Source organism: Neoarius graeffei, chromosome 20 (assembly GCF_027579695.1).
Source record: "Neoarius graeffei isolate fNeoGra1 chromosome 20, fNeoGra1.pri, whole genome shotgun sequence".
In the NCBI taxonomy this organism is placed as follows: Eukaryota; Metazoa; Chordata; class Actinopteri; order Siluriformes; family Ariidae; genus Neoarius; species Neoarius graeffei.
In genome coordinates this window covers 41,368,046-41,512,224 of record NC_083588.1, presented here as the reverse complement: position 1 = coordinate 41,512,224, position 144,179 = coordinate 41,368,046, and the positions used below count along the sequence as shown (strand labels likewise).

Below are 144,179 nucleotides of genomic sequence, written 5' to 3'. Positions count from 1 at the left end.
ATTTTAAATTTCATGACAACAACACATCTCAAAAAAGTTGGGACAAGGCCATGTTTGCCACTGTGAGACATCCCCTTTTCTCTTTACAACAGTCTGTAAACGTCTGGGGACTGAGGAGACAAGTTGCTCAAGTTTAGGGATAGGAATGTTAACCCATTCTTGTCTAATGTAGGATTCTAGTTGCTCAACTGTCTTAGGTCTTTTTTGTCATATCTTCCATTTTATGATGCGCCAAATGTTTTCTATGGGTGAAAGATCTGGACTGCAGGCTGGCCAGTTCAGTACCCGGACCCTTCTTCTACGCAGCCATGATGCTGTAATTGATGCAGTATGTGGTTTGGCATTGTCATGTTGGAAAATGCAAGGTCTTCCCTGAAAGAGACGTCGTCTGGATGGGAGCACATGTTGCTCTAGAACCTGGATATACCTTTCAGCATTGATGGTGTCTTTCCAGATGTGTAAGCTGCCCATGCCACACGCACTAATGCAACCCCATACCATCAGAGATGCAGGCTTCTGAACTGAGCGCTGATAACAACTCGGATCATCCTCCTCTTTAGTCCGAATGACACGGCATCCCTGATTTCCATAAAGAACTTCAAATTTTGATTCATCTGACCACAGAACAGTTTTCCACTTTGCCACAGTCCATTTTAAATGAGCCTTGGCCCAGAGAAGACGTCTGCGCTTCTGGATCATGTTTAGATACGGCTTCTTCTTTGAACTATAGAGTTTTAGCTGGCAACGGCAGATGGCACGGTGAATTGTGTTCACAGATAATGTTCTCTGGAAATATTCCTGAGCCCATTTTGTGATTTCCAATACAGAAGCATGCCTGTATGTGACGCAGTGTCGTCTAAGGGCCCGAAGATCACGGGCACCCAGTATGGTTTTCCGGCTTTGACCCTTACGCACAGAGATTCTTCCAGATTCTCTGAATCTTTTGATGGTATTATGCACTGTAGATGATGATATGTTCAAATTCTTTGCAATTTTACACTGTCGAACTCCTTTCTGATATTGCTCCACTATTTGTCGGCGCAGAATTAGGGGGATTGGTGATCCTCTTCCCATCTTTACTTCTGAGAGCCGCTGCCACTCCAAGATGCTCTTTTTATACCCAGTCATGTTAATGACCTATTGCCAATTGACCTAATGAGTTACAATTTGCTCCTCCAGCTGTTCCTTTTTTGTACTTTTAACTTTTCCAGCCTCTTATTGCCCCTGTCCCAACTTTTTTGAGATGTGTTGCTGTCATGAAATTTCAAATGAGCCAATATTTGGCATGAAATTTCAAGATGTCTCACTTTCGACATTTGATATGTTGTCCATGTTCTATTGCGAATACAATATCAGTTTTTGAAATTTGTAAATTATTGCTTTCCGTTTTTATTTACAATTTGTACTTTGTCCCAACTTTTTTGGAATCGGGGTTGTAAATGTTACAGAAAAAATGATTGTATCTGAGCAGCATATTACATAAGAGGGTACTTTTCAGATTAAAAAAAGAAAACATAATAAAGGCTACTGGGTTTTGCTGCAAAATTAAGAAGCAAGTGTGACAGTCAAAGTGTCCAGAAGAACTGTGGCTGGTTCTGTAAGATGCTCAGTAAAACCTACAGCTCATTTCCTTATAAAACTGCACTCATTGTACCTGAGACTATTTTTTTTAAAGCAAAGGTTTGTCTCACACCAAATATTGACTTTGTTTCATTTATTATGGCTTACTGCTGTTAATAGTATTTTTTTTTATGTTGAAACTTTTCATTTCATTATTTTTAAGCCATTTTTGGCCTACAGCATTTCTTTCTATGTGCCTATACCGGACAATGTGCAATATAAAGTGCAATATTTCTCCTGCTGCCCCCCCTTTCCTTTTTTCCCCTCCTCTCTTCCCCATATCTTATTCTTTTTATATTTGTATATGTAAATACTTAATTTATTTTAATTTGTCTAGAAGTTTTTCTCTATTTCTTTTCTCTGTTTATCTGTAATGATGCTGCTGGAATCTTAATTTCCCTGAGGGAACCCTCCCAAAGGGATCAATAAAGTTTTATCTAATCTAATCTAATCTAATCTAATCTAATCTAATCTAAGACTTTTGCACAGTACTGTATGTAAGTACCTATCTGTGGAGTTAGGCAAGAGACAGTGATTATCTATAATATTAAAATGAAGGAGGAAGAAGCCAATAATGAAAAAGTGTCAAAGAAGAGCATCGAGCTAGTTTGGTTTGAACTAGCCAGCTAATATATGGGTCTGTCTCAGAAACTGGGTACTGTGGGGGTACCCCACTAAATATACTCACAGTCAATAAACTATATGGTTTTGAATGGTGATGTTGGTTTTAATTTGAAATAAAATGATGAAAGAAATAATACAGATAAAATAGAGCTGTGCAATATATCGTATTTTTATCACGATATCGATATTGGTGTCAAACGATATCAAAATTCATAATATCGATATGAAACGATTTTTTGTCATTTGTCGAAAGGGACGTGCACAATATTTCTACAATGGCAATAAAACAACAATAACATTGACGTGACAGTAAGGTAAAACGAACCCTTCTGTCCCCTAAGGCACACCGTAGCCTTGCATACGTCATCCATTCTACTCCCGCGATATCTCCGCAACAGTAAAAAATCAGTTCTTCTGTTTTCATACGTGTCGGGTGATTTGATATATTGATTTCTTAATATGTTGTTTGATTTGCTTGCTAATAGTTATAATAATACAATTAACATATATTTACGTCATATTTTTGGATGTGGGACTGGGTAATGTAAAAATGGCATCTACGGAAGAAAACAAGCACAACAATATTAGCACATATCCAGCTTGCTAGCTGTGTTAGATGTGTTAAACCGTGTGGATTTAAGTGGAATAATTGCGAGTCGTCCTGTGGTCAAGGCAGCGTTTTAAGGTAAGGCAATTTGGTTATTAATGTTGCCCGCCGCGGCATGTTTACTTGGGTTCATTTGATTTTGACTTGTGCATCTGCAGCTAGCATCATGCTTTGAAGTAGGTTCTGCTAAGGACGGGTTTATTGCGCGATGTAGACGGACTCAGATGTAATTACATTGTTTTTAAAATTCCGTGCGCTTAAAACGGTGTCCCCCTGCTAATCATGTAGCCCTAATCATGTGTTGCTTTTACTTTTCTTAATGGCGAGTGAAATATCTCTGCAAATGGTATTTCAATGCTGACATGCCAAAAAGATAGCGGAGTCCACATTTGGAAGATGAAGGAAGAGAAGCCTGATGCTTGAAAATAGATCGCTTAATCCACAACGCATATCTGTATTTGAGACATAACCTGCAACTAGTGGGGATGTTTTGGAATGACTGTGCATAGGGTGTTTTTGGCCACAGAACACTAACCCACAGTAGTAGGAGTACTACTGGGTTCGTGGATTTTGTCTGTTGACTGAGCGAAGCATGGTGTTTGCCTTGTGCCATTTCACGTAGCATCTAGCCGCAGTGCCACCTACACTTTCAGGGAATGTTTACATGCCGCTGAGCTATTTTCATGTATGTTAATTCTTAAGGACTTGTCTCTATATTGTGCGTGTTCACACACGGACTGGCCATCGGGAGTAGCGGGAGTTTTCCCGGTGGTTCAGCGTGGGCCGGCGGAGAAAAAAACAAAACAGTTGCGCGCTGGCCTTTAATATGATAAGCAATGTTAACAGTTTCTTTAAGAAACTGTTAACATTGTTTATTACAGTTGCGCGCTGGCCTTTAATATGATAAGCAATGTTAACAGTTTCTTAAAGAAACTGTTAACATTGCTTATCATATTAAAGGCCAGCGCGCAACTTTTTTTTTCTCCGCCGGCCCACAAACTCCCGCTACTCCCAATGGCCAGTCCATGTGTGTGCGTGTTTTAATGTTGGTGTCTTAACAACACACAAGCTTACGTTGTAGTGTGTGTGTGTGTGAGAGAGAGATTTTATCCTTGGCTGGCTACGAGCCAGTGTGGACGTTACGCAGTAATCACTGGTAATACCAGTGCTTGCTCCATCCTCTGTGATCGGAAATGTTGAGTGAGGAGAACGTGAGCCTTGTGCAGGCGATAGGACCTATGCAAAGTACGCGCTTGCACAGTAAATAGTTTAAGTAAAAGGCGTTTCAGGGTACAACGGGAAGGGTTGACAGGTAGCCTATGAGGCCTGTACTATAAAAATGTGGCCCGGTGCCTCAGGTGTTGATGATCAGGGCTTTAAAAAAAGGTGTATAAATATCGTGTTAAAAATCGCGATATCGATATTTACTGAAAAAATCGTGATATTGATTTTTTCCAATATCGAGCAGCCCTAAGATAAAACTAAATCTTTGATGTGAATATTCAGAATTTGGCAAAAATTCTGCAAATTTGTGGAAAAATGGCGGCTTGATCTGGGACATGATAAATGGTTGACTACATCGCATTCCCTTAAAAAGATTGTAGTCCACCGAAAAATCTACAGTTATCACTAATTGTATTTTAAGTTGTAACTTTATACACCTAAGGATTGGTGCGCTCACAGAATAATCATAACCGTCATAAAACATCATGCAAAATATTTGATCACCGTTGTAACTGCATTTTCCGCATACCCAAGCCCAATACAATCGTGTGTTTTGATCTAAACGGAAAGCCTCAGGGTCAAGGTCACTACCTCACCAAAAGTAGCAACTTAAAATCACTACGCCATATAAAACTTTAGTTATAAATCTGTGATTTTGTTTTTTAAAACGAAAGCTGAAAGTTAGGTATAGAATATGTTTCTTACAGAATATGTTACGATGGTAGCTGGTCTTGTATGAATTTCTGAGCTATAAAATGAGTTGTGGTATATTTTTTATCATAGCGTGTTATTTGTGTGCGGGGAAGGACACACATTAACAATTTGCATGTGTGGAATGGAATTTTCCACTCCAACAGTTAGAAGTTGATCGTGCTTCCATTTGCGGGCTTTCTGTTACGCGGGTGATCTGTTCGGACGTTTTCACTGAAAAGGTGAGTTTTGACAGTTTTATTTTGTTTTAGTCTTGCAGTATAAGGCAATAGAATGTTTCTTTTTCATCTTACTTTCATATTTCATAGTGTTTGTATATTTTTGGCTAATATTTTGCAACCATGGTCAATTTAGATCAGACTTTTAATAGAATCTACGGCAGTCATTTTGCCCCGCCTCGCGCTCCGTCCGGTGTGGTAGTGATGTCCCGTTGCTCGCGCGCCACAGCAGAGACCCGCGCGACCTTCAGCCGGTACAGTCGCTGTTCTTTTACCACCACCGTTATTCTCATCTTTCCTGTGTGTTCTTGATTTTTCCATTGTGTCCTATTTCGCCATATCAAATACCCAAAATGTATCATATTATTCATATTTAAGTGAATAATCAATTCAGTCATCAAAACTTGCCATTTTTAACCCAAGCAATCAAAAAGAGGAAATTTATTCAATATTTTCACTCATCTGTGAAGGAGGGGCTTTAGTTCTTCATGATGGAGTTATTTTATATGTAAATCAATTTTACAAAAGCATTTGAATTGTAATAAAAAAATTTTCCACAGTGGAGGCCAGATAAAGCAAGACGCTATCTTTATTCTTATTAAACATGACAAAAGAAACATTGAGTGTTAAGTAAATGCAAAAAAAAGTAAAATTTGAAAAATTATTTTTTGACCATAATGTCCCAAATGAGAGACCATTTTCTGAGACAGACCCATTACCTAGCTAGCTAAAACAACTTCATCACTGAGTAACAAATTAAACAAGAGCTAAGTTGGCTGACCAAATCACTAAATGCTGGCTCAGCCTTGAATTATTTTCATTTCTGAGCTGTTACTATCTCTTCTTTCTTTGTCCATCCTTCTTGGTTTCCCTTTTCACTTACTGGATCTCTACAGTTTTAGTTCAGTATATCTGAAATGCCATACTCAGGTTTGTGTCTGGTGAAATAGGATAACAAGGTTGATATTTGAGGCCATCCTCTTTACTCTAATAATGTCTGTGGTTCAACTCTGGCGCCTCTACTAAAAGTCAGATCATCTTTCGTGATTAAGGTTTTGGTGTAATAATGTGTAACATGTTTATGATTAGCTCAGGGTATAAGTCTTAAAACCTTTTATTCAAATTTTAATACTTTCGATATTTTGGATTGTCAAGGGTGCTTCAGAAGAGCACAAGACACCATTGAAGCATAATAATTAAATTCAAACTTTGTATTTTAAGCTATACCTATCTTTCTGCAGTTATATGCAATAGCTGTAGAATCTCTGCAAGCCATTCATATCTCTGCATCCCACTTGTCCTTCAACTGCTATCTCAGGCTTATATTATCCACTGACATATGTCAAGGAGAATGATATAATCTGCCCTGACTCCTCCTTTTCTAATTCTCCTTCCATCCACCTCATCTCTGTAGCCCCTGATCTTTACACACTTATCTCATGCATCACTTTATAATGGAAAAGAACAAATTGTCCCCTGTAAGAAGGTCCTTGTTTAACATCCTGACAAGATCTGCTTGATCTGTCTGGATTTTGGTCTGATGTTGGCACATTCATAATACTGTGTTAATAGTTCAGGAGGGCTTGGGGGTAATACAAAAGGGAAATCTCACAGGACAGATGTGTTTTCTTTGTAATCACACAGGATGCCAACATGCCAAGAAAGTGGCAGATAATACAAAGTGCCTTTGATTACACTATACATTTTCAGTTTGTCATTCAAAAGACTCCTCTGGTGCAGAGGAGTAACGCAATGCCAACAGCTCTATCTGAATTAACCTAAAGTGGCCCCTTTTTTTTAATGAACCATACTGCCATGACATCACTTGAGTTCCTCTACTGGCAGGGTGTTGTTTTTGTTTGTACCTGCCAGCTGTGTTTTCTGATAAATTCAGTTTGTTCTATCTCCCAAAATGCAAACAAACTTGTAGCCTAATAACCATAACATAACCCTGACCAGGCAGTTACTAAGTATTATATTACATTACATGGCATTTAACAGACACTTTTATCCAGAGTGACATACAACAAGTGCAAAAATCAGGTACACGAAGTGCTGAACTTCTAGACAAGAAAGTTCTAGTGCCAACTGAACAAGTGACAGCAATACCTAGTGTAATATGTTGTTGAAATACCAGTGCTCAAACAGCCAAGGAAACAAACCAACCATATAAAGTATAAAGAGAACTAGAAACAGCTAACCCCAGGCTAGACCATACACAGCCTGGGTTGGTCAAGAGCGAAATGCAGTTACACAGTGGGCAGGGAAGAGGGGGAGAGGTACAGCCTGAAGAGGTGAGTCTTCAGTCTGTGTTTGAAGGTGGTCAGGGAGTCGGCAGTTCTGACCTCAATGGGAAGGTCATTCTGAGAACCAGGACAGACAGTAGTCTTGAGCGGGCTGGGCAGGAGCAGAGAGGAGGAGCGGCCAGGCGACCAGTAATAGCAGAGCATAGGGATCTGGTTGGTGTGTAGGGTTGGAACAGACTCTGGAGGTATGCTGGCCCTAACCCCTTGAGAACCTGGTGGCACCAATGTCTTAAATTTGATGCAAGCTGCAATAGGTAGCCAGTGCAAGGTCAGCAAGAAGAGGGGTGACATGGGAAAAATAAGGGCGGTTGTAGACCAGGTGAGCTGCAGCGTTCTGGATGAGCTGCAGGGGTCTGATGGCAGAAGCTGGAAGGCCAGCAACAACAGAGTTGCAATAGTCCAAGCGGGAGAGGATCAGTGCTTGGGCCAGGAGCTGAGTAGAGTAGGTGGCAAGAAAAGGGCAGATCCTACAGATGTTGTAGAGGAATGAATGCAGGAATGATGCAAATGCATTGTGCAGCACCAAATGTTCTTGGGTTTTCTTTGTCCTGCAAGTTTCATATCTGTGAGTTTCAACTAGATGCCATGTGAACCTTTCTGGGAAAATATGAATAATGTCTACATGATTGGAACACAGAGAGTAGTAGGTATCTGGTAATATGCCATGTTGATGGTGCATCACTACTGTATGACAACTAGCCTCCATTATTAAAATTAATGGAGAAGAGAAGAATTGCAGTTGATGACAGAAGACACTGAATGTGATGGACAAGCAAGTGAAATTATGTTATAGCAAAAACCTTGATTCATACATATTCTATACTTTTCTTCTTCTTCTTCTTCTTGCGCCTTTGTGACTAAGTGCCACATAGCGCCTTTACAAGCCTTGACCATTCTTTTCTGTCATTGGCAATCATTACCGCTTCTTCAAATGTGATAGAATGTCCTTCTAGGTCTCTGATAACAATGTCTTTCCATCTCATTCTTTGTTGACCAGGCTGTGTTCCTTATGGGTTCCAAAAGAGGAGTTTATGAGTAATTTGGGAAGGTGCCATCCTTACTACATGGACAAACCACGTTAGTCGTTTCTTTCATAGTATGTTTATCACTGGAGCTTGGTTAATGCATTGGAATAATTCCTTATTTGAGATGTGGTCCATCCAACTGATATTCTATAAATGGAAAATTAAACCTTGTGCCTGCCGCCTGGGCGAAGACATATATGTTATGAATACAAGTTTAAAGCATGTATGTGCACAAGGTCGTTGGATGCTATTCTTACCTGTTTGTCCTATGTGTACTTTTAGGGTTTGTCCTTGAACTCTAATAGTCCAACTGCTGCAATATCTGAACATACATTGGAAAACATGTCACTGATACACCCCTGATTGAAAAACTCAAATGGCATTTTGTGTATATGAGAGACAATTTTGCAAGAATAGCCAAAATGATTGCAGGACCTCTCACAATTCCAGATAGTGCAGACTGCATTTGGACTGATATTAATAATTAAAGCTCAGTGGATGGTGTCTATAAGCATGTAAAAGGTCAGACACTGCTCTGGCATCAATAATGAAACAAACTCCTCTGCCTGAGGCAGAAATGTGAGTTCAGTTTGTCGTTTACAGAGAGAAAAATAAATTCCAACTGAGATGGTTTTTTTTGTTAGGCCAAAATGAAGGAGAGACTCTTGAAATTATGAGGCTTTTTTTCCATGCCAAGCAAATGGAAACACTATCAAATTCTGACATTCATCTGAGGGTAACTCAGCTTTACAGGAATTTTTTTAGCATGACAAAAGTGAGATTTTTTGGTTTGTTTGTTTGTTTGTTTTGTGTTGTGTTGCTGTGTTTCGTTTGGCTGAGGCACTAAACGCAGATTTGTGTCTTTGTTCTGTCTGCAACTACATTACTCACTGCCATGCCACTGACTCCTCCCTGTCTATTTCTGTCTCACATCAGGTCGAGCGGTCACTGCCTCAGAGCTGCAGCTCATAGGGAACCAATTTTAATGTCTGTTTTTTCTTCCACAGCTACACCACTAAATCAAGCACTCATTAATTGTCAGCAATAAATGTAACAATGACAGGCCTTTCTTAATGTCCAAAATTAGCCACAATTTGTGCCACTGACTCATTCAACTTGTCAAGCTGCTCATGTAACTGCTTTGAAATACCTCTGGTTTGGCCCTGTGCCTCAAAACTCTGAGAGGGTAAAATCTTCTGCTTTGGGTGACAGAAGGCATATGCAGCAAAACGAGCAAATTCAATTACGATTGCACAAACCTTGTTTTTACAATTGCACAATATGGACATATATTTCGCTTATACTGCTGCATATTGGGATTGTATTGCTTTGCAAATGGCAAGCTGACAACATGCATCAATGAACACTTGGTTTGACACAGCTACATGATTTTGACGAAGTTTACCCATTTTTCAAGCAGCATGAATGCCTGTGATTCATCAGCACACTAACAGAACTCTCACCAGGAACATCAGGGGTTGGTCAGTATGCTCATTCTGTACACGATATTTCAGATGATTTGTTAGAGCTTTCCTTTCTTTTCAGAGTAAATCTGTTTTAAAGAAGAATACCTGATGGACTCTGAACTTGAACTAAACCTTTTTGTTATACATAAATTAATGAGGATCCATCCATCCATCATCTGTAGCTGCTTATCCTGTTCTACAGGGTCACAGGCAAGCTGGCACCTATCCCAGCTGACTATGGGCAAGAGGCAGGGTACACCCAGGACAAGTTGCCAGGTTATCACAGGGCTGACACATAGAGACAAACAACCATTCACACTCATGGTCAATTTAGAGCCACCAATTAACCTAACCTGCATGTCTTTGGACTGTGAGGGAAACCAGAGCAAACCCACACAGACACAGGGAGAACATGCAAACTCCACACAGAAAGGCCCTCGCCAGCCATTGGGCTCGAACCCAGGACCTTCTTGCTGTAAGGTGACTGTGCTAACCACTACACCACCGTGCCACCTTAATGGGGATCCATGTTTATTTATTATTAGATTTATTTTATTCCAAACTTTATAATACTGCAAATGGTTAATTTATGGGAAGGTTATTTCCCATACTGATTGTGTTGCCATACGAAAGCTACAGTCCTGTAGTCTTTTTCTGGAATATGCATAGACTTTTCTGACAAAGCTCAAGCCTCCTTAGAGTTATATTTAACTGAAAGAAACATTTCATGAAATACCTCCCTGGTTTTGATCTGGTATGTGGGTCCAGTGGTGTAGATCAATGCCAATTATAATGCAACTCACTTCTGGGCTTTGGACAAAGGCTAAAGGTCATAAACCATCAACGAGAGCCACTAAGTATGATCCAGATGTATTAGCAGAAGGAAAAGGGTTGGTTAAATAAAGAAAGAAAGAAAGTTGAATTTCATAGGAATGGTGTTTACTAAACATGTTATAACAAGCCACTTCTGATTCATAAAGCTTGTACCCACATGACCACATAATTGTACTTTGCAAGCACTAGTTCATACAAACACATAGCCATTTTTGCCCTTATAAGGAGTAAGTATCACATAACATCATTATCTTCAGCCTCTTCAACTCTCTTCTTGCTGGTAGTGATGAGTCATACCAGAGATGGCTTGAGTACAGATAGCCTGCTGCTTAAAATATGAAAGCGGTAGCATGTAAAATTCAACAAGGTGGCTATATTACTTAAAGCATATATGCAGAACAATGGCCTCACTTTTTGTTTATAAATGCCTTGAGACCTCAAGAATGGCACAGGAATAGTTTTAAGCATTAACAATGAATCTAATATAGTAATTTTTACAATTAAAGTGATTCATATAGGTAGCGGTCTGAGTGAATGACCTTGACATCTGTGACGTCACAGTAGGAAGTCTATCGGTTTCATCGCCATTTCCATTATACTAAAACACAGAGCTAACTGCAACTCCGATCATCCATTTTGAGCTAATTTATCGCCATACCATGTAGATGTGTAGCAACATGACAGAAGGTGGATTTACATTGCATTCATGGCCCTGTTAGGACTAGGACTGTTTTGGCCTCTAGAGGCCGCTGTTATTTCCTTTTGGTGTCATGTTTATTTTGGCCTCTAGAGGCCGCCACTGTTCCTGTGTTTTGTGTTTGTGTTAATTGCCTGTTTAGTCCTGATTATCTTCACCTGTGTTCAATTTAGTTTGTGTATTTATACCCCCTGAGTTCAGTCCTCTTGTCACGGAGTCTTTGTGCTGTTATGTTTATCTCCAGTTTCCTCTGTACCGTGTTCTTTATTTTGCATTTTGCTTTTCTTTTGGACCTAGTAGTTACTATGTTTTTTGGATCTTCTGAGCTTTGGTATTTTTGCCTTTTCTTTTCTGTTTTTTGGCTTTTGTTTTGTACTTTTGGATTTTTTATTTTTTCCCTTATATCTTCTGAGCGTTTTTTGTTTTTTTACTTTTTGGATATTTTTTGTACATATTGTAAATAAACCTTTTTGATACTTTTTCTGCTCACGCCTCTGCATTTGAATCATCCCCCTGGTGGTCTAGTGGGGGTTTGCTGGATTATCACACCAACGAACCAGGTTCGAATCCCAGCTAAACCCTAACAGGCCCAAGAATGTTCAAACTGCAAAGATTTGGACACATTTTGCGAGAAGGTCACGGGCACATTGGGAACGTACGAAGTGGTTTCTCCTCTGCTCTGCACATTTTACTGAAGACTCATATGAGACCTCTGATCTGTTGAGGACCATTGGCTACAGTGGTGCTTGAAAGTTTGTGAACCCTTTAGAATTGTCTATATTTCTGCATAAATATGACCAAAAACATCATCAGATTTTCACACAAGTCCTAAAAGTAGATAAAGAGAACCCAGTTAAACAAATGAGACAAAAATATTATACTTGGTCATTTATTTATTGAGGAAAATGATCCAATATTACATATCTGTGAGTGGCAAAAGTAGGTGAACCTTTGCTTTCAGTATCTGGTGTGACCCCCTTGTGCAGCAATAACTGCAACTAAACGTTTCCGGTAACTGTTGACCAGTCCTGCACACTGGCTTGGAGGAATTTTAGCCCATTCCACTGTACAGAACAACTTCAACTCTGGGATATTGGTGGGTTTCCTCACATGAACTGCTCGCTTTGGGACCTTCCACAACTTTTCGATTGAATTAAGTTCAGGACTTTGATTTGGCCATTCCAAAACATTAACTTTATTCTTCTTTAACCATTCTTTGGTAGAACGATTTGTGTGCTTAGGGTCGTTGTCTTGCTGCATGACCCACCTTCTCTTGAGATTCAGTTCATGGACAGATGTCCTGACATTTTCCTTTAGAATTCGCTGGTATAATTCAGAATTCATTGTTCCATCAATGATGGCAAGCTGTCCTGGCTCAGATGCAGCAAAACAGGCCCAAACCATGATACTACCACCACCATGTTTCACAGATGGAATAAGGTTCTTATGCTGGAATGCAGTGTTTTCCTTTCTCCAAACATAACACTTCTTATTTAAACCAAAAAGTTATCCAGAAAACATTTTTCCAATAGCCTTCTGGATTGTCCAAGTGATCTTTAGCAAACTGCAGACGAGCAGCAATGTTCTTTTTGGAGAGCAGTGGCTTTCTCCTTGCAACCCTGCCATGCACACCATTTGTTGTTCAGTGTTCTCCTGATGGTGGACTCATGAACATTAACATTAGCCAATGTGAGAGAGGCCTTCAGTTGCTTAGAAGTTACCCTGGTGTCCTTTGTGACCTTGCCGACTATTACACACTTTGCTCTTGGAAAGATCTTTGTTGGTCCACCACTCCTGGGGAGGGTAATGGTCTTGAATTTACTCCATTTGTACACAGTCTGTCTGACTGTGGATTGGTGGAGTCCAAACTTTTTAGAGATGGTTTTGTAAACTTTTCCAGCCTGATGAGCATCAACAATGCTTTTTCTGAGGTCCTCAGAAATCTCCTTTGTTCATGCCATGATGCACTTCCACAAACATGTGTTGTGAAGATCAGACTTTGATAGAGCCCTGTTCTTTAAATAAAACAGGGTGCCCACTCACACCTGATTGTCATCCCATTGATTGAAAACACTTGACTCTAATTTCACCTTCAAATTAACTGCTAATTCTAAAGGTTCACATACTTTTGCCACTCACAGATATGTAATATTGGATTATTTTCCTCAATAAATAAATGACCAAGTATAATATTTTTGTCTCATTTGTTTAACTGGGTTCTCTTTATCTACTTTTAGGACTTGTATGAAAATCTGATGAAGTGTTAGGTCATATTTATTCAGAAATATAGACAATTTTAAAGGGTTCACAAACTTTCAAGCACCACTGTATAAGCCCATATTGAAAGAGGGTGCAGTACCAACAATTAAATAAAACTACAAGAAAAGGAAAGTAAGTTCAGTTGTACCAGTTCTCCCCGAGTGTGAGCCGAAGGTTGTTGCTAAAACCCGGGTCGGAACGAGACGTGACATATTATCGCTCTGGCAGTGACCTCCCCGTGGTTGTTGCTAAAACTGGTGATGTCCCGTCCCGGGTTTTAGTAATTGCCTTAGCCGAGCAGTAATGGCGGAGTACTCAGTATGGAGAAAATGGAGAATGAGTGGACCAGCCATCTGATTTCTCCACTGGATATGTTTGCCTCAGCAGCAATATCTCACTCTTACGTGGAAGAAGCGAATGAATGGAGAGCTGAACGAACAACTGAAAGTCAGATTGTTTCAAAACAATCGGCCACAAGACTGGCCTTCAAGAAGCGAAAACACAGATGGGTAAGCTCCGACTCTCATTTGGATACGAAACAACAAAAGCAACAACACTCGTTGTTTACCTGCATTTAGATTAATACAGTACATGTAACTTGTATTGCGGTATGGTGGTGTAGTGGTTAGCACTGTCGCCTCACAGCAAGAAGGTTCTGGGTTTGAGCCCAGCAGCCGACGGGGGCCTTTCTCTGTGGAGTTTGCATGTTCTGCGTGGGTTTCCTCCGGGTGCTCCGGTTTCCCCCACAGTTCAAAGACATGCAGTTAAGTTAACATAGGATGGCCTTGGGCTGAAGTGCCCAAGAGTGGCGGTGCGTACGTATGCAGCGGCTTTGCTCTCCTGTGATGAACTAAATTTGTGCAGTGACAATAAAGGCATTCTATTCTATTGTGTGTTTAAGTTACTGGTATGAGATCATTTAATTTGCTTCAGAATGTGATTGTCTCAGTTCATCTGATTATTTAATTAGCCTTTTATGTTTTATCAGTGAAAATGTATGCATGTACATGTATGTTGCAGAAGTTATGACACCTATCCTGTTTTAATGAGAGTCAACTCACAGTCAATGAAGTCAAATCAGTCTTAGTTGAGCAAGTCGGTAACAGTATTTCTTACTTTCACCATAAATTTTTATTCATATGACTTTGGTCTATAGCTGTCAAAGGCCTCGGCCTTAATATGCATATCCTGGACCAAATTCATTTTTTTTTTATATGAAAGAATGTCCCTTTACACACTCATCCAGAAGGGTAATTTTGCACAAGGCCATCTGTCTACAGCAGAAAAAAATAAAATAACAAAACGCGTCTGGAAAAATCCCAAGGGAGTCTGGAGCCAGATTCGTGATGTCACCTGCGGAAGCGCCAGCAGGCTGCGAGAGCTTGCATGGTTTCAGTGCACAGCCTGTGTAGACCAAGTTTAGCAGCTAGTGATTTTGCATTGAAATACGGTATGGCATTGTCACCTGAGCGCAATGTTACTTCACCTTTGGGTGAAGAATGTAATATTGCTACACCCTCCTACGATACATCTGTTAACCATTTTAATAATTACGTGATAACGTTGAAGAAATTTGCAGAAAAACACCAGGTCGTTTTCTCATAAACAAACCAATGCTGATGTAGGATTCAAAGGGAGGCGTCCTGCACGTGATGTCACGAAAATCAATGTTTGCTGGGAAATCCAAATACCAAGTTTTTTCAGAGGCAGACCAATTCGCCTCAAATGGCTTGATTTCAACTGAATTTTTCCGGTATTGCGCAAGGTAAAAAAATTGCACAAAATGCAAAATGTGACAGATATTTGACCAAAGTTTAATATAAAATAGGAGAATTACATTGATCTTGCTCCTGAATTTACCCGGGTTTATGCACTTTAAAACCGGTTACTGCTGTGATGTCACACACTCAGGGCTGGCTGGCTCAGTGGGGCAGCTCGAATGGCAACTTTGCGGTCGATTTTAACTCTCAAAAATATATATATTTTTTATTCCCATTTATGCAGCATACGAGAGTCAAGGATGGCGATACTATCAACTCAGAAATGTATTTAAAAATAAAGGTTCTGCATATCTCCTTTAAGTATGAAGCTTTGCTCCACTATGAATTTAACTGTACATGCCATACAAGGTGTCCAAACTTTTAAATGTATTTTTCAGAATCAAAAGTTTGTCCTTAAAAAAAGTTTCTATGTAAACATCTGACTAGGTCTATTAATATTCCTCAGAGCGTTGTGTGTAAAATAGATTGGGACTTGTAGACAACAAGATTAATGTAATGTGTGAAAATCTGTGGCCCAATATAAGAGATGGTCCAAATTCAGAGGCTGTCATATGGGTAGATCGTCTTTACTTCTTGTTTTGAGTTATATTTGACACACACAAAAATAGTTTTTATTGATGCAATTGATTTATAACATTTTGGGAAAATCGTGTCATGGATATACCATATTTTGGGGGGGGAAAGCAGTTTTTTAAATAAAATTTTAAAAATCAATAGCTAGATTTGCATTTTTAATGTTATTACAACCTCATAGTGTTATATTAAAGTTTCAAACAGAAAATTGTGGTTTTCATGCTAACAATTTTTTGGTAAAGAAAATAAAATTTTTCTCAAGTTTATTACAGTGGATTTATAGCATTTTAACGCAACTCTTCATATGGAATTATGTGGTAAACAAAAAAGTGTTAAAAATATGTTTCATATTTTAGATTCTTCAGAGTAGCCAGCGTTTACCTTGATGATGCTTTGCACACTATTGGCATTATCTTAACCAGCTTCATGAGGGAGTCACCTGGAATGCTTTTCAATTAACAGATGCCTCGTCAAAAGTTAATTAGTGTAATTTCTTGTCTTCTTAATGTATTTAAGATCAAACAGTAAAGAGTAAATAATAATAATACAGTAAATAGCCCTATTCCACAACTGTAGTAATCCATATTATGTCAAGAAATACTCAACTAAGTAAAGAGAAACAACAGTCATTAAGACATGAAGTGTCTTATAATTAATAAAAATTAAGAAAAATAATTTAATTGGAAAGTGTGTCCAAACTTTTGACTGGTACTGTATGTCCAAGCTGACGGCACAAAGTTATCAGAACTGGTTATGGAAATCAGTATCTACTAAAAAGCAAAAAAATTCAGTCAGAATGACATAGTATACAACATCTTCCAACAAGCCAAGACAATTCATGCCATATTTCTTTAACAAGGCAACTTTGATGAAGTGGTTCTCAAAGAACCAGGGTTTCATAATACATAGTCATGAGGTTCATGAATATTTATGTTGTATTATTGTTATTATTGTTATTACTGGAAATAATTACTGGAAATCACAATCCACCAATTTTAGTTCTTATCATAATTAAACTTTTTAACGAGATACTTGAATTGAATAGGTTTAATCCAAATTGCAATAACAAAAAGAAAAGTTGGCCTATAAATAATGTCAAATTGGACTAAATGTATTCTGTCTGTGGAAAGTTCATAAATAAAGAGCTCTAGGGTGTCAATAAATAACCAGACTATTATTGTACACATGTACATAATGAGCCTAATATTTGAATTCTTGAATTGTGGATTGTGTTCATTTACAAATCTAATTACTTTAATAGGTAACTCAATGCATCAGCAGTCAAGCCTCATAATTTAACAATTTCTACAGAAAGCAAACACACTACATCTGTGGCTTTGTGTTTTACTGCTAGGTGCTTTGTGCCTGCATGTTTCAAAGCTGTATGTACACATGCATTCAATTTGATCCCAAATGGTTATACATGCATTATGTACAGATTCATGCATGTGTACCGTGACAAATGAGGGCTCTGTTTTATATATATTACACACACACACACACACACACACACACACACACACACATTCAGTGTTGTAAATAGAGAAACAGTTCTGTCCAAATATAACACTTCCAGCAAACATTAATGTCCACATGACAGATCAAGCAAAAGTTCTCGTTTTAGGTGCAATTTAGCTTAATCCACCTACTGGCATGTTTTTGTGAGGAAACGCAAGTGGGCATGGGGAGAACATGCACAGAAACTAAACATGGTCAGTAACCTGAGCTCAGGATCGAACTGTAGACCTTGAAGTTTTGAGGTTACCCTCTCCGTCACTGTGCCACCCTTGCATTAAAAAAAAAACATGCAGAACAAATATAGAGATGTGAAAGAAACAACAGCTGGTGTTATAACAACCAAAGATTTCTTGAGGGCACAACACAACAGGCTTAATATTGATTAAGATCAATATATATTAATGCATGTATAACCATTTGGGATCAAATTGTATGGCACAAGAGCTCAGGCGATATCTAGTTTAACTTTCAGTTTATTATGCACTCATTCATCTTAAAGTGTATTATTCAGGAACTACTATGAATTTTTTTAGTAAAAGTAAAAAGATATGTACAGTAGTTAGAGTAATGAGAAGGATAAGTCTGGACTCCCTTAATAGGTCCTGGGAGTTTAAAAGGCTAAATTATGCCTTGTCGTTTCCCAGTACTCTGATGAAAAATGAATATGACATAAATGTTCACATCTATTCAGAAATTAATATGAAATTGGCCTTTATTTTACCATTAAATCTAGTTCACCATTAATATGTATGCTGAGAATATTTAATGCTCAGAGGAATATTTTAATTTTTAGTGTATAGTCAATATCAGGAGAGAAGAAATAGACAAATGTCACTCTTTAATGTAATAGTACTTTTTTTCTCTAAAACGTATGCGGCTAAACTTATTCCTCGAGGATAAAAATGTTTCCAACTCTTCTATTGCCTTTTACCATATCTTTTTTCCCCAAAGTGTTTTCAACAGAAAAGAGACTGATGGATGTTGATCTATCAGGTCATCGATATATATATATATATATATATATATATATATATATATATAGATAGATAGATAGATAGATAGATAGATAGATAGATAGATGACCTGATAGATCAGGTCTTTTTTCCTGTTATACTCTAATGTTCAAACACCATCTGTTTCACCAGCCATTGGTTGACCTGATGTAATCACTGGTGAGGGGGCAATCATCAACAAAAAGATGCTCTATATTAATCATTTGATGGTATAATAGACATAGCTATGTAGAACTGTGGAGCTATATTTAGCTTACACTTAACAGACAAAATTAGTTAGTCTGTTAATTCTCAAGTGCTGATCATGACTTTAATGCCTGTTGTGTTGTGCCCTCAAGAAATCTTTGGTTGTTATAACACCAGCTATGTTCTTGTTCTGCATGTTTTGTTTTTGTTTTTTTTAACGCAAGGGTGGCACAGTGACGGAGAGGGTAACCTCAAAACTCCAAGGTCTACAGTTCGATCCTGAGCTGAGGTTACTGACCATGTTTAGTTTCTGTGCATGTTCTCCCCATGCCCACTTGCATTTCCTCTGGGTTCTCTGGTTTCCTCACAAAAACATGTCAGTAGGTGGATTAGGCTAAATTGCACCTTGATATGAATGGGTTTATGAATATGTGTATGCATGATCAAGTCAAGTCAAGTTTATTTGTATAGCGCTTTTAACAATAAACATTGTTACAAATCAGCTTTACAGAATTTTAATGACTTTAAACATGAGCTAATTTTATCCCTAATCTATCCCCAATGAGCAAGCCTGTGGCGACGGTGGCAAGGAAAAACTCCCTCAGACGACATGAGGAAGAAACCTCGAGAGGAACCAGATTCAAAAGGGAACCCATCCTCATTTGGGCAACAACAGACAACATGACTATAACATTAACAGTTTTAACATGAAATCAGTTTCGTTGATGTTATAAACTCTTCATTGATGGAAACTTGAGTGCAAAGCTGTTCATGACAACTGCAGTCCTAAAGTTAGCAAGTCAACTGTAGTCCTCAGCCATAAAAGCATGACTGTAAGTGTCCAGAGCGTCTTCCAAGTATGACTTTCAACTGTCCACATGGGGCCGTCCTCCACAGGAGTGATGCGATGAGACTCCAACCAGACACAGGGCACCAGGATGGATCAAGCAGGTCCAAGGAGCAGAAGAGGTCAGCATCTCGATCCCAGGACAGACATGTAACTCAGAGGGACAGATGGGGGGGAGAGAAAAAAAACCCCACAGGTTGTTAGGTATGGCCAATGTCACCTGAATAAGTAGGAATAGTATACATATTGCACTGAGTACAAGCAGGGACTCTGGCAAAACTAACTATGACAGCATAACTAAAAGGGGAGAGCCAGAGGGTAACACAGGCATAATGGAGCCCCGGGACATAAAGCAGCAGCCACTACACCATCAATAAACTCGAGTGAGCAAGCGAGTGGGGGACTGACAGCATCCATACATGCCAGTTTACCAAAACACTCTATCTGAGGACCCTCCAGATCTACTCCTTTACCTCATAAACACCATTAACAAAAGGCTTGACTAAACAGATATGTTTTCAGCCTAGACTTAAATGCTGAGACTGTGTCTGATTCCCGAACATTACTTGGAAGGATGTTCCATAACCGTGGGGCTTTGTAAGAAAAGGCTCTGCCCCCTGATGTAGCCTTCACTATACAAGGTACCAGCAGATAGCCTGCACCTTTTGATCTAAGTAGGCAGGGCGGGTCATAGAGGAGCAGAAGTTCACTCAGGTACTGTGGAGTGAGACCATTCAGTGCTTTAAAGGTCAATAGTAGTATTTTATAATCAATATGAAATTTGATTGGGAGCCAATGCAGTGTGGATATGACAGGGGTGATGTGATCATATTTTCTAGTTCTAGTAAGGACTCTTGCTGCTGTATTTTGAACTAACTGGAGCTTGTTTATGCACTTATTGTAACATCCAGACAGTAAGGCATTACAATAATCCAACCTGGAGGTAACAAAAGCATGAACTAGTTTTTCCACATCATGTAGTGACATTAAATTTCTTATCTTAGCAGTATTTCTGAGATGAAAGAAAGCTATCCGGGTAATGTTATCAATGTGAGTTTTGAATGAAAGACTGGGGTCAATAATCACGCCGAGGTCTTTTACTGCTGCACGTGAAGAAACAGAAAGGCCATCCAGAGTTGCTGTGTAATCAGAAAACTTACTTCTAGCTGCATGTGGTCCTAGTATAAGTACTTCAGTCTTGTCAGAGTTAAGCAGAAGGAAGTTAATAAGCATCCAGTGTCTAATGTCCTTCACACACTCTTCAATTCTATTAAGCTGGTGTCTCTCATCAGGTTTTGCAGAAATATACAACTGTGTGTCATCAGCATAACAGTGGAAACTAATACAATGTTTATGAATAATAAAGAAAAGAAGCAGTGGACCCAAGACAGAACCTTGTGGAACACCATACTTTACCTCAGCATGTCTAGAAAAATCACCATTTACATCAACATACTGATAGTGATCAGCTAAATAAGACCTGAGCCAGGAGAAGGCCAGTCCCTTTACTCCTATGACATTTTCTAGTCTATCCAGAAGAATGGAATGATCAATGGTATCAAATACTGCACTAAGGTCAAGCAACACAAGCAGCGAGACACAGCCCTGATCAGACACCAACAGTAAGTCGTTTACTACTTTAACCAAAGCTGTCTCTGTGCTATATTGAAGTCTAAATCCTGACTGATACATTTCATGGATGTCATTCCTATGTAAATCTGAGCATAACTGCTGTGCCGCAGCTTTTTCTAGGATCTTGGAGATAAAGGGAAGGTTTGATATTGGCCGATAATTGGACAGCTGACAGGGATCAAGGTCAGGTTTTTTTTAATCAGGGGTTTGATAACTGCTAGTTTAAATGATTTGAGCACATAGCCAATCCTAAGAGAAGAATTTATTATTTTTAGAAGCGGTTCAATTACTTCAGGTATTATCTGTTTGAATAGATGTGTAGGTAAGGGATCTAGTACACAAGTTGAGGCTTTTGATGTGGAGATTAATGAAAGTAATTCAATATCTCTAAGGGGAGTAAAACATTCTAATTGATGATCTGATACAGTTATATGGTTAACTACAAGGTCACTTACATTGTCTGACCTTAAATTAGTAGTTTGAATTTTTTTGTCGGATATTCTCAATTTTGTCATTAAAAAAATTCATGAAATCGTTGCTATTACATACTGCAGGTGTGCATGCATCTATAGTGGACTTATTCCTGGTTAATTTTGCTACAGTATTAAATAGGAATCTAGGATTATTTTTGTTATCTTCTATTAGGGAGGAGAGATATGTCGATCTCGCAGCACTAAGAGCTTCAGGAAGCTCTTCTTCCAAGCTAATTTGAATGCTACCAATTTTGTTTGATGCCATTTACGTTCCAATTTTTGAGTGGTCTGTTTGAAAGTGTGAGTGTCCTCATTATACCAGGGTGCTAAGTTTTTGTCTCTGACTATTTTCCTTTTAAGAGGAGCTACATTATCTAAAGTATGGCGGAACGTTGACTCTAAGCATTCAGTTGCCTGATCAAATTCTGCAGGGGCTGACAGTGACCCAATCAAAGTTGATAACTCTGGGAGATCATTTATAATGCTCTGTGCAGTAGTTGACATGAATGTACATTTAATACATTAGCGTGGTGAGGTGCATATATTGTTACTCAGACATATTTTGAATGAGATGAGTTAATGATCTGAGATAACTTCAGACTGTGGAAGTATGACTATATTGTCTACGTTTAATCTGAATGTTAGTATTAGATCAAGGGTCTGACCACCATTATGGGTCAGTCCTATGACATTCTGATTAATCCCTACTGAATCTAAAATGGACACAAATGCTATTTTCAAAGGGTCTTCTGGGTTATCGAAGTGAATATTAAAATCTCCGACAACTAAAGCTTTGTCTAAGGAAATAACCAGATCTGAGATAAAATCTGCAAATTCAGAAAGAAACTCAGAATATGGCCCCGGGGGCCTGTAAATAATAAGTAACGGAATTAACTAGGTAGACCTATTTTTTGAGGCTACATACATTATATGAGTATGAAGAACTTCAAATGTATTCAATTTATAATCAGGTTTTTGTGTTACACCTAGATAATTATTATAAATAACTGCGACACCTCCTCCTCTGCCAGTTAGACGAGGCTGGTGTATATAACTGTATCCAGGAGGACTAGCTTCATTTAATGCTATATATTCATTTGGCTTAATCCATGTTTCAGTTAAACAAAGTACATTAAACTCCTGATCAGTAATGAGTTCATTAACCATTAGCACTTTAGATGTAAGAGATCTAATATTTAATAGCCCCACCTTCAGATCAAAGGTGCTGGGAGCAGCTATACAGTCAGTATGATCTAGTTTTATACTGATTAGGTTACTGGAACAAACTCTCTGAGTATTTCTACTTTTTTGTTGAGCTCAGGGAGCAGACACAGTCTCGATGTAGTGGACCCTGAGTGATGACTCTGTGCAGCTAGCAGACAGTCGGTTTAGCCTGTTCATCTGCTCCCTGGCCTTGGCTCTGGATTGTCAGAAATTAACTAGGCCTGTTCTGAGACTATGACCTATGCTGCAGGAAATGAGAGCAGCACCTTCCCGAGTGGGATGGATACCGTCCCGCCCTAACAGGTGGGGCATGATGCCCTGTGTCCCATCCAGTGTGTATTCCAGTGTTCCTAGGATAGGATCTGAATGCAACATGACCCTGAAGAGGATAAAGTATTTACTTAAGGTTAATGACTGACTGACTGACTGACTGACTGACTGACTGACTGACTGACTGACTGGCTGACTGACTGAATGAATGAATGAATGAATGAATGAATGACATCTATAATTCTGAAACCAAATACTGATCTACTGTACATTACTGTGCAAAAGTCTGAGGCACCCTATTTTTTAAGTACAAGTTTTGTTATGGATGTTTATGTTATGACTTCTGCATTATTGAGTCAATATATCCATCCATTATCCATAACCGCTTATCCTGTCCAGGGTCACGGGCAAGCTGGAGCCTATCCCAGCTGACTATGGGCGAGAGGCGGGGTACACCCTGGACAAGTTGCCAGGTCATCACAGGGCTGACACACAGAGACAAACAACCATTCACACTCACATTCACACCTACGGTCAATTTAGAGCCACCAATTAGCCTAACCTGCATGTTTTTGGACTGTGGGGGAAACCGGAGCACCCGAAAGAAACCCACGCAGATACGGGGAGAACATGCAAACTCCACACAGAAAGGCCCTTGTTGGCTGCTGGGCTCAAACCCAGGACCTTCTTGCTGTGAGGCGACAGTGCTAACCACTACACCACTGTGCCGCCCTGAGTCAATACAAAAACATTTAATATTTCTGGAACACTCTTGAGGCTCATAGGAATTGAGGAACTAGGAGACAGGCTTGCAACAACACAAGGTGCATTTATTCATGGTTTACTTTCACTTTTTCAGTGACTTTAATTCAGCAGCCACAGGCATGCACGCACACACACACACACACACACACACACACACACACAGAGAGCACTGGGTTGCTCATCTCTCTCTCTCTCTCTCTCTCTGGTTACTGGCTTCTTTCTGCAAGAACACAAAAGACACCTTTAAATAAAATGCCAGTAATCAGACACAGGTTCACTCATCACGTTACCTGCTGGTTCCACCTGACTCCATTTGATGGTCAGACACTTCTTACTTTCACCGTAAATTTTTATTTATATGACTTTGGTCTATAGCTGTCAAAGGCCTCGGCCTTAAAACCGGTTCCTGCTGTGACGTCACGCACTCAGGGCTGGCTGGCTCAGTGGGGCAGCTCCAATGCCAACTTTGCGGTCGATTTTAACTCTCAAAAATATATATTTTTTTATTCCCATTTATGCAGCATACAAGAGTCAAGGATGGAGATACTATCCACTCAGAAATGTCTTTTAAAATAAAGGCTCTGCGTATCTCCTTTAACTGTGCTGTACTTTGTCTTACACACTGAGAGCTTGCGGCTGATGTACAGCACTGGGCGCTCCTTCCCCTCCACCACCTGGGACAAAATGGCCCCAGCCCTCTGTCTGATGCATCATGATGCATCAGTCTGCAAGACAAAAGGGAGAGCAAAGTCAGGTGAATGCAACAGCAAGCCCTCACACAAAGTGGTTTTTACCTGGGTGAAAGCCCGTTCACACGGCTCCGTCCACTGGACTGGATTTCATGCCCCGTTTTTAATGAGGTAAGGCAGTGGGTTAGGGTACTTCCACCCTCCCAACTGCACACTTCCTTGGGTTTGTTGTGAGCCCCGCATGCCTCAACGATCTCAGAATGGCCCTTAGACGTTGTAAATGCTGCTGCCAATCATTACTGTAAAAAATGATGTCATCCAAATAGGGAGCAGCACATACTATGCACTGTGTGGACAGAGGATTCTGTCCATGAGTTGTTGAAACATCACTGGGGCTCCAAACAAACTAAAATGGAAGCATGACAAACTGATGTAACCCAAACGGAGTGGAAAGGCCATTTTGTTCCTCAGGATATTGGCGTCAAGGGTATCTGCCAGTATCCCTTAGTCAAATCCAATGTTGAGTAAAAGCGAGCCATGCCTAACCAGTTGAGCAGTTCATCAATGCAAGGCATCAGATACGTGTCAAATTTAGACACTGTGTTGACTTTTATAAAGTATAAACAGAACCGGACTGGCCTGTAGGTTTGGGGGACCAAAACCACCGGTCTGCTCTGATCGCTGTCTGACTGTTCAATCACCCCCACATTGAGCATAACCTTGAATTCACCCTAAACCACTTGTGTGTGTGTGTGTGTGTGTGTGTGTGTGTGTGTGTGTGTGTGTGTGTGTGTGTGTGTTCGGGGAGACAATACAGGTGGGAGTCTCAATGTGGTGCTCTATCAGGTTAGTGTGACCAGGCAGAGGTGAAAACACATCAGAGAATTCCTCCTGCAACCTGGCAACCTGTTCTCTCTGGAACGGCAGGAGGTGGTCTCCAGTGGGGACTGGGGTGAATTGGGTTGCCCTTTTTAGACTTACCTCTGATTCCAGCTCCCCCCTCTCGGGAACAACCATCGCCAGAGCCAAAGGAACTGCCTCTCTTCATGGTTTCAGGGGACTGAGTATACCTATCTGTTCACCTGATTTCATTGTTGACTTCTTCAACTCGCCGTCTGACTTCAAATGGTCCTTGCCACTTTGTGAGTAATTTAGATCTCAACATGGGTAGTAAGTTGAGCACTTTATCTTCTGGTGCAAATTCCAGTTGCTGAGCCTCCTTATTATACAGTCGGGATTGTCGTTCTTGCGCTTGGCGCAAATTCTCCTGGGTTTCGGCACCAGAGTAACACTTTTGAGGCTTGTGGAAAATACAACAACACAAGGTGTATTTATTCACTGTTCACTTTCGCTTTTTCAGTGACTTTAACTTGGCACCCACACGCGCGCACATAGTACAGCACTGGGTTGCTCAGCTCTCTCCCTCTCGCTCTCTGGTTACTAGCTTCTTTCTGCCAGAACACAAGAGACACACCTAAACAAAATGCCAGTAATCAGACACAGGTGAAACTCATAACATGTTACGTGCAGGTTCTACCTGACTCCTCGCCACCCACAGCCAGCACTCAACCACACCACACTACCACCATTTCTAAACATTATTTTTCCAACAATAAATAAATAAATAAATAAATGTATGTTCTAGAGAACTTCTGGGTGGCACGGTGGTGTAGTGGTTAGCACTGTTGCTTCACAGCAAGAAGGTCCTGGGTTCGAGCTCAGTGGCTCATGGGGCCTTTCTGTGTGGAGTTTGCATGTTCTCCCCACTTTTCAGACAAAAAAAAAAAGAGTGCTCTGAGAGCACAATATCCCCTGCTGGCAACTATATCTATGCTATAAGTGCTTAATACACCCTCATGAAATTGTCAAAGTACAAGTTTGGTAATCAAGGGCCACAACGCTGGTAAAATGTGACTGAATTGAACGAAATTGCAATATGTGTATTACCGACACATAACAAAAAATCCTGTCAAGTTTTGTGACATTCCTCCAAAAATTGTGAGAGAAGTTGATTTCAGGAGGTGAGTACCCTTCCCCGGATGGACGGACAGAAGGATGGACATCGCCACGACATAATCTCATTTGGGGCCTTTTGGCCAGCGGCGGATATAAAAGCAATGAAGGCTGTTGGGTTTTGGATGCGAAAAAGAAGCAAGTGTGACAGTCAAAGTCTACAGAAGATCTGTGGCAGATTCTCCAAGATGCTGAGTAAAGCAAACCAGCTAATTTCCTTATAAAAGTGCACAGTGTACCTGAGACTATTTTTAAGCAAAAGGTTGTCACCCCGGTATTGACTTTGGCCCAATCCCAATTCTAATTTCTACCCCTACCCCTCCCCCTTCCCCTTGGCCCTTCCCCTTGAAACTGAGCTACAAGGGATAGGGCTTGAAATTCAACCCTTACGTATTGGGATAGCCCTTCAACGATCGCATACGTCATCGCGTACCTCCGTCAGCGTTTACGTTAGCAAAACGCGACCAAATGCGTCATTGGCTGCGACCAGCCGCTACAGTCAGAGCCAGAGGCAGAACCAGAAATCTCTGGTGGCAGGGTGTGATTTGTTAACTAACACCACTGAATGGGATATCTTTGGCGCTTCGTGCACCACATCCGACAGAATGAGGTGTCAGAACACTCATGTAAACAATAAAAGCGAGAATAACAGAACAAAACGTACGCAGTCAAGCAACCGAAAACAATACTCACTCCCAAAGCTTTTTAGCAGCAGCTTGGATTTCAGAAATCGCTGCTCATTCTCAGCTCGAAAGCGAATCAAGCGGCGTGTTTCCTCTGGATAACAACTTAAAACACGTAAATAATGGAGAAAATACATTTATGACAATCTTTCGCCGCGGGAACCGCCATCTTTCTGAAATCCGCATGAAATCTCGCTGAAATCCGCATGGCATTGTGGGAAATCACTCAAACCCCTTCGTTCGGAGTCAGCTCCAGGAAAATCTCCGTTTGGAGGGGTACAGAAGCCCTACCCCTTCCCCTACCCCTCCGCGTTAACTGGGATTGGGATACCCCTACCCCTTCACGTGAACGCGCAAAATGGAGGGGAAGGGCCAAGGGGTTGGTCCAAGGGGTGAAATGGGATTCGGCCTTAGTCTACTTTACTGCTGTGGACTGCGATAGTGAGGTGAGAAAGAGAGTGCAGGCAGGGTGGAGCAGTTGGAGAAGGATTTCGGGAGTCATTTGTGATAGGAAAGTCCCAGCAAAAGTGAAAGGTAGAATGTATAAGACAGTAGTGAGACCAGCTGTGATGTATGGATTGGAGACAGTACCCTTAATGAAGAGACAGGAGGCAAAGTTGGAGGTGGCGGAGTTGAGGATGTTAAGGTTTGTGATAGGAGTGACAAGGTTGGACAGGATAAGGAATGAGCACATTAGAGGGACAGCACATGTAGAGAGCTTGGGAATTAAGCTAAGAGAGATAAGACTGAGATGGTATGGGCACATCCTGAGAAGAGATGCAGAGCATGTTGGAAGGAGAATGTTGAGGATGGAGCTGCCAGGCACATGAAAACGAGGAAGGCCAAAGAGGAGATACATGGATGTGGTGAGAGAGGATATGAAAGTGGCAGGTGTGGTAGAGAAGGATGAGGAAGACAGGGAGCAATGGAGATGAAAGAACCTCTGTGGGAACCCCAAATCGGGAGCAGCCAAAAGAAGAAGATACTTTACTGCTGTTCACTACTCTTTATAGTGTCTTATAGTGCCATATTTTTGAAGGCATCTTTGAGAGATCATTGTTGACTTCAGGAAAAAAACAACCCAGCCATGCTCCACTTCTCATTGACAACATGGCTGTGGAGGTGGTCAGTATCACCAACCGCATGACTGGTCAAGAAGGCACAGCAGCGTCTGCACTTCCTGCGTAGGATGATGAGAGCCCACCTGCCCCCGCCCAACCTCACTATATTCTACAGAAGCACCAGCTGCATCTCTATATGGTGTGGCGGCTGCAGTGCCTCTGACTGGAAGTCTGTGAGGAGAGTGGTGAGGACAGCAAAGAAAATCATTGGGACTTCTCTTCCCTCCATTCAGGACATTGCACCAAACATGTCTCGAGCCAGAAACATCATCAGTGACCCCTCACACCCTCGTTATGGACTGTTCTCCCCTCTGGCCTCTGCAAAGAGGTTCTACAGCATTAGGTGCAGGACCATCAGCATTTTCCCCCAGGTCACCAGACTGCTGAACTCCAAATCCAAACTCTAAACTTCTATTTATAACTTGAACATTTCCTAATTACACAGGTCACTTTATACTATACAGTTTTTTTCCCCCAGGTCACCAGACTGCTGAACTCCAAATCCAAACTTCTATTTATAATGTGAACATTTCCTAATTCCACAGGTCACTTTATACGATACAGCTTTTTCCCCAGGTCACCAGACTGCTGAATTCCAAATCCAAACTTCTATTTATAACCTGAACATTTCCAAATTCCACAGGTCACTTTATACGATACAGCTTTTCTCCCAGGTCACCAGACTGCTGAATTCCAAATCCAAACTTCTATTTATAATGTGAACATTTCCTAATTCCACAGGTCACTTTATACGATACAGCTTTTTCCCCAAGTCACCAGACTGCTGAACTCCAAATCCAACCTTCTATTTATAATGTGAACATTTCCTAATTCCACAGGTCACTTTATACGATACAGCTTTTCCCCCAGGTCACCAGACTGCTGAACTCCAAATCCAAACTTCTATTTATAATGTGAACATTTCCTAATTCCACAGGTCACTTTATATGATACAGCTTTTCTCCCAGGTCACCAGACTGCTGAACTCCAAATCCAAACTTCTATTTAAACTTGAACATTTCCTAATTCCACAGGTCACTTTATACGATACAGCTTTTTCCCCCAGGTCACCAGACTGATGAACTCCAAATCCAAACTTCTATTTATAATGTGAACATTTCCTAATTCCACAAGTCACTTTACATGATACAGCTTTTCTCCCAGGTCACCAGACTGCTGAACTCCAAATCCAACCTTCTATTTATAATGTGAACATTTCCTAATTCCACAGGTCACTTTGTATGATACAGCTTTTCTCCCAGGTCACCAGACTGCTGAATTCCAAATCCAAACTTCTATTTAAACTTGAACATTTCCTAATTCCACAAGTCACTTTATACGATACAGCTTTTTCCCCCAGGTCACCAGACTGCTGAACTCCAAATCCAAACTTCTATTTATAATGTGAACATTTCCTAATTCCACAGGTCACTTTGTACGATACAGCTTTTCTCCCAGGTCACCAGACTGCTGAACTCCAAATCTCATCTCATCTCATTATCTCTAGCCGCTTTATCCTGTTCTATAGGGTCGCAGGCAAGCTGGAGCCTATCCCAGCTGACTACGGGCGAAAGGCAGGGTACACCCTGGACAAGTCGCCAGGTCATCACAGGACTGACACATAGACACAGACAACCATTCACACTCACATTCACACCTACAGTCAATTTAGAGTCACCAGTTAACCTAACCTGCATGTCTTTGGACTGTGGGGGAAACCGGAGCGCCCGGAGGAAACCCACGCGGACATGGGGAGAACATGCAAACTCCACACAGAAAGGCCCTCGCCGGCCACGGGGCTCGAACCCAGACCTTCTTGCTGTGAGGCGACAGCACTAACCACTACACCACCGTGCCGCCCAACTCCAAATCCAAACTTCTATTTATAACTTGAACATTTCCTAATTCCACAGGTCACTTTATACGATACAGCTTTTCTCCCAGGTCACCAGACTGCTGAATTCCAAATCCAAACTTCTATTTAAACTTGAACATTTCCTAATTCCACAGGTCACTTTATACGATACAGCTTTTTCCCCCAGGTCACCAGACTGCTGAACTCCAAATCCAACCTTCTATTTATAATGTGAACATTTCCTAATTCTACAGGTCACTTTATACGATACAGCTTTTTCCCCAGGTCACCAGACTGCTGAATTCCAAATCCAAACTTCTGTTTAAACTTGAACATTTCCTAATTCCACAGGTCACTTTATACAATACACTCTAAAAAATAATGGGGCCAGTACCGGTTCTTCAGGGTGATGCCATAGAAGAACCTTTTTCAGGGCTTCAAAGAACCGTTCATGCAACAGTTCTTTAAAGAACCATTTAAACCATTTGTTTGAGCAGTGAAGACAGATTTGTGTAAACATAGCCTATGTGCATTGACCAGCAAATGGTAAGAGAATGCCAGGCTCTGAAGAACCATTTCCAATGTGAAGAACCTTTCGCATAATGTAATGGTTCATCACAGAGTTTTGACTCTCCATGGAACCATCCAGAGATTTGAAGAACCACTGAAGCACCTTTATTTTTTAGAGTGTACAGCTTTTCTCCCAGGTCACCAGACTGCTGAATTCCAAATCCAAACTTCTATTTAAACTTGAACATTTCCTAATTCCACAGGTCACTTTATACGATACAGCTTTTTCCCCCAGGTCACCAGACTGCTGAACTCCAAATCCAAACTTCTATTTATAATGTGAACATTTCCTAATTCCACAGGTCACTTTATACGATACAGCTTTTCTCCCAGGTCACCAGACTGCTGAACTCCAAATCCAAACTTCTATTTATAATGTGAACATTTCCTAATTCTACAGGTCACTTTATACTATACAGCTTTTTCCCCAGGTCACCAGACTGCTGAACTCCAAATCCAAACTTCTATTTAAACTTGAACATTTCCTAATTCCACAGGTCACTTTATACGATACAGCTTTTCTCCCAGGTCACCAGACTGCTGAACTCCAAATCCAAACTTCTATTTATAATGTGAACATTTCCTAATTCTACAGGTCACTTTATACTATACAGCTTTTTCCCCAGGTCACCAGACTGCTGAACTCCAAATCCAAACTTCTATTTAAACTTGAACATTTCCTAATTCTACAGGTCACTTTATACTATACAGCTTTTTCCCCAGGTCACCAGACTGCTGAATTCCAAATCCAAACTTCTATTTAAACTTGAGCATTTCCTAATTTTGCTGCTGCATAATTTAATTTAATTTAATTTAATTCATATTTAATTCTGTGCTGAGCCAAATTGCAACGAAATTGTTGCATACTGTATGATCATAAAGGTTGTCGGAGTTAAATTTCTTTTGCTTGCCTTTAATACTTCTGCAGTAGAGCTCAGGTGTCAGGTATAAGCGAACTACACCTTATTCATCCGGCCCAATTAACGCTGTTTGCAACTTGCCTACTGTGCTGACATGAAGTAAACGAGCCCATTATTTCTGGAATAATACGGAGTGCGTTAGGAGTCGTGTGCACAGAGGTGCGCATCACAGCCTTCCTCTCTGTGCACTAGCGCCCTCTTGTTGCCCGCGTGTGAAGTGTCTGTGGGTCTTTCAGAACAGCGTTTAAAGGTTTTCCTCCAGGATCGGCGGCGGCTCGCGCGTAGTCTTGGCAGCCAATCTGGGCCCTGTGACGCGCGCGCGAGGCAGCCCGGCTGCGTGCTCATATTTAACACAGTAGTGCGCGAGAACAAGCGACTTCACTTCACCCGGGACACGCGCGCGCGGACACACCAGACACCTGCTACAGCACAGCAGACACCCGGCTGGCGTTCCATTCATTTTCCCACCCGATCCGCGCTTCTTATACCACTTTTTTTTTTTGCACTGCATGCATTTGCATATTAGTGCAATCTATTGGTGATAAAAGGATGCTTTGACGTTCAGCACTGTTTTTGCGCTTTGTTGGTCTTCTTCTTCTTCAGTGGGATGGAGGACAGCTCCGGATTTATAGCTCGCCACGTTTGAAAACATTTTTGATTGTAGGTGCGCAGCTGTATACCTAGGCTACTGATAGAAAATCATTTCATGCATATGGACGCAAAAGAAGAATCATATAGCTAAATAATAAAACATAAACACACACACACACACACACACACACAAGGCGGATTACACTTGGAAATGAAAGCAGATGCATATTCAAGAAGCACCGTGCGGTGTGTTTTTGTTACAGCATCCTTAATAAAACACCAATAATGTGGCAGTCGGATTGATCAAACGAGCCGCTGTTTGTACCGATCAAAATGATCCTTTTCCGCAAATTCCGCGTGTTGCTTCTCATGGTCTTTCTCGTAGCGTGCACCATGCACATCATGATAGACTTGCTGCCCAGACTGGAGAAGAGAGCAGCTGGAGCGGACTCCGCAAACTCGGGCTGCTCCTGCGCGCACGAGCCGAGCGAGGCGCCTCGCGGCCGCAGTAAACAGCAGCAGCAGCAGCGCGTGAGGTCCGGAGCAGCTCCGGCGGAAGCCAGCTGGCCCAACAAGCACACACTGAGAATCCTGCAAGATTTCAGCCAAGAGCCCAGCTCGAACCTCAGCTCACAGTCTCTAGAGAAGGCGGCGGCTACCGGAGAAAAGACCCATCCGCCCCGAGGAGTGAAGCAGCGCGCGGCGGACTCCGGGAGCCCGAGGAGTCTGATGAAGGAGGCGGTGAACAGAAGCAGGCAGGCTAACAGAGGCGCCTCCAGACTCGCAACTCTCTACCAGCACCCGCTGTATCAAAGCGAGCTGCCGCCGCTCACCGACGACGACACGCTGTTCAACGTCAATACCGACATCCGATTTTATTCCAAAGCCACCGGAAACCAAGAATGGTAACGTAAACACGCTCGCGACTTGTTATTTTGTCCGGTCATGTAGCTCAGGAGCGGTTGTTAAGTTTTGAAGGTCGTTAACGACACCTGAGAAACCTGCCCTGCTAAACACCTAATACAGGAATCCTATAGAAAACCTCATGGAAATCCTGTAGAACTTTAGTGCCCAAGTTCTATAAGAAAAAGTTCCGTAGGCCAGTTCTATTAAAGAAATTCCTAGAGAGCAGATCCTTTAGGCTAGTTCTATAGGCACATTCTATTAAAAAATTCCTTTTGAGCAGATCCTTTAGACCAGTTCTATAGGTTAATTCTATGGGCTAATTCCATAGGCTAGTTCTATAGGCACATTCTATTAAAAAATCCTTTTGAGCAGATCCTTTAGACTAGTTCTATAGGCCAGTTCTATAGGCACATTCTAAAAAATTCCTTTTGAGCAGATCCTTTCGACCAGTTCTATAGGCTAGTTCTATAGGCACATTCTAAAAAATTCCTTTTGAGCAGATCCTTTAGACCAGTTCTATAGGCCAGTTCTATAGGCACATTCTATTAAAAAATCCTTTAGACCAGTTCTATAGGCCAGTTCTATAGGCACATTCTATTAAAAAATCCTTCAGACCAGTTCTATAGGCCAGTTCTATTTAAAAAAGAAATCCTATAGAGCAGATCCTTTAAACCAGTTCTATAGGCCAGTTCTATAGGCTAGTTCTATAGACCAGTTCTATAGGCTAGTTCTATAGGCACATTCTATTTAAAAAATCCTTTTGAGCAGATCCTTTAGACCAGTTCTATAGGCTAGTTCTATAGGCACATTCTATTAAAAATTCCTTTTGAGCAGATCCTTTAGACCAGTTCTATAGGCTAGTTCTATAGGCACATTCTAAAAAATTCCTTTTGAGCAGATCCTTTAGACCAGTTCTATAGGCCAGTTCTATAGGCACATTCTATTAAAAAATCCTTTAGACCAGTTCTATAGGCCAGTTCTATAGGCTAGTTCTATAAGCTAGTTCTATAGGCCAGTTCTATAGACCAGTTCTATAGGCTAGTTCTATTAAAAAATTTCTATAGAGCAGATCCTTTAGGCCAGTTCTAGAGACCAGTTCTATAGGATAGTTCTATAAGTCAGTTCTATAGGCTAGTTCTATAGGCACATTCTAAAAAAATCCTTTTGAGCAGATCCTTTAGACCAGTTCTATAGGCCAGTTCTATAGGCACATTCTATTAAAAAATCCTTTAGACCAGTTCTATAGGCCAGTTCTATAGGCACATTCTATTAAAAAATCCTTCAGACCAGTTCTATAGGCCAGTTCTATTTAAAAAAAATCCTATAGAGCAGATCCTTTAAACCAGTTCTATAGGCCAGTTCTATAGGCTAGTTCTATAGACCAGTTCTATAGGCTAGTTCTATAGGCACATTCTATTTAAAAAATCCTTTTGAGCAGATCCTTTAGACCAGTTCTATAGGCTAGTTCTATAGGCACATTCTATTAAAAATTCCTTTTGAGCAGATCCTTTAGACCAGTTCTATAGGCTAGTTCTATAGGCACATTCTAAAAAATTCCTTTTGAGCAGATCCTTTAGACCAGTTCTATAGGCCACTTCTATAGGCACATTCTATTAAAAAATCCTTTAGACCAGTTCTATAGGCCAGTTCTATAGGCACATTCTATTAAAAAATCCTTTAGACCAGTTCTATAGGCCAGTTCTATAGGCACATTCTATTAAAAAATCCTTTAGACCAGTTCTATAGGCCAATTCTATTAAAAAATTTTTTCCTATAGAGCAGATCCTTTAAACCAGTTGTATAGGCCAGTTCTATAGGCTAGTTCTATAGACCAGTTCTATAAGCTAGTTCTATAGGCCAGTTCTATAGACCAGTTCTATAGGCTAGTTCTATTAAAAAAATTTCTATAGAGCAGATCCTTTAGACCAGTTCTATAGGCCAGTTCTAGAGACCAGTTCTATAGGATAGTTCTATAAGTCAGTTCTATAGGATAGTTCTATAGACCAGTTCCATAGACCCAGCAATTCCGCAGCTACTATTGCTTCAGGTTCTTTTGGCATTCTTCCATGCAAGCTGCACTGTTGATCAGTCCCTAAAATTTGTCACCTCAGTATACACATACTAGTAAATACTTGCAGTGTATATATATCATTAGGCAGTAATGCATATATCACACAATTACAGGGAATTATGTGGTTATGATCACTCGAGCTTCATATTCAAAGAGTCTTTCAATCCCATTTTGGTTAGTCATTTTTGTACATAATTGAATGACAATTTTCTAGAGCTAAAATCAGTTCTGTGCAGAAAACTTAAAGAGGGTAGCTTATTCCAAAATATGAAGCCTTAGTAAAGTAGGCGTCATCCTGAGGTGACAGTTGTGGAAGGAAAACATTTGAATTCCTGGCTTTCTCATTCAATAAACTTTACTTTCTATTTCTAAATTATTATTATTATTATTATTATTATTATTATAAGAGCCCAAAGCCTACATCCCCACCCCCCCAAAAAAAAGGTAGTAAACTGTATTATTTCATGTCACTGGTGGAGTATCAAGCTTAGGCTTCACCTTTTTGTAGCCTTATGTATCCTTTACCTCAAACTGTGTATATACTAGCTATTAAACAAATTGTGGACAGTAACGAAGTAGATTTACTTGAATACTGTACTTAAGTACACTTTTTGAGTATCTGTACTTTACTTGAGTTTTTTTTTAACTTATGACTTTACCTTCACTACATTTGAAAGACAAATATTATACTTTTCACTCCACTACATTTCTATCAAAGTCCTCGTTACTCATTACTATGAAGTGGCTTTGAAAGTGGATGTTTTTTATTTTATTTTCTAAAAGGTGATTGTTTTTTTCCCAGGTGACACTGAGACAGCTGATCAGTAATCACTAGGGTCACGTCATGTCCATAGACTGGATAAAATCAAGATCAATGATTTCTCAGCAGCTTTATTTAACACGATCAGTTGATGACAGAATGGAAGGAGGCGGTTCTTCTGGAGAATGCACACACCCAGGGCTCATGAACCCATGTTTCAGTTTTCTGAAAGGATAAAAAATTAGTTTTGTTTTAAATGTTTGCTTGGTTTGCCGAAAACGAACCACATCACATCCTACAAAACCTCGCTGTCCAACAAGCCGAAGCATATTGAGGTATATAAACATTTTATTCCAAGAGAGAGCTTGCAACGAAGTTGTCTGTGCTTTTAGAGCTAGCGATAATGTTGCAATAGCTATGCAGTCTGGTTAGTTAAATGACTTTCTATGGATTTGCCCACCAAGGGTGGCATGGTGGTGTAGTGGTTAGCACGGTCGCCTCACAGCAAGAAGGTTCTGGGTTCGAACCCAGTGGCCGGCGAGGGCCTTTCTGTGGGGAGTTTGCATGTTCTCCCCGTGTCTGCATGGATTTCCTCCAGGTGCTCCAGTTTCCCCCACAATCCAAAGACATGCTGTTAGGTTGACATGGGGCGGCCTTGGGCTGAGGTGCCCTTGAGCAAGGTACCGAACCCCTGACTGCTCCTTGGGCACTGTGGTGTGGCTGCCCGCTGCTCTGAGTGTGTGTGCACGTGTCTTCACTGCTTCAGATGGGTTAAGTGCAGAGGATGAATTTCACTGTGCTTGAAGTGTGCATGTGACAAATAAAGGTTTCTTCTTCTTCAAGTTGCCACAGCCTTGTCCACGGCTAACATTTACACATAGCTAGTTAACTTGGACACTGTTAGCTAGCATGTAAAAACAGAGTTACGCTAACATGAATAACGTTAACTTATCTGAAGTCCTTTCAGAAATATGTTTTAGCATAATCTTGCCAATTAAACAGAATGTATAAATCTTTCTTTTCTAGTAGCATTAGCTACCCAATATGATTTCGAGATTGAAAAGTTTGCTAGCATGTCAGGTGGAGCTTCACTGACGAGCTAGCTTAACGTTAAACCACCATGATGCACAGCATGTGTTCACATTGTGAATTCACATTTCTGTCTTTGGTAACGGCGTTGGGTTTTGTAAGCATTGTGGCAATAATACAATGATGCATTGACAGAAAATGTACTTTTAATACTTAAGCATTTTTAAAAGCAAGTACTTCAGTATTTTAACTTAAGTAAAAATTTGACTGGACAACTGTCACTTGTATCAGAGTAACATTTTACCAGTGGGATTTGTACTTTGACTTAAGTAATGAAGTTGGGTACTTTGTCCGCCTCTGATTACACCCAATTGCCTTAAATCATTTCAAAACAAGGTACACTATAAGCACATTTCCAGGTTAAAAAAAGGTACACTTGTTTTTGTTTGTTTGTTTGTTTGTTTGTTTGTTTGTTTGTTTTGCCTTTTCTAAGAATGTAGACATGTTATAGGTTAGACTCTTAGAAAAACAGATAGACTATTAAACTTGGATTTTATAGGACAAACACTTCTCACTGGGATGATGGACAGTAGTTGTAGATTAACATCATTAAGCTATATCATAGATCCACCAGACCTTAAGGATCACTCTTGCAAATGGTAATGCTGTATATATTAATACTGTACTGTGCACTCTCAGGAGGAAAAAGAAGTACTGACTTGTACCTTTGTTTGTTTTACGCCATTAATATGTACCTTTTCCCTTTTATGAATACCGAGTAACTTTAAAATGATATAATGTTCATAGATGGACTGTAATTATTTTAGAGTAAAGCTTTAAAAAGTACACCAGATGCAGATGGTACAATTTAGTACCCTTTTTCCACAGAATGTGCATGTTAAATATATTTCGGTAGTATCTTGTTTTCCCGATATCATTTGTTTGTATATGTTATATATAGTACATAGTTAAAATATCTTTAATTGTAGTTGTATGTGGAGATCATAAGATATTTAAGGCAAAACTTGATCATGTGACACCATTCATTATGTGCTCATGTTCAGTTAGTCCACCCATTCTTCTGTATTTCACCTGCCATGGTTTTGTGCTCAAATTTGGTTTTGGCAGTTATTCAAAATAGTTATTTGACATAAGTGAGTTAATAACTGGATACTACTGTATGCTTGGCTGCTGAGAGGTTTTGTTATTTGGCATTTTGAAACAGAACCATTGTACACCATTTGACCATCATATCTATCCATCCATCCATTATCTGTAGCCACTTATCCTGTTCTACAGGGTCTCAGGCAAGCTGGAGCATATATATATATATATATATATATATATATATATATATATATATATATATATATATATATATATATATATATGTGTGTGTGTGTGTGTGTGTACAGTACCAGTCAAAAGTTTGGAAACACCTTCAAATTCGATGTTTTTTCTTTATTTTAATTAACTAAAAGACACTTCGTGTCTTAAAGTAATGACTGACTGTATATATATATATATATATATATATATATGACTATGGGCGAGAGGCGGGGTATACTCTGGACAAGTCGCCAGGTTATCGCAGGGCTGACACAGAGACAAACAACCATTCACACTTACGGTCAATTTAGAACCACCAATTAACCTAACCTGCATGTCTTTGGACTGTGGGGGAAACTAGAGCATCTAGAGGAAACCCACGCAGAGAACATGCAAACTCAACACATAAAGGCCCTCACCGGCCGTTGGGCTCGAACCCAGGATCTTCTTGCTGAGGCGACAGGGCTAACCACTACACCACCATGCCACCCCCATCATACCTAATAATACAGATAGATAGATAGATAGATAGATAGATAGATAGATAGATAGATAGATAGATTGCCTCACAGCAAGAAGGTCCTGGGTTCGAGCCCAGCTGCCGACAGGGCCCTTTCTGTATGAAGTTTACATGTTCTCTGTGTGTCTGCGTGGGTTTCCTCCAGGTGCTCCGAAAACAGTCCAAAGGCATGCAGGTTAGGTTAATTTGTGGCTCTAAATTGACCGTAGGTGTGAATGTGAATGATTGTTTGTCTCTATGTGTCAGCCTTGTGATGACCTGACGACTTGTCCAGGGTGTACCTCGCCTCTCACCCATAGTCAGCTGGGATAGGCTCCAGCTTGCTCGCGATCCTGCACAGGATAAGCAGCTACAGATAATGGATGGATGGATGGATGGATATATCCACCCTCAGAATGTTTCCCTCTGAACCCTAAAGTCTCTAGCAGTCAGTGTCATTGCCTGTTATAGCAAGGACAAAATGATAAATACAGAACACAGTCACCTGAAGCAACATGATCTACCTAGTCACTGCTTTACTGATCAAATTACCTACTTTCATTATGATGGCATAAAGATGAGGCTGCAGCTCCAAAAACTGTATAATTTTCCAAGCAGTTTTAGCATTCAGAACCTCAGGTGCTAGGTATTACATGCATGGATCAGTAATTATTCCAATATTTTCTCTGTCAACAGATTTGACCTTCCACAATTTGCCATCTGAGAAAGCATGACATTATGGCCAGCTCATTACATGCAGTTGTGACTGTGATATCATGCATCTCTCTACCATATCTGCTGAACTCTCACATGGGATATAGGGGGTTTGGGGTTTTTTGTTTTTTTTCACATGGTTCTTTACTATGAAAAGGGCCTAGCTATGAGAACAGAATGAAACTGAACAACATGATCAGATAAGAAGATGGAAGAAACAAGACTGCCTGCTATCAAGTCTAACTATGGTGAAACAAAATTCCTGTTTGAAACTCCAATTTTGTATGCTGTTAACTTCTTAGTTGTATCATCCTCATTAATCTACAGAGGGAGGAAACCATCAGAGATCATTGTGGTGATGTATTGCAGTGGGAGGCTGAAATATAGAAATTGAAGCTAATTATTACAAGATGGTGACACAGCAGATGGACCATTAAATTGCTGAAAAACTGGAGTTGGCATTAGAATGACATATATCACCCCGCAATAAAAAAGTTTAATGAAGTTTTTAAGAGTTGAACCAGAATGTTGTGTTCTAGGCAGTGATGTAGTGCTTTAGTCTGATTTAACACTTACGACTTGAGCTTATAAGACTTGGTCTTAGCTTTAGACCTATTTAATGAACTTATTTATTTACTCGTGTTCTGTCTCTCATAAATAATCAATACAAAGTTTAAAGAAGTGTTGAAGAGTAACATACACCTTGACGTTGCGTTTTGGCCAGTGCTTTATTTCAAGACAAGCTTTCAAGCAATTTACCTTGAGAATCAACTTGGACTTGAGCTTATGAGACTTAAATGTAGAGTTAGACTTTATTTCTTTCGTATATTTTTCATGCTCTGGCTTTCATAATTGAACTACGTTTTTTAAATGAATAACATTACTCACGGTACACTTATACGTCCTAGTGCAGTTCATTAAAGTAGCTAAAGTTTGTCACACTTGGCTCACAATCAGGAGTTGACTTTGATTTCAAGAGCATTTTTAGAGTCTTTGGATGTGGAGATATCAGGGTTGTAATGGTTAGTAATGGTAAGAATTAAATGTTTGAGAATAGGCTTGAATTTGAGTGTAAGTCATGAGACTACAACAGTGTCTGGTGCTCATATGTTTTACTTCCCTATTGTTGCTCATTGCTTATATTTTGAAGATGCAGATTTTACTGTTTGTGTATTGGTCAGTTATGGTATAAAAATATTTATGGCATTTTTGTATGGCGTCTGATGCCCTGCACTGTCCTTTGTTCCTAGGCACCATGAGGGAAATGAGGAAGAGGAGTACAACCCGACCGGAGAGGCCACTGCTGAGTCATATCCCAACTGGCTTCGCTTCCACATTGGGATTAACCGCTATGAGCTCTACTCCAGACACAACCCTGTAGTGGAGGCTCTGCTCAAAGACCTGCAAGCCCAGAAGATCACAAGCGTAGGTGAGCTCAGATCAAGTGGGTCACTTATATATATAGTCGAAGATGAGTTCAATATTATGTTAGCTGAATGGAATACAGTGGGGCAAAAAAGTATTTAGGCAGTCACCAATTGTGCAAGTTCTCCCACTTAAAAAGATGAGAGGCCTGTAATTTTCATCATAGGTATACCTCAACTATGAGAGACAAAATGAGAAAAAAAAATCCAGAAAATCACATTGTCTGATTTTTAAAGAATTTATTTGCAAATTATGGTGGAAAATAAGTATTTGGTCAATGACAAAAGTTCATCTTAATACTTTGTTATATACCCTTTGTTGGCAATGACAGAGGTCAAACGTTTTCTGTAAGTCTTCACAAGGTTTTCACACACTGTTGCTGGTATTTTGGCCCATTCCTTCATGCAGATCTCCTCTAGAGCAGTGATGTTTTGGGGCTGTCGCTGGGCAACATGGACTTTCAACTCCCTCCAAAGAATTTCTATGGGGTTGAGATCTGGAGACTGGCTAGGCCACTCCAGGACCTTGAAATGCTTCTTATGAAGCCACTCCTTCATTGCCTGGGTGGTGTGTTTGGGATCATTGTCATGCTGAAAGACCCAGCCACGGTTCATCTTCAATGCCCTTGCTGATGGAAGGAGGTTTTCACTCAAAATCTCATGATACATGGTCCCATTCATTCTTTCCTTTACATGGATCAGTCGTCCTGGTCCCTTTGCAGAAAAACAGCCCCAAAGCATGATGTTTCCACCCCCATGCTTCACAGTAGGTATGGTGTTCTTTGGATGCAACTCAGCATTCTTCCTCCTCCAAACACAACAAGTTGAGGTTTTACCAAAAAGTTCTATTTTGGTTTCATCTGACCATATGACATTCTCCCAATCCTCTTCTGGATCATCCAAATGCTCTCTAGCAAACTTCAGATGGGCCTGGGCATGTACTGGCTTAAGCAGGGGGACACGTCTGGCACTGCAGGATTTGAGTCCCTGGCGGCGTAGAGCCTTTGTTACTTTGGTCCCAGCTCTCTGCAGGTCATTCACTAGGTCCCCCCGTGTGGTTCTTGGATTTTTGCTCACCGTTCTTGTGATCATTTTGACCCCACGGGGTGAGATCTTGCGTGGAGCCCCAGATCAAGGGAGATTACCAGTGGTCTTCCATTTTCTAATAATTGCTCCCACAGTTGATTTCTTCACACCAAGCTGCTTACCTATTGCAGATTCAGTCTTCCCAGCCTGGTGCAGGTCTACAATTTTGTTTCTGGTGTCCTTTGACAGCTCTTTGGTCTTGGCCATAGTGGAGTTTGGAGTGTGACTGTTTGAGGTTGTGGACAGGTGTCTTTTATACTGATAATGAGTTCAAACAGGTGCCATTAATACAGGTAATGAGTGGAGGACAGAGGAGCCTCTTAAAGTTGTTGTTACAGGTCTGTGAGAGCCAGAAATCTTGCTTGTTTGTAGGTGACCAAATACTTATTTTACTGAGGAATTTACCAATTAATTAATTAAAAATCCTACAATGTGATTTCCTGGATTCTTTCCCCCCATTCTGTCTCTCATCGTAGAGGTATACCTATGATGAAAATTACAGTCCTCTCTCATCTTTTTAAGTGGAAGAACTTGCACAATTGGTGGCTGACTAAATACTTTTTTGCCCCACTGTATATCTGATAGACCATAAAAAAGACAGCTATTATTATTATTATTATTATTATTATTATTGTACACTCTCTTCATGTCAGCATTCTCAAAGGCCAACACTAGCTTACCCACGACTCGGTGCTGTTAGCACGGCAGTCCAGTTACCTTCCAGCCAGTGTAATGTTAGCGAAGGCCAATGCTAGCGCAGTCAAGATGATGATGATGATTATTATTATTATTATTATTATTATTATTTTCCCTGTGTAATTTACTTAGTTACTTTTAAAATCAATATTGACAGCTACACACAACGGAGCGACCTGGCAGCCAAAATTCTCTCAAAATCTTCCGTTTTTTTTAACAAAGCAAACCTGGTGGCCATGTTTGCTTACAAATTGTCACTGTCACTCGCTAACACGGAAAGTTTACGTTTCTGACGTGTGACATCATGTTGTCTTGACAACGTGCAATATTGTAACAATATTGCACGCTCATTCTCCATTGGGTACAGTGGCGTAATACCCAGAGGATAAGCAATATGATAACATTGTATGCTATCAAACCAAATGAATGAAACCTGCTAGAAGGGAATAGAATGGATGTTTTTATTCCATGGAAAAAGTGCCCTGTATGTATAATAAATATATGTTACTTACCAGCTGGGAGGTCCGTATCGTGAAATACCGTGACCGAGGTCTTGAAAGTACTGACCGAGGCCCTCTGGGCCGAGGTCAGTATTCAAGGCCGAAGTCATGGTATTTCACCCTACAGACCGACCTTAAGCTGGTAAATAATATATTTATTTTTTTCTTTACCAAATTCTAACAGAAAACGAGAGCTCCTGAAAGGGAAAATCGAGCCGAGCCGCCATTTTGAATCCTCATTCACGGCTGTAATGCAAATTGCTTCCTCCTCGGTATACAAGTGCACTTCCATGGCAGGAAAAAAACTACATTTTGCCGTCTATGTAGTCCCCTATTTAAACAAAGAGGAGTCATTCAGGATTCAGCCATGTTTTTGCTTGGTGTTAGCAAATTACAGGTTTTAGCTTTCTCCTGAAATGTTTTCTTTTATTTCTTCTTCCTCAGGGTAGTAAAACTCGCTTTCGCTGTGAAGACTGTCGTTATCGCTATCCATGCTGTTAAATTAATGCTATTCTCCTGAGAAATGCTGGCAAAAATTTACAAGAGTTTTGATAATCTTACAAATAAATCTTATTAAAAAAAGATTAATGTTGACAAAAAATGCTACTATGTTTGTTGTTGTGAACGAGCGAGTCGCCAGAGGTCCATAACCGGGGTCCGTAACTGGGGTCCATACCGTAGGATACGGACCCGCTCGCCAGCCAATCAGAGCATAGGATTTGATGGAAACCACACCGCGAAAAAAATAATTCCCGATATTTCACTCTGATGACGTCACTCCCAGTGTTTTCCCGCTGACTAGACGCGTGTTGTCAAAATGGTGAACCAGTTCAAAATTTAAATTATTTTGATTAACTTACATATTTTTTGTGGATATATCCAAATAATGTAAAGAACATTACACGGTGTGGTAAAGCTATGAAGTCTATCTTCTCGTGTTGAAAATATTTTCACTCATTTGTTTCACTCACTCGTGATATATCCATTCACCACTCGAAGATATATGTGTGTTTGTGTGTGTGTGTGCACGTGTGTGTATACATAGTGATAAATTGTTTCAATACACCGCTTCTGATATATCATGGATATATATCTCATCTCATCTCATTATCTCTAGCCGCTTTATCCTTCTACAGGGTCGCAGGCAAGCTGGAGCCTATCCCAGCTGACTATGGGCGAAAGGCGGGGTACACCCTGGACAAGTCGCCAGGTCATCACAGGGCTGACACATAGACACAGACAACCATTCACACTCACATTCACACCTACGCTCAATTTAGAGTCACCAGTTAACCTAACCTGCATGTCTTTGGACTGTGGGGGAAACCGGAGCACCCGGAGGAAACCCACGCGGACACGGGGAGAACATGCAAACTCCACACAGAAAGGCCCTCGCCGGCCCCGGGGCTCGAACCCAGGACCTTCTTGCTGTGAGGCGACAGCGCTAACCACTACACCACCGTGCCGCCCATGGATATATATATATATTTTTAATATTGTAGATTGTTTGTTTGTTTCATTTTCAGTTACAAAGTCTGGAAGCAGATGATTTGATCTCTACAGTTTTGAATTTTAAAAATAGAAATGTTAACATTTGTTCAGATTTTCTTTCTCCTTTTCAGTGTTACTTAAATAATAGTGTCAACAAACATTTTTAAAGGTTAATTTTTAAATGTAAAACTGCAGTCTTGCTGGTGTTTCATGAGAATTACAAAATATTAGGATACATATGTTGCATTATAGAAATGCCCTCGAATATCATCTCATCTCATTATCTCTAGCCGCTTTATCCTGTACAGGGTCGCAGGCAAGCTGGAGCCTATCCCAGCTGACTACGGGCGAAAGGCGGGGTACACCCTGGACAAGTCGCCAGGTCATCACAGGGCTGAGACACAGACAACCATTCACACTCACATTCACACCTACGGTCAATTTAGAGTCACCAGTTAACCTAACCTGCATGTCTTTGGACTGTGGGGGAAACCGGAGCCCCTCGAATATCACGATTGACTTTTTTGTTTGTTATATTGTCATATTGCCCACCCCTAGTGTCTGTGATATTAATAAGAGATGGATTTGCAATGTGTGATTAGACATTTGTTTATGGAAATTTGTGGAAATTTGCCTATGTGCATGCACACATGTACACTATGGATGTAACCAAATATCTCATCTCATCTCATTATCTCTAGCCGCTTTATCCTTCTACAGGGTCGCAGGCAAGCTGGAGCCTATCCCAGCTGACTACGGGCGAAAGGCGGGGTACACCCTGGACAAGTCGCCAGGTCATCACAGGGCTGACACATAGACACAGACAACCATTCACACTCACATTCACACCTACGGTCAATTTAGAGTCACCAGTTAACCTAACCTGCATGTCTTTGGACTGTGGGGGAAACCGGAGCACCCGGAGGAAACCCACGCGGACACGGGGAGAACATGCAAACTCCGCACAGAAAGGCCCTCGCCGGCCACAGGGCTCAAACCCGGACCTTCTTGCTGTGAGGCGACAGCGCTAACCACTACACCACCGTGCCGCCCTGTAACCAAATATGAATAGATTATTTGGAATAAACAAAGATACAAATACAGATACGAACAGGAGGCACATCCCTAATTTACACAAAAGGATGGATGGTTGCGTGTTTGTAGCAGTAGCATTCAATGGCAACCCAAACTCTGTCCATCTGTCAGTGCTCCCTCTTCACCCTGCTGCAGTGTGGATACTGATGTGGCTTGTTGTTTACAGTGGAGCGTACATCAGTCAGGGCCATCAACACTTTGACACTTGAGTAAAACTGTCCCAAGCTCAGGGATTTTAAACCTTGCCTTGTAAGTCTTTACAACCTTGTGTCTGGGTGTTGGCTGAGTTGGCAGTCGTACTGGTAAAGCACATTGTCTCTGTTACAACACAGATGGAGTCAGATCAAAGATATTTACTTCTGCATTCATTCATCCTCATTATCCTGGTCAGGGTGGAGCCGAAGCTTACCCCAGGAATACATCCTGAATGGCACACCAGTCCATCACACCAAACTCAATTTTGTTAATGCAGAAGCAGCATATTGTATAAACACTGTAGAGCCTGGAATTGTGGTGTTATGACTTTTGTTAGCTAAATGCAAGTGAAGGTCAAGTTTTGTAACATTCAGTAACCACTCTCTTTGGATAAACAACATAAAGGGTGTGAAAATTAGAGACAGCATTGATCCAATACTCAGGATCAGTGTTGGGCAGATCCTGTAAAAAAATTCTTGACAGATGTCAAAGAAATGCAATCCAATCTTGTAAGAAATTGAAATGATTGGATTGTAAAAAGTATTTTTAAATGCTCCTTCAAATAAAATAATATATTTCATAATATTTAATGTACATTTTAAAGCGTGGCATGGTGGTGTAGTGGTTAGCACTGTCACCTCACAGGAAGAAGGTTCTGGGTTCAAGCCCAGTGGCTGACGAGGGCTTTTCTGTGTAGAGTTTGCATGTTGTCCACGTGGGTTTCCTCTGGGTGCTCCGGTTTCCTCTACAGTCCAAAGACATGCAGGTTAGGCTAATTGGTGGCTCTAAATTGACCGTGAGTGTGAATGGTTGTGTCTCTCTACGTGTCAGCCCTGTGATGACCTGGTGACTTATCCAGGGTGTATCCCGCCTCTCGCCCATAGTCAGCTGGGATAGGCTCCAGCTTGCCCGCGACCCTGCACAGGATAAGCGGTTATGGATAATGGATGGATGGATATATATTTTAAAGCACAGGTTAGATAAAATACCCAGCCGCTGGGATTGTACAAGCCAGTGCATACTTAGTGCCGGTCCCAAGCCCAGATAGATTGCGGAGGGGAGGGTTACATCAGGAAGGGCATCTGGTGTAAAAACTATGCGAAATCAAATATGCACTGTGGCAACCCCTAACGGGAGCAGCCGAAAGAAGAAGATTCATTTTAAAGTGTAGTAAGTTTAAAGAAAAAACACCAGATGAGGATCAATATCGGCTAATACTCAAGGTTTTAAGTATCAATATCATGATTGGAAAAGAAAAAGTAGTATCGTGCCACCTCCAGTAAAAATAATTATTAAACTTCACTGCTGTACATGATTTTTGTCCAATTTTACTGGACTATCCTTTAGTGTAAAAACCTTTGATGCTGAGAAGTTACACTACCGTTCAAAAGTTTGGGGTCACTTTGAAATTTCCTTATTTTTGAAAGAAAAGCACTGTTCTTTTCAATGAAGATCACTTTAAACTAATCAGAAATACACTCTATACATTGCTAATGTGCTAAATGACTATTCTAGCTGCAAATGTCTGGTTTTTGGTGCAATATCTCCATAGGTGTATAGAGGCCCATTTCCAGCAACTATCACTCCAGTGTTCTAATGGTACAATGTGTTTGTTCATTGCCTCAGAAGGCTAATGGATGATTAGAAAACCCTTGTACAATCATGTTAGCACAGCTGAAAACAGTTTAGCTCTTTAGAGAAGCTATAAAACTGACCTGCCTTTGAGCAGATTGAGTTTCTGGAGCATCACATTTGTGGGGTCGATTAAATGCTCAAAATGGCCAGAAAAATGTCTTGACTATATTTTCTATTCATTTTACAACTTACAGTGGTAAATAAAAGTGTGACTTTTCATGGAAAACACAAAATTGTCTGGGTGACCCCAAACTTTTGAACGGTAGTGTATAATTCTACTCACTTAAGTAATTTAGCCTAAGACTAGCATTTCCGTTTTTGATTGAGAGTACACCATGCTTGTTTGGCTGCCGCTTCTCACCAGAGCTTTTAATTTTTATTTTATTTTTTTTTCTCTCCCTCAGTTGGAAAGTGACCTTGGGTGTGAGAAAGGCGCTATATAAATTGAACTTATTATTACAACCCCGATTCCAAAAAAGTTGGGACAAAGTACGAATTGTAAATAAAAACGGAATGCAATAATTTACAAATCTCAAAAACTGATATTGTATTCACAATAGAACATAGACAATATATCAAATGTCGAAAGTGAGACATTTTGAAATTTCATGCCAAATATTGGCTCATTTGTCATTTCATGACAGCAACACATCTCAAAAAAGTTGGGACAGGGTCAATAAGAGGCTGGAAAAGTTAAAGGTACAAAAAAGGAACAGCTGGAGGACCAAATTGCAACTCATTAGGTCAATTGGCAATAGGTCATTAACATGACTGGGTATAAAAAGAGCATCTTGGAGTGGCAGAGGCTCTCAGAAGTAAAGATGGGAAGAGGATCACCAATCCCCCTAATTCTGCGCCGACAAATAGTGGAGCAATATCAGAAAGGAGTTCGACAGTGTAAAATTGCTAAGAGTTTGAACATATCATCATCTACAGTGCATAATATCATCAAAAGATTCAGAGAATCTGGAAGAATCTCTGTGCATAAGGGTCAAGGCTGGAAAACCATACTGGGTGCCCATGATCTTCGGGCCCTTAGACGGCACTGCATCACATACAGGCATGCTTCTGTATTGGAAATCACAAAATGGGCTCAGGAATATTTCCAGAGAACATTATCTGTGAACACAATTCACCGTGCCATCCACCATTGCCAGCTAAAACTCTATAGCTCAAAGAAGAAGCCGTATCCAAACATGATCCAGAAGCGCAGACGTCTTCTCTGGGCCAAGGCTCATTTAAAATGGACTGTGGCAAAGTGGAAAACTGTTCTGTGGTCAGACGAATCAAAATTTGAAGTTCTTTATGGAAATCAGGGACGCCGTGTCATTCGGACTAAAGAGGAGCAGGACGACCCGAGTTGTTATCAGCGCTCAGTTCAGAAGCTTGCATCTCTGATGGTATGGGGTTGCATTAGTGCGTGTGGCATGGGCAGCTTACACATCTGGAAAGACACCATCAATGCTGAAAGGTATATCCAGGTTCTAGAGCAACATATGCTCCCATCCAGACGACGTCTCTTTCAGGGAAGACCTTGCATTTTCCAACATGACAATGCCAAACCACATACTGCATCAATTACAGCATCATGGCTGCGTAGAAGAAGGGTCCGGGTACTGAACTGGCCAGCCTGCAGTCCAGATCTTTCACCCACAGAAAACATTTGGCGCATCATAAAACGGAAGATACGACAAAAAAGACCTAAGACAGTTGAGCAACTAGAATCCTACATTAGACAAGAATGGGTTAACATTCCTATCCCTAAACTTGAGCAGCTTGTCTCCTCAGTCCCCAGACGTTTACAGACTGTTGTAAAGAGAAAAGGGGATGTCTCACAGTGGTAAATATGGCCTTGTCCCAACTTTTTTGAGATGTGTTGTTGTCATGAAATTTAAAATCACCTAATTTTTCTCTTTAAATGATACATTTTCCCAGTTTAAACATTTGATATGTCATCTATGTTCTATTCTGAATAAAATATGGAATTTTGAAACTTCCACATAATTGCATTCCATTTTTATTTGCAATTTGTACTTTGTCCCAACTTTTTTGGAATCGGGGTTGTATTATTATTATTATTATTATTATTATTATTATTATTAAGATCTAGGGAAATGAAGTAAGACTATTGCCATAAGTCTCTGGCCTCTTTGTGAGGGCTTGAGGATACCTACTGCTAAAGGATGCCATCTTTTACAGCTGTGTACAGTATAGAGAATTGATTACTTGCTTTATATGAAGCACGCAGTTAAGTACACAATGAAAGATAAGCAAAGCTGCTGAAAGCTAGGCCATTAAACTTGCCTGGCCATTAAAGCTGACATAAAATGCATTTAGGGAAAAAAAATTGTCTGTGCATTCTGACAGATAATCAGGGATGGTGTGTTCCATAAAAGCTTTGTGTAACACAGATGACTCACATGAGAGGTGTGTATGTACCCACAGAGATTTATTAATGGGTTTCCAGAATCTCTGTCAGCATTTATAGCAGGGGTCAGAATACAGGCAGACAAGGTGAATGCATGCAGGTCAGTGATAACAAGCTCAAAAGACAGGGCAGTTGCAAATAATAAGGCGTCAGGTACTTGAGCCAAAAACAAGGGGCCAATACCAATACTAACAGTCACTGAATGGGAAAACAACAGTTTACAGGAGGCAATAGGAAAATAAATCGCCTAAATAGAAAAGCCAACAACAAAGAGCAGTTGGAAGCAATAATCAAGAAGAAGAGAGTTAATAAGAACAGGAAATTAGAGGTGTGCATTGGACTGTTTTTAAACCCCCATTCATGTTTTATATAATATATATATATATATATATATATATATATATATATATATATATATATATATATATTTCCTCCAGATTTCTTTCACAAAGTGTAGCGTGGCTTTTGCTATGGGTTGCCATTTAATATCTTTCATTATGTAGGTCATTATATACATCATAATTTAAATTTTTTATGAAGTATTTATGTAAATAACAGATTTTGGTAAAAGTCTTTGGATGAATGCTGAGATTGAAAAAAAATAAGTCGAATCCAAGCATTTCTGCAAATCGCAATTAAGTATCTCTTAATATGTGTTTGATCATTTAGACCATCCTGTCCACCAACATACATCAGGGGTTTTGTAATAAAAGTGTGTGTGATTGTTTTTTCTCTCTACCTGCAAGGATTTTGTGAGAAATGGTGGTACCTCTGTGTGGTGTTTTCTTGATTCTGGTTGCACGAGTTCATAGACCCTTAGTTGACTGGTCTGCATCTGCTCTGTCTATCTCACAGATTGCAGTCTTTGTGTCTTGCGGTACATACCACTTGGATGATCCTCCAATCAGTACATTTATTTTTAACAAGATCTCTGACACCTTTTCAGTCATACCACAGGAACAGAGCTGCACTTATCAGATACTTATAGCACTGTTGCTTAGGTTTTGTCACTCATCTTTCATCCAAAAAGACTTTCACCAAAAGTTATAAAAGATCATAGCTTATCTGTGTCTGGGATTTTACTGTTTACTTGCCAAATCAACAAACCATCACCCTTGGAGATCATGACAAGGTAAATATGCAGTCAGTAGGAAAAGTTATCAGCCTTTCCCTGACGGGGAAGGATGGGTTGGTCCAGAGGAGGCTGTGAGGCAGGAGGAGGACAGGGGGAGGACATGGAGGAAGTATGAGGACAGGGAGGCAGGGGGAGGCTGGGTAGACAGGAGCAGGATGGGGTGGCAGAGGGAGAACGGGTAAGCAGGACGGGGCGGCAGGAGGAGGATTAGTAGGCAGGAGGAGGACAGGAATGTAGGAGGAGGAATGGGATGCAGGGGGAGGAGAGGGAGGAAAGAGGAAGATGGGTACGCAGGGGGAGGACAGGGAGGAAGGAGGAGGATGGGGAAGGCAGGGAGAGAACATGGGGAGAACAGGAAGGCAGGAGGACAGGGAGGAAGGGGGAGGACGGGTAGGCAGGAGGATGGGGAGGCAGGGGGAAGATGGGGAGGCAGGAGGATGGGGAGGCAGGGGGAGGACGGGGAGACGGGGAGAACGGGTAGACAGGAGGATGGGGAGGCAGGGGGAGGATGGGTAGAAGGAGGACAGGGAGGCGGGGGAGAATGAATAGGCAGTATGTTTTCATAAATATATTATGATGGATATGACAAATCAATACAGTATGACTTTTTTTTATTGTGCATTTTATTTATTGTCATAGTCTGTTCATCACCAGCATCAGTGCTGTAATTGTATCTGCTTCTCTCTCTCTCTCTCTCTCTCTCTCTCTGTCTGCCTTACCTCTCAGTTAGGCTCTTGTGATTGACAGTACCTCTTAAATCGTTTATTATTTCCTATTTGCATTAACATAAATTTAATATCTATTTTATGATGACTATTTCTTTCATTTACTTATTGTTCTAATGAATTTTCTGTGTTAAATGATTATGCTATAGTTTCATTACAGTTCTTTGGACCGACAGTGTTACACATAATTCCTGGGTTTATGATTAAAGCATTCCCACTCACTGTATTTTTAATAATTTAGTCTAGCTCACTGTGGGTGCAAACTGAAATAATACAACTATGCTATAGTCTGGGTGAAATTCTAAATATACACATATTACAGTATCAAATCATGGCTCTCATGCAAACCACTGATAAAAGCAAAATTTTAAGCGTCTCGTTAACTTTGTAGATGTTTTCAGTTCCTGCACACGGCTCCTCACTAATCATTTGAGCACCGTTCGGTTATCTTGAGACAGTGCGAGGTGGCTGAAAGAGAGTTCTAAGAGTCACTGTATCTCTTTGGCAATTAATTTTATCTGCCTGTCCTGTTCAACTGTTTGAAAACGTGTTGCATGTCCACAGTAAAGCAGTTTTTTTTTTTTTACAAGTAGTTGAATAGGAAGCAAGATGTGTTATGTTTTGAAAATAACTTTTATTATTCACTATTTAGTTTACTACATTATTTCGTCCATGCCACTGTTTTATATATGACATTACTGCATTCAAGGAGACAGTTGTTTTTGTTAGTGATGGTTGGTCAGGGTCATATGCATTACTATAACTACAAAGTGAGAAAAGGAGAGATCTTCTAATAAATTAAATGTGCCATACCATGTTTTCTCATAATAATAAATATTTTTTGTTTGTTTGTTTTTAATGAGAGAAAATATATTTGGGTGCTTTTCGGTATACCAAGGCACAGCACCAAAGTACTACCTATGTGTGGGAAATACTGCATTAGGCATTACACACGCATGCGCGCGTGTGTGTGCGCGTGTGCTAAACAAACTGTGATGAATTTTCTTGTCTCACCACTAAAGACCCAAGATAAAAAGTGGTTCTCTCTTCCCACAGCTATGAAGTCTGGCGGCACTCAGCTGAAACTCATCATGACATTTCAGAATTATGGCCAAGCTCTCTTCAAGCCGATGAAGTAAGTGGCACAGGAATCTCAGATTTATCATCCATAATACATGGGGATTAGGGGAATCTCAGGTTTCTTTGCCGAGACAGGGAACATATTTCATAAGCCTGCTGCTTTATGTAGACAAGGTAATATCAGAAAAGCTCAAAGCTTGATCCTAAACTAAAACTCTCCTCATCTTCCTCTTCTGTTGTGGCGGACAATATGACAGAAACATCATATCACAATATATAAAGACAATACATTGATATACACTGCCTGGCAGTGTAGAGTTAACAATTCTTTTAACCCTAACAGATGCAGTATCTTCTCATTTCTTAATCAACCATGTTGGAAGACGTATCCCACGGTCGTGGAAAAGATGTTACTGTGTTTCAGAAGGATCAAATTATTGGTCCACTTCAAATAAAGATAAATGACTAAGGGTGTTGCTAAAATGACTGGAATTGGGTTAAGGACTGTCCAGTGCTTTATTAACAATTGGAAGGATAGTGGTGACCCATCAAGTTGGAAAAACGGCTGGAAAATACGGCTGGAAAAAGTGATCAGAGGTCACTTAAACGCTTGGTGAATTAGAATCTTTAAAAAACGACAACAGAAGTCATGCCTATGTTTAACAGTGAAAATAAGAACATTTCCACAAGCACAGTGTGATGAGAACTCACAGGATTGGGACTAAGCAGCTGTGTGGCCATAAAAAAACGCTTGTTAGTGAGGCTACTTATAAAAAATGGCTTTGCCAGGGAGCATAAAGATTGGTCTCTATACCCGTGGAAAAAAGTCATGTAGTCTGAAGAGTCCAGATTTACCCTATTCCAGAGCGATGGGTGCATCAGGGTAAAAAGGGAAGTGCATGAAGAGATGCACCCATCATGAACAGTGTCCACTGTAGAAAAAGAAAGAAAGCACAACTTTATTCATCACCCACTTGTGAAATTCCTCTCTGCATTTAACCCATCTGAAGCAGTGAACACACACATACCCAGAGCAGTGGGCGGCTATGCAGTGGGCGCCCGGGGAGCAGTTGGGAGTTAGGTGCCTCACTCAAGGGCACCTCAGCCCAAGGCCATCCCATATTAACCTAACCGCATGTCTTTGAACTGTGGGGAAAACCCAGAGGAAACCCACACAGACACGGGGAGAACATGCAAACCCCACACAGAAAGGCCCTCGCCAGCCGCTGGGCTCGAACCCAGAACCTTCTTGCTGTGAGGCGACCGTGCTAACCACTACACCACCATGCCATCCACACAGGTTGATTGTGGAGATGCCAGGTATTTAACCCGGGGCCTCATACAAGCCTCTGGAGGAAGCATTATGATCTGGGGTTGCCTCAGTTGGTCAGGTCTAGACTTAGTAATGTTATAAGGCAATAAAATGAAGTGAAAATGAACTGCCTGAATGTACTGAATGACCAGGTTATACCATCAATGGACTTTTCTTCCCTGATGGCACGGGCATATTCCAGGATGCCAATGCCAGGATTCACCGTGTTCAAATTGTGAAAGAGTGGTTCAGGAAGCATGAGGAATCATTTTCACACATGAATTGGCCACCACAATTGAATCAAAGAGTCCTGACCTTAATTAACTCCATTGAAAGTCTTCGAGAAGTGCTGGAGAAGACTTTACAGAGTGGTTTGTCTGTCTTTCGGCATCAATACAGGATCTCAGGTGAAACGTTTACACAAGTCTTGATGGAAACAAATGTTGTGACATTGCATAAGTTTGTCGAAGCAATGCCATGACGAGCATGCGCCATAATCAAAGCTAAAAGTGGTCCAACGAAATATTAGAGTATGCAACTCCAAAGTACTTGCTAACTAGGTTTGCTAACAAACTGTCAGGAAAACAGTAGTGCTGCATTAAAGAAGCACTTTTTTGTTGTTTAATTACAATTTTAGCGCCTACAACAATTAATTTTTTTTACCGAAATGAGGTAAAATAAATTATGTACAAAATTCAAATCAGCTGCATCCAATCAGAGCGTATAATTATTATAACAGTACTGATGATATTTGTGAAAAATGGAAATATTGGAAACGATATTGGAAAAAATGTTTTCTGACATAATTTATTACACTATTGATATTATATCATAATATTTCTTTGCCCTATTCAGACAGGACACGTTTTTTTCTCCCATTAAGATGTGGGAGATAAAATCAGTGTATTATAACAGTTGTAGTTACAGAGATGAGATTTGTCAGTCTGGTTTATGTATAGTCACTGCACCAAAAAAATTCATCATAGCCTCCAGTGCTCACAAATACACAATATTGCCTCAATGTGAAGAAATCTCACAACTGTACATTATGCCTCTGGGCTGAGGCATGCCTTCAGGAACAATACTTAACCATTCAGTCTTGCAGACCCATGTTTAAATTATTCTCCTATCATGGTGGCAGTCCAGTGTCGAGAACATGATTAACATGATGGCTGCGAAAAGGCCACAGAATACTTGAGATGATGTGTGCAAGGATTGTGTGATGATACATGTCTACACGCTTGCAACTCTCTGCAGTTTCATATTGTCCACTGTGTACGAATGCTCCAATCATAGGCTTTGTAGCATGCCATGTTCATCTACCAAGTTCACCCAACTGCCATATGAGTGACATGGTGAGTGAAGCCTCTGCATGATGTCCATTTTCTCTACATTTACATCATATTGTTCCTGGAATCCAGATGTACATGAAGTACACTGAGACTTTTGAACACCAAGTGAAGTAATAAGAACTGTTCCTCAACATCTAATAAAATACGCATCGAAATAATGCAAACTACAATAAAATATTATCTCCTCATGTTTTGTGAAGCCATCTGAGCTCATAGGATTTAGATCTGCTAGAGCATCCGTATGATATTTCCTGCTGGGTAATGATCAGTTTGTTTTTAATTAACATCACCAGGCCTACATGTTAATTAAAATGACAGAGAAGCCATCAGGAGCTCTTGGGGATGTTTGCCAGCAGAAGCAGTAGCAGCACATAAAACTATGCTGAATGATTCAGGACTCCCACAGCTGAGACCGAGCTGCCACCTTTCTCTCTCATGTTCAAATAATTGCTCATGGACGCTTGATTTCCTTTGCCCAGAGACTGTCAAGCCCATTTTATTTGATTGCACCTCATCAAAGGAACTGGGCCATCAGTTTGTGTTTTCTAACATCCTGTGGTATAGAAGAGTGGAAGAAAGCTGCCGTTTTTCCAATTACTTTAACCATTTTAATTAAATTACATTTCAGGTTCCAAAGCACCAATCTCAAAAAAAAAAAAAAACCACTTGATTTTTTTAAGTGATAATGTTGTATCCAAAAGTGTCTTAATTTGTACTTTTCCCCCTGAAATTTTCTGTTAATGTCCTGAAGAATAATGTGAAAAAAAGGAATTTAATCCATTTTGTGTAATGTAACAAAAGCAATTTCACAATCTTAACCCATAAAAATGTTAAGATTATGAAATTGTGCTTTGCTTACTGAATACAAACTCAAATGCTGTGTCCACATTCTGATAAAGTGTGTTGTCACAAATAAGAGGACTAACGAGGTTGGTTAGGAAATGCACCGATCAGCCATAACATTAAAACCATCTGCTTGATATTGTGTAAGTCGCCCTTATGCCACCAAAAAAGCTCTGATCCATTGAGGCACGGACTCCACACCCCTCTGAAGGTGTGGTGGGGTATCTGGCACAACGTCGTTAGCAGCAGATCCTTTAAGTCCTGTAAGCTCTGAGGTGGGGCCTCCATGGGTCTGACTGTCCAGCAAATCCTACAGATGCTCGAATTTAGAGGCCAAGTCAACACCTTGAATGCTTTGTCATATTCCTCAAACCATTCCTGAATAATTTTTGTAATGTGGCAGGGTGTATTATTCTGCTGAAAGAGTCCACTGCCATTAGGGAATACTGTTGCCATGAAGGGGTGTAGTTGGTTTCCAACAATGTTTAGGTAGGTGGTACGCATCAAAGTAACATCCACATGAATGCCAGGATCCAAGGTAAGTGACACAAACACACCCAGCCATCCACATGATGTGAAAGAAAACTTGATTCATCATATCAGGCCTCCTTCTTCTATTGCTCCATGGTCCGGTTCTGATGCTCACATGCCCATTGTAGGTGTTTTTGGCAGTGGAAAGGTGTCAGCATGGGCATTTTGCCAGGTCTGTGCCTATGCAGTCCCATACACAGCAAACTGCGATGCGCTGTCTGTCCTGACACCTTTCTATCATAGCCAGCATCAACATTTTCACAATTTCCACTACAGTGGTTCTTCTGTGGGACTGGAGCAGATGGGCTGGCCTTCTCTCCCCATGCACATTAGTAAGCCTTGTGTGCCCATGACCCTGTCACTGGTTCACCAGTCGTCCTTCTTTGGACCACTTTTGGTAGGTACTAATCAATGTATACTGGGAACACCCAACAAGACTCGTCGTTTTTGGAGATGCTCTGACCCAATCATCTACCCATCACAATTTGAGCCTTGTTAAAGTCACTCAGATCCTTACGCTTGCCCATTTTTCCTGCTTCCAGCACATCAACTTCAAGAAATGACTGTTTACTAACTGCTTAATATGTCCCACCTCTTGGCAGGTGCCACTGTAAAGAAATCAGTAATCAGTGTTATTAACTTCACCTGTCAGTGGTTTTAATGTTGTAGCTGATCATTGTAAGTATGCAATAAGTTTACGAAAACTGCTAGACAAATGTAAACAATGCAAAAGTAGATATTACAGCCATAACATAACTGGATTACAGTAATAAGAGTAGTAGAAGAAGAAGAAGAATACCTAGGGTTTTGAATCATAAGACTGATTAAATGTGTTCTTGGCAGTTTGGTGGAAACAGCAATAAGGAAGATAGACCAGTTATTACATTTATTATTGAGTTTGTATAGTTATTAATCTCTTTGAATGGTCATTTGTACAGACTTGGTTTAATCCAAACCTCAATAACTCAAAACCAAGTAGCATATGAATCATGTCAAATTGGACCTAATGTGTTCTGTCAGCAGAAATTAAAGCTCTGGCTGCAATAAAGAGCCAAAATATTAGTGTACACAAATATTAATGACTAATATTTAAGTAGTTGAATTTTGTTCAGAGGAAGGAAGTATTTTACAGTAAAAAAAAATGTTTTAGAACCGCTGGGTTAAACGATAGGTGCTGAATATAAGTGGTGGGATAAACACGGTGAAATAAACATAATGATGCAAGAACTAGAACAGAAATTGCAAAATTATCACTCCGACAAAACATGGAACATTTAAAAAAAACTAATAAATGGAGATGTAGGCTGGTAGTGTAGAGGACTTTGATAGACTGAGAGAAAGTTTGATGGCATGGAGCAGTTTTGCAGACATAGCTCAGAGAAGCAAACGGATGTAGTGATGATGCAGAGCCATGAGCAAGGGCGTTACAGTCCGAGATTTCAGCTGATTCAAAAGGTGAGCTTATAATTGAGTCAGGGAACTCTGTCACAATGCACAATGCAACACACTGAGTAAATAACCTCAACCGCAAGTTAAATTCTGCAGATATACAGAAGCAGAAATTGCAAAACAGACGTGTCCTAACTGCTACTCGAAACTGCCCATAGGTGTGAATGCGAATGTTTTTTTGTTTTTGTTTTTTTCCCCTCTATGCAAGACCTGCGATAGATTGATGATCTGCCCAGGGTGCACCCTCCTGTCCGAAGTCAGCTGGGATTGGCTCCAGCTCACCCATGGCCCTAACGGATAAGTAGTGTAGATAATGGATGAATGGATGTGGCCTAACTGGCACATCAAACAGGATTATGTAATTATGTTCAATATTTGCAAGTCAACATTTAATTCCATAACAAATGATAGACAGCATAAACTTTATGGTTTATTGCCCCACCACCACGAGTCTAAATACAATATCAGACATAAGCGCAAGTACATTATACCTAAATTCAAAACAAATCGTTTGAAAAACTCTTTTATAATATCTTCATGCCGTGAGTCTAATTGAATTTGAAAGTTGAACTGAAATTCTCTCATCTCATCTGATCTCATTATCTCTAGCCGCTTTATCCTGTTCTACAGGGTCGCAGGCAAGCTGGAGCCTATCCCAGCTGACTACGGGCGAAAGGCGGGGTACACCCTGGACAAGTCGCCAGGTCATCACAGGGCTGACACATAGACACAGACAACCATTCACACTCACATTCACACTCACGGTCAATTTAGAGTCACCAGTTAACCTAACCTGCATGTCTTTGGACTGTGGTGGAAACCGGAGCACCCGGAGGAAACCCACGCGGACACGGGGAGAACATGCAAACTCTGCACAGAAAGGCCCTCGCCGGCCACGGGGCTCAAACCCGGACCTTCTTGCTGTGAGGTGACAGCGCTAACCACTACACCACCGTGCCGCCCTGAACTGAAATTGATCAGGAAAATTTTATTCATTATTTGTATATATAATTAGTATTTACTTACCATTATTTATGTAATACACAATTCAGCCTATTGGGGCTGCGATGTATTTGTTAATAAAGCATTTCTCATCTTCTCATTTCTCATCACATCTGTTTCTCATCTTATTTAATCAGTGGAAAAAAAAAGAGTAACAAATTCCAGATATGTATTTACCTGAAATATTATATCTATCTTTTTTTTGTCAGTGTATATACAGGATACAAGTTACAGTAATTCAATATGATTTGTGCCTCAAGATAAACATATTTGTTGAGCCATATTTTGCATAGTAGTATCATCACACCTCATAGGTGAAGTAAACATGGTTTATGAAATTAACAAATTCTGTTAGCCAGCAAAATCTGGCAAAACCAAGTGTTTTATCTTCCTTTTAAAAGGAAACATGGCTTGAGCAGTTGAGTCTTTTGGGCTTAGTTCCATTCCGCACGTTCACATTATCAAGCATTTCACACTACCCATATTGCTTTGTTGGAATGAATGAACGAGGTCCACAGGTATTTCCCCGTCCAAGCTTTACTCTCATCTTTCTTTCTTCTGCTCAGTGCAAGCTATAGATTTTGTTGGGTCTTAAAAGAGCCAAATAACTGTCGGAATTCAGGCTGATAGTACTGAACCCTCCCTCTCTTTCGCTCTGTCTGCTCCGGCTCAGCCAGAGAGCGGATCAAAGCCTCTTTTGATGTTCTGTTGCTTTGAGCTGGATGCAAATCTGCCTGCAGGGATGTAGCAAGGGAAATAATGCCTGCTTCTACAGGGCACCCCTCACCGTGAGGAAAGGAAGAGATAAACTAGCGCATAATGGTTCAGTTCCACATTTGCACCTATATATCACAATCATGGGGCGGCACGGTGGTGTAGTGGTTAGCGCTGTCGCCTCACAGCAAGAAGGTCCAGGTTCGAGCCCCGTGGTCGGCGAGGGCCTTTCTGTGTGGAGTTTGCATGTTTTCCCCGTGTCCGCGTGGGTTTCCTCCGGGTGCTCCGGTTTCCCCCACAGTCCAAAGACATGCAGGTTAGGTTAACTGGTGACTCTAAATTGACCGTAGGTGTGAATGTGAGTGTGAATGGTTGTCTGTGTCTATGTGTCAGCCCTGTGATGACCTGGCGACTTGTCCAGGGTGTACCCCGCCTTTCGCCTGTAGTCAGCTGGGATAGGCTCCAGCTTGCCTGCGACCCTGTAGAACAGGATAAAGCGGCTAGAGATAATGAGATGAGATGAGATATCACAATCATATGCAAGCAAGAATGTGTGCATTTGAGTTTTTGTCAAGCTGTCTAATATTATTCAGAAGCGAACAATTTTGCAAGACTTGAAATTATCTGACGAGCTCTGTCCATAAAACAGCAAAAAAAGTTTCACATTGTGCAAAGAACCAAGTTTGGATTTCTCTCCTTTGATCTGATTTTTCACAGAATTAGATAGTGGTCCTGCTCCCAGAAATTAAGCTGATGATTTTTGTTTGTTCTCTGCCGCATTCCCACTTAAAGCACAGGTTCTACTGTCTTCTGAACTGTAGGTACTGTTGCAAGGGCCTAAGAGCCCAGTGAACAGAGAACATTATTAGTAAGTATCCTGGGTGGTATGGCAGTGCAGCAGGTAGCATTACCTCCTCACAGCTCTAGAACCCCTGAAGAGTAACCTGAGCTCAAGTTACTCTTGCTGACATTTGGCATGCTCTTCTCATCCTTGTATGGGTTTCTTGCCACCTTCGAAAATCATGCTGGCACGTGGATTGGCTATGCTAAATTGCCCCAGTGTATGATAGTGTGTGCATGATACCCTTTGATTGACTGGAGCCCCATCCAGGGTGTATCAATCATGTGTATTTTCGTCATCAAGGCGCCATTTTCGAGGTATTGTTACAGTGAGCGGTACAGTGAAAGTAGAAGCAAAGAACTTTTATTTTTAAACTGTTTGGTAGCAGTGAAAACGCTAAACTTGGAGAAGCAGAAGCAAAGTGAAAGCATACCATACTAAGACAAGCTCAGCAAGGATGCCAAGGACCGTTATTTGGATAAATTGTTATTTATTAACATCACTGATCCCTATGACCTGACTGCAAAAAGTTGGATTGCTGACCCCACATCGCTGCCTCCAATCTTGTACTTGGATATTACCAACTATCTTGTTTATAAGTGAATATACCTGTGAACAGTTCCAAAACTTTAAATCCCTTGAAGTCCACGGACATTTCACCAATGGCTGGGTGCACAATTTGTTTACATTTTGACCAAAGGATGTCAGCAACACGGTCCTAATAGCAAAGGGAAGCTGGCTGTGATCAACACAACTTGTGCTTAGCTACATAACATAAGTTTGCATGACATTTTATAGTCTTAGTAAGACCTGATTAACCCGTTTCTGCTGCTCTGCTTGGTTGTCTGTTGTTTACTACCATGGATAATCCAAGCAAATGGATGGATATAACATTAACGTTTGTTACTTTAGAAGAAAACCAGCACATTTATTTAATTTACTTAAACAACAAAAGTCTTTTACTTACCCTGATGAAAATGTAGAGTGCAGACATATGTATATGAATGGAAATGCTTTTGTGTCTCACTGCTATCTTGCCCTATGGTTAACTTTTCTACCTTTTCCATCATGGGACTTAGTATTGCAGCCTTTCACACAACACAACTGTACCATTTCACCCATGTCCAGTCGACGAGTTTACCAGTAAAAGGAATCAAACGGAAAAAATGCTCTGAGTTGACCACAGGTGGGAAAACTAAAAAAGTTTTTGTTTTAATTTGGCCTTGACCACACAATACCTCCAAAATGGTGATTAACTGAAAATGCACTTCGCTTTTATGACATCTGTCAAAGACCGATTCCCACCTCACCCAGTGTTCCCATGATCCACCACAACCAAGATAAAATGCTTACCAAATATAAATAGTAAATATTCAACAGGACCTAAGAAGTTTAGGTTGTAATGCTCCAAAAATATAATTCCAGCACTGTTCTAATTAAGCAATATCACATGAACTAGAGTGCTCTCATGCAGATATTATTCTCATGCAGAATATTAGGTTTTATTCTATCTACATTTCACTGGATATGAGCAATCGCACACTTTGATTGGCTACTCTGCTACTAGGATATCAGCTCATATACTGTGAATAGAGAAAAACAAAATGGCAGAGCACATCAAGTCAGTTATATCACTTTGTTTTCAAGTATTTAAAAGAAACAGAAATAGCGAAAAGAATACAGTTCCCCCCCAATATCTCCTGTTCCACACTCCAGCCCAGTCGGTGGTGGTAATGCACCTTTAAGTTGGTTTGCCAACCGCCAAAAAACCCTAAAGAAGAAGAAGAAATGGTGGCGCGTGTTGAAGAATCAACCAAGGACAAAATAAAAACTCTACTCAAAAACAAAACCCCCAAAAATACAAAAAAGCAACAAAATATGGAATAAAAGTATTTGATGGTAAGAACATATATTGTTTTATTTTTCAAGAATTATTATAATAGCATTTTTCACAAATTGCTACTGTCATTTCGCCGGTTTGTTTACATTCTCAGCGGAAATTATTTTGTCAGACGTTTTGGATAAAGTTGTTATTTATCAAATTGGCAAAAAATAAAAATGCTCTGTTTCTCAAAATCCAGTGAATGTGGATAGAATAAAACAGTTGTTCCACTCAATCTCATTGTACATGGCTTATGTACTCTCCAACAAGTAGTGAGTCTCCATTTTTGATTGTTGCAATATTCCAAAAACAATCTGCAACAATTTGGTGACATCCTAGGCCATAAAATTGAACATATTTTGTCAAAGTATCGGTATTTTAAATTCTTTTGACTGATCTATTCCATTCACTTAGGGTTATTCAGTTGAAAATGATCCAAACCAGCCTTGGCCGTCTTGCAGGTGGCCATGAAGGAAAGAAAAGTTAAGGCATTTTTTATTCAAAATATGCATGTATGACACATCCATCCATTATCTGTAGCCCCTTATCCTGTGCAGGGTCACAAGCAAGCTGGAGCCTATCCCAACTGACTATGACCAAGAGGCGGGGTACGCCCTGGACAAGTTGCCAGGTCATCACAGGGCTGACACAGATACCCCTTTTCCACCAAATCAGTTCCAGGGCTGGTTCCGAGCCAGTGCTGGTGCTGGTTCACAACTCGTTCAACTTGCGAGCCAGCTGAGAACCAGCTTGCTTTTCCATCGCTCGCAGTGCTAAGAGAAGACACGTTATTACATCGCTGTATACGTCAGTTACATCGTTGTATACGTCATTACGTCGCTGTATACGTCAGTTACGTCGCCACGTTTGCATAAACCTTGGCGCAAATATCGAAGCAAAAACAATGCGGAAGAAGCAGCAGCAACAACAACAATAATAATAATAATGGATGACTTCGCGTTTGTACAGCTGCTGCCTCTCGTCGCTTAAAAATGGCGATCTTTCGCGGTCTTGTTATTGTTGTCGGTCTTAACAATTCCGCCCCCCCCGCTGACGTAAGCGGTTCTTTCCTCTGGCCCAGCAGAGAGTTGGTGCTAGCCTGGAACCGGTTTTTCTGGCTCCAGAGCCAGTTCTTTGTCAGTGGAAACAGAAAACCCGGTTCCAAACTAAGCACTGGCCCCGAACCAGCCCTGGAACTGCTTTGGTGGAAAAGGGGCAATAGAGACAAACAACCATTCACACCTACAGTCAATTTAGAGTCACCAATTAGCCTAACCTGCATGTCTTTGGACTGTGGGGGAAACCGGAGCACCCGGAGGAAACCCGCACAGACACGGGGAGAACATGCAAACTCCACACAGAAAGGCCCTCATCGGCCACTGGGCTTGAATCCAAAACCTTCTTGCTGTGAGGCGACAGTGCTAACCACTACACCACCTGCATGACATATAGGTGAAAAAAAAGTTCAAGATTGGTTTCAGAGTATCACTAACAGTGAAATTGCAGAGGTTTTGTTGCACAGAGTGCTAACACGTAGCGGTCACATGCTTTCAAACAAAAACAGTGAAATGGATTCTGGGAAGGGTGAGACTGCCCCTTTAACATCAAGTAGCTGGCATTTTAGGCACCAAATGACCAATTTTTTTTTCTTTTTCTCCCACCAGTGGAAATAATTCCCAAAGAAGCCACATCTGAACAGAGTTGTATGTGTAGTAACAGTTTCAATGTAATGAACTATTCCTAGAAATTAAATTTCATGTAGAGAACACAGGCAAGAGGAGTTGTGCAAACAATGAACTACTGTATATCAGTGCTGTTATGCAAAATATCAGCTCTTATCCGCCTGTCCAATCAAATTAGTGGAGCAGAACTAAGGTCCTGTTCACATCTGGCACTAACATGCATCCTGGGCGAGCCGATTGTAAGTAGACAGCACTAAGTACAAGTGTGAACAGGGTCCAGTGCAACTTGAAGATACATTGTGACCTGATCACTCAAACCACATTTGGAGGTGGTCTGGGACCCATATGACCACATAACATTCGTGGTGTGAACGCAAAAGTGTATTAAAAAAAAAAAACTGTAGAAAAGACAATAAAAACACTCTTAGAACACCTAGAAAATATGAACATTTTGGGAACCAACATTTTCCAGAATCATAACTTTCAGAAACTGTTCTGAAATCTAAAATTGTTGGCTGGGATTGCATCAGCTCCATGTCACAGTCTCACTTCCTCCATGAGCCCAAACATATTTGCCCATGAGTCAATGCTCACAAGAGGACGAGGGAGCTTAACTGTGTCTGCTTCACCAGAATGTCATGTTGTCTCCACGTGATGCTGAAGAACTGAACATTTGAGAACTGGAAGGGACTTTTGGATATGCTGAAGGAATCCATCCTTCATAATGTGAATGCATGTGAGGTGCTTTTGAAATGCAGGCATCCATTTTTTTTCCTGTCAAAACCTGTATGTGTTTTCAGGCTTCAAAGCCTTTTTTAATTATGCTGTTGTGGAATGCAGCTACTAACTGACATGCAACTCGGCCTTTTTCTTGTGCGTCCCAACATTAAAGTGCAGTGTGTGTGTGTGTGTGTATATATATATATATATATATATATATATATATATATATATATATATATATATGAGCTGAAGAGCTCATGTTTATGAGTTGAACATCTCTTTTAAGCTGAGTGGTACATGTGTTGTGAACAGTAAGTGCTCTGGTGTCTCTGCTGAGACGATACCAGCCGTTAAACAGGCGTCTGATTTCAAACCACTCTGTGCAGGGATTACAGCCTTGGCTGAGCGCACAGTCAAATCCAGTTGCAGAGATTTAGGATGAACTTGCCAAATCCATTCTGCTTACAAGCCTGACAAAACACAGAGGGAAAAGTGTACTGCCTCTTAATGTAGTTTCTAACCTCTGGGAAGACACACTGTTCCTGGCTTTGTGTGTTTCTGTTGTGATCTGTGCCACATCTTATTTAGCATCAGACTTCATTCGCTGAGACTCCATCAGCTTTATTAGTAAGCAAAAAACATTTATTTAAATGTGATTTTTTTTCCATGTAACAAATGTTTTGAGACAAAAATACTTTTCAAAATTTTCTTATGAATTTTACTCTGACCTTATGTTAAACAGAGTGTGTATGTTTCCTCTTAAATTCTCCAGTATCACCATTTACAGTGGTGCTTGAAAGTTTGTGAAGCCTTTAGAAATTTCTATATTTCTGCATAAATATGACCTAAAACATCATCAGATTTTCACACAAGTCCTAAAAGTAGATAAAGAGAACTCAGATAAACAAATTAGACAAAAATATTATACTTGGCCATTTATTTATTGAGGAAAATGATCCAATATTACATACCTGTGAGTGGCAAAAGTATGTGAACCTCTCGGATTAGCAGTTCATTTGAAGGTGAAATTAGAGTCAAGTGTTTTCAATCAATGGGATGACAATCAGGTGTGAGTGGGCACTCTATTTTATTTAAAGAACAGGGATCTATCAAAGTCTGATCTTCACAACACGTTTGTGGAAGTATATCATGGCACGAACAAAGGAGGTTTCTGAGGACCTCAGAAAAAGCGTTGTTGATGCTCATCAGGCTGGAAAAGGTTACAAAACCATCTCTAAAGAGTTTGGACTCCACCAATCCACAGTCAGACAGATTGTGTACAAATGGAGGAAATTCAAGACCATTGTTACCCTCCCCAGGAGTGGTCGGCCAACAAAGATCACTCCAAGAGCAAGGTGTGTAATAGTCAGCGAGGTCACAAAGGACCCCAGGGTAACTTCTAATCAACTGAAGGCCTCTCTCACATTGGCTAATGTTCATGAGTCCACCATCAGGACAACACTGAACAACAATGGCGTGCATGGCAGGGTTGCAAGGAGAAAGCCAATGCTCTCCAAAAAGAACATTGCTGCTCATCTGCAGTTTGCTAAAGATCACGTGGACAAGCCAGAAGGCTATTGGAAAAATGTTTTGTGGATGGATGAGACCAAAATAGAACTTTTGGTTTAAATGAGAACCGTTATGTTTGGAGAAAGGAAAACACTGCATTCCAGCGTAAGAACCTTATCCCATCTGTGAAACATGGTGGTGGTAGTATCATGGTTTGGGCCTGTTTTGCTGCATCTGGGCCAGGATGGCTTGCCATCATTGATAGAACAATGAATTCTGAATTATACCAGCAAATTCTAAAGGAAAATGTCAGGACATCTGTCCATGAACTGAATCTCAAGAGAAGGTGAGTCATGCAGCAAGACAACAACCCTAAGCACACAAGTCATTCTACCAAAGAATGGTTAAAGAAGAATAAAGTTAATGTTTTGGAATGGCCAAATCAAAGTCCTGACCTTAATCCAATCGAAATGTTGTAGAAGGACTTGAAGTAAGCAGTTCATGTGAGGAAACCCACCAACATCCCAGAGTTGAAGCTGTTCTGTACGGAGGAATGGGCTAAAATTCCTCCAAGCCGGTGTGCAGGACTGATCAACAGTTACCAGAAATGTTTAGTTGCAGTTATTGCTGCACAAGGGGGGTCACACCAGATACTGAAAGCAAAGGTTCACATACTTTTGCCACTCACAGATATGTAATATTGGATCATTTTCCTCAATAAATAAATGACCAAGTATAATATTTTTGTCTCATTTGTTTAACTGGGTTCTCTTTACTTTTAGGACTTGTGTGAAAATCTGATGATGTTTTAGGTCATATTTATGCAGAAATATAGAAATTTCTAAAGGGTTCACAAACTTTCAAGCACCACTCTGGGAACAAATAGGATCCAGCTTTGTTTCACATTACTATTATCTGTTTGACACAGAAAGAACTCAGCTCGGCTCAATATATATTGACACATCATGCCTTACATGGGAAGGACAGCAATTCCAGGGAAAAACAGCGATTGTCGAGAAACTCTCTAGCCTGCCCTTCACAAAAATAGCCCACAGCGTAACAGCACAAGATCACCAGCCCACTCCTGACAGCTGCATATTGTGTATGGTAGTAGGACAACTAAAAGCAGATGATGATCCCATCATGGGGTTCCATCAGAGCTTCATTCTGAAGAACATTAATGATGCATGGGTGTGTACCAACGACATGTTCCGCCTTGCGATCCACAACTTTGGCTAAAATATATAAGTAATAAATAATCAATGATGGGGTGGCGTGACTTGAATCGGAGGGTCATTACCACCCTTAAGTTAATTATTTTCCAGTAATTTCTCAAAGTGTTTTATACCACAGCAATTTGCAAACAGTTACATCCATCCATCTATCCATTATCTGTAGCCACTTATCCTGTTCTACAGGGTCGCGGGTGGAGCCTATCCCAGCTGACTATGGGTGAGAGGCGGGGTACATCCTGGACAAGTCGCCAGGTTATCGCAGGGCTGACACAGAGACAAACAACCATTCACACTCATATTCACACCTATAGTCAATTTAGAGCGCAAACAATTACATTCTTTATTAATTAAAGAATGATGTCATTTTTTTTATCCATTGACAGTTACATTTACTGTTGTGAAACAGCCATGAAACAAATGAGTTCCTGTTATCTTGTGTTGTAGCTGGCATAAACAGCCTCTCTTTTTTTCTCTCTCTCTCTTGAAGTTAAAGCTATACGACCTTTCAACTTCATAAAACTGGTCAAATTTAGTTCCTTCTGAAATTTGGTCATTGTGATATATATTTATTTCTATAATATCTCACAAAATATCAGGCCATTCTGTGGCTGGGAAGTTATTTAATTTGAAGGGATTCCCTAGCAAATAATGTGCATGAAATCGCTCGCGTCGCACAGTCAAGCAGACAGAGGAAGTCCGTTTGCGCATGCGCAGGTTTACCTGCTTTGTCTTCTTTTCCTTCTTCTTTTGGGTTTTACAGCAGCTGGCATCCACAGTGTTGCATTACTGCCATCTACAGGTTTACCTTGACCGTGCACTGACAGCTACATCATTCTGTTGGTAAATGAACAGCTGATCACACAGAGATGCTCGTTGACCGCCGATATTTATTACTTTATCTTGCGTTTCCTTTCCTTCACAACATAATGTCTTTTCTTCTCACTTTCCGTTCCTGTAGTCGGTCTTTCACGTTTCATTCGTGTCCTCCATTTTTGCCTCCTCTTTCAAACCTGGATCCCACAATGCCTTGCGCGAACGGGGAATGCCCACCACGTGATGCATGACGTAGTATCTTGAATTGAGTCATGGTGAAGCAGGAAAAAATAGCAGAGAATTTAGGGCCACCTGGCCCTAAGTTCATTAATTGTCCTATTTTAAAAAAAACTAATAAAATTGGAAGTCTGTGATTCAAATTCAGAAGCTTTCGGTCCACTTAACAAAAATAATTGGGTGTCGGGGAAAATTCTTTTTATGACCTACACTTGAAAAATCTGAAAGGCAGTCTACCTTTAATAAGCCCCCCCCCCCCCCCCCCAAAAAAAAACACAGCATGTCATGTTCAAGAGAACCTGCAAAGCACAAACTCCTCTGTCCTGAAGACTTTCCCATGGCAGCATGTTTACTTACTGACAAAGTGCTGACACCTGAGACTCCTTCCATAACTGTTAAACATCTCTTAACCAGCAATTATACATTTTTCTTTGTTAAATAATGCCTTTGTAATCCATTAATGTAGAACACCCAAAATACTGAATTGACTGTTACTATCAAAAAGATAACATATTAGAAGAAGCACATTAATATAAACCTGTGATTTGAATAACAGCTGCCAATAATGTTAGCGCTGCTGTTATAGATTCAAGAATTCAGCAGTCCTGTGGTATGAACTAGAATAGTACAGCTTACAGAAAATGAATAACAAGAATATTCTGTATCCATATACATTTGGTTTTAAGAAAACTATTTTATTCATGAGAACAGCTGATTTGGGGTGGAGAGATATTTATTGATGAGTTGTTGGAGAGGTTTATGGTAAAAAAGACTAAATTTGAATTATAAATACATTTATTGTTTTTCAAAACAATACATAAATGGAATAATACATTCATAAAATGAAATAAGAAAAGGAAAAAAAGTCAGTATTACAGACATGTTAAAGTGTTACAGTATTTTTCACATAAAATCCCTTGCCGATAAACCTTCCTATTGTCTTGTAGTGTAACTTTTTGGTCTTGTCATGTCTTGACATGCTACCGTTCTCTCCTCTTCCGTTGGTTATCTGTCTGGCGCCCCGAGGATGTGGCTGAATAATATTTAAAGAATGTCTATGGGACACATGCCAAAATTATATCTGAGCTACTTTGAGTTGACAAAATGACAAACCCATTATTGTAATCCAGTAAGACCAAGAGCACTGTCTCTGAGTAACATTGACTCTAAACCCAACAGTGATTCGGGTCATCGTAGAAAATATGATCTGACTTTAGATCAGAGCTTCCAGCTGCTTTCAGTGCGTGCACCCACCCACCCCCCAGCCCATTCAGTCTCTCCTGCTCCACTTGCCTCCATATTCCCTTGATCAGATAGCCATCATGGAGGCGATGGCCAATGGCATGGCAGCAAGCCAAAGCGAGCTCGCCATCATGAAGCGCAGGGTCAGATTTCTCGCTCCTACGTGTGTGAGACACACAGCCTCCCTCGCTGCCAGGAAACTAGGGCGCATACGATAGACTGTCTGGGTGCATCGGGCATTAATTTGTTAGATCAGGCTGTATTGGCAGCTCTCAGTGGAATAGTGAGGTTCTTCCAAACACATGCTGCTGGAGAAGCAATAAAATTTAATGAAATTTCATCAGCTTGGTTGGAGCCTGTGTGGATTTTTTTTTTCATACTTGGCTGCTACATGAGGACAGATAAATAATTCAGGTTATGATAAAATATTAGGTCCTGCAAAGGGAGGATTAATTAGCATTTGCTAACTTAAGCATACTCATATTGTATCAACATGGAGCATGCAATTAATTTTCCTTCCGCCAGTCTGTGACTCCGCATCACTGGCTGGATCAGAAGCTTGGACAAGCTAGAAGAGCCAAATGGCGAGATGATGAGTTTCTTTTCAGAGCAGTGAGGCCATGCGTAATGCACCGAAGACATCTGTTTCATAGCTTAGACTGAAACGAACATTGCTATGCTTCCTGGATGTCAACAGCACCACTTTTTTTTTTTGCACTCCATCCAGTCAAATTGATCTGATCGTTCATCTTGAAAGGACTTCATGCTCCTCCTTGTCCCCCTCACACTCCACGTTCTTTGGCAGTGGTTCTATCTGCAGGATGGCAAGCAGTCAAAATACGTCCCGATAACAGCTTTCTCCCTCTATCACTGGTTGGAATCCTCTCCCGTTCTCAGCACGACTACTTTCCCTCACTCCTCCCCCTTCCTCTTGCTTCTCTGCTTCTTTCACTCCAAAACCATTGAACTGTATGTAACAAGGGGAAACGTGTGTCCAAGCAATCAGTGGAGTTTTTACCAGCACCCTTGTCTCACCGCTGATGAGTCTGGTGATGCGGATAAATGAAGCATGGAAGACCAACATGGGGCTGCTGGATATTTTTGACATTTCCAAAGCATTTTCAGGACAAATATTTTGTAATATTTATTTCATTTTGCAGATGGTCCTGTCATTTATATTTATTATCTTTTGTCAGCTGTCAGAATGGCTTCTGATACACAATCATTCTCTTGTATATGTGTCAGTCTGGGAAAACCTGTCGGATGTCACTGTGGCTAAATTCTGTAAAACAACAAACAAAAAATGACAAAGAGTTTTCTTCCAGTAATGCATTTTGGAGTACGTACTTCAAGAAAACAGAAATATTTTACTAAAATGGCACAGAAGTGGCCCTGTGATGACCTGGCGACTTGTCCAGGGTGTACCCCGCCTTTCGCCCGTAGTCAGCTGGGATAGGCTCCAGCTTGCCTGCGACCCTGTAGAAGGATAAAGCGGCTAGAGATAATGAGATGAGATGAGATGAGATGAGATGAGATGAGATGAGACACAGAAGTGTGAATATGTCTGTGAAGGTTCTCAGTCATCCAGGTCATCGTAAACCGTAGGTGCTAAAGAAAGCAACCGGACTTGCTTGAAATTCTTGAAGACGTTTTCAAGAATTTCAAGCAAGTCCAGTTGCCTTCTTTAGCACCTACAGAAGTGTTAATATTTAGGCTACTTTCTAACCTTTTTTACACCTCTACCATCAGGTGGTCCTTCTGTGCATCTGTCCAAGATTCTTGTTAGTGTGATATCTCAAGAATGAGTCGTTGAATGTAAGATTTAGAGAGAATTAGACAATATGGTAAAAAGTACGTGGACAGCTGACCATAACACTCATATGGGATTTATTTGTTTGGCCACAAGGGTAATAATGAGGTCAGGTACTAATGTTGGTCAAGGAGGCCTGGGGTGTAGTCGGCATTCCAGGTGTTCAGCAGGGTTAAGGTCAGGGTTCTATGCAGGATACTTGAATTCTTCCGCTCCAACTTTTTCCTACCATGTCTTTATGGAGCTCACTTTGTGCACAGGGGCACTGACATGCTCGAACATGTTTGGGCCACTTTGTTCCAGTGAAAGGAAATTGTAGCTTTGTACAGGGTACAAAGATAACCTATACAATCGTGTGCTTCCATCTTTGTAGCAACAGTTTGAGGAAGACCCACATATGGGTGTGATGGTCAGGTGTCCACATACATTTGGCCATAGTGTATCCCTCACTACGTTTACATGCACATAGAGAGAATTGAATTTCTGCCGTTGCTCGACTGAAATCGAAGTTCAAAATGCCATGTATACACCTTAATTCGGCTGAAATTGAACCGAACTTGATTTCTCGGAATCGAGCTACACGACCTAGTTTATGCGATTTCTGCCGAGCTACTTTGTGCATGTATACCCTATCGAGCTAGTTGTCGAGCTACTTCCGGAAGTGACGAGTGACGAGACCACAAGCGGGAAACACAACAGCCTCGGTCGGCATGACAACGAATCATGACAACGGCATGAATCTTTTCTTTTTGTGGCATTGTTTGCACTGTTAAAATTTAGCTCACTTACTGTATCACCAAATACATCTGTACAGCTGTTGCATAGCTGTGAATTGTGTACATAAACAAGTCATTGTATTTGTGTGTGTGTGTATATATATATATGTCCAACATCTGAAGAATGTCAATAAAAACAAAACAATTGAACTTTTTGTGTGTTTATTAAGACATAAGTTAAATTGTAAGCAAAAAAAATTTTTTTTTGTAAGCAAAAAATGGACTTTAGAAAAATATTATTGTGCAAAATAAGTTGTCTTACAAAACAGTGGACTGCGCCGGACAGTTTGTAGCCATAGTCTGTTAGAGCAAGCCTAACAGCTTGAACACGGACTAGTGTTGCCAGATTGGGTGTTTTAAGTGCATTTTAGCGGATTTGAACATGTTTTGCGCTGGAAAACGTCAGCAGTATCTGGCAACACTTTAGCTCTTCTTCATGACGACAACCGGAAGTGTACCAACACGATGGGGCGTGTAGCGCCACGTGTGGCTCGGGTGCACAATGCACCTTGCACAATAGCCCGATTTCACTTGTGCATGTAGGATTGGATTTCTCTGGCACCCCTGTTGGGACCCTTTGCTCGATTACCAATAGCAGCTCGATTTGGACGTGCATGTAAACGTAGTCACTGTAACCAGCTGACGAACTGATTCAATTTTGACATTCACAGGAGGGTCATATCAAAGTTAAATGTCTAAAATAGTTTTTCCTTCAATAGCTTCCTTCCTGTTTGAAGTATATTTCAGGCATACAAATAACAAGGAGGTCTATACTTGTCAAGCCCTACTTGTTTACATCGTGTTCAATTCAGCAAAATGTATGAATGTGCAGTGGTCTGGGAAAATTAGTCAGATATCACTGTGGCTGAGTTCTGGATAAGAGCCAAAGATTGGGTTTTTCTACCTATAATATACCTGGACATCTCAACTTTAATTTAAAGTTTAATTTATTCACTAAAATAACCAAGACTCATACACTTCTTCCAGTTTGTCCCACTTATGTGTGTGGGGTCGCTGCCATGTGGACCCTATTGATCCACGTCATATTAATTGGAGCACAGTTTTATGCCAGATGCCCTTCTTGCCACAACTCTCCTATTGCTGGGTTTCACGTGACATCACATCTGCCTCATTAGTTATTCAAAACTTTAGCTGGTGGTCAACCAAAGCTCAGCTGACAAAGCGTTTGTACAGAGAAGGTGCATTGCTCGCATGAAAAATACCTTACGCTTGAATTGTTTTAGGTTGTTCGAATCGATCACACTGTGAAACTGATAAAAGTTTCTTCAGGGTTCCCCATGAACTAATAAAAAAGGCTGAATGAACACAGGATTTCACAAAAAGACATCGAGAAAGGTGGCTTTTGAACCTCTCACTGAAATCGAAGGGAGCCGAGTCGAAGCATGCTCGAGTTTGTAGTGATCACTTCGTGAAAGGTTCATATATCCCTCTCAGCTATGTTGTTAGTTTTTTCCAAGTACTTTTCTTGCTATGTGTCATTATTTTACGGTACTTTTTTTAGTCATGAAGCGCTAAAGTCCCCAGCTGTTTCTTTGTTTACTCCTCACAAAGTCCATATGCATGAAAGTCGTGACAAAATTCTTCCCCAGCCGTACAGTTACAATGCGCCGTGATTACTTCTCCGTCTTGTTTAACTAAGACCCAGGTCTTTAAAGGGGTTTCTGATGATCTTTGTGAATGATTTACCTGAGATTAGCGTGAACACAAGTGAGAATCAAGCGAACTATTGTTTGTTTACACTTCAACTTGCAACGCTTCGTTGTAAAGACGTGAACGAAAAGCTTAAAAAAAAACCTTACACGGGTAAAAACAATCCAGGATTCATTCGGCAGCGACTTGATACCGAGGTCCTTTACCCAGCCACAAAAAAAAAAGTTGTAAGCCTCCATACTCTTCCACGCGTTCATCTGTTTTGCAGTGTAGAAGGACGTCTGCAACACCAGATAGTTTGAGATGTCGGGGAACTCGACTGAAGGGTAGTTTTCGAGATCGTATGGCAAATCCTTCTTTCCCAGACTGTAGGGGTCAACTCCATTGCACATAACAATCTTCTGAATATATCTAAAGCCAGCAGTGGCTTCTAGATTACGAGCATACTCTGATAAGTTATCACTAGTTGTTTGCACTATGGCAGCTGTTTTGTTTTGCTAGACCACCAGCTGTTTTACCGGAAGTGAAATCGCTAAGAAAAGTCACATGACTAAAACCCAAGAATTGGGTGAAAAGCCAGTTTAACAAACACAGCAGTTACGTCCTGTCAGTCTACCTAACAATGTCTAAAGCTAGTAAGTGTGATTTCCCAAACAATGGGTGCATTTGAAACAGGGTAGATGCTGTCTCAGGAGGGTGTCTAAAATGACAGCGAGGCATCAAGGACCGTTCAGAACTGATCAAACTCGTTTCCTGCCTTTCAAGATGCCTTCAAACTGCCCCCAGTCAAATGTATCATCAGCGTGTCCTCGATGTTGCCTATTACCCATAAATCTGTGCAGCATCTCCCTCAAGCAATGGAATTTTTACAAAAAATGGCAGATGAAACATCACAGAAAAGCAAACTGATATACAAATGTAATTTTGGGGGGCTTTTTTTGGCTTAGATTTTTGAAAAGTCGCTAAGAAATAAACATTGTCACATCTTATAACCTCATGACTGCAACCAACTCAATTTGTTTGATATGATTTGTGAGGCATCTGTTAGCTAATGTGAGCTAGCTACACAGCACCAGGAGAGAAGCAACAAGTTTACTTCCAGTGTGCTCTGCCATTACATTATGGTAAATGCTATCTTAACCCCTTGGCTGCCACCCATAATTAATTGTAATGTGGCGGGCATATAGGACAAAAATAGGTCAAAATTGGGATATTTTGATAATCTTTCTCTAACTTATTCAGAACTTTATATTTTTAATATTTGTATAGAAAAATCACAAAAGACACTGTTGTAGAGTAAAAATAACTTTAGTAATCAAAAACAACTTCGAAAACATCCAAAAAAAACAAGACAGCAGGTCTTGTCAATGAGAACCTGTCCAAAAACATGAATTACTAGTACTTGAAAGCACAATGCACACCAAGGGTCCATGTATTCCAAGTAACTGGATACCATTTCTATGATGGTCTTTGGTATGACCCAACCATGAATAAAACTCTCACTCTCCCGATCGAGAGGCGGACACGCTAACCACTAGGCCAACTCACGGTAACGTACCATGTAAGGTACATAAAAGGAGGTGTTTATGATGAGTAGCGTATGTCATAAGGCACAGCAGTAAAAGATTTCATGACGTACAGGACTCGTCCAAGGGCATTGAAGGGGTTAAAAGTTTCTCATCTCATTATCTCTAGCCGCTTTATCCTGTTCTACAGGGTCGCAGGCAAGCTGGAGCCTATCCCAGCTGACTACGGGCGAAAGGCGGGGTACACCCTGGACAAGTCGCCAGGTCATCACAGGGCTGACACATAGACACAGACAACCATTCACACTCACATTCACACCTACGGTCAATTTAGAGTCACCAGTTAACCTAACCTGCATGTCTTTGGACTGTGGGGGAAACCGGAGCACCCGGAGGAAACCTACGCAGACACGGGGAGAACATGCAAACTCCACACAGAAAGGCCCTCGCCGGCCACGGGGCTCGAACCCGGACCTTCTTGCTGTGAGGCGACAGCGCTAACCACTACACCACCGTGCTGCCCGGGTTAAAAGTTTGTTTGTAACAAACATCCTTAGAAGATGCCTTCAATAAAAAATCGTGTATTATGAGACACTTGTAAACTCACCTTATGAGGCACAGCATGGCAACACGGCAGCAACCTGTTTCAAACACACACAATGAATCAGTTAAGTTGCAATCAGATCCTGGCTGTCAAAATGTCCATGACGCAACTGTGCTCATAGATCATCATCATCGTAACAGAACGGTGCTTGCACACTGTAAAGACGATAGCAGACAAATTTCCAAAATAAAAGTTTGTCAACCGAACTGACTGAATTAAATCAGTGATTATTTACCCAACAATGTTAGCATGATCAGAGACCTATAGAGTGAAGAGATGTTGATGAGGCTCTTTTTTTTTAATACTGTGAGGAACTTTTACCTCAGGTGATGAGACAGAGACTGATGTATATGATTCTGGTAATCAGATTGAGAACTCACATCCTACTGCAGATTTATAATCCTTTAAAAGTAGACACCCTTTCAATTTCATAAAACCGGTGAAATTTAGTTCCCCCTGAAATTTGGTCATTGTGAAATATGTTTATTTCTATAATATACATTATATATATATAAAAAAACAGGCCATTCTATGGCTGGGAAGTTATTTAATTTGAAGGGATTCCCTAGCAAATAATGTGCATGAAATTGCTCGCTTCGCACAGGCAAGCAGACAGGGAAGATTTACTTTTCGGCGACTTCTTCTTCCTCTTCTTCTTCTTCTCTTGGGTTTTATGACAGCTGGCATCCAGTGTTGCATTACTGCCATCTACAGGTTTACCTTTGACCGTGCACTGACAGTTACATCATTCTGTCGCTACACGAACAGCTGATCCCACCGAGGTGCTCGCTGACCGCCGATATTTATTAGTTTGGTCCTGCGTTTCCTTTCCTTCGCAACATAGCGTCTTTTCTTCTCGCTTTCCGTTCCTGTAGTCGGTCTTCCACATTTCATTTGCACACTCACGTCCTCCGTTTTTCTCTCCTGTTTCAAATTTGCACTCCACAATGGCTTGCGCAAACGGGGAAAGCCCACCACATGATGCATGACGTAGTATCTTGACCTGAGTCATGGTGAAGCAGGAAAAATAGCAGAGAATTTAGGGCCACATGTTCTGTTAAAACAAAAAAAAAGCTAATAAAATTGGAAGTCTTTGATTTGAATTCAGTAATTTTCAGTCCATTAAACAAAAATAATTGGGTGTCGGGGAAAATTATTTTTATGACCTAAACTTGAAAAATCTGAAAGGTGGGCTACCTTTAATATTAGCAGTAATGTTGTTTTCCCATAAGTAGATTAGGTTATAAATGTAGAAGTAGGTGCAGCATGTTGGAATCTTTAAATGTGATTTTGTTTTTTCCATTTTCATATTTGATGTAACAATTTAAAAACTGATAGAACGTCACTTATGCTTGAGATACATGCAAAATGTTGGTATGTTTTCTTTTTTGTTTATTGCTTTTGTATATATAGTTTATTATGGCGGAAAGTGACGTTTGATTAGCGGTGGTATAGAGGGTTAGGATTTGATAAGTTATTTACTTCTTCCTAATCCTTTCCGAACATCATTATGTTACTGCCTTGTGGCTATGCTGTTCTGTTTGTTTATGACAATGTTTTGATTATTGCATTTTTTTTTATTTAATTTTTTGTTTTTATATCTTCTTTACTGTTCGGAATAAAGCAATCAATCAAAAAAAACCAAAGATGTTTCAGTTCAGGGAAGTTTGTAGTTTTCTGAATTGTATATACTAGAAAATGTTAACATTTGAGCATGTGAAGGGTTTGCCTGGGTAAAATATACAGTTTAATTTTCTCCCCACACCATGACTTGTCCCTGATTCCAGGCTCCACTCATGCAGCTTTCTATATGTGATCTTTTTTTTTTTTAGACATGCCTGCTTTCCTTTCTTTACTGTTCCAAGTTTGAACTCACTCATAAATCTTTTATCCTGGCTTTTTTTTTTTACCCCCGACTGTTTCCTCCAGAATTATTTACTGAGCTGCCCCCAACACGCCCTTGAATTTGACGTCCCAACACACATTTGACTCTCTTGACCCTTTATTCTTCATCTTTGGCTAGATATCTTGTAGTTGTCTTTTGAGTACTTAAACATAATCACTAACAGGCGTGTGTCTCTGTGCAAATCACACAGCTAGTTTATTCAGCATGTATAACTGACTACAGCGTTCTCTGTAATTGCAAGAGTCATTTAGGTTCAAAGGAAGCACCTCACCCTTTGCTGCATTATATTTAACAGAGAAAATTGTGCACTTTAATTGCCATCTCATCGAGCTAGAAGATTTAATATCCATGGTAATGACGCCTTGTTTTTGCTATTAATCATGTATAGTTGTAAAACAGAGGAAGACATGCAGGTCTGATCATACTAATAGTTTCCCCTTCAAGACATGCCAGTTAACAGTAGCTTTGTAATCAGCCTGATGCTGTGGATGAATAAATTCGGAATCAGAATTGAATATCAGACTGAAAGACTGTCTCTCCCACACTTAGTTTAATCATTAAATGAATATCATGGAGATGACATTTTAATTATCTAGGCCTTAGCCTGGTTTATGGTTAAGAGGAAAAAAACAACATATTTACAAAAATGTTCATTAAGGGTGCTATGTGTAAGAATTTGTATGAACTGTAGATTATATATCCAAAACAGGGCGGCACGGTGGTGCAGTGGTTAGCGCTGTCGCCTCACAGCAAGAAGGTCCAGGTTCGAGCCCCGTGGCCGGCGAGGGCCTTTCTGTGTGGAGTTTGCATGTTCTCCCCGTGTCCGCGTGGGTTTCGTCCGGGTGCTCCGGTTTCCCCCAGAGTCCAAAGACATGCAGGTTAGGTTAACTGGTGACTCTAAATTGACCGTAGGTGTGAATGTGAGTGTGAATGGTTGTCTGTGTGTATGTGTCAGCCCTGTGATGACCTGGCGACTTGTCCAGGGTGTACCCCGCCTTTCGCCCGTAGTCAGCTGGGATAGGCTCCAGCTTGCCTGCGACCCTGTAACAGGATAAAGCGGCTAGAGATAATGAGATGAGATGATGTCAACCCTCTTACCACCGTATGACTGGTTACCTGAAAAGGAGTGACAGTGATGACAGCAGCACTTTTCTGAAAAGTTTAGAGACTTTCAACTTAAAACGCTCAGAGCGGCCATGCAAAAAAGACAGAGCACTCTGAAAAAGGACACTGGGCGCAGTGCTTTTTCTCTCTGCAGCCACATGCAATGGCATACACTCTGTCCTCATCGGGAACAATTTTTAAAAAAGATACTGGCATTCAGAAAAAAGAAATGCTGTATGGACACGCACCCTAAGATAGCAGTGTTATCTTTACATGCTCTCCGAATTTCAGCAGTTTGGTTGAATTTTGTGTATTCTTGCCCTGCGCTTAATTATCCCCCCCCCCAAAAAAAAAGAGTGTACAAGTTAGATTGTAGGACTTGCTTATGGCTGTCCATCAATATTCGACGATGACGAGGTCCTCCTCTTCAAGGGGGGTAGGACATAGCCTGTGCAAAGGATTTGTTGTTGACGGTGGTGATGAGGGTGCACAGTCCTCGTCCACACCGCTTCGCTCCCCGCTGGGGATCCAGGTGGCAAGCAAGGGAGCAGGACAACCAGCGTTTATGTGCCTCCAATTATGGTTCCCAGAAGGATGGTGGTACATGTCTGCATTGGCCACAGGAATCGCCAGGGTGTTTGGACTGCCTAGCTTTCAGTCTGTGTTCACCCTTCCACCAGTGATTCCAGGAATCACCCCCTTGTGGGCATTGAGGTCGCAGGACTCTGAATTCAGAAAGGAGATTGTAGGAACCCAGTAGTGAATCAAATAAAAATTAGCTTTACACTATATTCAGTGAGTGGTAATTCTAAGAATGGTGATGGTGCATTTGGGGGAAATCGGAAGGAGGGGCTGTGCAGTTCCTTGTTTCTTATGGTAAGGGGGAAATATCACTAAATTTCTGTTGATATATTGCCCCCTGTTTGTTTGGAATGTGGAGTATGAATTCGATGGCCACTTCTTACACATAGCACCTTTAAGGTTCAAGTTTATCTAAATTTACGATGTTATACCAAGTTTACTAGTGTTTACTGATAAAGCTAGCATGTCTAAATATATGTAAAGAGAAGTGCTTGTACTGGTTTTAATATTGTAATGAAGCTGATTTCTGAGCACTAATTATTTAGCTCTGTTAATATCAAGTCCATGTAACATTACATATTAGTTTTTGTGCTTTTATGTATGAAATATGCTCAGTATATATATTTATTGAGCATTTCAATTTGTCATGAGGTTCGATTTCTCCTTTCCAAAACAATGGCATAGTCGTAATTCTAGTTATGGTGGTGTGTATTGTGCTCGTTTCCCAAGTGCAACAGGGAATAAGTGAAAAAATATATATTTACAAATATACACAAGAAAAATGCATAAGTCCATAAAAGAATGGGGAGGAGCTATTTATACACAGTACTTCTTTTACTGGCAAAATCTTGTGTAACTCTCCAGCACCTGCTCTCCAACTTGGAGGCAGCCTCCCTTTTATAGGCCCCAGGCTCCTCCTATAACCATGAAAACCACCATAATCCATAATAATTTAACCCAGGCATGCCTAATTCTAATAAACAAAATATGAAAAAATAGAGAAAAACATAACAGTTCAGGTCCCAATATCACTCTCTGATTGACCAGTAAAGCTGGTAAGAAATCAATAAAAAATAAATAAATAAATAAATCTCATTATCTCTAGCCGCTTTATCCTTCGACAGGGTCGCAGGCAAGCTGGAGCCTATCCCAGCTGACTACGGGCAAAAGGCGGGGTACACCCTGGACAAGTCGCCAGGTCATCACAGGGCTGACACATAGACACAGACAACCATTCACACTCACGGTCAATTTAGAGTCACCAGTTAACCTAACCTGCATGTCTTTGGACTGTGGGGGAAACCAGAGCACCCGGAGGAAACCCACGCGGACACGGGGAGAACATGCAAACTCCACACAGAAAGGCCCTCGCCGGCCCCGGGGCTCGAACCCGGGACCTTCTTGCTGTGAGGCAACAGCGCTAACCACTACACCACTGTGCCGCCCTAAATAAATAAATAAACTACAAAATTGCACTGACGTCACCCAAGAACGTCCCTCCAATGAGGCTTTTTAAGCTTGACGATGACGTTTACACTGTTTAAATAAATGCGGCACGGACGGCAGATGAATTGTAAAGTGAAGTGGTGAGTAAAACCCAAAGCTGATTTTATGGCATGTAAAGTGGTTATTTAGGAAGGCAAGTGTGCACCCTTGGCAACCTAAAATGACTAATTGACCAGTAAAATTGAAACGGGACAAATGGTGATTATTGTGAGAATGGAAACGGGTTCACTTCGGTTCTGTGTGTGTGTAGCAGCATCTGTGTGTGTCCCGCAGCTCGTGACTGGCTACACAATTGTATTTGGAGAAGTGATTTTAAATCCCCTTCACTCACATTGGCCAACATTTCTTTTTTTTGTCTTTAAACAGGTCATATAAATTAATGTGACCTGACTAGATATACCATACAGCATAAACAGACCTTCAACAATTAATGCATAATCACCTAATTGCAATTACTTAAACTAATTATGATATTTTGAGATGATCCCTATTCATTTTTAGATTCTGCTAGGGGTGTGTATGGGGACTAGGATCCATGGGACCGAACCAAAAAAAACTTATGCAGTAATCTTCAGTAAATGCTTTATTCTGTTCAGGGTTGCTGTGGTTTAAATGACTACTGTGTAATTACTTTTGAAAAATGGAGGTTAATGTCCCAAGCAGGTGCAAACAGAAATGATAACTGCGGGAGCATGTTGGATTGGTCAAATTTTCTGTGGGTGGAAAAAAAGACAATATTTTCCAATCTTCCTGTGACCACTGAAGGACCTCCGATCCTTGTTCTCAGCTGACAGGAGTGGACCCCAACATGGTCTTCAACTGTTGTAGACCATTCACCTTAAAAGTAGACGGCCTTTCGAGTTCATAAAATCGGTGAAATTTAGTTCCCTCTGAAATTTGGTCATTGTGATATATGTTTATTTCTGTAATATCTAAAAAAAAAAAGGCCATTCGGTGGCTAGGAAGTGATTTAACTTGAGGGGATTCCCTAGCAAATAACATGCATGAAATCACTCGCTTTGTTCAGTCAGGCAGACAGAAGAAGTCCGTGTTCACATGCGCAGGTTTACCTTCGTCATTTTCTTCTTCTTTTGGGTTTTACGGCGGCTGGCATCCACTGTTGCATTACTGCCATCTACAGGTTTACCTTTGACCGTGCACTGACAGTTACATCATTCTGTCACTAAACGAACAGCTGATCACACCAAGGTGCTCGCTGACCACCGATATTTATTAGTTTGATCCTGTGTTCCCTTTCCTTCGCAACATAACGTCTTTTCTTCTCGCTTTCCATTACTGTAGTCAGTCTTTCATGTTTCATTTGCACACTTACATCCTCCATTGTTCTCTCCTGTTTCAAATTTATATCCCACAATGCCTTGCACGAATGGGGAAAGCCCACCACATGATGCGTGATGTAGTATCTTGAATTGGGTCATGGTGAAGGAAGAAAGAATAGTGGAGAATTTAGGGCCATGTGACCCTAAATTAATTAATTGCTCTATTTTTAAAAAGCTAATAAAATTGGAAGTCTGTGGTTCGAATTCAGTAGCTTTCGGTCCACTAAACAAAAATAATTGGCTGTCAGGGAAAATTCTTTTTATGACCTAAACTTGAAAAGTCTGAAAGGCAGTCTACCTTTAAGTTTGACATGTTGTGTATTCCTAGATGCTTTTCTGCTCACCACCTTTGTAAAGAGTAGTTATTAGGAAGTCTATGATAAACCTATCAGCTCAAACTAGTCTGGCCATTCTCCTCTGAACTCTCTCACAAACAAAGTGCATACTTGCCAACCCTCCCGATTTCGGCTGGCGGCTCCCGATTTTAGCCTCCGTCTTCCGCCTCCCGATCATATTTGTTAAAAACTGGATAATCTCCCGGTTTGGGGAAATCCCTACCTCCAAGTTAAAAATACTCCCGATTATGTCCAATCAGAATTGTATGAAAAACACTGCTGACGTCAACTGATTTTTAACCAATCAATGACCAGAACGACAGTCACTTCCATAATGTAGGATTCACCCAGGCTGTCCGACATTTTTTACTAGCAGTCATTCATCATGGCCACTAAACCCAATACCAAATGGCAAAAATATGAATGCAAATACCAGGTTGCATGGGAGAATGAATTTCCATGGATAAGCAAGCGTTTGACCAGCCAGTTACACATTTTAAGGTAAAAATACCTTAAATCAGAATATAATGGACATTTGAGTGTGAAATTAAACTGGTCTTCCATACCATTTCAGAAACAAACTGTACAACTTCTAAAGTGTTGAGTGAAATTTTGCATGACAGAGAATTTGTTTGGTGAGTGTATTTGAATAGTGTGGTCATGTCTTAGTGCTATTTTGAATTTATGTTTGAAAGTTTAAAGTGAAAGTTTACAAGTGAATTATCTGGAAAGTGATTGATTTTGATCGAGTTTTGAGGTTTTAAGTGAAAGATTACTCGTGAGTGTATTTTGGTCGTACTAAAATTTTGCGTTCGAGTGAATTTCTTTGTTGAGTATATGTGACAAGTCATGGAATCCACGGACACATGTCGGCCGAAACGAATCCGAGAAAATCGCAAAAGAAGCATTAATTGATTGATTGATTGATTGATTGATTGATTGATTGATTGATTGATTGATTGATTGATTAATGCTTCTTTTGCAATTTTCTCGGATTCGTTTCGGCCAAAATGTGTCCGTGAATTCCATGACTCATCACATATTTTGATAGTATGGCAGTATTTATAGCGCCATTTTTAAATTTTGTTTGAAAACTTTCAGTCAAAGTTTGCAAATGAGCAAATTCCTTTGATGCATTCTGATAGGATTTGGATAGGATTTCTAGTGCTTTTTAAAAATTCTGTTGGAAAGTGTTTAGTGAGAGAGATGCATTTTAGTCGTACTAAGACAGTGCAGTATTTATTTAATTGAGTTGTTACTATTTTGGTTAAATCTTATTAAAATTTAATTTATATATGATAGTATAGTTCTCTGTATTTTTACATGAGCTTACAGAAGGAAAACACATTTGATGCAATCCAATAATACTTTCATTCACTGCGACTATTTTAATAAATTATAAACATTCTTCTAAAGTATCACTTGTGTTATTTTCTGTGGGTCTCTGTATGTATACAATATTCAGGCATGAGATTTTTCAGCTCAAAATCTGATTAAGACTTCCCTTTCATTGTTATTATATTAAAATTCAAGACAAGAGTATTATTTCAGATTTTTCACTCTGAGCTCTCTCATGCCTGATACATGAATCCCATAACCTATAGTAATTGATAGAACAATGTCAACAGTTCAAAAACACTTTAATTGTATAAATTTCAAATGGTTTGCAATTAATTGGGATCCACTGTTTTTATCGTTTCAACCGCGCATCAGACCCTCGTCCAATTGAAAATGACATTCACGCACTTTTCTCCCCTATGAGAATTTTGAAAAGTTGGCAAGTATGAAAGTGCTTGTGCTCACTGGATGTTTTTTGGTTTTCGCACCATTCTATGTAAAGTAAAGAGAGTGTTGTGTCTGAAAATCCTAGGATATTAGTGGTTTCTGGATTACTCAAACCTGCCCATCTGCCACAATCAAAGTCACTGGGATCACATTTTTTTTCCCCTTTTCACATTTTGATGTTTGAACATTAGCTCCAGCTCTTAACCTGTATGTGCATGATTTTAAGCATTACACTGCTGCTACGTGATTGGATAATCAGGGGTACAGGTGTTACTATTTTAAATGAAACTTTAAAAAAAACTTTATTTCACAAGTTTCAAGAAAGCTGGATTAAAAAGGAATGAGATCAAAATCATTTAAACAAATAATATTGTCATACCACTAAGACTAAACTTTTTACAAACAAAAGACGACGGTAAATACTTGCTTTCAATAAACTCACCTCTCAAAAAGTCATTAGGGTGTAGGATGACATTTTAACCTCTTCATTAGCAAAATTCTTTCTCAAGATTTCTCAAGGAAAAGGTAGCATTATCTCTCCTCCACTCTCCTCCTTTCAGCTCAGCGTCCACAGGGACAGGATGTAGGTGGGATTTTGATTATCAGGTCATGTATCAGTAGGTTGTGGCTATAGCAATCTGATCCCACAAGCCGCTTTTTTTTTTTTTTGCCTCCACCGTGCGTACCTTGACTCCAGCAGGAGTTCAAACAGAAGAGGCTCTGTGCTTCAATTCTGCACAACATTTAGCCATTGTCTGTCCTGTGACCGGCTGTGCTTCAAGGCACGGCTGAATTGCTGTGAGAGGAAGAGGGGGAAGGGATGGGTGCTTGCTCTTTCTTTCTCTATATCTCCCACTACCTTCCCCTTTCTCTACTTCCTTGTAACAATACAATACACCTGCTTCTCAGTTTGAAACTCTAAATCGGTACACCATGATGTCTTATACTGACACTCCCTACTTTCTACAATTGTGCCGGAAATGCCTTTATTTGTGAGCTATTTTTCTGCTTAGACAGGATTACCAGCAGGTTCCTCGGTCTCAATGCATTTCTCCCATAATCGCTGAGCATTGTTCAGCCTTCAAGCACTAGAGATAGAACTCAGTGAGATGTCGCGGTTTGGAGGAAAGAGTGAGCAGACCTACTGAGACATCATGTTAAGCTCTCAGACACATCCCCAACCAGTAGCCCTTAAGTCAAGAGCAAAGTGCTGAGATGGGTTAAGACCAATCTTGAACTTTTGTCCATTTCCTCAGACTGCGGTTCCAGTTCCAAAGCTGGGGGGGGATGTTTTTCAGTCCCTATAGCCACCGTCTGCCCGCATTCCTTGAATTTACAATCCGCTGAGTGCTGTTTATGCATTTGTTCTATTTAAGAAGCAGATACTTATAGGGTTCTGCTGGTTTCAGCGAAGATAATAGGTTTGAAAAAGGAAAAAATGTTGATTATGATACACAAACTCTCCAAATCTGAAGGGTTCATGGCCCAAGAGTGTGACCTGTCTCTAATTTGAGATCATTGTAGTCTACAGTGTTTTTGTCCAGAGATTTCCCAACTAAAAGTATGCAGAAAGATTGCTACTGGTTCCTGACATTCACCATATTTTCTTCTTGGAGTTACTGGGGCTGTGTGTTCAATTTCAGCCTTATCATGAATTGCCATCAGTTATATAGAATAGGAGCTGGGATTTAACTTTCAGCTCTTGTGGAACAACAAAAGAGATGGTTTCCAATGTAATTAATACATAGGAAACACGTTCATTAAGTGTACAAATAAAACACAGTGCTGTAAAATCAACTACAATTCTATTAGCACTCATGCAATACTAGTAAATGGCATTTTAATGAGCCTCACATTGCATTAATTAGGAGCGAGGCAGCTGTATTAAAAAAAACAGTAGGATATTCTTGATTTGTTATTAGACACAAAATTAAAGGCTGGAAAAGCTTTTGCTGCTGTAGTGCATATTTGAGCAGCTCAACCAGTCTAGGCATGAAGTTACAGGTAGTATATTAAGGGAATATTTATCTCTTTACTTCTGACATTCTCTCTGTTGGATGTCAGGAGCTGGCAGGATAACTTAATAGAGCAGTCCAACATCTTTACGTTATAGAAAGCGGATAAAGAAGATATTTGCTAACATCCATTAGCTCAGCGCTAGATGTAATTTCACAAAAGGATCACATGTTACATGCTGTCATGATCACAGCACTGGTTTTGGCCACAAAATTGCATCACTGATGACTCTCACCTGATTGAGATCACTATTTTTAGTTCTAGCTTCTGTCTGTTTCTTTATTAGGCTTTTGTGAAGTAATTATCTTGTGTAGAAGTTCTGTGTGTCTCATGTCCCGGTTTCCTGGCTCATACTGATGATATTTGCTTTGATTTAGGCCATGTACACACGTAGCCGGGTATTTTTAAAACCGAACATTCCCCCCCCCCGTTTATAAAAATGTTTTATCCACACCACCTCGTCTTCGAAAAAAATCCCTTCCACACATAACCGAACATCTGCGTTTTCAATCACATTCATAAGCATTCCAAACCTGTAGATGGCATTATTTCCCCAAATCCTACCCCCTAATCACATCAGAATAGCCCTCTGTTGGCGTCACTTCCGCCTAAACATAAAACATGGCGCCAAGCTCGTTCGTCTGGACAGACTCGGAGACAGAATTGCTTCTAAACACAATTTTGGAGTATAAACTTCAAAAGACGCAAGAAAACATTGATTGGGAATCTTGTCAAAGCAAATATGTGGACATATTGACCCTGTTTTTGGAGCAGTAGTTGGGCTTCTAAAATTAAACATGTAAATAGCACCTGCACAATAATTAACGCTTTCAAGGCACTACTCCGATCCATTACTCTTTGTCCATGCTTAATCTGGCTTCTGCAGTAAACAAAGGTCGCACATTTAACGTCGGCAGATTTGTTGTCATTTTTTTGGCGCAGATTGTGACGTTCTAAAACGCAAAACTCCGGTTATCTCTGTCTACACGAAAAGGCATACACGGAGTTTTCAAAAATCTTCACTTTGCCCGGAGTTTTTTTAAATATTCGTTTTTGATGTGTTTTCATGTGGATGACAGGCCAAAACGTAGAAAAATATCTTCGATTTAGCAGATACCCGGCTACGTGTGGACAGGGTCTTAGTTTCATTTCTGTATGCTTTAAAGGAGAACTGAAGTCATTTTTAAACTTGCTTTATTTCTTAATTAACGTGTTATTCAATTACATTTTCGGTTTTACTAACCTTGTGACTCGTATTGGCAAGTAATTGCAATTAAATATCATACTTATCGGCCTATTCGGGTTTTAGCCATGTTGAATTGAGTTGTTTTGGTCCACGGCAGGCGTCACTTATCCATGCGATCTTCACGAGACTTGTGCGAGACTTCGAAACGTGAAGTGTCAGCCAGGTGTCAGTGCCGCCATTTTGAAATATTGCACAAAAACGAGTTTAAATGACAATTACTGCTTACTTTTTTCAAACTTTCCTGATTGCTATCAAAACAAACAAAACTTTCAGCTTGATTACGTCAGCATTCGAAAGAGGGCACGCGTCTTTTGACAACATTGGCAGATGTTAGTCACTTTGATTTCCGCTGTACGTTTTACTTCCGTCCTACGATGTCTCGCACAGATCTCAACGAATCTCGTTTACGGCCATCGCTTTGACATATGGACTGATGTATTACAGAGCATATTTCAAACACTTGTAACTTGCTATAGCAGCGACAAAATAGCTATCAAAAATGCATTCCGATATTTAATAAAATGAGATAAATAGAATTTTGATAATAAAAAATTTGCCTTCAGTTCTCCTTTAATAAGCCACCTGCACTTGTATCTGACTCCAACTCTCTGACAGCATGTGTTAAAATGGTCACTCTTCTTTTCAAGTAGGCCTATGTGATAAATTTCACAATAAGCCATGTTCATGCAGTGCTTGAAAATTTGAGGATACAAATGCATTTAGTTTCGAGTAAATTACTGGAAAATACTTATTTGGTCCAAAATTGAACTGGTTAACATTTAATATGTTATTATTATTATTATTATTATTATTATACATAAAAGCCACTTTTTCCATGGAATAAATACATGTATTCTGTTGCCTTCTAGTGGGTTTATTGATAGCATGCAATATTGTTATCATATTTCTTATTCTCCATGTGTTACACCACTCTCCCCAATGGAGAATGAGCATGCAATATTGTTACAATATTGCACATTGTCAAGACAACACAACATCACACGTCAGAGTTCATGCAAATATCCAATGGCAAAACTTTTCTGTTGCTCACACGCACAATCATTTCTTTGTCCACTGGGAAAAAGAGAAGACAAGGCGAATCCAGTGCTACTGCTAGGATTAGCTATGCTATAATTAAGCACTAAATAAATAAACTAAATACTAAAACCAAAGACATGCTGAACACCCAAAAGGCTACCAAAACTTCTTTACATATTCTTCATGCATATTTACAAGAGAAAAACATACCAACGGACATTGAAAAACTGGAAAAGAGACACGTCAGAGACGTAAACTTCCACGCTAGCGAGTGACTATGACAGTTTGCAAACAAACATGGCTACGAGGTTTGCTTTGTTAAAAGCGGAAGATTTTGAGAGAATTTTGGCTGCCACGTCACTCCGTTGTGTGTAGTTGTCAATGTTGATTTTAAAAGTAACTAAGTAAATCGCACAGGGAAAATAATAATAATATTCGGATTGACTGCGCTAGCATTGGCCTTCGCTAACACTACACGGCTAGAAGGTAACTGGACTTCTGTGCTAACAGCACCGAGTCACGGGTAAACTAGTGTTAGCCTTCACTAACGCTACTGCTGAATGCTACACCGGCTAGAAGGTAATGGACTGCCATGCTAACAGCACCAAATCGCAGGTAAGCTCGCATTGGCCTTTGAGAATGCTGATATGAAGAGAGTGTGTATGTATAATAATAATAATAATATTGGCTGGGGTTTTTTCGTAGTATATCAGATATATTCCATTCAGCTAGCATGATGTTGAACTCATTTTCCACTCGCTCAGTATCATGCTAGCTGAATGGAATGTATCTGATAGACCACTCAAAGCCAACCAATATTATTTAAATATACATTAACACAAATATATATTTTTATTATATATAGCCCACAATGTTCTGTGTTTAATGCCAAAATCCCAACTGTTTTTGGATCAATGTTACATCTCATGTAACATTTAGACATCTCATTTCATTTAGTATATCATTTAACATGTGCTGTGCAGTGTATCACAATAACATTACATTACGTTTCTGTTCATGGATGAAGAAACAAGGTAAATGTTACTTATAATAAACCTTTTCTTAACATAAACCACCATTTTGGTAAAGTACACATTAGAGAGGAGATGAGGAAAAACAGCTTTTCTTCTTGAGAATGAGCAAGAAAACAGCTTATTTACTGTACTGACCTATGCACCAATTAGGTTCATTCATTCTCTCTTAATTATATTTATAGCAAGTCAGGTATTCTGCAAATCAAGGTAAATGCTAGTAGGAGCCCATAAGGGTCTTTACATATTAGTCTGTGTTCAAATGGGTTTAGAGTGTACAATAGGTACAGTAAGTCTCATCAGAATCTAGTGTGACCATTATAATAGACATTAAATACCTTATTTGCCAATAATTAAAATTTCTAGTATATTGTCACTTTTTTTTTTACTGAATCATCATTCAGTGAGCTTTAATTAGATGTTCAATTAATTTTTGTCAGACATGGGCAGGGGTTCAGATTCAAGCGCAGGTTTACGGTAAATGGCAAAGCAGACAAATACAAAAGGCAAAGAGAGTCAAAGTATAAACAGATAATACTTAATTAATAGGGAATACAAACTTGTTTAACTAAACAAACAGGGTCTAAACGTGAACATCATGGCAAAGAAGTAAATGATTGGTAACATCACTAGTAATTAGCGAGGAGTGATGATCCAAGAGTTTTGGTTTGTACTGTAGTCAGTCAGTGATTGAGAACAAGTGTATGTGATTAGAAGTTCCTTAAAGTGCTGATGACACGAACATGACTCTATGCAATTTCTTAAATAAACTATACAACATGGCAAACATGTTAGATTTCTGTTATAATTACGTGAAAAGAAGCTGTTGTTACGCGAATATCCAACTTTTAATTGCACAGCGCAAGAAAACTGGGTCCGTGGCTCGTGGCCATGTTGTGACGTCAGCGAGAGAACACACTGCGGTTCACTGGCTGTTCTACTCTGGTTCTACTCAATGGAAATGGCGCATGAAAACGCCGGTGAACTCTCTAGTGCTAGCTCTTCCTTTTCTGGGAGTCTAGAATTGTGTTGATCTCTTCCGAATAGAATCTATGATAGCCTACCCTCTTTACCCTTTGCCTCTCATTGCTAGGCGGCAGTTACATGAAAGCCGCAAGCTTTCACAAGCAAATACATGACTGATATCACGCCGACTTTATGATTACATTTATGATTATCATGTAGAATCTATAGCTCTACTTACCTTTATCTTATGTCGTTTCACAACACATGTTCTGACAGGAGGACTGTCTTTGGATCCGGCATAGCTACTAGTAGACCCCCTCCGGAATACTGGCAGTGTTGCCAGATTGGGAGGAATCCCGCCCAGTTGGGTGGTTTCAAGTGCATTTTGGTGGGTTTTGAACATATTTTGGGCTGGAAAACTTCAGTAGTATCTGGCAACAGATACTGCTGACGTTTTCCAGCCCAAAATATGTTCAAAACCCACCAAAATGCACTTGAAACCGCTCAACTGGGCGGGAAACCTCCCAATCTGGCAACACTGTGTAGGCACTGCTGATGGTAGTAACACATGTTTGTGCTGAACTGAACACCCAAGAGATTCTTTTAAGCTGGGAAGGGTGTCAAAACAATCCAAATCGAAGTGTTCAGAGCACAGGACGGATGTTGGTGAGGGCTCCCACTTGTCACGAGTGCGCCTGACTTGCCTCACCCACTTCGCATGCAGCTCAGTATCTCTGGGAAACTTGAATAAACTTACCCCATCCTTGTGGGTTTTGGAGCAAAAGCCGGCAACACAACGCGAAGGCATAATAACTAATATATATATAAAATAATGTATTATAATAATAATACTAATAATGTATTATAATAATAATACTAATAATGTATTATAATAATAATACTAATAATGACAAACTGAACACCTGTCGCATCAACAACAAACTGGTAAGTTAGGAGGAAGGTTCTTTCACTGACGTCATATAGCTCCTCCTCCTCATTCGTCTCCTGGGTGCTGCAGCCCCGTCAAATTTGCCCAAATAGCCGCGTTTTTTATCATAACTTGTAAAATAGGCGCCTTCATGAATTAATATATGGATCATCGGGAATTACTTTTTATGTTATAAAACATCGCCAAAGATGTCAAAAACGTGTTATCAGCACTTTAAATGAGAGTGAGGTAGCAGGCTATGTGATGGATCAGGTGATAAAACCTGTAGATCCTTATAGGATCATTATTCACAAAAATGGTTATTTGCCCACTCATTGTGTACTGATAATTCCACTATATCACATGCTTTCTCAAATCCACAATGTTAAGTGACCGTTTCTACATTAGAGTCTTCGAAAAAGGTCCATGATTTGCCTTCAGCTACTGTTTCTTAACAGTATAATGATCCTCGTTATGAGGCAGTTACACATCTTTAATAGGTGAGCCAGAGTGTCGAGAAAAGCTATTAAAGTGTGAACCGGCACAAATCTGAAGAATGACTCCAAACACCAAATGTTCTTTTGACGTTCTGCCAACTGAAAGAGACACATGATCCAAACAGTGAAGGCACATTTGTACTGGACTGTTTTGTTTTGTTTTGTTTTTTTGCTTGCTTGCTTGCTTGCTTAATTAATCAATCGATTATGAATTTATGAATTGATAAATTAATGAATTAATTATTATAGTACTGTTTTTCCTCTTTTTAAGGAAGATGTGAAGAAGATTAGAGTGTAAAAGCAGCTCTGAGACAGAGCACTTTGTCATTTTTCTACACTTTTTTTCATGATTTGTTGTTTTTCGGCTCATGCTGGCTTGCTTTGCCATTGTTGGCTGGCTCAACTTGCAGCACATGCTAAAAGGCCACTGCTCAATAGATGAGAGTGTTGAGGGATGAGAGCTTGATAAATACAAATTGATTTTGTGTGCTGGAGAAGATACAGGAAAAGTGCTTAAGATCCCTATCAGAGTTAAGCAGCTGCAAGTGCCTGGACTTGTCTTCATTATTACTCCAGTTCACTACTCTCTGCTCTCTTCAGCTTTTGAACTTACATGGTCTAGTCATAGCAACTCTTTGCAAAATAATAATAATAATAATAATAATAATGTGAGGGCGGCACGGTGGTGTAGTGGTTAGCGCTGTCGCCTCACAGCAAGAAGGTCCTGGGTTCGAGCCCCGGGGCCGGCGAGGGCCTTTCTGTGTGGAGTTTGCATGTTCTCCCCGTGTCCGCGTGGGTTTCCTCTGGGTGCTCCGGTTTCCCCCACAGTCCAAAGACATGCAGGTTAGGTTAACTGGTGACTCTAAATTGACCATAGGTGTGAATGTGAGTGTGAATGGTTGTCTGTGTCTATGTGTCAGCCCTGTGATGACCTGGCGACTTGTCCAGGGTGTACCCCGCCTTTCGCCCGTAGTCAGCTGGGATAGGCTCCAGCTTGCCTGCGACCCTGTAGAAGGATAAAGCGGCTAGAGATAATGAGATGAGATGAGATAATAATGTGATGACCTGGCAACTTGTCCAGGGTGTACCCCGTCTCTCACCCATGGTCAGCTGGGATAGGCTCCAGCTTGCCTGCGACCCTGTAGAACAGGATAAGTGGCTACAGATAATGGATGGATAATAATAATAATCATAATAATCATCATAATTATAAAACACCTTCAAATAAATTGCTGGTCTAAACTGGTTTATGATGGTTTGTGCTGGATGGTGGTGGTCCTTCCTGCTAACTTTGCTTGCAGCTAATATGCATCATGCTGATAACCAGCTGTGCAAGTCTATGATGGAATGAATGAATGAATGAATTTATTTATTTATTTATTTAAGGCTTGCTTTAATCATTGCCTTAGGTACAGGAGAGGGGGTCATCAACATTTTTGCCAATATTTGTTGCATGTTTTAGACTTCTTAAGGTCAAGATTTACTTTTATAAACATATTATTTGAAATTATGGGCTACGTTTTTTTATTTTAGCAAAATTGCAAATGCATATATTAAAAATTAATATTTTAGTCATACAAATAAAACTTTTGTTCTACTCAAATAACTAGTTTTCTAAAGTGATTTTAAACACTTGATACTTATTGTATTCCCAACATAGCTGTTTAGGTGATGCTATTATTTTAAATTACTTAAATACAGCACAGGAAAACAACAACAACAACTTTATTTAATGTGACATGTATTTAATTCAAATATACAAAATAATTTGGTCAACCAATGGAATTTAGAATCTGTGCCTAAATTAATATCATCTTGTGGACTGTAATTGAATCTTAATATTCACAACAAGAGTTAGTCTCTGTTACCCTGTTCTGGGCAAACTAGAGGAAAAAAAAAACTCAGCTACTGATAAAGTGTATTAATAATGTTTTCTTTATTAGAATCAAAAAAAGTGATAGTATACCTATGTATCTTTATATAATTTCAATAAATTGTGTAATTCCAGTATTCACTTCAATATTGTAGCTTGTTTTGTGTAGATTCATGACAAAGTGCACTTAAGTTCCAGCTTGTTACAATATGTAAATACTTATGTATGCAAACTTATGCAATATATGTAATACATGTTCAGTTCAATGAAATTCTTTACATCACAACTCAAAGGTACATTCGTCAATGAGTATTTGTTGTATTTCCACCTTCACACAAATTGTTACTCTCTAATCACGCAGTAATCCTATTTCCCAATGTTTAGAGTCAAATTAAGTTAAATTTTTACCTTTTACTCAGTTGTACCTAAACCTGTTAATTTTAAGTAAGAACCTTGAAAAAAAAATCACTACAAGGAGTTACAACAATGTAGAGTTAATGATATGTAAAATCTCCATGATAGAGCGATTTATATAAAAGATTGTGATATCAAAATTGATCCTGTCAATTATTACACTGCCATGATGCCACATTTTTACCATGAACAGATGTTAGGTGATAGTGCAACATACCTGTATTTGTCTAATGTCTAATAGTATTTTTGTAATTCTGTAAATTGTGCATTGAATTATCAAACTATTTTTGATGTAATATACTGTTTCTTGCACAAAAATTACCATTAAAATATCCATCCATCCATCCATTATCCGTAACCGCTTATCCTGTGCAGGGTCGCAGGCAAGCTGGAGCCTATCCCAGCTGACTTTGAGCGAGAGGCGGGGTACACCCTGGACAATTCCTATGGATCTGAGCTATTCATCCCTCTAGTAAATCTGTGCTATGAGAGGAGGAAGCTTTGAGAAGAGGAAGAATGACTAGCCACAGACACTTTAAAGTCTCAACTGTGGCTTCAATATATGGGCCTTTGTAACGTTCTGGTCATGTGTCTTCTGAATGGAAAGCCATTCCCAGGCCAGGCAGCAAAGCCCATCTATTAACTTTCCTATATAGCTTGTTTCACTGCTGCACTGCACAGCCTGACTTGGTTGTTGAAGTAAGGTGAGATAGCAGACTTCTTTAAAAGAAAGCATTATTTAATGATAACAGCCAGGGGAATGTACAAATAATTGTTGTTTGTAGTCCTCATATTTTTGACTGGAGTGTGGCATAAAGGATGTTTGTTTCGATTATGTTTTATTTTTTATTTTATTTTTTATCTAATTCAAATACAGTCCCTGAGACACAGAAAGATTTTAAGTAATCTTCTGGAGGTGGCAGTTAATCTGCTTACTGTTAAGCTCTCTGCATGAAAAGTACACTTTGATCACATATTTGTGGTACTTTTCTTGTTTTTCTCTTCCAAATGAACCTGACAGCGCCTATCAGCCATACAGGAAAAACAAGATATAAAGCTTATCACAGTGTTCAGCCCTTCAAAATAATAATGTCTCATTAAATAGCCTGGTTCTGGTTGACACACTATATGACCAAAAGTATGTGGACACCCAACCATCATGCTCATATTCAAATTCAATTCAAATTTTTTATTTGTCGCATACACAATCATACAGAGTACGACATGCAGTGAAATGCTTATTGCAATGCTCCATAGGTCGTGAGGATAGTTGTGGGGGGAGTGGTAAAAAAAAAGGAGAGGGAGTAAAATAGAATGTAATAAATATAATAAAAAGAAGATTCAAATATTTTTTTATTCTCAATTCACTATATGTCCAGGACACATAGGAGAATCAAAATGCTGTTTCTCTCTCACCTTACTTGTAAAATCAGATAAAATATATATATATATATATATATATATATATATATATATATATATATATATATAATGTATGTATGTGTGTGTGTGTGTGTGTATGTAAAAATACACTCTAAAATCAATGTACAAAATAGCAGTAGTGCAAATACAGTACAATATCTGTAACAGAGAAGGTGCTTAGAAGAGTAGCTTATGAGGTGTATATGAACAGTAGTAGTGCAAATGACCAATAGCAGCAGATGCAACAGTAGTGCAAATGATTGTAGTGTGATGTGCAAACGGATGAGATAAAGAAAATAAGAACATGATGATGGAGAGCTCTGCAGAATATACACAATATACAGAATATGTATAAATATATTGCACGGAAAAGTATATATTGCACTATAACGAATGTGTTAATGTATATTGCATTAAAATTGCATTGTGCAAGAGAAATATGTATAACCATATTGCACACAAGAATATATTTCATTGTAATGAGTGTATTGAAATGTATATTGCACTGTAATTAGGTTGCACAAAGAGGTGTAATTGCTCTAGAAATGACGCTCTAATATATATTGCTCTAGTATATATTGTACTTAAGTTAGATTAAATTACATGAAGAGGTTTGGAAGCGCACAGTAGTCTAGAATGTTTTTTGTATGATGAACTATGTGGCCTACCGTACAGTATGTGGGGCATCCTGAAACTTACCATGAATTTGGAAGCACAGAATAGTCTAGAACAGTGTTTCTCAACCACTGGGGTGCCCATTAGTGGGGTGTGAATTTTTTTCAAGTTTGAAGCCAAATACTAAATAGTTCAGGATGTTGTAGTGTCCCAAATCCGGTAGCTGGTTTGCTGAACATTTTTCAAGTGGAATAAATACATTTGTGGATAAATTAAGAAGGACAAGCCTTTATTTTGTCACTTTCCTCCTCTACATTTAACCCACAGAGAAAGAGAGAGACAGCAAGCAAGCAGCGGGCTGAATAAATCAATACATTTGTGGGTAAATTATATGGTTCTGTGATGCCTACTGGAAGAGAAGAGCAGGGAGGATTGGGAGCGGCTGTGGTTTGTTTACACCCGATACTAAAACTTGTAGCGTCCTAGCAACCATCGCAAAGATGCGTACAAAAAGCCCAGAAACTCCTATTTACCCGGGCAAAAACGATACAGGATTTATCTTGTAGTGTCCTGATCCCCAGATCTTTAAGCCAGCCACATATAAAAAGTTGTATGCCTCCATGCTCTTCCAGGTTTTCATCTGTGTGTCCGTGTAGAATGATGTCTGCAGCACCAGGTAGTCTGAGATGTCGGGGAACTCAACGGATGGATAATTTTCCAACTCATAATGAATGAATGAATGAATGACTTTATTTAAGCACAATAAGTTGATCAGCAGAGCTGGTGGGGTCATGCATGTACAGATACAAATCATTACAAATACAAAAGACTAAAAATATACACAATCTTTAAAAAAAAAACTTAAACCGGTTGATTATCTGTTAATTATCTTCACATTAAGTTAATTAATAGTATGCATAACTATTGTCTTTGTATTTAGTTACGGCTATAATAGGATCGAAATTTATTCTACTAATGTCAAATTTAGCTAGTAAACTTTTCTTTCATAGGAAAAATCCTTCTTTGTTAGCATGTAAGGATCTAATCCCATTGAGTGGTTTCTATATCCACTTCTTCTGAGTGTACTTCTTGGTTTTAATAACTTGCTTGTTTTCTGTACACAAACATGGCAATAAGTTCTCGTGTTAATCGATCAGACTCCACTTTTGGATCATTAATCCCTTTTGACTGAGAATGCCCTGCATGTTTTGGCTTCTAGCACATCCGTACAGTTTTAAATACAATACTTACAATTAAAAATTGTTTTTACTGCATTTATTTAATTCCTGGGCTCCCATCTGTTACAAGGAGTGATGTTGTATTCCGTTAATACACTTTACAATAGATTATTCCATTCTAATAAAATAGATGAGCCAAAATAATTGGGAATCTTTTTTAATGGGCCCCAACTCGTTACAAGTATGAATCAGTGGCCCTTAAAGTAGAAAAGGTTGAGAACCCCTGGTCTAGAATGTTTTTTTTTTCCATGATGAATTCAGTGGCCTAGCGCAAACAGCGTGATAATGCCCCTGTGCACAAAGTGAACTCTATAAACATATGGTTAACCAAGGTTGGTGTGGAAGAACTTGAATGACCTGCACAGAGCCCTGACATCAACCCTACTGAAAACTTTTGAAATGAATTGGAATGCAGATTGCACCCCAGGCCACCTCATAGAACAAGAATACCTGACCTCACTAATGTTCTTGTGGCTGAATGAGCAAATCCCTACAGCCATACTCCAAAATCTAGTGGAAAGCCTTTTCAGCAGAGTGGAGGTTATTATAACAGCAGGACAGGGTGGGGAGGCGCTAAATCTGGAACGGGCTCTATTAACAAGCACATCAGGTGGTCAGGTGTCCACATACTTTTGGCTACGTAGTGCGCCTTAATTTGACCTCTTGTATTGGCCTGAATTTATAATGATTCTGATGGATTCTGTTTTCATTCATGCATTATGCAGCATTGCTTTATAAAAATATAGGCTTGTATTGAAAGTTTGATACTTGTAATACAAGCTTGGACTATGTAAGTAATAAAACACAATGGAGCAAATTGTTATCGGACTATAATCAATGACAGATAGTACAATGCCTCAAAGCTGATACATTTCCAATAACAGCATGTCTAAATGTGTTTTATTATTTTCTGTTTTATTAAATAATGACATCATACATTTTATCCATTTAATATTGCATTTAATACCGTGAAACATTCATAAGACAAGTCAGGATGTGTTATTCCTTACATTATCACAGCTATAAATAGTTGTTCACTCACCAACCTCTCACATTTTATCTCGCTTGAAGTTAATAAGACAAAAATTCTGTTTGCCACGTTACTGAAAAACTCCAAAGTCCTCTGCCCTGAAGACTTTCCCATGTTGGAAAACAGAAACAGCCTTATAGCCTGACTGTTAAAAAGCTCTGACACTTAAGACTCCTTTAAAAAAATGCTTAATAAACAGCGCTTCACAGAAAACCTGACCATATGAATAAGTCCCTGCATATGTTGGTTCTATAGAAGTAATAACAACATATTAGGAAGAGTGCATTAATATAAACTTGTGATTTATCTTGTAGCTGGAACTACTGTCAGAGCTGCTGTTATAGAAAATTAAATAACACCTCCTGACCAATTAGACTCAACATACTGTATATTTACTTGACTTGACTTGACTTGAGGAGCACTTAGAAGGGCACTTTGAATGATTTAAAGCCACTGAATCTTGACACATGGCTGCTGCTCATGTAACTTCATAGCACACCTGAGTGCTCTGATCGACAAGGGAGAAAGGAAAACCATCTCTGGCATCATCACAATTCAAACCCACAATCTCCCGACCACAGGCCAAATACTTTACTGCTGCAGCACTCGGGAGTCTGTGAGTGGTTTTAAACCAGTTCTGACATCTGAAATAATTTGTTTTGTCTTGTGTCCGCTGGTTAGTTTCATGAGTCAAGTCACCTTTATTTATAGCACATTTAAAGACAGAAGGTCTGCTGAAATTCTGCACGTAAAGTTAATAGGAATTTGAGTGAAGTGGGTTTAATATCCACTGTGAAATTGAACAAGCTTTTTTGTAAGGATGAAACAGGACATTGTTCAGACTACAGTGGATATAAAAAGTCACACAAACCTGTTAAAATGGCAGGTTTTGTGAAGTAAAAGAATGACACGAAGATAAATCATGTCAGATCTTCTTTTGTTGAAGCCATTCCTTTGTTGATTTGTATGTATGCTTTGGGTCATTGTCATACTGAAATGTGAGATTCCTTTTCATCTTCAGCTTACTAGCAAATGCCTGAATGGTTTGACTGTATTTGTAGCTATTCATGTTTCGCTCCACTTTGATAAAAGCCCCAGTTCTGGTTCAAAAGAAGCAGCCCTAAAGCATGATGCTGCCACCACCATGCTTCACCGTGGGTATAGTGGGGTCTTTTTGTTGTTGTTGTTTTGTGATGTGATTTTATTGTGCCAAACATACCTTTTGGAATTGTGGAATTGTTATACCTTTTTAGAATTGGTCTCATCAGACCATAACACATTTTGCCACATGGTTTGGGGGTGATTTTGTAGGGTTTGGAAAGGGCTTTTGTCTAGCCACCCTACCCCCAGCTTAGACAAATGAAGAACATTGAGAGACTGTTGTCACATGCAGTCATCTACAGCTCCTTTAATGTTGCCATAGGTCTCTTAGCAGGATCTCTGGTAAGTATTTGTCTTGTCTTTTTGTAAATTTTGGAAAGAAGTCCTGTTCTTGGTAATGTCACTGTGGTTCCCCATTTTCTCCACTTGTGGCCTTCACAGTGTTCCATGGTACAACCCCGATTCCAAAAAAGTTGGGACAAAGTACAAATTGTAAATAAAAATGGAATGCAATAATTTACAAATCTCAAAACCTGATATTGTATTCATAATAGAACATAGACAACATATCAAATGTCGAAAGTGAGACATTTTGAAATTTCATGACAGCAACACATGTCAAAAAAGTTGGGACAGGGGCAATAAGAGGCTGGAAAAGTTAAAGGTACAAAAAAGGAACAGCTGGAGGACCAAACTGCAACTCATTAGGTCAACTGGCAATAGGTCATTAACATGACTGGGTCTAAAAAGAGCATCTTGGAGTGGCAGCGGCTCTCAGAAGTAAAGATGGGAAGAGGATCACCAATCCCCCTAATTCTGCACCGACAAATAGTGGAGCAATATCAGAAAGGAGTTCGACAGTGTAAAATTGCAAAGAGTTTGAACATATCATCATCTACAGTGCATAATATCATCAAAAGATTCAGAGAATCTGGAAGAATCTCTGTGCGTAAGGGTCAAGGCCGGAAAACCATACCGGGTGCCCGTGATCTTCGGGCCCTTAGACGGCACTGCATCACGTACAGGCATGCTTCTGTATTGGAAATCACAAAATGGACTCAGGAATATTTCCAGAGAACATTATCTGTGAACACAATTCACTGTGCCATCCGCCGTTGCCAGCTAAAACTCTATAGTTCAAAGAAGAAGCCGTATCTAAACATGATCCAGAAGCGCAGACGTCTTCTCTGGGCCAAGGCTCATTTAAAATGGACTGTGGCAAAGTGGAAAACTGTTCCGTGGTCAGACGAATCAAAATTTGAAGATCTTTATGGAAATCAGGGATGCCGTGTCATTCGGACTAAAGAGGAGAAGGACGACCCAAGTTGTTATCAGCGCTCAGTTCAGAAGCCTGCATCTCTGATGGTATGGGGCTGCATTAGTTCGTGTGGCATGGGCAGCTTACATATCTGGAAAGACACCATCAATGCTGAAAGGTATATCCAGGTTCTAGAGCAACATATGCTCCCATCCAGACGACGTCTCTTTCAGGGAAGACCTTGCATTTTCCAACATGACAATGCCAAACCACATACTGCATCAATTACAGCATCATGGCTGCGTAGAAGAAGGGTCCGGGTACTGAACTGGCCAGCCTGCAGTCCAGATCTTTCACCCATAGAAAACATTTGGCGCATCATAAAACGGAAGATACGACAAAAAAGACCTAAGACAGTTGAACAACTAGAATCCTACATTAGACAAGAATGGGTTAACATTCCTATCCCTAAACTTGAGCAACTTGTCTCCTCAGTCCCCAGACGCTTACAGACCGTTGTAAAGAGAAAAGGGGATGTCTCACAGTGGTAAACATGGCCTTGTCCCAACTTTTTTGAGATGTGTTGTTGTCATGAAATTTAAAATCACCTAATTTTTCTCTTTAAATGATGCATTTTCTCAGTTTAAACATTTGATATGTCATCTATGTTCTATTCTGAATAAAATATGGAATTTTGAAACTTCCACATTATTGCATTCCGTTTTTATTTACAATTTGTTCTTTGTCCCAACTTTTTTGGAATCGGGGTTGTACATCCAATGTTTTGGAAATTCTTTTGTACCCTTCTCCTGATTGATACATTTCAACAAGTGAGATATTATACATGCTTTGTAAACTTTTTGTGGGTCATAGCTTCAGCAGTCAGCTTGAACCAAGAAGATGTCAAGAAAATCCTACAGAAACATCCATCCATCCATCCATTATCCGTAACCACTTATCCTGTGCAGGGTCACGGGCAAGCTGGAGCCTATCCCAGCTGACTATAGGCGAGAGGCGGGGTACACCCTGGACAAGTCGCCAGGTCATCGCAGGGCTGACACATAGACACAGACAACCATTCACACTCACATTCACACCTATGGTCAATTTAGAGTCACCAGTTAACCTACTGTAACCTGCATGTCTTTGGACTGTGGGGGAAACCAGAGCACCTGGAGGAAACCCACGCAGACACGGGGAGAACATGCAAACTCCGCACAGAAAGGCCCTCATCGGCCACTGAGCTTGAACCCAGAACCTTCTTGCTGTGAGGCGACAGTGCTAACTACTACACCACTGTGCCGCCCTCCTACAGAAACAGCTGATCTTTATTTAGCATTAATTAGAATAATTTCATTGATGACCGCTGTGTGATAATTACTTTTGAACATGAGATTGAATGTGATTGGTTCATTCTGAACACAGGCACATCCGCAGTTATAAAAGGGTGTGCACACTTATGCAACCAGGTTGTTGTAAGCTTTTTGTTCCTATTTTTCTCAAAAATGTTTCTGATTGTTTTTCACTTACTTTTTATGCATTGAGAGTGGAAAGAGTTCTGACATGAGTTATCTTGGACTCATTATTTTTCATCACAAGAAAATGCCATTTTAACAGGGGTGTGTAGACGTTTTACATCCACTGTGCATTTCTGATTTCACATGGACTTCTAGATTTGCTGGATTTCCTTTCAGGAAATTCATTGATGGATGAATTATGTAAGTTGCATAGTGAAGATTTACCGAGCAGCAAACCTTGAGAGCTGGTAAATACAATTCAGTGTGACATCCAGGAAACTTTGCATAATTAGATGCGCCTGAGGAACCTTGCTGAGGAATAAATTTTTTGTTGTTGTTCTTTTTCTTTATTTGTTTGTTTATTTTTGTTTTGTTTTATGGGGTTTTTTTAATTACAGAAAAACATAATCAGGAAGAACAATAGTATAATTAACACAAAAAAGACAAGGGAGACAGGTATTTTATGAATTTAGCACGTCCTTTTGTATTTCCAGATTTATCCATGAGTTCCAATTAATTAGTGTTTTGAGCCTCAGGAATCTCAACCGCTGAACACTGAGGGCTGGAGCTGTCTGAACAGCACAGGGATTTTCCCGTTGATTCCTAACTTAGTATATATCACATGCTTATTAATTAAAGCAGCCCTGAGAGGCATGTCTTCCATTTGTGCTTTCACAGCAGTTCCTACTGTGAAGGCTCTGGCATCTTCCCCAGTCTTATCCTCCGGTCAGATCCAACAGCAGCGAGCTGACAGAGAGAGTCAGCGGTCTAAGCAGCACACTTGTCATAGTAGCAGGAAAGGTGACATTTAAATGTGTAACCAGCTAATAGGCATCACTGCTGAGTATTTTGCTGACCTTTTAGACTGATCTGAGGCAGTTGCTTTCTCTGTATAGACCAGAATCAGAATTTCACAAGGCTGCTCTTCGCACAGCTGGAAGGACAGCTTCCAGGCAGTACTATTCATCCTCAGACTAGACGTTAAGAAAAGTGATAACAGAGAGGAGTGTCATTGGAGCTTCTGGGTAGCAGTGACAGTGTACAGCAAACTCTTGCATCTGTGCAGCAGGCAGAAAGCCACAGCCTGGGGATGATGTCAATTATAGTCAGACAGAGAAAGGTGCAGCACAGCAAGGGAGAGGGATTGAATCAATGCACTGTAATCTTCCCCTCGGCACCCTAGGGCAATTCTAATTAAAAATCACAAAGACCCTTAATTCTCTTTACTCTGAAATATAATTACTGCAGTGGATGCACTGTTTCCAATTATCCAACATCTTAATATACGTGAGAGCACCTACACAGTGTGATAAATATGTTAAAGAAAATGCCCTGCATTTTTTTTTTAACTTAGAATCAAATTAATAACTCTGGGTGGCACGGTGGTGTAGTGGTTAGCGCTGTCGCCTCACACCAAGAAGGTCCGGGTTCGAGCCCTGTGGCCGACGAGGGCCTTTCTGTGCGGAGTTTGCATGTTCTCCCCGTGTCCGCGTGGGTTTCCTCCGGGTGCTCCGGTTTCCCCACAGTCCAAAGACATGCAGGTTAGGTTAACTGGTGACTCTAAATTGACCGTAGGTGTGAATGTGAGTGTGAATGGTTGTCTGTGTCTATGTGTCAGCCCTGTGATGACCTGGCGACTTGTCCAGGGTGTACCCCGCCTTTCGCCTGTAGTCAGCTGGGATAGGCTCCAGCTTGCCTGCGACCCTGTAGAACAGGATAAAGCGGCTAGAGATGATGAGATGAGAATGAGATGAATAACTCTTTAACCTCTCAGCTTATTCAGTAACTTATGAATCATTAAGTTCAGTTCAACCCATTACAATTTATTTACAATTTAATAACAAAAGAAATAAAGATATATAAAAGCTATAATAAAAGATACCATTGTTTAAAAACAAATACATGGTATAGCGTATGCCCATTTAACAGTTATTCCACAACATCGAGTCGTACATAAGCCATGTACGATGAGATTGAGTGGAATAACTGTTTTATTCTATCCACATTCACTGGATTTTAAGAAATGGAGCATTTTTATTTCTTGCAAATTCGATAAATAAAAACTTCATACAAAACGTCTGACAAAATCATTTCCGCTTAGAATGTAAACAAACCAGCGAAATGACAGCAGCAATTTTTGAAAAATGCTCGAATAATAATTCTTGAAAAATAAAAACAAGATATGTTCTTACCATCAAATACTTTTATTCCATATTTTGGAAGGGGTTTTTTTTGTATTTTGGGGGGTTTTCGACTAGAGTTTTTATTTCGTCCTCTGTTGGTTCAGCAACATGCTCCGCCATTTTGTTTTTCTTCTTCTTTAGGGTTTTTTGCAGTTGGCAAACCGACTTAAAGGTACGTTACCACAACTGACTGGGCTGGAGTGTGGAACAGGAAATATTGGGGGGGTGGAGACACCTACATCTTTTTAGCTATTTCTGTTTCTTTTGAATATATAATAACAAAGCCATCATTTTGTTTTTCTCTACTCACGGTATATGAGCTGATATCCTAGTAGTAAAGTGGCCAATCAGAGTGTGCGATTGCTCATATCCAGTGAATGTGGATAGAATAAACCAGAATTTTTCAGCAGCTGTACTCTAGAAAAACTTTGGGAAAGTATAGGAAACAGTATAAAACTATAGGAAAGTTTTTAGATTGAGGAACGAACAGTACGTCTGGACCAACCATTACTTTTGTGGTCTTAATGTTCTCATTCAATAATAATCACACTACCTGTGAATAAAGACTTAATGGACCAGTTGTCTATTATGTGTATTTTGCTTTTAAAACTGATGAAATAACAGTCCAAGTCATTTCATGCTACCCACTGTGTAATTCATTATTCTGAAGTACAAATCCGTAGTCAGTGATTGGTTAGTTTCCATTTAAAGCTTTAATTTTTATTTTAAAAAGAGAACAATTTCATGGCTGCTTTAGTGATAATTATGATGTCCAACTTTGATTTTCTTCTTCTCTACAAAGGAGGAAAGTGTTATTACAGCACATTTAGAGAGTACAGCCCTGACAGTATGAACATGATTTTCTCAGCAGTACCAGAGGGCTTTTGAGAATCAACTTTAAAAAGCTATTGTAACAAATCGTTTTTCCTTAAACATTACACTTTTTTATTTCTATAACAGTGACAAGACTTGACATAAGTAGTCCATTCATTTATTTAATTGGATCCATTAGGGACAGAAAAGTGATGATATATAGTAACTATTAAAAAGCTTCACCAAGACTAAATGAAAACAGAAAATAAGCACAGGAATGCAATTTGAGAAAGATTTGGTAAAGTAAATCAGTTTGGGAATTGTATAAGCAGCCAAAAGTGCATAATATTCTTAACACCGGCTTATGCAAGCACCACTGAGGCTCTGGCTCTGTTCATCCTCAAATTGCATGCCAGTTGGGAACTATTTTATGACGATTTTTTTGGCCGTTTTGCTTTCATCTATTTTCTCCTCTCACTCTGTAGAACGTGAGCTGTGATTTGTGGTTGTGGCTGGTGTCCTTATAACAAGAGAAAAAAGGGAGTAAAAAAATAATAAAATTTCCCAATGGCTGCTCAATTTGTATCTCTTTCATCACGCTTCTCTGTGTCTTTCTTTTCTCCACTTTTCTCTAATTCGCCAGCTTTTCCTGTTTCCTATAAAGCATTTTTATCCTCCTTCCCTCGTGTAACATTGTCTTCTCCAAGATCTGTGTATGAGAGCACAGATGAACAGCCCTGTTGTCAGGACTGTAAACCCAGCCCGGATTACTCAAAGATTATAGAGCTCATTCTGTCACTCTGAGCTCTGTCTGCAGAAATACAGAGGGATGCAGTTTCAAGGTTGCTCAGTGCCACTCCGTATATTTAAGTGCTCCTGGAGAATTTGCGAATAAAGGTTTCAAGTGTTGGTAACAGGGGTGAATTCAGGTCTGCAGTCTCGCCTGGCGTCTCAGTGGGTCACTGGGTTCATCGATGTAGAAAGGCCTGTGGAAAAAGACACGGGTCAAAGACAGACAAAAGTTAGCAAGTTTAGTAAGGGTCCGGTCCCACAACACCAATAACTATACCTATAACTATAACTATGATTATACCTATGCCTGAATCTAGTTCCAGTCTGGAGCAGTCACACCACAACTATAGTCCCAACTATAATATTGGTTGGTCCTGCCACTCAGGTAAATAAATGGAATAGTCATGGAAGTTTTTTCCAAGTAGTAGCACATTATTCCGGATCATACTGTACAGCTTGGACTTCAAAGCAACCCATACACATACTCCAATGGTTCACAAAATATGGATAGGTCACGGACTCATCTCATCTCCTCTAGCCGCTTTATCCTGTTCTACAGGGTCACAGGCAAGCTGGAGCCTATCCCAGCTGACTACGGGCAAAAGGCAGGGTACACCCTGGACAAGTCGCCAGGTCATCACAGGGCTGACACATAGACACAGACAACCATTCATGCTCACATTTACACCTACGGTCAATTTAGAGTCACCAGTTAACCTAACCTGCATGTCTTTGGACTGTGGGGGAAACCGGAGCACCCGGAGGAAACCCACGCGGACACGGGGAGAATATGCAAACTCCACACGGAAAGGCCCTCATCGGCCACAGGGCTCGAACCCGGACCTTCTTGCTGTGAGGCGACAGCGCTAACCACTACACCACCGTGCCGCCAGGTCACGGACTACAGAAATATAATAAAAAAGGATACAAAATACGGAGTGGTTACGGATTTTAATACAGATGCTAATAATTTACGGATCAGTCACAGACGTTTCAGTATATTACAGATTGATTACCGATTTCATATGGATGATGCATCACAGATAAAAAATTAAGAAGTCTAAAATAATTAAATGTTTGGACTGCCAAAGTTCATAATTAAAATATCTTACCTGCATTTATATGTTTACTTTATTAATTTGCTATTGATGTTTCATGGAAAACATCACATATCCGTGAATAAAATATCCGTGCTTTGTATTATATTTTTTATTTTCTGTGAATTCGTATTCCATGACTTCATGATGCAACAAGGATGTATAAACATGCATGCCCGGGAAAAATAGCACATGTTCAGCCAACGTCACATGTAAACAATTACCTGATTGGTCAGATGTTTTATCTGATCAGGTCCAGGCCTGGAAAAATCGCTCCAGAAGCAATCTCACCAATACCGATAAACCCAGGCCTGGGCTATAGATATTATTATCGGTCTGGTGTGACCACCAACCACATAAACTACAGGGGACCGATTTATTTATAGTTATCATTATAATTGTAGTTATAGTTATCGGTATTGTGGGACCAGACCTTAAGAAAGAGAATGATCAGAGGAAAAGTGTTATATAGATCATGATGGAGACAGCTGTAGTTGGGTGAAGCCACCTGGATTTGGTAAAGTACAGAGCAACATGTTCTAGTTGGAAAGATTTTATAAGCGTAGGCTTGCAAGTAATGATAGTATGACAATGGTTGTGTTAATGGAATTTTGAACACCTCACTGACCAGAAATTGCCCATATCTCACTCCATCCTCACACCAGTAATAACAGCCATTGCTGTGCAAAACCACACTCACCAAATTTGTTTGGTTTTGACCTGAGATACGCTTTAAGTTTTATGTCTCACGAAGTTCTTTCAGCCATAATACAGCACACCCATCTGGAACTGCACATAAATAAACAAATATTTTTAACTGTGATGGTGAAAAAGTAGTCAAAGAAGTTTCAGTCACTGATTTCCCCCATGAACAGACAGCGTATTAATCCAGAGTAAGTGGAGATTATATACCGTAAAATGAACGGGGCATTAAAAGTTAAAAGCATCAAACTTGAACTACTAATCAACATACAGGTAACCATTAATGCTTATTAATAATCCAAGTACTGCCATTCTGCAGTTTTCTTAAATATTGTATAAGTACTGTATAAGTCCTCTGTTTCCACACAGTGGATAGAGAAAGTGGTTTAATGCTTTGAAGCAACTTAACACAGAGCAACAGTAAAGAACATGATGGTACAGGACAAAGTGAGGGAGAGAATTACAGATACAGGACAAAAAAATTAAAATGGAGAGTTGCACACTAACATTCATATCCAACAGAGTCTTTTATAGGCTTATACGTAAGAACATGAGATAAAACCATTTCTGAGGTAATTGTTGTTAAGAGGAGATTCACATTTATGGAATGCAAATTTATTGAGGTTCAATTTAGATTGAATTCTTGTGATGCAGAAGACAAGTTTGATTGCTACGTTTTGCTTCCTAGCTTCAAATGTATATTATTTAGCATATTCACCACTATGATACAGATTTTAAATTAGATGCTTAAATTACAGCATAGTTTTCAGACTAAATACAGTATACTACCCTGAGGAGCCTTATTTAAACATATTAGTAATTGAATCCCTGCGTCCGAAATCACTCATTACTCACTATATAGTGGACTATGTAGTGAGTTTGCCATTTTGTAGTGCTGTCCGAATGTACAGTGAGAATTATTACACCCTATATAGTGGACTCATAGTATCCTACAATGCACTGTGAAAAGTAATGCACAACTGATGGCCGCTAACCAAGCAATATATACCATCATGCATTGTGGTCGCGCTGAAAGAAAAAAAGGGTGTTGGAGGTGAATGGACAGAGGAAGAAACGCATTATCAACAGACATTCAAGTACAATTAAAAATAGTAAGAGAATAGTAAATAAAATAAAAATAGGTAGATAAAATACAACCCCGATTCCAAAAAAGTTGGGACAAAGTACAAATTGTAAATAAAAACGGAATGCAATAATTTACAAATCTCAAAAACTGATATTGTATTCATGATAGAACATAGACAACATATCAAATGTCGAAAGTGAGACATTTTGAAATTTCATGCCAAATATTGGCTCATTTGAAATTTCATGACAGCAACACATGTCAAAAAAGTTGGGACAGGGGCAATAAGAGGCTGGAAAAGTTAAAGGTACAAAAAAGGAACAGCTGGAGGACCAAATTGCAACTCATTAGGTCAATTGGCAATAGGTCATTAACATGACTGGGTATAAAAAGAGCATCTTGGAGTGGCAGCGGCTCTCAGAAGTAAAGATGGGAAGAGGATCACCAATCCCCCTAATTCTGCACCGACAAATAGTGGAGCAATATCAGAAAGGAGTTCAACAGTGTAAAATTGCAGAGTTTGAACATATCATCATCTACAGTGCATAATATCATCAAAAGATTCAGAGAATCTGGAAGAATCTCTGTGCGTAAGGGTCAAGGCTGGAAAACCATACTGGGTGCCCGTGATCTTCGGGCCCTTAGACGGCACTGCATCACATACAGGCATGCTTCTGTATTGGAAATCACAAAATGGGCTCAGGAATATTTCCAGAGAACATTATCTGTGAACACAATTCACCGTGCCATACGCCGTTGCCAGCTAAAACTCTATAGTTCAAAGAAGAAGCTGTATCGAAACACGATCCAGAAGCGCAGACGTCTTCTCTGGGCCAAGGCTCATTTAAAATGGACTGTGGCAAAGTGGAAAATGGTTCTGTGGTCAGACAAATCAAAATTTGAAGTTCTTTATGGAAATCAGGGACGCTGTGTCATTCGGACTAAAGAGGAGAAGGACGGCCCAAGTTGTTATCAGTGCTCAGTTCAGAAGCCTGCATCTCTGATGGTATGGGTTTGCATTAGTGCGTGTGGCATGGGCAGCTTACACATCTGGAAAGACACCATCAATGCTGAAAGGTATATCCAGGTTCTAGAGCAACATATGCTCCCATCCAGACGACGTCTCTTTCAGGGAAGACCTTGCATTTTCCAACATGACAATGCCAAACCACATACTGCATCAATTACAGCATCATGGCTGCGTAGAAGAAGGGTCCGGGTACTGAACTGGCCAGCCTGCAGTCCAGATCTTTCACCCATAGAAAACATTTGGCGCATCATAAAACGGAAGATACGACAAAAAAGACCTAAGACAGTTGAGCAACTAGAATCCTACATTAGACAAGAATGGGTTAACATTCCTATCCCTAAACTTGAGCAACTTGTCTCCTCAGTCCCCAGACGTTTACAGACTGTTGTAAAAAGAAAAGGGGATGTCTCACAGTGGTAAACATGGCCTTGTCCCAACTTTTTTGAGATGTGTTGTCATGAAATTTAAAATCACCTAATTTTTCTCTTTAAATGATAAATTTTCTCAGTTTAAACATTTGATATGTCATCTGTGTTCTATTCTGAATAAAATATGGAATTTTGAAACTTCCACATCATTGCATTCCGTTTTTATTTACAATTTGTACTTTGTCCCAACTTTCTTGGAATCGGGGTTGTACAAGAATAAAAGTTACATTTCATAGCGAGGAATTAATCAAAAGCCTCAATTTTGATTTAATAAAAGGCAGTGGCAAAGAAGAAAGTATTCAGCCTTGTTTTTAAAAGAACTGAAAGATGCAGCAGACACAAAGTACTTTGTATTTATTAATGTGGGAAATACACTCAGTATAATGTGCATTTATCACAAAAATACATGCGTGTATTTATTACTTTGAAAACTCACCAGCCGACTGATCCGGCACGTTTTAATTATGAGACAGTAATAACGTAAATGACAGTGCGGCTGAGTAGTGTCCGAAAGTGCTTTTTCATTTTACCAGTGAGCTCACTATATAGTACTCTATATAGAATTCTCTAGATAGTGAGTAGGGAGTAGTGAATGAGTGAGTGATTTCAGACACAGACACAGTTTTAGGTTTATTACAAGGGGAAAAATGTGGTTAAAAGATGAAAAACACATCATTATTGAGTCAACAGAGGGGAAAACAGGACAAAATAGCACAAAATATGGTGTTCTTGAGCTGCTTGAATCATTCTGGCAGGGTCGTCACAGTCAGTGCTGTCAGCATAAATCATCTCACGAGCTTCATACCACACGAGTTATGTTAGTAATAATGTTAGCTAGTTACCAAAAAGGCGGGCACAAATTAAAATGTACTTTACAGGATCAGAACACACACACACACACACACACAGAGGCAAGAGAACAAGCACTTGTGTTTTGCTTCTTCATCTACTGTTGGGTATATATGACAGTCATGTTGATGTATACAGTAAAGTTTTTATCCCCCACTGGCTGAAAGGCCTGATGGGGGATTATGTCGTGGCGATGTCCGTCCGTCTGTCTGTCCATCCGTCCCGAATAGGGTGCTCACCTTCTGAAATCAACTCCTCTCACAATTTTTGGAGGAATTTCACGGAACTTGACAGGATTCTTTGTTATATGTCGGTAATACGCATATTGCAGTTTCGTTCAGTTCAGTCGCATTTTACCAGAGTTGTGGCCCTTGACTTCCAAATTTGCACTTTGACAATTTCATGAGGGTGTGCTTGTCTTCTGAAATGAACTCCTCTCACAATTCTTGGGGGAATTTCAGGAAACTTAGCAAAAGGCTTTGTTATATATTGGTAATACGCATATTGCAATTTTCAGAGTTACAGCCCTTGATTACCAAACTTGTACTTTGACAGTTTCATGAAAGCGTGCTCGTCTTCTGAAATCCTCTCACAATTTTTGCAGGAATTTTCCAAACCTTTGCAAAAGGCTTTGCTGTATGTCGGTAATGCACATTTTACAATTTTGTTCAATTCGATCACATTTCACCAGAGTTACAGCCCTTGATTAACAAACTTGTACTTCGACAATTTAATGACAATTTAATTAAACATTTATAGCATAGATATAGTTGCCAGCGGGGGATATTGTGCTCTCAGAGCACTCTTATTTATTAATTTCATAATACTTCTGTAATAATGGGGATGATAATAATGTTGAAAAATAAATATATTTTCAGAGTCTGCCATGTCCCCAACTGGATGCTACTCTAATAATTAGCATGTCAGTGCACCACTGGTGTTATTTAGCTATAGTATTTAGTGTGTGGTTTGGGGTGCGTCCTTGAATTCTCTTTGAAGCTATACTCGGCAATGTTTAGATTAATCCATGTGGTGGAGAAAGACACAAAACAACCACGTTACAAAATGTTCTTTTGCGGATAGGTGGCAGTAGTATTTTTTTTTACTCAGGAAGGTAAAATTACTATATCTTCCATCCAGACGCTTTAACTATCAGTCACTATAAAGCAGCAATGCCATTAAAATAATGATTATTATCATGAATACTGTTCATAAAATTCTAAGTGTAAGTAATATTACCCATTTGTAACGTGACTAAAAACAGGCTTATTTCACTGTCTGTGTTTTTCTACATTTTCTACATTTTGAAGTGTAGAGCATCATGCATGGCATTACTGACCAGATGCATCACAGTTTTATTTTGTGCATTTAGCAGTCTCAGTATATTCTCACACTTTCCCTCTTGCTCCATTGAATATGCTCTTAAGGGGCATTTAAAGAGGACTGATAGTGTTGCTGGTGTTCTTTCATACACTCTCTGGAAACTGGCACGCTTTTGGAGAGCTTCAAAAAGAAGGTTAGTCTTATAGTAAACTCATTAGGGAAACATTTCAAAAGAATGTATCAGTCATTTCTAGCCCACTGCAGGGGGACATGGCAAGGGCTCGTGCTCGGTGAAGTGTGCTTAGTAATCCCTTCATGTGATTATTGTTTAGACGCTACAGTGCTTTAGAAATCTGACAAGTTTAAGAGAATCTGCGTTCTCTGCAATAATGCGGAATTTTCCAGTCACAAATACATACATTTTACCTCTAACGTCATCTGTCACAATGATCCCTTAAGAGTTCAGGTCAAAAATTGCACATAAAGAAATAATAAAATGTAATATGCCATTAAAGTGCCTTCTAGAATCATTGGCACTTTCATGAAACGTCCCAAAACAATTACATATAACAATTACATGAAACCGGGAGGCACGGTGGTGTAGTGGTTAGCGCTGTCGCCTCACAGCAAGAAGGTCCGGGTTCGAGCCCCGTGGCCGGCGAGGGCCTTTCTGTGTGGAGTTTGCATGTTCTCCCCGTGTCCGCGTGGGTTTCCTCCGGGTGCTCCGGTTTCCCCCACAGTCCAAAGACATGCAGGTTAGGTTAACTGGTGACTCTAAATTGACCGTAGGTGTGAATGTGAGTGTGAATGGTTGTCTGTGTCTATGTGTCAGCCCTGTGATGACCTGGCAACTTGTCCAGGGTGTACCCCGCCTTTCGCCCGTAGTCAGCTGGGAAAGGCTCCAGCTTGCCTGCGACCCTGTAGAAGGATAAAGCGGCTAGAGATAATGAGAATGAGAATTACATGAAACCATTTTTCTTCAAACGACCTACTCAAAGTCTATACACCGATCAGCCATAACATTAAAACCACTGACAGGTGAAGTGAGTAACAGTGATTTATCTCATTACAATGGCATCTGTCAAGGGGTCAGCTATATTAGGCAGCAAGAGAGCAGTCAATTTTCAGAGACGATGTGTTAAAAGTAGGAAAAATGGGCAAGCGTAAGGATTTTAATGACTTTGACAAGGGACAAATTGTGATGGCGAGATGACTGGGTAAGAGTGTCTCCAAAACAGCACATCTTGTGGGGTGTTCCTGGTATGCAATGGTTAGCACCTACCATCAGAGGTCCAAAGCAGGACAACCAGTGAATTAACAACAAGGTCATGGGCCCCCAAGGCTTACTGGGAAGCAACGGCTTGCCCATCTGGTCTGATCCCACAGAAGAGGTACAGTAGCAAAAATTGCTGAAAATTTTAATGCTGGTAATTATAGAAAGATGTCAGAACACAGTGTACCATAGCGTGCTGTGTATGGGACTGCATAGCCACAGACTGGTCAGAGTGCCTGTGCTGACCACTGTTCACCACCAAAACCACCTATGGTGGGCATGTGAGCATCAGAACTGGACCATGAAGCAATGGAAGAAGGAAGCCTGGTCTAATGAATCATGTTTTCTTTTACATCATGTGGACAGCCAGATGCTTCTGCATCATGATACGTATTAAGAAGCACTATGGGAAGAAGGCAAGGCGGTGGCAGCAGTGTGATGCTCTGGGCAGTGTTAATACTGGGAAACCCTGGGTCCAAGTACGCCCTTCATGGCAGTGGTAGTCCCTAATAGCAATGGCGTCTTTCAGAAAGATAATGCACCCTGCCACACTGGAACAATTGTTCAGGCATGCCTTGAGGAAAATGACAGAGTTCAAGCTGTTAACTTGCCCTACAACTTCCTCAGATTTCAATCCGATCAAGCATCTGTACGATGTGCTGGACAAACAAGTCCAATCCATGGATGAACTTGTATTATGATTAGCATATTTTGTATACGATGTGTATACAGGAACGTGTATTGTCAATGCTCCACGCAATCTAAGTCTAATAATAAATGGAGTTTTTTTTATAGGAGGAGTCTCCAATGTTAATGCTTTTTAAAGTTCAGTACGTTTTCCAACATGGGAGAGTTTTCAAGACAGAGGAGTTTACAATTTCTCAGTAACATGACATGCTTTTTAACATAACCTTGTTGTTGTTGTTCTTGTTGTTGATCTTGTTGTTGTTGCTGTTGTTGAGAGAAAAAAGAGACAGGTTAATGTATGTGATAACAGATAATTGTAACTATAAATGGTTAAAAAGTGTGACGTGTCATTCATAAAGTAATTAAAAATTGTAATTGTTGGCATATCACTGTGATATACAGTACGAGTCAAAAGTCTGGACACACCTTTAATTTTGTGCTTTTTCTTTACTTTTATTAATTAAGAGACACTTCACGTCTTAAAGTAATGATGGATTGTCATTTCTCTTATCTGAGCGGTATATTTAACAGTTATTCCACTAAATCGAGTCGTACTTGAGCTGATAGCCGACGAGGTGCATAGTGCCGAGTTGGCTATAAGTCATGTAAGACGAGATTGAGTGGAATAATTGTTTTATTCTATCCACATTCACTGGATTTTGAGAAACCGAACATTTTAATTTTTGCAAATTTGATAAATAAAGACTTTATACAAAACGTCCTACAAAATCAGTTCCGCTTAGAATGTAAACAAACTGGCGAAATGACAGTAACAATTTGTGAAAAGCGCTATAACAATAATTCTTGAAAAATTTAAAAAAGATATGTTCTTACCATCAAATACTTTTATCCCATATTTTGTTGCTTTTTTGTTGTTGTTGTTGTTGTTTTTTTGGGGGGTTGCTTTTATTTCGCCCTCAGTTGATTCAGCAGCACGCTCCGCCATTTTGTTTTTCTCTACTCACGGTATATGAGTTGATAGCCTAGTAGTAGAGCAGCCAATCAGAGCACACGATTGCTCAAATCCAGTGAATGTGGATAGAATAATTACTGTTTACTGTTTGATGGTCTCACCTGCATTCAGAAGGCAAGAAATTGCACTAATTAACTTTTGATGAAGTGCACCTGTTAATTGAAATGCATCCCAGGTGACGACCTCATGAAGCTGGTTAAGATAATGCCATAAGGTAAGAATAGAAAATAATCTTACAAGATTCATTCTGTACAAGATAAGAATGTAGAAAATAGTCAAAATACAGAAAAACCTACAAATTAGTAAGTGTTTCCAATTTTTTTTACTGGTATTGTAAGTGAAATAACACACTTCAGGATATGCTGTTATAGAAAAAAAAAGTTCTTCTTCTTGTCAGGCTGTATCACACCACCTTTTATAAAAGGTGACAATAATTACAGTGAATGCTGTATTTTTTAAGGCAACAACAGAGGCTTAGTGGTGACTTTTATTTACCTTGTTGCACAAGGATTCATCCTGATACTTGTCTTTCTGTAGCCAGTTAACAGTCCATGTGACATTTGTATTGTTTTTTGATTCTGATTCATATGGTGGTAATTACACTATCTCTGTGTGACCAAGGTTCTTTCGTGTGGGACAGTATTTGTGCCAGACTGTCACATCACAAGTTGTTTGATCGTGTGGCTGACCATGGCTTCCTCCTCTTCAGAAAATAACAAGCAGGATCATGGAGATGGGTGCAACAGGACTGCCAATCACAACCCAGCAGGAAATCACAATGCAAATTAACTAGATCTGGAACACAGTGATGAGAGGAATAGAGCGAGAAAGAACAAGAGAGAAGTGTTTGGACATTACACATGCAAACACATCTCAATCGATTTTTGTTGTTTTTCTCCCATTTTGGATGCAGCAAAAACGTTGGCATAGCGGTATACTGAAGTTCCCTATTGTTTTAAATGAATTCAAGAGAACACCTCCCTGGTGGTCACAGTTTAAGTGGTACAATGTGCACCAAAGGTGTCAAATTAGGCTCTACCTAGTCCACTCCTGAGTGTCTCATTGAATTCTGGGTCAAAAGGTAAACAGACTTTCCTCTCTGGGGAGCTGCTCGGGCTTTTCATTACTGAATCAGTGCAAAAGCTCAGCTCTCACCTTGCAAATACAAAGCCATTAATTCCCTTTATATCTAAAAAAATTGAACATATCACAATAAGTGTTTGAGGGGAAAAAAAATATCCTGTCAAACTAAAAAAACAAAAGGTTTAAAAGTCTTTTCTATTTGCAGTTTGTTAGCCGTGGTAGGCGGGAAGGGTGCTCTGTGAGGTTTAATGGCACGTGGGAAAGGGGTACGTTTGGAAAACGAGAAAGCACTCACTTCAATGGAATGATATGACAGGTTTCATCTGCAGAGAGAGCTGCACTGGAAGAGCGAGAGAGTGAAAGAGAGCGATGGCTGTAATAATTTGAGGCAGGCTGTTGGGAAGCCGTAGCGCACACCTGGGTCGCACTAAAATCTCCCAATCTGCCTCAGCTGTGACAGCCTTGGATAGATCGGCCCATCACGCAACAGTAGTTCCAGAAAAACAACCCTGAGTTGAGATCAAGTTGTGCAAAACACATCCTGTGCACATTCCGCAAATAAAATACCAGACTGCCAAAATTCACTTAGCTATACTTATGCATGTCTGTCTTTTTCTGTTTTTCTCTGACTGAATTTATGAGTGGTGCATTCTACTGTAAAATAAGCACCTACCTGGATTTTTTTCAAGCTAAAATACCAAACCTACTATTGAATCCGCTATGTGGCCTGCTAGGCAACAGTGCACAATCATGGCTCATCTGTTTCGGTTCAGCTCAGCCTTGAGCGGAGTCAGACAGTACAGTCTGCTAGCCAAATTTCTCATACTATTCATCCAATCCAACTGTCTGACTACACAAGCTCAGGTCTGTGCAACCTGTCAATCTGTAGTATCGTAAAATCTTGGGAAGTATCCTTTTTCTTTTTCTTTCTTTTTCCTTATCCGTCTCACCAGATAAACAAAAAAAAGAAGCAGCTCTCTTTCTCAGACGTCCTGTTGAGATCTGGAACACAAGCTACTTTCACATCACAGGGTTGATCACAAATCCAATTTTTTTTTTTTGACATTTTTTTTTAGACCTGGGTCAGCACAACAGTCCAATCTTGGAAAATCATATTTGAGCCACTTTCTTGTGGTCCTTGATCTATGTTCATGCACCTGTAATGAGAAGTGTCAAATAGGAATTCATGTGTTTTATTTACATCAGTATGTATTTACACAGCACTGTAGTCATCATCCAATACTGGCAGCATGTCAACAGGAGCTACCTTGGGGGAGAAGAAGGAAGATTGATGAATAATAGAAGCAAAACCAGCATGTAGACTTTCCTCTGCTTTCTCATGAACTCCAGAGCAAATATTTTTGTACTAAAGGCTTGTCTTGCACGCGCACATTTACTTGTTGTTCAGGCATGCAGATCAGTGTGAAATGTTAGTGATGCATTTTATTGGCTTTATTCAAATTAAAATTTTATTTGTCACATACACAGTCATGGGGTGGCACGGTGGTGTAGTGGTTAGCGCTGTCGCCTCACAGCAAGAAGGTCCGGGTTCGAGCCCCGTGGCCGGCGAGGGCCTTTCTGTGTGGAGTTTGCATGTTCTCCCCGTGTCCGCGTGGGTTTCCTCCGGGTGCTCCGGTTTCCCCCACAGTCCAAAGACATGCAGGTTAGGTTAACTGGTGACTCTAAATTGACCGTAGGTGTGAATGTGAGTGTGAATGGTTGTCTGTGTCTATGTGTCAGCCCTGTGATGACCTGGCGACTTGTCCAGGGTGTACCCCGCCTTTCACCCGTAGTCAGCTGGGATAGGCTCCAGCTTGCCTGCGACCCTGTAGAACAGGATAAAGCGGCTAGAGATAATGAGATGAGATGAGATACACAATCATACACAGTACGACATGCAGTGAAATGCTTAGTGCAACTGTCTGTAAGTAGTAAAGATAGTTGGAAAAAAGAAAAAGTAGTAAAAGAAAGGGAGTAAAATAGAATGTAATAAATAGAATAAAAATATAATGTGATTGAATATTCTGCAGAAGAAACACAGTATATACAGAATATGTATAATTATTCTATCCACATTCACTGGATATGAGCAATCGCACACTCTGATTGGCTACTCTGCTACTAGGATATCAGCTCATATACCATAAGTAGAGAAAATCAAAATGGCGGAGCATGTTGCTGAGCCAAAATTGTTATTAAGTATTTAAAAGAAACAGAAATAGCTAAAAGAATATAGTTTATTTTCCCCCCTAATATCTCCTGTTCTACATTCCAGTCCAGTCAGTGGCGGTAATGCAATTAAGTTGGTTTGCCAACTGCCAAAAAACCCTAAAGAAGAAGAAGAAAACCCCCAAAAAATACAAAAAAGCAATAAAATATGGAATAAAAATATTTGATGGTAAGAACTTTTTTTTTCAATTATTATTATAGCATTTTTCACAAATTGCTACTGGCATTTCGCCGGTTTGTTTACATTCTGAGCAGAAATGATTTTGTTGGACATTTTGTATAAAGATTTTATTTATCGAATTTGCAAAAAATAAAAGTAAAAATGCTCTGTTTCTCAAAATCCAGTGAATGTGGATAGAATAAAACCGTTATTCCACTCAGTCTCGTCGTACATGGCTTATAGCCAACTCGGCACTATGCGCCTTGTCGGCTATCAGCTCATGCACGACTCGATTTCGTGGAATAACTGTTAAATATATATTACACTAAAGAAAATGCACTTGCAATTGATATATGTATTGCATCGGCATTATTACAACCAGCAGCACTTCGGCAAGTGATAGAATGCTAAAGCCTCACTGTATCTCTCTTTATCTTTCTGTCCAGGCAAACCAGAGAGCAAGAGACCCCCCCAGACTTTTTCTACTTCTCTGACTTTGAGAGGCACAACGCCGAGATTGCAGCATTTCATCTCGACAGGTAGGCCTGCCTGCTTGATAACAGCTGCTGAGAGAAAAATAGAAGCCTACTGAACTTCAGCCGGAGATGTATGTTCACCTGTCCTTATTCTCAATCAGACGAGATCTGATAGCACACGCCTATGCAATTTGTCTTCAATATGTTCAAAGATGAATAGCATTGTGGGACCTAGGATTCCCCCATTGAGGGACATGGGAATGGGAGTTCATGGGTCACTGTGGTAACACCACGTAAATTCATGAGATCCCCCATGAGATGTGATAGTTAATTCGCTGAAAATTGTGTAGTATATCTGGGAACCAGTCAATGGCAGAACTTTGTTTCAATGGACCCCTGTGTAAATATTACCTTTGGGGCCTACTCACATTGCTTTTCCAGATGAAATATTTGCATGTGCATACCAGCATCTTTACAACATGTTTAATATTTCATAAACAGTCGGTAACCAGGTAGCCGTGATGGTAAGCAGTACTTTCTACACCTGCTTTACAGGACCCAACACTTATCAGAGCAAAACTGAAAAACAAGCAATGCACACAGACGTTAACAATAGTGCATGTACCCATTACACTATTTGGGCACTGCTGACTTAGGTTACACACTTGGCCATTTCAATGGTCTTTCCTTTCAGCAAGGTCATCGAAGATGTTCTTTATTTCCAGACCCCAGGCTCTGATACACTCAGCACATCCATCAATTAATTTAATCTGAAACAAGACCGTCTCAAAGAACACAGTGCTACAAAATTATCTGGCCACTTATATATATCCTACAAAACAGCTCAATATATCATGCAAGGTGCAATCAAAAAGTTCCAAAAGTGTTCCTGTTATGAACAAACGGAGTGCAGCATGGTCATGCAAATGCAGCAGAAGCGAGCAGTAACTGCATGACGTCACACTGTCCACGTCAGGACCTGTGTTATATGTGTTTGTGTGACAGTGTGCATGTGTATTTGTGATTTGACACGGAAAGTAAACATCAGATTCTGTGTCAAACTCAGGAAATCAGCAATGGAGACCCTTGACATGCTTCAACAAGCCGTCGGCAATGAAGCAGTGACCCAGTTGGTGTTTTGAGTGGCATTCATGCTTCAAGAGGGGCAGAAGTTAGGGTGATCTGATGATCCTAATGCACAATCTGCTCAATTTCTTGGAATTTAATTGAGGGTTGTGCTCATGAAACATTTCAAGTGTTTCTGTTGCCAATTTCCAGAGTTTGACACAGAATTTGATGTTAGCTCTCTCAAATGCGCATGTGCACATTACAAAAACGTGTAAAACAGGACCCGATGTTGACAGTGCGAGATCACGCAGCATACTAACTCACAAAAGTTACTGCTAACTCCTGCTGCATGCACATGACCATGCCATACTCTGTTTGTTTGCAACAGGAACTTTCTCAGAACTTTTTGATCATAACCAGGGGCGATTCTAGCATCTGATCTTTGGGGGTGCTTAGCCCCCAGAGCTGACAGAGGCACCTGGCTTGAACGACAGTGTTTCCACGTTTATTCCGCATTTAGACTAGACTTAACTAAACAAGAAGACTAGACTAGACAAGACTAGACTTATGCAATGTTTTAACAGAAGCTGACCCAATAAACTATGATATCTACACATTTACCACTGACACAAATATTTACGTTATATTTTTAACTAAACAAGACAGTCTGTCCTGGGTTCGAGCCCCGGGGCCGGCGAGGGCCTTTCTGTGTGGAGTTTGCATGTTCTCCCCGTGTCCGCGTGGGTTTCCTCCGGGTGCTCCGGTTTCCCCCACAGTCCAAAGACATGCAGGTTAGGTTAACTGGTGACTCTAAATTGACCGTAGGTGTGAATGTGAGTGTGAATGGTTGTCTGTGTCTATGTGTCAGCCCTGTGATGACCTGGCGACTTGTCCAGGGTGTACCCTGCCTTTCGCCCATAGTCAGCTGGGATAGGCTCCAGCTTGCCTGCGACCCTGTAGAAGGATAAAGCGGCTAGAGATAATGAGATGAGATGAGATGAGAAGACAGTCTGTACCTTCATATCTCGCTATGCCAGTAATACTGAGGTGCTACTTCGAGTTTCTCATTGGCGTGGAATCCAGTTAAAAAAACCACCATGTCGTAGCAAGCACTCGCGCGGACAGGCAACCCAATCAGAGGGGACGCAAGGAGGAGAGGTATTTTACTGGTCATAGAACTATCACGTAACAGGTGAATTCAAGAACACACACACGCCCGTGCACACATTCATTGTGCAGTGCGCAAGGGCACTTATTTCTGAAAATTACATCCAAAAGCAGTGTTTTTGAGGGTGCTGAGCTAGGGGGTGCTGAGCTCGTTTTTGGGGGTGCTTGAGCACCCCCAAAAATAGGCTAAACACGCCCCTGATCATAACTTGTAAATTGTGGCTGTTAGCTAATGAATTAGTAGGTGCATTAAAAGTACTTATAATACATAGGGCCAAATTACTCAATTCTGATTGGTCAATCAAGGAGGGCTTTTTTCCTTAACACGGGGGCGTATTTCTGAAATGCTATTGGCTAGTTTGTTGCTTGGTTACAGTTACAAAAATTAGCAAATTTTGTCAACAAAATGGCTGACTCTGCTGACTCAGCAATGCTGCGTTTCGCTACATTTGACGAAGAAATGATAAACCAGTTGAAAGCTGCAAGCGAAAATGAAAATACCATAAAAAGTATGAATTTTTGGCTTTCCGTGTTTAAGAAATGGGCCCCAGAAAGACAAATAAACGACTCTCTAGTGGCATATGAATGCTGTGAGTTAGACAAGGTGCTATCGCAGTTTTATGCAGAAGTGAGGAAAGAAAATGGGGAAAACTATGAACCAGACTCTCTTAAAGTAATGCAGGCAGCATTGGATCGGCATCTGAGACAAGAGAAATATCCGGGATCAATCCTGAAAGGTGTAAATCCTCGTGTCGTGTCGCCGTGTCATGATGAAAGATGCTTTAGAAACTGATTCAAACGTGCAAGATAGTCTTGCGCCCTGATTGGTTCAGAAAACGTGAATGACAAATGCTGTGAACTTGAATGGCTTCCGAAGTATGAATTTTTGGCCCTATATATTATAAACAAGTAATTGTATGGTTCCTCGTAAAATTAAGGATCAATTTCACTCGTGATTTCAAAGTTTTGAAATTGCCCTCATCGCTTCGTGACTCTGGCAATTTTCAAAACTTCGAAATCACTCATGAAATTAATCCTTAATTTTACTCAGCCCCATACGATTACTTATACTAAACCATCCTTTGCTAACTTAGTTATAATAGATATTTTATCAGCTATAGTTTGTTGTCAAGGAAGAAAACAAGACACCAGAAGGATCAGATGTTTAAAAAAAATCACTAATATCTCATCATAGAAACTTTTCCTTTTGCACTTCTTTTTCTTTCCTCTTTCTTCATTTTTGGGCTCCAATTTAATGTTTAGAATCGAAAGCCATTCTGATATTTTTGCCAAATAGGCGGGTGCACTGCTTGAAACAAATAACTGCAAACAAAGCAAAGTGATGCAATTTGATCAACCATTAGTGACCTAATGAAATTATACATATTATGTTGGACATAATGCACATTTCCCAGACCTCTCAACTCTTTACACAATTTAGGAAACCAAGGATTACCTTTCAAATTCCACAACATTGAGCATAAAATAATGTAATATTTCATGAGGAAAAGTTCAGTTGAATGTAAATGTCTAATGCATAAGAAATAATAGAAAAGTATCTTGAAATAGATTTATTTAGTATTAATTGTCAGAATGGCAGAAGGAACTAAAGTGGCTAAATGGTATAATTTGGCATTGGACAGTGCTGTTAGCACCGTTTCCACAGTTTGGAGTAAGCAATAAGCCACACAGTGGTGTCAGCTCCCAGGTTTCTCTGAGACTTGGTAGTTCTGTCCCCGGACTAGGGGTGGGCAAGATGAGTTTAAATTCATATCACAATCTTTTTCCACTACCACAGTTTGCTTAAAAAAAAAGCTATATAAAATTGATGATAATAATAATTATTATTATTATTATTATTATTATTATTATTATTATTATTATTTGCCGAAGACCAAGTGAATATTGGTGAATAATAACTGAGATGAAGTCAAGGTTATTATTCACCAATATTCACTGAGCCTCAGGCAGATAATTGTTTTAATATAAATATTTATAAGTATTTAAAGTATTTAAAAAATCATTTATTTCAAATTTCAAAAGCAGTATGCAAATGTAATAACGGCGCAGTATCAGTCCTGCATGCTGTGGCGCGTACACCTGAAGGTGCGCCTCGGGCTGCGCGCGCGCCGAGTGAGCTCCAGCACGCGCGTCATGAACAGGGCGCACCTGAACTCAATTAGAGAACTATGTGTTGGGCTATTTAAGGACTGCGCTGTTGCAAAGGCGATGCGAAGTATTATGCCACGTTCAGTGCGCATTACCGAGCCTTTCTTCCCGTCTTTGTGGTTTTCCTGGTTTCTCAACTCCTGTTCTTGTTTCTAGTTCTCGTCCTCGTTTTGCCTCCGACATACTGTTTGCGCCTCGATCGACCCTTTGCCTGTTTTCTCGTTTATGACCTTGCCTGCTGATTTGGACTGTTTGCCTTTTTGTGGTTTTGTTTACAAATTGCACTTTATTAAAATAAACACTTCTGCACATACATCCGCCTCCCTCACAGCGCAGGTTTGTGTTACTTTTCTATGCCGAGACACATAAAACACTTTGTTTTGAAACAGAAAAATTAAATCACAATTCCACCTTACCTTTGAATAGGTTTGGTCAGCTCATAGCATCTTTAGTGCTTTTAGGAACAGCATTTTCTTTCATAATTTGTAATTCTTCCTCATTTACAGTGACAAAGCGATTGGCCGCTATTTTCCCAAGTCGCTCAAGGTGATTATCGGGAAATAGTCCAAATTTCTCGACCAATCAGTGTGCACAATTTACTATAATCACCTCCGTATTTTTACTAATAATAATGAGTAGTAGCAGTTATCCATCCATTATCCATAACCGCTTATCCTGTGCAGGATTGCGGGCAAGCTGAAGCCTATCCCAGCTGGGTACACCCTGGACAAGTCGCCAGGTTATCACAGGGCTGACACTTATACCCTGTCCACACTAGGGATTTTGTACCGATACGAAACTACTTTCGTACCGCAACACCTGTCCACACTAGCAACTATACCGATACTGTAGCGGTATAACTGTATCGGTACGAAACCCACAAATGTGTGGGTTTCGTACTGGTACAGTATCGGTACTGTAGCGCTTCGCTGTAGTGTGGACAGATGAAGCGGCTCTGTATCGATACAAATATAATGCACAAGCGCAATGAACCATTCCTACGTCTTCCGGGTTATTCATACAATATAATATGCCCGTGCTTTCCAGCAGTAAATAAAACGTCAAAATGTCTCAAAACGACCGTGGAGCTACATGGAGCGAAGAAAGGGGGAAGAAAGAGAGGGAGGGAGGGAGGGGGAAAGAGGGAGGAAGAAAGGAGGAAGAGGGGAAAAGGGAGAGAAAGGGAGGGGAAGAAAAGGGAAGAGTGAGAAAGTGAGGGGGGAGAAAGGGAGATTCATTTTCTATGTTTCTTTCTCAACTGCCTCGCGCGTTTTATACGAATCGACTGAATAAATGACCACCAGAAATACAGACTGTACATTGACAACAAAAAGCACACACACGTTGTTTCATCCGCCATATTCTCGGAAGGAAGTTACTCGGTAACCACGGAAACATTTCGCGCACGCGCATTTCAACTTCCGTGAAAGAAAACCGCAAACATTTCTTGCTAGTGTGGACAGATGCACTAAACTGTACCGGTATACTTTGTATCAATACAGTTATACCACTATCGTACCGGTATAAGTGTGAACACAGCATTAGAGACACACAACTATTCACACTCACATTCACACCTACGGTCAATTTAGAGCTACCAATTAGCCTAACCTGCATGTCTTTGGACTGTGGGGGGAACCAGAGCACCCAGAGGAAGCCCACGCAGACAAGGGGAGAACATGCAAACTCCACACAGAAAGGCCCTCATCAGCCACTGGGCTCAAACCCAGAACCTTCTTGCTGTGAGGCGACAGTGCTAACCACTACACCACCGTGCCACCAGTAGTATCCATCCATCCATTATCTGTAGCCACTTATCCTACTCTACAGGGTCGCAGGCAAGCTGGAGCCTATCCCAGATGACTATGGGCGAAAGGTGGGATACACCCTGGACAAGTCGCCAGGTCATCACAGGGCTGACACATAGACACAGACAACCATTCACATTCACACCTACAGTCAATTTAGAGTCACCAGTTAACCTAACCTGCATGTCTTTGGGGGAAACCGGTGCACCTGGAGGAAACCCACGCGGACACGGGGAGAACATGCAAACTCCACACAGAAAGGCCCTCGTTGGCCACTGGGCTTGAACCCAGAAGCTTCTTGCTGTGAGGTGACAGCGCTAATCACTACACCACCGTGCCACCAGTAGTAGGTATTTAAAAATTAAAATCAAGCTTATTAAGCTTCTTATTTTTGTAAGGCATGGCCATGGATTCATGTTATATTTTGTAGTGTGTGTCCATAATCTGAATAGCACATGGGTAAAAGTTCAGCTTACTGTAACAGTAGTGGTTAAAATGTAAACTTTTTGAATGAGTGAAAATCTTGTTAAATAAATGAGCTTCATGTGATCATATACAGTGGTAGTGTACATTTAACAAAATCTGTCTGCCATTACAGATATATTCACTTTATATTGAGTAAACCAGGGCAAGAAAGGAAGACATGAGTGCTCCACACTTAGTGCACATGAGTCGTGATACTTTTGGTATAAAATGGAACTTAAATTTGTGAAATTGTTGCATGAAATGCCATACACATGAACGGTACTTTAAAAAAAAAAAAACTCAACTGTTGCTACCATTTGTTATCACTTATTTATGGGAAGCAAGGTTCAGTAAGCTCACTGTGATGTTTATCCTGCCCTTTCATTGAATCATAGCAGTATTCACTTTAATAGCAGTATACCTCTCATACAAACCCTGGACCACATAAAAAATTAAAATTACTCCCATTTCACCTGTCATGGAAGTCACATACTGTAAATCACGCAGTCAGATCTGGACTGTGATCTGAAGCCTGAAGATAGATGGTGACTCGACTGAATCTGAGCCAAAAGCATTATCTTTGTATCTCAGATGATGTGGAGTTTAGAGCCAATTGTTTGTGTTTTCACCAGGAAAAGAAGTGTTGTTCTTTGCAAGCATTTCCTCTCTATCAGTTAAAGCTTTCACAATCCATCTTTGATCCTATAATAACCACCCATGCCATATAAATCACTCTCATCATCAGACAAAATGGTATACTCCGCTCTCCCATTGTCTGGCCAGAAAGTTACATACAATGATGTAGGAAAACCAGGTGCAAGGTGCAATGATGCTCACACAAGTATCAATTTTACCAAGAATTAGGCTTCACAAGGCCCAGAAGAGCAGCTTGGACCCCTTTTACACAGCCAAGTTCCACCAGCTCTGATTCTACACACATTTCTCAGACCCTGCCACTCCAGCCCCTGGCCAGCAGCCTGAAAAGCACTTAGCAGGATTGATTCGATCCAGTTCCCCATGAAGTGGGCTGTGCGGATAACAAGGTGCATATGAGAGCAATCAAAAGTTGGGAGACACTCCCTGCTGACTTTAACAAGGAAGCTCATAGAGAGAGTCTTTGTGCTGGGTGTTTGTTGATTCAGCTTGTTGAGACCCACTTTATTTTATCCACTCTGTTTTTTTTTCTTTCATACAATGAGCATAACACCTGCAGACTTTGCACCTGTAAACTTGTTGATACTTTATTCCTTTGATATACGCTGCGGTAGACTACATAGCTAAAAAAAATATATTTTTTTATTTAAAAAGTGTACTTGAATTTTAAAAATAGTTGTCTACACGACCAAGGTTGGATTTGATACTTAAAGTTGAAAGCAGATTTTAATATTAGAACATACTGTATATTGACAGTATACTATATGGCAGTATAGCTACTATATATACTGTAAGGTGACCTAATTGCAAAAAAAAGTTCTAATAATGATCTGTTGTTAAGTTCATGACTATACTATTTCTATATGGTACCATGTAACATGAAATTGTAGCATTGTTGCTTTAAAATGGAATAGAGCACAGTATCCCAAGAACTGGTCCACTTTTTTCTCTTTTCTCTCTCTCTCTCTCTCTCTGCCTTCCCTCCTTCCTATATGTTCTAATGTGCACCACTAATCCCATATGGCTGACAGACCTCTGCTCACAAGGAACCGTGCCTCCACACTGGTCTCTTTGTTATCTACCTCCAGCATGACTTAGCGCTTTTGTAGCCCCTGAGTGGCTTTGTATGCCAAGCTTGGGTTTCTGTCCCTCTGGGTTCTGTGATTTAGGCACCTCTGGAAAGTCAGTTCACAATGGCTACAGGAAGCACTCACAGAGATAGCCTGCATACACACATGCACACACCCACAGTAGATGGTAACAGTGTGTGGCCGGATGTTGAAGGTAAATAAGCAGGCCTTTAAAAGGCCAATAAGTAGCAGTCAAGGACGCAGTATGAAGCAGATGAGTTAGGAATGCCCTCCGAGACTATGACAGGGCTGAGACAGTTGCTGTCAGAGAAAGAATAAATGATGAAATCATCTCACGGTCACTTTGAGAAACTGCTCATTCTTTTCATAAACTCCATAAAGTTTGCTCAGTTACATTATTCAGCTTGAACTCAATTCAGTTACTGCTTTATTCTGGTCAGTGTTATGTGGATCCAGAACTTAACTCAGGAACACTTGGAGCGAAGTGGGAATACAATCTTAATGAGACATTGCAGAGCGTTAACAGATATTATGTGCCAGTTAGCAATGTAATTAATATGTTCATCGTGTTACTCTACTAACAGTTCATGAATATACAGTATGATATATTGTGGAGGGTGGCATGGTTAGCACTGTCTCCTAACAGCAAGAAGGTTCTGGGTTCGAGCCCAGTGGCCAACGAGGGCCTTTCTGTGTGGAGTTTGCATGTTCTCCCCGTGTCCACGTGGGTTTCCTCCGGGTGCTCCGGTTTCCCCCACAGTCCAAAGACATGCAGGTTAGGTTAACTGGTGGCTCTAAATTGACCGTAGGTGTGAATGTGAGTGTGAATGGTTGTCTGTGTCTATGTGTCAGCCCTGCGATGACCTGGCGACTTGTCCAGGGTGTACCCCACCTCTCACCCATAGTCAGCTGAGATAGACTCCAGCTTGCCTGCGACCCTGTAGAACAGAATAAGCAACTACAGATGATGAATGGATGGATTGATTGTGGAGGGTGGTGTAGTGGTTAGCACTATCACCTCACAGCAAGAAGGTTCTGGGTTCAAGCCCAGTGGCCAACGAGGGCCTTTCTGTGTGGAGTTTGCATGCTCTCCCCATGTCTGTGTGGGTTTCCTCCGGGTGCTCCGGTTTCCCCCACAGTTCAAAGACATGCACGTTAGGCTAATTGGTGGCTCTAAATTGACCGTAGGTGTGAGTGTGAATGGTTGTTTGTCTCTATGTGCCTGTGATGATTTGGTGACTTGTCCAGGGTGTACCCTGCCTCACGCCCATAGTCAGCTGGGATAGGCTCCAGCTTGCCTGCACAAGGTAAGCGGTTATGGATAATGGATGTATTGTGGACATAGTCAGATTGATTGATTTGCACTTTTAGAATTCTGGATTTCCGACGGGTTCCACCAGTGGCTGGCAGACTAGTAAATATGACACGAGAGATTCGAGATGTGACCCGAGACAAGAAGCTCTGGAGGACATTCTTCATCTCTCCAGGTACCAGCATGCAGCACTCCCGCCCTTCCTTTATTTAAATTGAGACAGAACTTAAAAGTAATGCTTGTCAATCTCTGATTTGTTTTAGTGTTTAATGGGTCTTGTTTTTATGCTCAGGCATGTAAAAACAAATTTATGGTATTGCTGATCATATATTTAGGATAATGTGCAAACTACATGGAACTTTTGAGAGACCTGTCCCCAAGGAATCATGTTACAATTAATGATAAACCATGCTGAAACCACTTCAACAAGCATGAAGAAAATGATTCAGAAAGAATAGATACTGTGTTCCAAACGTATACATATAGAAAGCTTCCCTGAAATACTCATATAGCATCTTCTTGAGACTAGCAGTGTGCAATAGTGGATTATAGAAGAATTAAAATAACAATTTTTAAAAACTCTTCCAGTTTAGACCATGCCCGCTTTGGGTTTAAATCTGAATACAGATACAGAAATAGAGAGATACAGATACATACTATAGTAACTGTGTCACACACCCCTAATTTACCTCAATTTCTAATTTTGATTGATAACACATTTTGAAGTGATAACATTTCAGATTTCATAAACCACAATTTATACACCACTTTTAATGTCAGAACCCCAACATTCACTCCTTTCCAAATCAGTATTTACCTTTAATTTAATTTCACGCCTGTTCTCCTTTTCTTTGCTGCAGCCAACAACATTTGTTTCTATGGTGAATGCTCATACTATTGCTCCACTGAACACGCCCTGTGTGGCAAACCTGACCAGATTGAGGGCTCACTGGCTGCCTTTCTGCCTGATCTGGCCCTCGCCAAGCGCAAAACCTGGAGGAATCCCTGGCGTCGCTCATACCATAAGCGCAAGAAAGCTGAGTAAGGGTTCTTCTTTTACTTTTTCATTCACTTTATCTCAGGTCACCATATACATGCATTTCATTAAATGCACAAACTGCCGTTATCAGCAAAAAAATCATTGCTTCGGACAGCTGCCTCAAGACAATAGGCTGTCTGAGAAGACAATTTTAGTCAGATGGTCCCTGGCATTTTTAAACACACCATAACGCAAAGCTACTGACTGAGGCAACAGACCAGGTCTCACTATTTTGGCTGCTTTGACTGTTCAGAGTGTGACAGAGAAGCAATGGAACAGATCCTTTTCCCATTATTTACACAACTTTCTTTCACAATTCCATATAAATGAGACGGGCTCTGTTCACTTTCATGGTGTCATCGCTTGGTTCTGCATTAATCCAGAGCAGCCTGGGGATTACACCATGCATCCTAAGTGTCTCATGGGTTCTCATTATATACAGTACATGCAGCATATACAGAGGAAGTTACGTGTCATAGTGTTGCATAGGTTATTTATTAGATATATTTATGAACACTTCTAGGCTGTCATAGCAACCCACAATAACTAAATACAGTGCAGGGAGTAAAAGAATATAACACTCTCACTGTGTTATTTTCTCAGGTGGGAAGTGGATCCAGATTACTGTGATGAAGTAAAGCAGACTCCGCCCTATGACCATGGCACCCGTCTGTTGGATATCATGGACATGACCATCTTTGACTTCCTCATGGGTGAATTTCATGGCAGTCCAAAACCAAATACAAACACAACATTCTCATTTTAGGCCTGACTATTAAATAGACTTTTTTTTTTTTTGCTTGAGCCACATTACCTTCATTGTCTTCTCAATTCTGACAGACAAACAGGCACAACAAAGTCTGGAAAGAAGCAAAAAATTAAGTCTGTGTAATTTCCCTTTCTGTCCCTGAACAGGCAACATGGATCGTCACCATTATGAGACATTTGAGAAGTTTGGCAACGATACATTCATCATCCACCTGGACAATGGCAGAGCGTGAGTCACCTTCAACACTCTTTTGTACAGCTACTGTATGTCTGTGATTAGGCTCCTCAAAGCAAGCAAATACCACACATTCTTCCATTCAGCATCACTCCATCAGTCATTCAACACCATGGAAAGTAGGGATATAAATGAAAATGTACTTTATTAAAAGTGAGGTCAGGCTCAGATATCAGTCCCATCAGAGTCAGCAATATATGAACCGCTGAAAGCGATGTGCAGTGAAAGTTATATGTACATGAAGTAGTGTGTAAATGTAGAATGCTAATGAAAGTGCTGTCATGCTATACTGAGCGAGCGTGAAAATCTTTGTATTATGTAGCCCAATACAAAGCACATGAATGAGGAAAATTCTTATGGCACGAAATAGTTCTGCTTTTATTCATTCCATTCATTTTGTGCTGATACTGCTGCTTTTTCTATATTTTTGTAATTTTTTTTTTTTTACCAAGACCATTAGGCCTTGGTAAGAATAGCCCACATTATTATGCTCATAGGGCAGGTTGGGTTTCCTCAAAAGGTATTAATGAAAAAAAAAAAGAAGATAACGCTGTCATGTCTGAGTTTTCAAAATTCAACAGTGTTATAAATTCAACTGTTAGAATTTTTTTTTAATTCATTAAAACCAAGCAAGAAACAATTTGCATATCTCATCTCATCTCATTATCTCTAGCCGCTTTGTCCTGTTCTACAGGGTCGCAGGCAAGCTGGAGCCTATCCCAGCTGACTACGGGCGAAAGGCGGGGTACACCCTGGACAAGTCACCAGGTCATCACAGGGCTGACACATAGACACAGACAACCATTCACACTCACATCTACGGTCAATTTAGAGTCACCAGTTAACCTAATCTGCATGTCTTTGGACTGTGGGGGAAACCGGAGCACCCGGAGGAAACCCACGCGGACACGGGGAGAACATGCAAACTCCACACAGAAAGGCCCTCGCCGGCCACGGGGCTCGAACCCGGACCTTCTTGCTATGAGGCGACAGCGCTAACCACTACACCACCGTGCCGCCCCCAATTTGTATATCAATATAAGCAAATGTTTTTGTTTTCTAATTAGTTGTTTTGTACTCTGTTGCTGTTTCAAACCTAGGCTGAAACATGCTGACTCAGTTGCTTGAAATCATACTTTTTAAAAGCTGTCCTAAAGGAAATACTGCGGTCTATGTTTAGTAGAAGTGAAAATTGCCTTTAGGAAATAAATTAAGGAATTTTATTTGCTGCAGGAATGGTATGGCTTATTTTCACTACTTTACTAACCAGAGAGCTGTGTGTATCATACTAAATAGCATACTAAATAGTATGTGAAAATAGTTTCCCACTAGTTGGTTTTCATCCGAACCTTATGTGTGCAAGTTGAAATCGTGACTTCTTTTTTTTTTTTTTAAACTCAACAGATTTGGAAAACACTCGCATGATGAAATGTCAATCTTGGTACCCTTGAGTCAATGTTGCAGGTATGCAATGTTCGTCCCCAGATTTGTTTGCATGTCACAGAGCGGAAAAAAAAATCCCATTAATTCCTTTTAAACCCCGCTATTTTATTGTGTTTGCTTTTCTGGCATTACTCTTCACACTCTCTTTGTCTTTCTCCACCTGTGCATTTCCCGCCCTCCTCTCATGCCCCTTGGTCTCACCCAGGGTAAGGAGGTCTACCTACCTGCGGCTTCAGCTGCTGGCTAAGGAGGAGTACAAGCTGAGCTCACTGATGGAGGAGTCTCTTTTGCGTGACCACCTTTCTCCCATACTCATTAGGCCGCACCTGGAAGCTCTGGACCGGCGCCTGCGCCTGGCTCTAAACGTGCTGGCTGAATGTGTGGAGAAGGAGGGCTACAGCACTGTAGTGGAGGATGACATGGAGCACCATCATACCTCTCGGGTGAGGTAGTGGAACCCGGACCTACACCATGAGCCTCGGGCACGTCCTGCTTGAGACGCATGTTTGAATTCAGTGAATTCCAAGAGACTCACCACCAATGCCTCTGAACTGCCACTCCGTATATGGATATGTCTGGTACTTCTACAGATGTCAGCCAGACGTGCTCCCACTTACCTTTGCTCCCCATGTACTTTTTAAGACTTTAGACCAGAGGCATGACGGAAAAGAGGTCCATTTTCTTTTCTTTTGATGCTACCCACATGCACCAGGGATTATATTTTATGTTCATTTGACTTTTTTTTTTACCTTTAAAGTCCAAGGCTAGTATTGTAGCCATGGTGGAAGCTGCAGCACATATTGTTTTGTTACACCCTGCTTTTTATTACCTGGTTGGATGTGCAAAAGTAATTTATTAATTTTGCATATTTTCATCATTTCTGTATATTATGAAATGTATAGTAGAACCATAGAGAAACTTTTGACCAGTAATACAGTGATCACCTGTTTTGTAGCTTGAGATTTACCTGCCTATAAAAACCCATTCCTTGATCCGGCTAATATAACAGACTGGCAGACAAATGGTTTCTCTAGAGCAGGTGCGTTTGATAAGGTTTCGGACTAAAATCTGTTCAAGGAACAGAGCTGATGATCACTGTATTAGGCAGTGTGAGACTTAATAAGAAGTGACATTTATTTACTACAGACCCTTAGCATAGGACTTATGTTTATAGTTGCTGGTTTATTTTCTATGTAGCCAATTGTGCTCTGTGTGTGAGATATTTTGCCTAAAGATCCATTTAAGCTTTAAGAGTAGTACTGCAGTGCAGTGCTCCTCCTGTGAGGACCCGTATACGGCGCCTCTCCTCTCTGCGTGTGGCCTGATTTGGTTTTCCTAATTGCTTTCAGAAGCTTGCATACAGTCGGTGCATCTGCAAGTCGGACTCTGTGCAATCCAGTGTTAAGTATTTTTTTATTCCATGTCGTGAATTCTGCACTTCCTCTCTCATTAGAGTTATTCAGCGCTGGAGTGAGCATGTCATTTAGGGTTATTCAAAAGTGCACTCTTGGTAGGAACTTTGTGGAAGAGTGCAGAATGACTCTAATTGGTGTTTTTTTGTTTTGAAACTGCCTCCTGTCAGTGACACCATGCTGAATGCACCTGTTTCCCCTGCACGGGCGGCTTTGCCATTCTCAGATGCAACGCTGCCACGGCTTCTTCATTCTGTGTCCTTTTCTGTGCCATACATGGGCAAGCTGATCCCTTCTCACTGGCTGCACTCTTGGTTCTTTTTGCCATATATTAATTAGTAAGCAGAATTCATAAATCTGCATCAGTTTATATAAAGCCTTTGTGTTTTTGTATGATACAACAGATTATCTGTGTGCTAGGGTTGTTACTAGACATTTTTCAGACTAAAGACTTTGTCATAGTCATTGCCAATATTTCAGTCTTTTTTCTTTCTTTTAGAAGATTCAGCATCGCCAGATTTACATAGCTAGGTTTTTGTTTTATTTTTTAATTACTAGTTATGAATTGTTTCCTAAACTATGGCCAAAAGGCAAGACAGTGCCTTTATCATTCCCCATACTGACACAAGGAAAACAAGGTTGTTGGGATTTTTTTTTTCTTTCATTTTATGTTGAAACTATTTCAAGACACTATGGGCCATGGTGAGAGTTAAGTATAAATTACGATGAATGCTTGGGCATTTTTTCTTTATAGGGTACTGCATTGAATTAACCAAAACATTGGCATTATTTTAATAATTCAAGCACTATTAATAACGATTAAACACAAACTAGTAAAACTGATCAAATAGATTATATCCATGATCACACATTATGTGTGTGATTTCATGATCTCATTTTAGTATCTTGTGGCATTTTGTGCACAATTAACTGACGGAGCACAAAAAATATAATAATAATAATAATAATAATAATAATAATAATAATAATAATAAAATGCAAAATAATAAGATGTGATGGATCAAATGCTATTTTATAAGATGCTGGAAGCAATTTTGCTCAATTAAACCAAATTTGCAGTGATTGATTTCATATGTTAGTCAAGTCAAGTCTACTTGTATAGCGCTTTTAACAATAGACATTGTTGCAAAGCAGCTTTACAGAATTTGAATGATTTTAAACATGAGCTAATTTTATCCCTAATCTATCCCCAATGAGCAAGCCTGTGGTGACGGTGGCAAGGAAAAACTCCCTCAGACGACATGAGGAAGAAACCTCGAGAGGAACCAGACTCAAAAGGGAACCCATCCTCATTTGGGCAACAACAGACAGCATGACTATAACATTAACAGTTTTAACATGAAGTCAGTTTCGTTGATGTTATAAACTCTTCATTGATGGAAACTTGAGTGCAAAACCGTTCATGATAACTGCAGTCCTAAAGTTAGCAAGTCAACTGTAGTCCTCAGCCATAAAAGCATGACTGTAATGCCGCTTTTCCACTACAAACGCGGCTGAGCCGTGCCGTGCCGAGTCGAGCTGAGTCGGGCTGAGCGGGGCTGTTGGAGTTGCATTTCGACTACAACCGGGCTGAACCGTGCTGGCTGGAAGTGGGTGGACACATTGGGTGGAGTTAGCGAAAGTGGGTGGACGTCATGTGATGCCGTTAAGCAGCGCAAACAGTGACATCAGTGACAGTGGCGGAACAAGTCAGAGCCGGGCCGGGGGCGGGGCAAATGACCGGACCCTTTATTAAAGCTTATCATAACATCATTTTAGGCTACAAAATGTCCGCAACTGCGGTGTTTACCAATTTCAACACTACCGGGTGCAACTATGTTATTTAGTACATCAAGTCCTTCAAACGAACATGTAACTCAGAAACAAAAAACATTAGGATACTGTACATGGCTCATAATAAAACATCAATAGCCTATACTGCGCACATTATTTGAAGGGCATACGAATGAGCGCTCAGAGGTTGCAACGCTGACAGGAAGAGTCAGAAATAAAAGGAGGGCGGTGCAAACCTCACTGAATGCACTGTGTTTACCAATTTCAACACTCCGGGGTGCAACTATGTTATTTTGTACATTAAGTCCTTCAAACGAACATGTAACTCAGAAACAAAAAAAAACATTAGGCGACATACTGTACATGGCTCATAATAAAACATCAATAGCCTACTGTGCGCATTATTTGAAGGGCATACGGCGAGCCTTGCGCTCCGCGAACTCATGCACGATGCTCTGTATGTCACTGATTCAGTGAGCTTTTAAGCGGTAGTCTCACGACCCGAATAGTAAACAATAAACATGGAGGACATGGAGTCGTTAGTGTTGCTGGTCTCGGTGCTGTGGCTTGTTGTCACCGACAACGCGGACAGATACTGGCAAGAGCGTATAGATGAGGCGAGGCGCATAAGGCTTCAGAAATTCTCGTAATTCATAATTATTCTTCTTCCGGGTTTGCGGTGTTTACAGATCCCAGCGCGCTCGCGGGGCGTGTGTGGGCATGTGAGGACACTCCTCCTCACCAATCAGTGCACAGGGGAGTGTCTGCTCACGCCCCCAACCTCAGTCGGCACGGTTTGGCTCGCTTCAGCCCCACTCCAAAACGGTGCGAGTTTTAGGGGCTAAGCAGGGCTGAAACGAGCTGAGTCGTGCTGGTTTTTGGTAGTCGAAACGCGAGCCGTGTCGGGCTGAAGTGAGCTGAAGCGAGCTGAAGTGAGCTGAAAAAGGGTAGTGGAAAAGGGCCATAAGTGTCCAGAGCGTCCTCCAAGTGTTACTTTCAACTGTTCATATGGGGCCGTCCTCCACAGGAGCAATGTGTTGAGACTCCAGCCAGACACAGGGCACCAGGATGGATCAGGCAGGTCCGAGGAGCAGAAGAGGTCAGCATCTCAATCCCAGGACAGACATGTAACTCAGAGGGACAGATGGGGGAGGAGAAAACACAGGTTGTTAGGTATGCCCAATGTCACCTGAATAAGTAGAAACAGTATACATTTTGCACTGAGTGCAAGCAGGGACTCCAGCAAAACTAACTATGACAGCATAACTAAAAGGGGAGAACCAGAAGGTGACACAGGCATGAGGGAGCCCCAGGACATAAAGCAGCAGCCACTACACCGTCAACAAACTCGAGTGAGCAAGTGAGTGAGGGACTGACAGCATCCATACATGCCAGTTTACCAAAACACTCTATCTGAGGACCCTCCAGATCTACTCCTTTACCTCATAAACACCATTAACAAAAGGCTTGACTAAACAGATATGTTTTCAGCCTAGACTTAAGCACTGAGACTGGGTCTGATTTCTGAACACTACTTGGAAGGCTGTTCCATAACTAGTTAGTCCTTTTTATTTTTCAATTTTTAAATTAAGTTTTATCATATTACATTTGAAAGTGATGAAACAAATGCTATCTTCTTCTTCAGTCCCCATTTCTATCCCAGATCTTTTTCCCCAGGCTTATAGGCTAGTGGTTGTGTTTAATGGTGGTGATTGAGACAATACTGCAAATCCCTGTCTCAGGCGCTTCTATTCAAGTGAAATCTGGCAACTTCAGAGGCATGGACTACATGCAGGTAAACACATGCATAACCTTACTATAAATATGCGCAACTTTCCCCACTTTGACTTGTCGGTGACTCTACAACCCTGTGTGCACTTGCGTTGTATTATTATCATCACATTATTATTTATGAACCTTAGTTCATAGTTAAAAATTTAAACAGTATCAAAAAGGATATAATTTAAACATCAACCTAGAAAAATATGAATGAAGAATCAGTGCATATATGTGTTTCTGTGTAAACTCAGTGCCTGTGCAATGATAGAGATACTTGAATGTTTCGGGATTCATCACAATTGTACCTTCTAACCCTGGAGTCTGGACTCAGACGAACAAACAAAGGGGATTGTGGCATTTCTCAGCAGGAAGCAGGCGAGATCATGGCACACTTTCAGATGCAGAGTAGGATGTTATAACTCGCTCTGCTTTCATTGTCTATGTGTAAATATCTATTAATACTCTACACTGAACCCAAGGCTGTTTTTAACAGCCAAAATGCTTCTGGTTCCCCCCTTCTCTCTTATGCATTGTTACTGTGAAGCCTTGTTTGCAAAAGATAATGGTGTGCAATAAAAAATAATTAAGCTGTTAAATGTTTTGTGTGCGGTGTAATAGTGAATGTCATGAGAAATCAGATTGAATCATGCCATTCATGCCAGTCTCCTTAAATATGCCTCCATAATGATGCTTCATACAGCTACATATGAGCAATTTTTTGTTTAAGAATAGTTCAAATAACATAGACCTCACCTATAATGGAAGTCTGAGGAAAATCATTAAACATTTATGCAAACCACGCTTAATGAAAGCTTCATTCAAATGTATATGTATGTGAATGAGGCTCTTAATCTCTGAAATTCAGACCTTGTCAGAGATCACCGTTTGTGACTGATTTGTGATTGTGTATACACACATAACCTAAGTAGGACAGTGTGTTCATAAAGTATTCATAAGGACTTGGAGTTGGTGTGGTGGCTGCTTTGCATTCTAAACCAGGAAAGAAAAGGAAGGAAAAAAAAATTAAATGCATGTAATTCTTACTTTTGTCCACCAGGTGGCTAAATACTGTTCTTGCTTATCATTGTGTGTGATGCAATTAAATATTTGGGAACTTGCTGTATGCATTGTTCATGTGTAAGGCATAAAGTATCAGTATAACTATGTACTGTGATTCCTAAGGGGCGCTACATGAGCTGAACTAAAGAGACACTTTCCTGTAGGTAAAAGCTTTCTGTGTCGTACAAGTCCTGGCTTATTCAACTACAGACTATAAAGATTATCATCAAGAGTCTCCAGGCAACACCCACCTGGCTGGGTGAAGCCAGAGCTGTGCTGTAAACAAAGCAGCGATGGATGAGATATTTTGTCCCTAACTAAGCTGCAGACATTTTTTTTTCTTTTCAGCTTTTTTTTTTCAAACAAACAGAAACCTGAAAGATTTGCATATTAATTTCAAAACTTCTTTCATCAAAAAGTTGGTGTATTTTCACTTCAGTTAACATTCCTGACATTACCCACAATGCCATTAGACGACCTGCTGATAGTGGCGCCAGTGGAAATTACACAGCATTTGATTAAAGTTTGGAAATTCTGAGCTCCAACTATAGGAAGGACCCAGAGTTCAGCAAGTATCATCAAATCAACATGGCTGCTCACATCCATCAACAGTAACCAAAGTAGCACTTCTTAACTTTAAATCAATTACGCTGTATAGACTTGTATTTTCTTTAGACCAACCAACATGCTCACTTACAAATCTAAGATATTAAATACACTCACCGGCCACTTTAACAGGAACTTCTTGTTGATTCTCAGAGGCGATTCTAGAGTCTGTTGTGGCCCCAAGCAAAAATTTCCAGGGGGCCCTTCTGACCAGTGTTCATTACCAATATGTTATAAATAATCTGACACCAATGAAAAATGTATGAAACCAAAGTTTTAAATGTGAAAATACAAATGTGAAATTCCAAATGTGAAAATACAATGATAAAGAATAATAAAAACAATAAAAAACAAAATAAATAAGCCCTCGGACCCTGACTCTCAGGGGGCCCCTGGGCCAGGGGGCCCCAAGCAGTTGCCTGCCTTGCCTGTTCACAAGCTGTGTGTCTGTTGATTCTAAGGTTCCTGTTCTTGGCTGCAGGAGTGGAACCCAATATGGTCTTCTGCTGTTGCATGCTGAGATGCTTTTCTGCTCACCACAGTTGTAAATAGTGATTATATGAGTTGCTACGGTATATTCTTCATGGCAGCTCAAACCCATCTGGCCATTTTCCTCGGACCTCTCTTATCAACAACACGTTTCCACCCACAGAACTGTCGCCCACTCAGTGTTTTTTGTTTTCACATCATTCTGTGTAAACTCGAGAGACTGTTGTGTGTGAAAACCCCAAGAGATCAGCAGTTTCTGAAATACTCAAACCAGTCCATCTGGCTCAAACCAACACCCACGCCACAGTGAAAGTCATACTTTGAGATCACAGTTTTTCCCATTCTGATGTTTGAAGTGAACATTACTGTTAACTGAAGCTCTTGATTTGTATCTGCATGATTTTATGCATTGTGCTGCTGTCAATGGATTGGCTGATTACAGAACTGCATAAACAGCCGGTGTATGGGTGTACCAAATAAAGTGGCTGGCGCATGTATAGAATTTGCCGTTTTGAGGACATAAATTTACATCACACATCACAGTTATGGCGAGATTGTTGATTATAAAAAAAAAGCAAACAAAACACCGACTTTCCACATCCAATAAGTCGAAAGCAGAATTAGCTCTTGTTTAGTCTCTACCTAAAGAGAACGATGCAGCCATGCTTTAGTCTTTTAATCACTTTTTCTCTCTCAGCTCCTCATCTGTACACTCAGCTAAAACAGCTCAGACTCCAAATCTTTAACATTTATGGTAATACCATCGCCAACACTATCCTGCTTGTCAACTGTGAGATTGCTATCTAGCTAAGTTGCCACAATAACTGCGTATCTGCATTGCCTTTTATCTGCTAGGTCTTGCTCTTTTGTCTTTAGCATTTAAAGTGAAACGTGGCCATTAAACTTTAGGCATGAGGTCATTTGAAAGTTTCTCTTATTTAGCTCTATTATACAGTGGTGAAAGTTTGTGAACCCTTTAGAATTTTCTATATTTCTGCATAAATATGACCTAGGCGGCACGGTGGTGTAGTGGTTAGCGCTGTCGCCTCACAGCAAGAAGGTCCGGGTTCGAGCCCCGTGGCCGGCGAGGGCCTTTCTGTGCGGAGTTTGCATGTTCTCCCCGTGTCCACGTGGGTTTCCTCCGGGTGCTCCGGTTTCCCCCACAGTCCAAAGACATGCAGGTTAGGTTAACTGGTGACTCTAAATTGACCGTAGGTGTGAATGTGAGTGTGAATGGTTGTCTGTGTCTATATGCCAGCCCTGTGATGCCCTGGCAACTTGTCCAGGGTGTACCCCGCCTTTCGCCCGTAGTCAGCTGGGATAGGCTCCAGCTTGCCTGCGACCCTGTAGAACAGGATAAAGCGGCTAGAGATAATGAGATGAAATATGACCTAAAACATCATCAGATTTTCACACAAGTCCTAAGAGTAGATAAAGAGAACCCAGTTAAACAAATGAGACAAAAATATTATACTTGGTCATTTATTTATTGAGGAACATGACCCAATATTACATATCTGTGAGTGGCAAAAGTATGTGAACCTCTAGAATTAGCAGTTAATTACTTTTGCCACTCACAGATATGTAATATTGGATCATTTTCCTCAATAAATAAATGACCAAGTATAATATTTTTGTCTCATTTGTTTAACTGGGTTCTCTTTATCTACTTTTAGGACTTGTGTGAAAATCTGATGATGTTTTAGATCATATTTATGCAGAAATATAGAAAATTCTAAAGGGTTCACAAACTTTCAAGCACCACTGTAACTGTGCTAGCAGTGTCCCCCTGTGATGTGAGAGCAGCACACGATTGAAAATACAGCACCAACTAACAAATTAGCACCAGAATTACTAAACACATGACAAATATTTCAGTAGAAACCTAAGGAGTGGAGTTTAACTTTAATTTCCTCTTTGCCTGACTGAAATATAAAAGTATTTGCTTACAAAAAATTTCTGCATTTTTTTCCAAATAGTTACCACAAATGTCACACCCTGTTGATTCTGACTTTGAGCCTCAATTTTACCTCTAGGTTCCTTTCAAATGCACTGATTTTTTCATATAATTTCTCCTCAGTACATACAGTATGCATTCATTTTGCCATTAGCAGTTAATTGGCAGGCAAGAGGGTTGAGCTGCAATACATGATCGACACATATGTTAACTGTCACATCAGCTGTTTAATTTTACAGCTTTGTCTGGGTTTGGGGAAGTGCGTGCTGTGACAATGATAAATTAAGTCATGTAAATATGTTATGAATATTAATGAAGGGAAACAGGCAGTGTAATTTAGTAGTTTCTGATTAATACTGTTTATGAGGAATATTTACATGTGAACAAGTTGTGCACCTACAGATGGTGCAAGATATGGAGCAACCTTTTTGTAGGCTGTAAGATTTCTGTAAATTATGTAATCATATATAATTTGCAGGGCGGCACGGTGGTGTAGTGGTTAGCGCTGTCGCCTCACAGCAAGAAGGTCCGGGTTCGAGCCCCGTGGCCGGCGAGGGCCTTTCTGTGTGGAGTTTGCATGTTCTCCCTGTGTCCGCGTGGGTTTCCTCCGGGTGCTCCGGTTTCCCCCACAGTCCAAAGACATGCAGGTTAGGTTAACTGGTGACTCTAAATTGACCGTAGGTGTGAATGTGAGTGTGAATGGTTGTCTGTGTCTATGTGTCAGCCCTGTGTTGACCTGGCGACTTGTCCAGGGTGTACCCCGCCTTTCGCCCGTAGTCAGCTGGGATAGGCTCCAGCTTGCCTGCAACCCTGTAGAACAGGATAAAGCGGCTACAGATAATGAGATGAGATGAGATATAAATTGCAGAGGTTACCCAATACCTCCGGACTTATCAGCACATTTGCATATCTTCAGCATATTGTGCTGTGCATTGGGTATGGTACAGTATGTGTTTAGTCAATCATACAATCATATCTTGTTCAAAGTATAGTATCATTTAGTAACAAAGATGCAGCAGGTCATTAAGGAGTAAACATTTCAAGAGCAGTGGGATATTATTAGC

General features: G+C 40.3%; 2 protein-coding genes across 3 annotated transcripts; both read left to right on the top strand.

Annotated features, from left to right (window-relative positions):
- The first annotated feature begins 32,119 nt into the window (after positions 1–32,119).
- On the top strand, positions 32,120–135,934 carry fam20ca (FAM20C golgi associated secretory pathway kinase a). Of its 2 annotated transcripts, none has more exons than XM_060901736.1 (10): positions 32,120–33,220; positions 40,874–41,052; positions 53,090–53,168; positions 120,771–120,863; positions 130,594–130,709; positions 131,395–131,575; positions 132,177–132,286; positions 132,489–132,570; positions 133,981–134,040; positions 134,339–135,934. In XM_060901736.1, exons 1-10 carry the CDS (start codon positions 32,649–32,651, stop codon positions 134,469–134,471), a joined length of 1,605 nt encoding a protein of 534 aa, XP_060757719.1. In that variant the 5' UTR covers positions 32,120–32,648; the 3' UTR covers positions 134,472–135,934. The 2 variants fall into 2 exon arrangements, with proteins under 2 accessions (XP_060757719.1, XP_060757718.1); XM_060901735.1 differs by having other exon boundaries at positions 134,225–135,934.
- Positions 57,140–68,192, top strand: LOC132869372 (nuclear transport factor 2-like). Its single transcript, XM_060902712.1, has 2 exons — positions 57,140–57,158; positions 67,819–68,192. Exons 1-2 carry the CDS (start codon positions 57,140–57,142, stop codon positions 68,190–68,192), a joined length of 393 nt encoding a protein of 130 aa, XP_060758695.1.
- Positions 135,935–144,179: the final 8,245 nt, after the last annotated feature.

Excerpts from the sequence above, each read along its gene's own strand:
- fam20ca (XM_060901735.1), top strand. The coding sequence starts at position 32,649 with ATGATCCTTTTCCGCAAATTCCGCGTGTTGCTTCTCATGGTCTTTCTC. Across the intron at positions 53,169-120,770 it reads GCTCTCTTCAAGCCGATGAA|GCAAACCAGAGAGCAAGAGA; the intron begins GTAAGTGGCACA and ends CTTTCTGTCCAG. Across the intron at positions 130,710-131,394 it reads GACATTCTTCATCTCTCCAG|CCAACAACATTTGTTTCTAT; the intron begins GTACCAGCATGC and ends TCTTTGCTGCAG.